We start from the raw sequence: 144,179 nt of genomic DNA, 5'->3' as shown, positions 1-144,179 counted from the left end.
AAAGGTTGATGGAAGAAATGGGCCAAACAAATCAAAACCAAAGGTACCTGCGAGAAAAACACTGGCATTGACAAAACCTAATGGAAGCACTAAAACGACTGAAAGAATTTTCCAGAAAGAATACAAGGGTGGTTTCAAGCCAGTGCTCACTTCTGTTGAGAAACGTCGGAACGATACTGATTATGTGAAGCCAATCCGTCAAGAGCAAGTTCTGCAAAGTGGTTCATTGGCCAAACAACAGAGTGCGAGGGAACGATCAAGGATATTGAGTAGCAAGATGAAACGCAGATACGATGAGAACAATAATTCGGAAGGTTTCTTATAGGGAGATTTGGTACTGTTATAGAACCTTCACCGGCGGAAAGGTGCTCCATGCAAATTTTGGTGCAGTTGGGAAGGCCCGTACAAAGTTGTGAAGAAGATTAGTGATGTCATCTACCGCATACAAACAATTGGGAAACCACGAAATAGAAGGATGGTTCATTTGGAGAGGCTAGCAGCGGTTTGATCGAGAGATTTGTCTGATCGGGACGATCAGACTTAGGTAGAGGGCAGATAACCAACTAGTAGATTCTAGAACAGAAGCGCATAGAAGATGCAATGAGGAAATCAAAAAGTATAAAAGGCAGGAACAGTAGAGGCGCTACAAACAGTTTCGATTAAGCACGCTATCTGTCGAGCAATAGAAGTGTTATTTTGAAAGTATTTCAATAAAGGCCATTTTGCATTATTAAATATTGGAGTTATTTATTCGACAGTTTAGTGGTTAGAACTTAGCAGAAGGTTGCAAATAAGAGGATTTGCAGTATATTCGTTACAATATGTAGTAGTTTCCCCTGGACTGCCCCCTAGCATGCGAGTTCATTGGTACGCATCTCCAGTTAGTTAGCATAGTTACTTTCAATTTCCCTCTGCTGCCTGCTTATTGTGCCTTGTTTTTGTAAACGAGTTGGTTGCCCTTCGTAAGTAACTTGCAAGTGTAATGTATATGGCTGACTAGTGCCCATGCTGTGCTGTTGGTATGCTGAGGTGACGCCTTTCTAGTACATTGCATTTTTTTGTTTCCTCTTTGTGCGATGTCCTCCTTGACGGTTCGCTTCAATGCCTGTTGTGCTTGGTCGCAATTTCTTTGTATACGTATGTTTGTACATTTTTGGTGTTCTTGCAGTGGGAGCTTATGTGTGTTGCTTATTGCGTTGCTGTATTCCCATCGTTATTTAGAATTCCAGCCGGCTATGGGATATCTATGAAAATTATAATGTTCAACCAAAATATTTACCTTATGCCGGCAGAGACAATTGTTTAAACGAAGTAATTAGGTGTTGTCATGACTGTTTATATGTGTATTAGGGCGATTCAAAAAAATGATTATTTTATATGTGTAAATTCAATTTATATAATTCAGTTTTATATGTTTTACATGCTATATGTACTGATATAAATCCATTGTAATATCCATTAGGGTGTTTCGAAATGATGTATAATTTGTAATTCAAATATGATTTATACATGCTCAAATAAGTTCTGACAAATATTTATAGGTTCGAATGTGTGGGCTCCAAAGCCGGTGGATTTGGGTCCCCACACTCTCCCCTCATCTGCCGCAAGCAGGGTTACTGTTACCAGGCCTGTCCTCGTGATTCTCACCCGATAAGTGTGACCATCAGGCCCGAAGAGAGGGGAGGGGGAGTGGGGTGATTCCCCTGGGCCCGGGGTTTCTCACGGGGCCCGCTATTTAGAGGTACTAAGACATTTTTTTTAATTCAAGAGAGTCTTTAGTTGTTCCATGTTCAAATTTTAAGCCGAATTTCAGATGCAATGAATCTTGATTATGATTTTTTGCCTGGGCCTTCGAACAGTGAGGAGACAATAAAAACATCAAACAAAAATATATGTTTACATGAATCCGAAATCGTAAAGTTTTCGTGGTGACACTGATGAAGGTTCATTTTCAAAATGTCTTCCAACAACCAACTCTGTATCAAAGTCCAGATTATTTAAACGACTTCGATATACGTACCGTGAATAATGAGTTTTTGCGATCTGAAGAAGTCAACGAAATAATTCGTCGAGGTCATCAAAAGTGTCCTGTTATTTTTCCACGTGATTTTCATGACGAGGTATTTCCTACCTCGTTGTTAAACAGAATCTTGCCAAATGGAAAGAAAGTGGAGCGTGACTGGTTAGTGTGGAGTGCCAGTAGCAATGCTTTTTAATGCCTATCATGTCGTCTGTTAACCACCAATACTTTAAATCGACCTAAAATGCGTTGTCCTGGCGGATATTTGAAATTCCAGGTATGGAAGAAGCAGCTATCTATACGATAAACTGCCATCACACGAAAATACTCAAGATCACATTAAATTTTGTATTCAATGGCGATCTTTACAAAATCTAATTCAAAAGGAGGCTACAATTGATACACTTATCAATGAACAGCTAATCACTGAAACTCAAAAGTGGAAAGAAATTTTAAATAGAATTTTGGACACTATTTTATTTTTGGGTGAAAGAGGCCTAGCTTTCAAAGGCGAAAGTATATATCTTGGTGAATGAAATAATGGATATTTTTTGGGCATCTAAGATCTCATAAGCCATTATGATCCGACACTTAGATATCATTTGGAGAAACTTAGGATTTCACAACAGCAGCACAAACGTTTACAAGTTCACTATCTTTCCCCAGACATTCAAAATGAGTTTATAGAAATTTGTGCAAAGCACTTGAGGGAAACTATATTAGATCAAGGCAAGAAAGCCAAGTATTTTGCTATTATCGTTGATGCTATGGCTTATGCTAGTCACGTTGACTACGTTCATTTTGCGCTAACTCCATTTCAATTCGAAAGCGACAAATTTTACAATTCAAGAACGGTTTTGGTTTCGTGAATTGTAGTCAAAAAACTGGTTAGAAAATCGCTGATCTAATTTTCCATACTCTAGGTAAACATAAAATCCCATTAAAAGATTGTCGTGCACAAGGGTACAATAACGGCGCCAATATGAAGAAGCTTACAACGGAGCACTACGTCACATTCTCGATAAAAACTCTAATGCTGATTACTCGTCTTGTGCTACCCACAGTCTCAATTTATGTGGTGTTGATGCTGCAGAATGTTGCGCGGCTGCAATTACTTTCTTCGGAGCTGTACAAAAATATTTTACTATTTTCAGCAGTACTCCACAACGATGGAACATCCTCAAAAAAATGTACCGAGCTCTCTTCATAGTCTTTCAGACAAAAGCCGAATTTGACTGCGCAAGCATAGGGAGTGGTTACCGGCATTCTCAAGTACATCAACAAGTTGTATCTTGCTGTCCTCAATTTGGTTCAAAATACTGACTACCATTAATGAAAAAAACGTGGTCCTCCAAGCTAGAGACGCCACCATAGATGTTGAGGTCCGACATCTAGATGCCTTATTAGCTGATTTGAAGTTAATCAGGAACCAATGGGAAACAATTTTAAACGAGTGCAAAACAGTTGCTATTCAATTGAAAATCTCGCCAAAGTTTCCGGACATTCGAAAGAGAAACCCCAAAATACGTTCTGAAGATAATTTAAATGAGATGATTACGTATGATTCAGAGTCTGATTTTACTGGTGATGGTTGGTTCGGTAATCATTGGCATAACTGAACGATTTGCATGGATGAAACTACGGTTCGGGGGAGCGCAGCAAAATTTGTCGAAAAATACAAGTCGGACATTTCTCAAAGCTTAGAAAGCAAATTTTGATAAAGGTCTGTCACCATTGGGATTGCTAAATGCCGTCTATGTTCAAAATCTGTGTACGATTTTCCCCAACATTTGTGTTGTTTTAGGTATCTTTTGCACTATAGCTGTCACTGTAGCTAGTGCAGAACGTTCCTTCAGCGTCCTTTCAAGAATCAAAAACTTTCATAGATCGTGTTCATCTCAAGAGCGAGTTTCAGGGCCTGCCACGCTTTGTGTTGAATCCATTTTGGCTAGAGAGTTAAATTTTGATATTATTATAAAAAATTTTGCGGCGAAAAAAGCAAGAAAAGCCACTCTTTGATATCCGAACATATTATATTGAATAATTAAAATTTATAATCATCATTAAATTTATCAGAAATGTATTAAAATATTACCAAATAACTAAAAAAGATTATTTGAAACAATATGTGGCTGATGAAAGAGAATTTTATTTCTATGTTATATTAAAATAGTATGAATAATAAATATTTTGTGTTAATTTTATTTTCAGCTCTTAGTCCAAAAATCATTTAGTTAATGTAGCAACATTTTTCCTCTTCTGCCGCTTCGTCCGTACCACCTGTATGTGCTCCCTGATGTCTCTGGCTAGTTCCTCGGGGAGGGATTCGATCCCGGTTCGGTTGGCCTATGTTTCTGTCGCCTCCGCTGATGCTTTTTCGAGCCACCTCTAGATTTCGGTGAGTACATCTTCACCCTCGCCTGTGTTGTCGTCGTCGGTGGGCTTATCTCTGGTGTCGCCTTTTGTCGCCGACATGTCGTCACTCGCGTTGAGGCTTAGCACGTCGCTGCTGCTGTCGTTGAGGCTGCCGATGACCTCGCTGGTCAAACGGCTTAATATTTTGCTGTCCTTGTTTTGCCGTTATCCACCTTGACTAGGTCGACGATTACGGGCGATACGAAGTTCGTTACACGATGAGGCCCACTGTATCTTGGTGCTAATTTTGCTGCAAAGTAGTCCACTGCCTTGGACAGCTGATGTTCTTTTACTAGTACCAAGTCGCCCACCGCCGGTTGCCACCGTCTCCTACGTAAATTGTAATGCCTTGCCTGCTCCGCTGATGCTTGCTGTTGTCAACGACGTGCCATCTGATATACCTCTTTCATTTACGCCATCTTTTCACTGAGAGCTACCTTCTCCTCGCCTGTGCCAAGTGTTTGCTCATCGTAGAGGGCTTTGGGGATCCTCGGTTCCCTACCCTGTACCACGAATGCTGGACTGTAGCCTGTTGACTCGCATACGCTCGTATTCAGTGCTTGTGTCATCTCTGGCAACAACTCATCCCATGTCTTATGCTCCTTCCCAGTGAATTGCGCTATCATCCTCTTAATGTTACGATTCGCTCTTTCCGTCGGGTTCTCTTGCGGTGTATACGATGCCGTTGGCTGGTGCTTTATGCCAGCCTCTTGTAAAAATTTCTTAAAATTCCTGCTCGTGAACTGTGCTCCATTGTCTGTTATTAGAACTTTTGGTGCGCCAAATCGTGCCAAAATCCTTTGACTTCTAATTCGTCTGTATAGTCTTCCTTCCTCTATGACGTACTCGGTGTCTTCTTCTCTGGTGTCCTCGTTACTGTACTCTGTAGCTAGAGCCGGTGCTTGTATTAGTGCATTATTCAACGCTTCGAATGCCGCGTGTTGTTCTTCGGACCATTTCCACCTACTTCCCTTCTTCAACATTGACGTCAGTGTGTGCGCAACTTGTGAAAAGTCGAGTACGAACTTCCGGTACCATGAAACTATCCCCAGAAATCGCCTTAACTCTCGTATGTTGTGTGGTGGCGTCAGCTCCTTGATAGCCGCAACTTTTTCGGGTTCCGTGTGTATTCCTTCCTCGCTGACGACGTGGCCTAGATATTTCAAAGTTTTCTTCAAAAACTCACATTTCTCTGGGTTGATCTTCAGATTCGCCCTCCGTAGCCACTTCTCATAGGTGCTTTATGTGCTCTTCCAAGGTTATGCTGGTGATGATGATATCATCCAGGTAGGCAAACGCATTTGGTTCCAACTCTGGGCCAATGACACGGTCGAGTGCTCGCTGAAACGTAGCCGGAGCGGAATGCAGACCGAACGGCAACACTTTCCGTTGATACAACCCTCGGCCGGGCACGGTGAATGCTGTATACTTCTTGCTATCATCATTTTTGAGGTCCACACTCTGATAAAACGCGTGCTACGTAGTGTATTCAAGATATGTTGTATTCTTGGGAGTGGGTACGCATCTGGCACTAAGCGGGCGTTGAGCTGCCGATAGTCAACGCGGGGTCTCCGTTTGCCGTTCTTCTTCCGGGCTAAAACTATTGGTGCACAGTGTGGGGGTTGTGAGATGGTTCGATACAACCTTTCTCTAACAGCTCGTCTATCTCCTTGTTTATGATTTCCTGCATCTTTGGGTTCTTAGGGAAATACCGCTGTTTGATTGGGCGGTCATCTCGCATCACTATCTTATGCGTGGCAACGTTGGATACTCCTGTCATCTCTTCGAAAATCTGTAATTCGCAGTTTGAAAGGTACTCACCGCCACGTTACTCCTCACGTCTTTCTCGATACTTGCGCTAACTTCGTCCTCCATCATGGTTGTACACGTTACCATCTCCTGCGCTATCTCTTCTGCTCCGCCACTGTCTTCTCGCTGATGAAACCCGTATCTACTGACGCCATGACTTCTTCTCCATCCAGGGTTACTGCAGCCAAGATTGGCCCTTGGGTCTGCCTAAATGTGCTTACTGAGTACGAGGTTGGGTTTGTTGAGACGCCACCCTTCGATACCAATGGGGTCTCTGTCCGTTTCCCTGCTGTCCACGACAGCAGTCACTCGTTAGTATACCTACTCGGCCACACTGCCAGCAGAAATCTCTTCGTTCGTTGCGACACCCATGTGCGTAGTGTCCACTTTCCCCGTATCGCCTGCGTGCGTTCCGTGGATCGATGGGCCCTTGGTGTGGTATCGTCGCTTGCTCTGGCGTGCTCGCTTGTCGTTGCGCCTCCGGTCTCCGATCTCCTTGTCTCTCATCTTCGTGTATATAGTGATAATGCTCGGCTGGCCGTCGCGGCACAAAAGGTTTCGCCGCTGGCCTCAGCGGTTCTTTCTCCTGTATGATGTTCTCGTAGTCCTCGGCCATGCTTACCAGTTCCTCTAGGCTGGTGAACTCGCTCCGTTTGATGTAAAGCTGATACTCTCGTGGACAATTTCTGTAAATCCGGTTCAGCTTCTGTTCGCCGTTGTAGTCAGCGTGACGCATGAGTGCCTGTAACGATAAAAACGTAATCTTTAAACTGCTCACCTGCTCGTTGCACACGCTGCCGGATCCCATCATCTAGCTATTCGAAATACCTCGATCTCAGGAAAATTTTTAGAAAGTCCTACTTGAAGGCTTCCCACTGCCTGTTCTTTTTACGGTACTACACCAAGGCCTTGTCCTTCAGCAACTCAGGTAACGCTCGTGGGATGGAATCGCGACCAACTTCGTAACTGTCGGCCAGGTCCTCCACCCGCTCAATGAAACTAAGTGACTCCTTACCGCTGTCGTACTTCAACCCCCACTTACGTACTCCGTTACGTTGGCATGCGACACCGGCTGGTGCGTGGCGTATATCGGCATTTGCAAACTTCCTCTTGGATCCGCCGTCTGACTTACCACTTTTACTGCGGGGCCGCTGCCGCCGGGCACTACTAATTCGTTGTTGTTTGGTGTTGGTGGCCTGACCGGCCGGGTATGCTGAACAGCTAGCTCTTCAAAACGTGTCTCGAATGCTGAGTCGTTGCCCTGTGCCTGGATAAAGTTCGCCAAGCGTTTCCGTAGCTCTTCTACCGTCCCTGTGCTCTCCACTTCAAACTCCGTGGTATATTTCACCAGCTCATCGTGGCTGAGGCAATATACTCAGGTTAGCTTTCCCAACGTGCGCGTCTACTCTGGATTCCCCTGTGAGTTCTCCCTGTGATTTTGCCACCTGTCATCCTCTTGTTTATTGTACTCCGGCTGTGTGTATTTCTTGTTTAGGGTCCCTGCTCGGGCGTCATTTGTAACGGACTTTTCCTTACGCGTGGGTTTGCTCAGTCCTTCCAGGATCCCTATGGGAATAGAGAAGAATCGCTATCGTCTCCTTTTAATGAGAAAGATCCTGATTGTTGTTTAAACGTTATAAACTCTTTATTCAAGTCAATTGCAAAACTACCCTTAAAGTTACGTCGGTGGGGTTGGGAAAGTGGAGTACCACCACTTCCGCCCAGTCGGTAGAGGAGTAAAACTCCCACCGAGTATAAAACTTAAAGATACCCTGCTCTTCCTGAAGGTTGCGAGGTGAAAAAATCACCACAATCCTTCTAACGATGGGGTTGTAAAAACCCCCAAAGTTACTAAAATAAAGAACTCGTGAGATGGAAAAATCCCAGGAGTCCTATTCACCCCTAAACAAGGCGTTAGCAGGCTACTATACCTAGCTGGCTACTACTCAAATTCGCAAAATTTGTCGCCCTTTTATACTTGTCCACGCGCAGGTGGACAGTTATCCTGCAACAATACATTTTACTTATTATATATATTTACATAAGGTATCCTACGTTTAACGGTATTATTCTACCCATATATTCGATTATTTAATTGCATATAAGTATCTATTTCCAAATTACATATGTAGTAATTCCCCCTGGACTGCCCCCTAGCATGCGAATTCATTGGTACGCATCTCCAGTTAGTTAGCATAGTTACTTTCAATTTCCCTCTGCTGCCTGCTTATTGTGCATTGTTGTTGTCAACGAGTTGGTTACCCTTCGTAATTAACTTGCAAGTGTCCTCCTTACTTCAGCCATCTTTGACGTGTACCACCTGCAACTCAAACTGTCTTCATGTGTCGTAAGGCTACCCAGCTGTTCCTCCAGTGGCTGCCTCGAAAGTGCATCTGCGACCACGTTCACCTTACCCTTCCTATACTGTACGTCAAACGAATACTGCTGTAACTCGAGCGCCCATCTAGCGATCCGGCCTGACGGACTTTCGATCGCGTTCAACCATTTCAAAGCCAGGTGATCGGTGATCACCGTGAAATTGTACCCTTCTAAATACGGTCTCATTTTCCTTATTGCCCACACGATTGCTAAACATTCCTTCTCAGTTGGTGAGTAGTTCATCTCGGTTTTATTCAACCGGCGGCTAGCATACGCTATCACTCGCTCCTCGTCATCCAACCCCTGTGTGAGAACTGCTCCGAGACCATAATCGCTCGCATCCGTCTGTAGCTAGAGCCGGTGCTTGTATTAGTGCATTATTCAACGCTTCGAATGCCGCCTGTTGTTCTTCGGACCATTTCCACCTACTTCCCTTATTCAACATTGACGTCAGTGTGTGCGCAACTTGTGAAAAGTCGAGTACGAAATTCCGGTACCATGAAACTATCCCCAGAAATCGCCTTAACTCTCGTATGTTGTGTGGTGGCGTCAGCTCCTTGATAACCGCAACTTTGTCGGGATCCGTGTGTATTCCTTCCTCGCTGACGACGTGGCCTAAATATTTCAAACTTTTCTTCAAAAACTCAAATTTCTCTGGGTTGATCTTCAGATTCGCCCTCCGTAGCCACTTCTCATAGGTGCTTTATGTGCTCTTCCAAGGTTATGCTGGTGATGATGATATCATCCAGGTAGGCAAATGCATTTGGTTCCAACTCTGGGCCAATGACACGGTCGAGTGCTCGCTGAAACGTAGCCGGAGCGGAATGCAGACCGAACGGCATCTCTTTCCATTGATACAACCCTCGGCCGGGCACGGTGAATGCTGTATACATCTTGCTATCTTCTTCCATCCGGATTTGCCAATCATCATTTTTGAGGTCCACACTGCTGATAAAACGCGCGCTACGTAGTCTATTCAAGATATGTTGTATTCTTGGGAGTGGGTACGCATCTGGCACTGAGCGGGCGTTGAGCTGCCGAGAGTCAACGCGGGGTCTCCGTTTGCCGTTCTTCTTCCGGGCTAAAACTATTGGTGCACAGTGTGGGGGTTGTGAGATGGTTCGATGCAACCTTTCTCTATCAGCTCGTCTATCTCCTTGTTTATGATTTCCTGCATCTTTGGGTTCTTAGGGAAATACCGCTGTTTGATTGGGCGGTCATTTCGCATCACTATCATATGCGTGGCAACGTTGGATACTCCTGTCATCTCTTCGAAAATCTGTAATTCGCGGTTTGAAAGGTACTCACCGCCACGTCACTCCTCACGTCTTTCTCGATACATGCGCTACCTTCGTCCTCCATCATGGTTGTACACGTTACCTTCTCCTGCGCTCTCTCTTCTGCTCGTAGCGTTATTGTTTCGTTGCCACACCTCAGCTCAAATTTAGCCTTTGCCCGATCACCATGCTGTCGACTAACCCAGGCAGAACTAACTACTCACTCTGATGCACTTGATCCCCCACTTTTACCTCTGCGTCGACTGCCTCCGCTATCCATGCTGCATTGCCATCGCCCATCACCACTCGTATCTGTATCTTCTTGAACCTCCGTGCGTCTATTTTCGCCACTGTCTTCTCGCTGATGAAACCCGTATCTACTGACGCCATGACTTCTTCTCCATCCAGGGTTACTGTAGCCAAGATTGGCCCTTGAGTCTGCCTAAATGTGCTTACTGAGTACGAGGTTGAGTTTGTTGAAACGCCACCCTTCGATACCAATGGGGTCTCTGGCCGTTTCCCTGCTGTCCACGACAGCAGGCACTCGTTAGTATACCTACTCGGCCATACTGCCAGCTGAAATCTCTTCGTTCGTTGCGACACCCATGTGCGTAGTGTCCACTTTCCCCGTATCGCCTGCATGCGTTCCGTGGATCGATGGGCCCTTGGTGTGGTATCGTCGCTTGCTCTGGCGTGCCCACTTGTCGGTGCGCCTCCGGTCTCCGATCTCCTTGTCTCTCATCTTCGTGCATATAGTGATAATGCTCGGCTGCCCGTCGCGGCACAAAAGGTTTCGCCGCTGGCCTCAGCGGTTCTTTCTCCTGTATGATGTTCTCGTAGTCCTCGGCCATGCTTACAAGTTCCTCTAGGCTGGTGAAATCGCTCCGTTTGATGTAAAGCTGATACTCTCGTGGACAATTTCTGTAAATCCGGTTCAGCTTCTGTTCGCCGTTGTAGTCAGCGTGACGCATGAGTGCCTGTAACGATAAAACGTAATCTTTAAACTGCTCACCTGCTCGTTGCACACGCTGCCGGATCCCATCATCTAGCTACTTGAAATACCTCGATCTCAGGAAAAATTTTAGAAAGTCCTACTTGAAGGCTTCCCACTCTTGCCACTGCCTGTTGTTGTTCCGGTACCACACCAAGGCCTTGTCCTTCAGCAACTCAGGTAACGCTCGTGGGATGGAATCGCGACCAACTTCGTAACTGTCGGCCAGATCCTCCACCCGCTCAATGAAACTAAGTGGCTCCTTACCGCCGTCGTACTTCAACCCCCACTTACGTACTCGGTCCGTTACGTTGGCGTGCGACACCGGCTGGTGCGTGGCGTATATAGGCATTTGCAAACTTCCTCTTGGATCTGCCGTCTGACTTACCACTTTTACTGCGGGGCCGCTGCCGCCGGGCACTACTAATTCGTTGTTGTTAGTGTTAGTGGCCTGGCCGGCCGGGTATGCTGAAGAGCTAGCTCTTCAAAACGTGTCTCGAATGCTGAGTTGTTGCCCTGTGCCTGGATAAAGTTCGCCAAGCGTTTCCGTAGCTCTTCTACCGTCCCTGTGCTCTCCACTTCAAACTCCGTGGTATATTTCACCAGCTCATCGTGGTTGAGGTAATATACCCAGGTTAGCTTTCCCAACGTGCACGTCTCCGTGCACCTCCCTGTGATTTTGCCACCTGCCATCCTCTTGTTTATTGTACTCCGGCTGTGTGTATTTCTTGTTTAGGGTCCTGCTCGGGCGCCATTTGTGACGGACTTTTCCTTACGCCGGGGTATGCTCAGTCCTTCCAGGATCCCTATTGGAATAGAGAAGGATCGCTATCGTCTCCTTTTAATGAGAAAGATACTGATTGTTGTTTAAACGTTATAAACTCTTTATTCAAGTCAATTTCAAAACTACCCTTAAAATTACGCCGGTGGGGTTGGGAAAGTGGAGTACCACCACTTCCGCCCAGTCGGTGGAGGAGTAAAACCCCCACCGAGTATAAAACTTAAAGATACCCTGCTCTTCCTGAAGGTTGCGGAGGTGGAAAAATCACCACAATCCTTCTAACGATGGGGTTGTAAAAACCCCCAAAGTTACTAAAATAAATAACTCGTGAGATGGAAAAATCCCAGGAGTCCTATTCACCCCTAAACAAGGCGTTAGCAGGCTACTACTCAAATTCGCAAAATTTGTCGCCCTTTTATACTTGTCCACGCGCAGGTGGACAGTTATCCTGCAACAATAAATTTTACTTATTATATACATTTACATAAGGTATCCTACGTTTAACGGTGTTATTCTACCCATATATTCGATTATTTACTTGCATATAAGTATCTATTTCTACATTACATATGTAGTAATTCCCCCTGGACTGCCCCCTAGCATGCGAATTCATTGGTACGCATCTCCAGTTAGTTAGCATAGTTACTTTCAATTTCCCTCTGCTGCCTGCTTATTGTGCATTGTTGTTGTCAACGAGTTGGTTACCCTTCGTAAGTAACTTGCAAGTGTCCTCGTTACTTCAGCCATCTTTGACGTGTACCACCTGCAACTCAAACTGTATTCATGTGTCGTAAGGCTACCCAGCTGTTCCTCCAGTGGCTGCCTCGAAAGTGCATCTGCGACCACGTTCACCTTACGCTTCCTATACTGTACGTCGAACGAATACTGCTGTAACTCGAGCGCCCATCTAGCGATCCGGCCTGACGGACTTTCGATCGCGTTCAACCATTTCAAAGCCAGGTGATCGGTGATCACCGTGAAATTGTACCCTTCTAAATACGGTCTCATTTTCCTTATTGCCCACACGATTGCTAAACATTCCTTCTCAGTTGGTGAGTAGTTCATCTCGGTTTTATTCAACCGGCGGCTAGCATACGCTATCACTCGCTCCTCGTCATCCAACCCCTGTGTGAGAACTGCTCCGAGACCATAATCGCTCGCATCCGTCTGTAGCTAGAGCCGGTGCTTCTATTAGTGCATTATTCAACGCTTCGAATGCCGCCTGTTGTTCTTCGGACCATTTCCACCTACTTCCCTTATTCAACATTGACGTCAGTGTGTGCGCAACTTGTGAAAAGTCGAGTACGAACTTCCGGTACCATGAAACTATCCCCAGAAATCGCCTTAACTCTCGTATGTTGTGTGGTGGCGTCAGCTCCTTGATAGCCGCAACTTTGTCGGGATTCGTGTGTATTCCTTCCTCGCTGACGACGTGGCCTAGATATTTCAAACTTTTCTTCAAAAACTCACATTTTTCTGGGTTGATCTTCAGATTCGCCCTCCGTAGCCACTTCTCATAGGTGCTTTATGTGCTCTTCCAAGGTTAGGCTGGTGATGATGATATCATCCAGGTAGGGAAACGCATTTGGTTCCAACTATGGGCCAATGACACGGTCGAGTGCTCGCTGAAACGTAGCCGGAGCAGAATGCAGACCGAACGGCATCACTTTCCATTGATACAACCCTCGGCCGGGCACGGTGAATGCTGTATACTTCTTGCTATCTTCTTCCATCGGGATTTACCAATCATAATTTTTGAGGTCCACACTGCTGATAAAACGCGCGCTACGTAGTATATTCAAGAGCGGGCGTTGAGCTGCCGATAGTCAACGCAGGGTCTCCGTTTGCTGTTCTTCTTCCGGGCTAAAACTATTGGTGCACAGTTTGGGGGTTGTGAGGTGGTTCGATGCAACCTTTCTCTATCAGCTCGTCTATCTCCTTGTTTATGATTTCCTGCATCTTTGGGTTCTTACGCAAATACCGCTGTTAGATTGGGCGGTCATCTCGCATCACTATCTTATGCGTGGCAACGTTGGATACTCCTGTCATCTCTTCGAAAATCTGTAATTCGCGGTTTGAAAGGTACTCACCGCCACGTCACTCCTCACGTCTTTCTCGATACTTGCGCTAACTTCGTCCTCCATCATGGTTGTACACGTTACCATCTCCTGCGCTCTCTCTTCTGCTCGTAGCGTTATTGTTTCCTTGCCACACCTCAGCTCAAATTTAGCCTTTGCCCGATCAACATGCTGTCGACTAGCCCAGGCAGAACTAACTACTCACTCTGATGCACTTGATCTCCCAGTTTTACCTCTGCGTCGACTGCCTCCGCTATCCATGCTGCGCTGCCATCGCCCATCAGCACTCGTGTCTGTATCTTCTTGAACCTCCGTGCGTCTATTTTCGCCACTGTCCTCTCGCTGATGAAACCCGTATCTACTGACGCCATGACTTCTTCTCCATCCAGGGTTACTGCAGCCAAGATTGGCCCATGGGTCTGCCTAAATGTGCTTACTGAGTACGAGGTTGGGTTTGTTGAGACGCCACCCTTCGATACCAATGGGGTGTCTGTCCGTCTCCCTGCTGTCCACGACAGCAGTCACTCGTTAGTATACCTACTCGGCCACACTGCCAGCAGAAATATCTTCGTTCGTTGCGACACCCATGTGCGTAGTGGCCACTTTCCCCGTATCGCCTGCATGCGTTCCGTGGATCGATGGGCGCTTGGTATGGTATCGTCGCTTGCTCTGGCGTGCTCGCTTGTCGTTGCGCCTCCGGTCTCCGATCTCCTTGTCTCTCATCTTCGTGCATATAGTGATAATTCTCGACTGGCCGTCGCGGCACAAAAGGTTTCGCCGCTGGCCTCAGCGGTTCTTTCTCCTGTATGATGTTCTCGTAGTCCTCGGCCATGCTTACCAGTTCCTCTAGGCTGGTGAACTCGCTCCGTTTGATGTAAAGCTGATACTCTCGTGGACAACTTCTGTAAATCCGGTTCAGCTTCTGTTCGCCGTTGTAGTCAGCGTGACGCATGAGTGCCTGTAACGATAAAACGTAATCTTTAAACTGCTCACCTGCTCGTTGCACACGCTGCCGGATCCCATCATCCAGCTACTCGAAATACCTCGATCTCAGGAAAAATTTTAGAAATTTCTACTTGAAGGCTTCCCACTCTTGCCACTGCCTGTTGTTGTTCCGGTACCACACCAAAGCCTTGTCCTTCAGCAACTCAGGTAACGCTCGTGGGATGGAATCGCGACCAACTTCGTAACTGTCGGCCAGGTCCTCCACCCGCTCAATGAAACTAATTGGCTATTTACCGCCGTCGTACTTCAACCCCCACTTACGTACTCCGTTACGTTGGCGTGCGACACCGGCTGGTGCGTGGCATATATCGGCATTTGCAAACTTCCTCTTGGATCCGCCGTCTGACTTACCACTTTTACTGCGGGGCCGCTGCCGCCGGGCACTACTAATTCGTTGTTGTTTGGTGTTGGTGGCCTGACCGACCGGGTATGCTGAAGAGCTAGCTCTTCAAAACGTGTCTCGAATGCTGAGCCGTTGCCCTGTGCCTGGATAAAGTTCGCCAAGCATTTCCGTAGCACTTCTACCGTCCCTGTGCTCTCCACATCAAACTCCGTGGTATATTTCACCAGCTCATCGTGGTTGAGGTAATATACCCAGGTTAGCTTTCCCAACATGCACGTCTACTCTGGATTCCCCTGTGTGATCTCCTTGTGATTTTTCCACCTGTCATCCTCTTGTTTATTGCACTCCGGCTGTGTGTATTCCTTGTTTAGGGTTCCTGCTCGGGCGCCATTTGTGACGGACTTTTCTTTACGCCGGGGTATGCTCAGTCCCTTCAGGATCCCTATGGGAATAGAAAAGAATCGCTATCGTCTCCTTTTAATGAGAAAGATACTGATTGTTGTTTAAACGTTATAAACTCTTTATTCAAGTCAATTGCAAAACTACCCTTAAAGTTACGCCGGTGGGGTTGGGAAAGTTGAGTACCACCACTTCCGCCCAGTCGGTGGAGGAGTAAAACCCCCACCGAGTATAAAACTTAAAGATACCCTGCTCTTCCTGAAGGTTGCGGAGGTGGAAAAATCACCACAATCCTTCTAACGATGGGGTTGTAAAAACCCCCAAAGTTACTAAAATAAAGAACTCGTGAGATGGAAAAATCCCAGGAGTCCTATTCACCCCTAAACAAGGCGTTTGCAGGCTACTATACCTAGCTGGCTACTACTCAAATTCGCAAAATTTGTCGCCCTTTTATACTTGTCCACGCGCAGGTGGACAGTTATCCTGCAACAATAACTTTTACTTATTATATATATTTACATAAGGTATCCTACGTTTAACGGTATTATTCTACCCATATATTCGATTATTTACTTGCATATAAGTATCTATTTCTAAATTACATATGTAGAAATTCCTCCTGGACTGCCCCCTAGCATGCGAATTCATTGGTACGCATATCCAGTTAGTTAGCATAGTTACTTTCAATTTCCCTCTGCTGCCTGCTTATTGTGCATTGTTGCTGTCAACGAGTTGGTTACCCTTCGTAAGTAACTTGCAAGTGTAATGTTTATGGCTGCCTAGTACCCATGCTGTGTTTTTGGTATGCTGAGGTGACGTCTTTCTAGTACATTGCATTTTTTTGTTTCCTCTTTGTGCGATGTCCGCCTTTACGGTTTGCTTCAATGCCTGCTGTGCTTGGTCGCAATTTCTTTGTATACGTATGTTTGTACATTTTTGGTGTTCTTGCAGTGGGAGCTTATGTGTGTTGTTTATTGCGTTGCTGTATTCCCATCGTTATTTAGAATTCCAGCGGGCTATGCAATATCTATGAAAATTATAATGTTCAACCAAAATATTTACCGTATGCGGGCAGAGACAATTATTTAAACGAAGTAACTAGATGTTCTCATGAATGTTTATATGTGTATTAGGGTGATTCAAAAAATGATTACTTTATATGTGTAAATTAAATTTATATAATTCAGTTTTATATGTTTTACATGCTATATGTACTGATATAAATCCATTGTAATATACATTAGGGTGTTTAGAAATGATGTATAATTTGTAATTCAAATATGATTTATACATGCTCAAATAAGTTCTAACAAATATTTATAGGTTCGAATGTGTGGGCTCCAAAGCCAGTGGATTTGGGTCCTCACAATATCCCTAAAACTCTGCATCAACACTTTTGTTTCTTATTAATATATTTATCAAAGAGTAATGGTAGTTCTAGAATTTGGCTTGCAACTGCTATAAAATTAGGTAAAAACCCGCGAGTGGTACCCAGACACGCGTTTCGGCCCCTGGATCACGAATCTGAAGACCCGATATCTGCAATAGTTCTCGAGATATTTGCAAATAAAGGTTGCATGTTTTCATGTACCTTTTTTTCTTAATTTTACAGTATCCACCAAAAAAATTATGAGTAAGTGGATAATGGTCTGGGACCCCGCCGGCCCTTAAAAAATAGCTAAAAATGTAAAAGTGATAGCCTGAGACGCGCTTCGGCCCCAGGATCTCGAATCCGAAGGCGGAAACCCGATGTCTGTAATAGTTTTCGAGATATTTGCAAACAGAGATTACATGTTTTCATGTGGTTGCATTTTTCATTATTTTATTGTACCCACAAAACAAATTGTGAGTGAAAGTGTTCTGCGTAGAAATACTGTGGATGGCGTAGTCGGTGTTGGACCGGCTAAGGGTTATTTTTTTTAAAGCGCGGCCGAAGGCCGCCATGCGGATAGGTGTTCCGCGCAGAATTAGCTTGGATCCGACCTCCGGTTTCGGATGGATCCGGGGTTATTTTTCGAAACGCGTCTCTGGGTACCACTTTTCTATTTTTAGCTATTTTTTATAGGGTCCGGCGGTGTCCCAGACCAAAGTAAATATCCAATATCAAGGTACTTACTAATTTTTATTATTTTCTCAGAACTTTCTGGTAATGTTACTATCAAAATGCAGTTCAGTTGATTTGACAGTAAATGTCTTGATAAAATATATCTCATACTTCGAGACAGATGTGTTACCAAAATACAGGTCGACAGTATGGAAACATATTTCGGTAGGTTTGTGGAAAATATCGAACAAATATATATGTGTAATGTATAATGTAATGTATATGTGTAATATGTACTAATTATATATACTATGTACTATTACGATTTATACCCACCCAGCATTTTTTGAAACTATTAATCATATTAGAGTCTTTTTCGAGTCTCCATCATGATCAAAATAAGCATATATGCGCTCATTTTCTGATCAGAAAAGACTCCCTCGTCGGGAGAAAATGGTACCCTACGCGCGACTACCCTTCAAAAAACGCGAGTACTCCATAAATAATGTAAGGAATACTCCTTTGGGAGTATAGGAGTATTCCAAAACTAATCTGTATTCATACAAAAAATGTCCTCCAATTAACATTGCGATGTCCTAGGAGAGGAGTAGGTGATCCCACTCTCGCTTTGTTTGTGAGTATTCCATAGAGTACATACGTGAGAGTACTTTCCAAAGTACTTTCACTGTAGCACTCCATGGAGCACCCACAGAGGATCATATGCCAAAGTACTAAAGAGGAATTGTGGCGGAAAGAATTATCGGAGTGAATTTAATTTAAAATGAAAGTAAATGAAGAGGGGCAATACAACTTTTATATTTTTTACTACGAATATTCTTATGTTATTTAGCATTTGCGTGAATAAAGAAACTAATATTTCTCTATAGGTACTATAGTATGTATACATAAAACCAGTGCGCGGTTGCATTTTATCAGAGTTGCCGTAGTAAAATTTTATTATCAGTTATTTGTATGCAATATTTTACTTTTGGCAACTCTGTCGTGATCACGGTCGTTAAAAAACGAGCAATGATCGGCTGATGGTGGTCCGCAAACGCATTGCAAAGGGTATTGTTAGAGTACTCCAACATGAAGTAAATGGAACACGTATTCCAAAATTTTTTGCAGGGTACACTTGGTGAGCCTCTTTTAACCCATATTTCTAATCAGTATTTAGTATTTTTTGAGTCATATTTACCATCATATATGAGTCTTGTGGGAATAATTTTTAAGTGTGTTTTAAAGCTTTTGCGATCAAAAGAAGACCCGAAATCGACTCTCTCTTATGAGTGAAATATGATTTATTGAAAAAGCAACAACAAAATGTAAAGCAGACAAAAATCGTTTACTCCATCATATTTCGATCCCCAATGTGATCGCTTTACATTTTGTTGTTACTTTTACAATAAATCATATTTCACTCATAAGAGGGAGTCGATTTCGTGTCTTCTTTTGATCGCAGAATTGATAAACAGTTTTTAGTCGTCAAAAGGAGTCGAAAATATCTTATTGTGGTGATTTATACTTTAATCAATCTTCCATATGCAATGTGGGTATATATATATATTACTATGTGAAGCCATGAAACACAAGCGTGTCAAAATTGGAATAAATAACTATTATAAATAAGAAAGATCGCTTTTATTTTAGTGTTTGAATTTATTTAAAAATCAAAGTATTTTGTTTTCTATAAAAATAGAGAGCATGTGTCGCATAAAAATTATTCAACAGAAATAAAAATTTAATGGACGGTAAACTTTTTCACAGAAGTCTGTTGTCATATCGCTCGTTTCATGGAAAACTGATATAATCCAAAATTAAAATTTTTTGGCAAAACGCAAACAAAGTTTTATTTTTTCATATAGCTCCATTATAAAAATAAGATTCAAAGATAGCTATGACCGTCATTTTTGTCCTTTGGAGTATTCAAATCTCCAATTATAATCGCACCAGCCCGCTGTTTCGGGGCATCATAAAATCTCAAAAAATTAAAATTTTGGATCAACATATTCTATGAAACGAGCGATGTATTATAATAAAATAAGCTTATGATTTTTACCTTTAAAATATCTAAATAGAGTTTCTTTTCAAATACTAGAATATTAGACGGAATGTCAATATGTATAAGGCACATATATATCAAAGTACATACTTCAATACGCTTAAAAACTACTGGCATTACATGTATAATGACAACGATTAAAATAGGTGTATCTCGAGTTTTAAAATATTTTGAAAATATTGATTTAAAAAATTGGCACAGTTTACAATTTGTACGTACTTATGTATTTACTTTATGCCTAAACTAGCATTTGTTTGGAATATTTAGTATTTGTTTCCCTTGACTAACAATTGCCAAAAAAATAGCTAAAAAGCCGAAAGTGGTACCCAGAGACACGTTTCGGTCCCAGGATCTCCGGAAACGTTGCCGGAAACCCGACATCTCTAATACTTCTCCAACAACGGATTCGAGATACTGGGCCCGAAACGCGTTTCTGGGTACCACTTTCGTATTTATAGCTATTTTTTTGGTAGTTGTCAGTCAAAGGAAACAAATACCGGAATATTTCCTTAACTTAACTTAAAACCTCTCCAGGTGTATATCAAGCTGATGGCTTTGGCCACAAGCAACCCAGCAAAAGAAATAGTGGTACTGAATTAACTTGCTCCGTAATAGTCTTCGGAAGAATCGCGTCTACAATAACGACGTCTTGTGCCATGACAAAGATCACACATACTATCATAGGGAACACCCGTATCATATTCATTAATCATTGCTCCCGGTACACACGATTTTGTAAAGTACTCGTCGGCAGCATGCACCGAATCACAACCATATGGACATATCCAACCGTTCGATATAAGGAATGCCATTGGGTATGTCCAACCAGTTGCGGTATTGATACCAGTATAACATGTATATTTGCCTTTGAGATAAGTAAGTTCGGCATTAGTATCTGTTTGGCCACTGCAGCAACATACTATTCCGGTTCGCCCAAATTGCATAATTTAGCCATGAAAGGTATCAAATCATAATTTAGACAAGCCGTATATACATACATCGCCAGCATCGAATACAGCAATATCCGCTTTTCCAGATTGTATCCATTGCATGCAATTTTTATGTGAATGCATATCAATTTTGGCTTTAGGATTTTAGCTTTTAAGGCGACCTAAATATATGAGTAAGCAGCAGTTAAAGTAGTAGTATAGTGAGTGAAATGTTTAAAGCGCACCCTCATTTTAATGCATTTTTGCAGCTCCTGATCAGATGTTAAACATAGTCATACTAGGTACTGGACACTCACGAATGCCATAGATACATACCAAAGTATTTTGTAAATATTTGCTAAAGGATTGATCATCTTCTGGTGTAACAACTAATGAGTGCTAAATATTAAATAACAGTATATTATATATTGAGTTATTAACTAACTTATTTGACGATTTTGTGCAGGACGTACTTAAAACATTTCCATTTGCTGACAGCATGTAGGAACGTGGTTGTAGACCACTATGTGTCGTTAAAATTTCGAACACAAAGTTAATGTATACCTTTAACTTTTTGCCATTAAATGCTGTTGACATTGCATTTAAAAGAGCACGGACCCATCACAGACTGCTTGTCACGGTAACATCACTTTGTTCGCCCACTCAGAAAGCCAAAAAGAGATAAAATTTGAGCTATGTTTCTCTGATAGCATTTGATATACAGGTACGGTTGAATCATTCAAATTTATTACAATCTGATATAGACAAATGTAACAATTTTTTACCACCAAATTCGGTTAGCTTCTTTACTACCCCACCAGTCGCATCCATGCATATTGATGGGTGTTGCTATGAATTCGCACATATTCCGTGTGTGTAATTGCGTAGGAGTCATATAGAACACAAAGAGCGGAGTAACACCCGATCTTGATTCATATTACGTACAGCCAACACTGTATCCCTTCGATCATCGGGAGTTATCCCAAGTTCTTCGTATAAAGCTTTCGTTTTAGCTTGGTGAAGTAAGTTCAAGTCATATAAAAATGGTGATCCGGTTTTAAAATATTTTTTGCTTCTTCTTTTCTCCAGCCTAAAATACCAGAACGTACAACTTTTTGCTGTACTTCCTTCCTTTTATGACCATATAGAGGACGATTCACATCAGCATGCTTTGAATAACATGTATCTCGACATTTCATAATAATAACAACAGATCCTTCATCTGCAGGAGGATTTTTTATGATACCACTACATGATTACCGCAAGAGCGATCCCTACAGCGTTCATTCATAATTGCATATGTATTACTGCGATGGGTGATTTTCCCACGTTGGAATACTAAAGCACATTTGAGACGGTACTGTTCCAAAAAAGCAAAAGAAACGATATTCGTCCACACGCCAGTTTCAAAACCACAATACTTGCGATCTTTGTATACAAGTGGTTCGCCTCGTTTTAATGAATTCCACTGGTCGCGAGAAATAAAAAAATAAATATAAGGCGCGATAACCTCCGAAGAGATCTAAGGCCGAGCTTCTCTTCTAATTTGCGTCGTGCTCCTCTTGATTTTCCCTACAAATTGGCCGGACGGGACCTACATGTTTTATGCCGACTACGAACGGCATCTGCAAGGCAGACGAGCTTTCAGTGAGAGCTTTTCATGGCAGAAATACACTCGGAGCGCTTGCCAAACACTGCCGAGGGGCGACCCCGCTTAGAAAAATTTTCTTCTAATTGAAAACCTTATTTCTAAAATTTTGATGTTGCTTTGTCCGGGGTGAACCCAGGGCCATAGTGTACAAGTACAAGTGTGTTGGCTTCTTTCTGACAGGCACTCGCTTAAGTGAGCATAACGGGAAAATCTGGGTTGCCAATGTTGTTTCGGTTGAAAACGGTCAATTAGGGTTCTGTGCAGGGACGAAAAAGATTGAAACAGGGTTTATGTAGTCACAAAAGTGTTGCTCCTGTTCCACAGCATTTTAATTTTATATCATGGCGAAAAGTGTTCAGTTCAGAGTTATTGATTTTCATTAAAAGTTTAATTTATTGCGGAGGGTTACTCCTTTAAGTGTAAAAAGCATATTTGTGTAACACAAGAATCTGGAGGTCAATTCCTTAACTATGAAAAACTGAAAAATGTACACTTATTGAAAACTCATTTGCACATACAATTTTCACTTTGAATTTAGTTGTGTTTTTATGCACAAAATTTTGAAACTACAAACAAAATTTTCATTTGTCAGAAAAAATAAAGAAAAACGGCCTATTGTCAAAAAACCCTATCGAAATACATACTGGCTTGTTTGTTTTTAATGAACTACGTTGTATTTTTCTTGTATTTCGTAAGTTTTTTTAAATATAGTTCACACACTTACACCAGTACTGAAATTTTATTGGCTCCCTCGACAAAAAATATAAAAGAAAATACAAGAAAAATACATAGAAAATAAAGTAGTATTTGATTGTTTACACTTAGAGCACCATTTTATTTGCAGGAGACTTTTACAGCTACAAATTTAAGGCGGATTTGCGCAGACGATTTGGTTGTGTTGCATTCATTAATTCATCTGTTGGGCGATATATCGAAAAATTTACATAAATGCTTTGGTTGCGTGCCTACGCTTTGACAACGCCATACGAAAAACAATGAAACGCTGTACGTTATCTTTGCTTTGAAGCGACCAAAGCGTTTATATAATTTTGCCCTTATGCATTTGCGTAAACAGCCTTAGAAGTGAAATTTTTCCATGTTACACGCGTGTCGCTTTATAATTTAAATAAATTTTGCTTTCCGTATGTTTCCGCATTGTTGCAGGCTACAAATCTTCTAGTATTCTTATTTCCGCGGAAATATATGCAACTTTTTCATCTGTAAATACTACAAAGTTTTTTTAAACTATCAAATGCAACTCAACTTGAAGTACTCTTACGTACCAAAAACGCAACTTTAGACCTGAGATTTGCATCAGGTGAGCGAGGCTGTTTGTATTTTTGACGTTTATCGCCTAGTTAACACACTTGTAAAGGTAAACTGTGCCCAGTAGAGTTGTGCTTTTTCGTTCATTTCAGAGATTCGAATCTTTCGTCCAGGAAATCCAGGAAATTGAAAGAGTTGAGACACAAATTTGCGCTATTTGCAGAATAAATTTTAATGGTACACAAATAAGGTCGATCGTTTTATTTGAAACGTGGTCTTCATGGGTAAAGGAAAAGTGAGTATCTGAACCCTGACAGAGGCGTTGTGAAATGGCCCATTTGGTGGTCGCCTTAGGTAACATGGCAACTCTGCCGTTTCTCGTTTTCTTGTACCATTCCATTCCAGTATAGAGAATGAAGCAAAAAAAATGAATCGAAAGATTTATTTTACCGGTTTGCTTAAATTCTTTTGAACTGTACGCGTTGCTGGACAGAAAGGGTAAGGGCAATATTTCTTGGCAAGAAATATTACACTTACTCTGTCTTTTAATAGCCGATTCGACCTATTTTGTGTTAAACACACCTTTTTATCTTTTTATAACATTTTAATAACTTTATTTTAACCTTAATATCTGCACAAAGGGTACAATAAAAATTATTAATTTTGTTGAACATAAAATGGTGGAGACTGAAGATCCAGCTGAACTACTATACTTTGACACTTTTTCACATGAAGTGGACACGGATATCAATCTCGATCTTGTGCAGTTTCCAAAACCAGTGTATATCACTCAGGTGCGCATAATTCCATTGGGTGCCCGGGTACAAGCAGACTTTCCTGGTGGTGTGCGCCTTGGCGCAACCAATCCTTCGAAATTCGATATAGAATTTTTCGTCAACGACTTGGGAATGCCGGGTGCATCTGCCTTTGAAAATTTGGGACATTTAAAATATAATCAAAATGATTGCATACATTTAGAATGTACACAAGAGAAAATACCAGCTGACGGTTTAGTTTTGCGTGGCTGGTATAGTACTTTGACTTTGGCAGTGTATGGTATTTTAACTAATTCGATGAATGAACCGATCGCAAGTCCACCACCACCACCCTGTGAACCCGCAGGTCCTGGAGATATTTGTAGTTTAAATGATAGTGATGGAGAGACGCCTGAGACCAGTTTGCCAGAAGAGTCAAGCAAAGACGAATAGAAAGACCCAATACAAAGTGATGTGGTTTCGGTTCACAAAACAAATGTTGACGATTATGAGCGTGATGATATGGAGTATGGCGTGAGGCGTAGCTCTGTTGAGCACTATGTACATTCAAGTGATGAACGTGAGCGTGTTATGCGTAAGGCATCACATTCTTCCGAATGTTCATTACCGCCAAGAACGCGAACGCATTCTGAGAGCAACGAGCGAGATTATGTACGTTTACATGGTGAACGAGATCGTGAAAAATTGTCACGCGATTGATCGCGCAGTCCAGATTATCCCCGTCGTCAGCGTCGCAAACGTTCAGAGCGATCACGTTCCGATGCTCATAAGTGGCCTCCACGTACACCACCGATATCAATTGATTCACCAACACGACCACGATCACCTGATAATGCGGACTATTCTGAAGACGATGTACATTATAAACTTAAATAACGCAGCTATATGCGTTCAAATTAATCCTTAAATCATGGCGTAGTAATAGAAGCTGTTACTTTGGATGACGATGACACACCAGGGACGCCTGGCGGTGACCAGTACGAACCAATACTCAGTGATGATGAAATTATTGGCGATGACGATTCCAATACGGCTATTGAACAAGTTATAGGTGATGAAGTTGAAGCAGAACTTCAAGCGGAAGCTGCAAAAGCTGAACCCGCTATACATGGGGTCGATCCATATACAATGCCAATTACACGTTATGAAAATGATATGCAATTACTATGTCGTAAAGAGTTGGAGACGCTTGTAGTCATTATAAAAAAGTACGACATGCAAACCAAATGCGAAAGCGTAAAATCATTCAATGATACGGCAAGCACAAGGAATGTAATTTGTAGAAAGTCTAACTGGGTGCTATGTAAGGAGGAATACAGGGGTTCATGAAAGTGGCAAATCACGAGCATTAGGGTATACCACAATCCATACGGTTGTGAAGGCGAAAAGAGCCACAGCACAGTTTACAAGCCACAATAAAAACAATGAAAACGAACAAAACCGCAACCTGTTACATATACATATTCCGCCGATCCGCTTGCAGCGATATCTACTAACACCAAAACAGATTCAGATAATGCGAATAAAGTGTTATGTCTTGACAATTATATTCCATTTGGATACGCGTAGTCCTCGAAATGGACGTGCATATTGGACACGCCTTTTACGGCGTGATAAATTTTACAAATGTAATGCGCGCGTTACCACCGAAATGACCCATAAAGGTCCAATTATAACTCGACTTTCTGGTAGACATTTGCCGCGAGATCACTCGCAAGAGATTAAAAGGCGTTTGCGTAGTATGTCAGGTTCAATGCCTGGCCTGGGCTATCAAGGTACACCGAATCCACAATTGTTGTATGGTGCTGCTGGTTAGTCAGGCAGTGCAAATGTTACACCACACATGTCACAGTCCCAGCATCTGCCACCAGCGCATAGCTACGTTGGTATACACGAGTTCCGGACAATTGCCCGGCCATGTTGCCGCAGCGTCTGCCCAGAATTCATGTAATCAAAATGTGGTTTCTCAACCAACTTCATTAACAGGAGCTCATCGGTAGTATAATTTATAGTCTTAAATATCGTCGGCGAAAGCTCCAACCAACCCCTCTCGAGTGGAAAACGTTTTATATGTGGTTTGAGCTTTCATAGACGATATAAACATATTTACATAAATGAATATGTGCGATGGAAAACCTCATATTTCCTTTTCCATAAAATTAGGTGTCATTTGCTTCAGTATAAAATACGTGACGCTTATGTGCATTCACAATTCATTGCGGACGTTATGACACGAATGAAGATGTATGAAATCATGGATCAGGAAGTACCGAATTTATCTGGTAGGGGAACGAGTTACAGATCCATTCACAAAAACGGATCTATGAATCAATGAACAAAAAAAAGAGGGTGAGTTTAAACTTCGAATTACTACTAATGTAGATGCCCATATAGTCCTATATGTTCGCATTTGTGTACGTACACGCTCTTCATCTTCCACCTACCCTCAGCACGTAGGTGATTAAATTCTGAATTTCCCCAATTCCTTTCAAAATATATATCTTCCAATACTTTTCGTATATTGAAATGCCACAAATTTTGGCGGCATCAGCAGCAGTACTAAGGTGGGAGGTATAAATATGGATTAGGGCAACTTTGATTCCAGAAAGTTTAGCATATTTAGTTTTGAGTTAATTAAATGCATATATGAAAGCAATAGGAAATTGTTGCGTGTGTGTGCCAAATGCTGGAGAATGTTACCAGCACTTATGTATTTGTTTGTTTTTTAGTGACAATTTGCTTGAAGCTATTGCTAAAACGTATTGTAATACATAATCAATAGTACATATTTGTAGTTAACTTAATATCCGAAGCAAATTACAACATACAAACTTATGTTGCTAGGTTCAAATTATTACCAATTTTACAGCCCATTTGCATGCCCCTATATCAGTTTGCCATCAGTTTTCACCATTCGCTTGAGTAGTCAAGTGCAGTCCTAGAATATTCGAATTGACTTCATTCAAATTTCTAAAAGTATAAGGAATTTAACCCTGCTAATATCGGGGGCAGATGAGTTTTCTTATCCGCGGTAGGCTTGCGATGTGCCTCGTTGCGCGGTAACGAGTGCAGCTGTTTTCTGTGGCAGAGCGGTTCGCCCTTCTGCGGTTGGTTTTCCTGTTGTCCTCGTTATGGGATAGCGAGTGAATTTGAGTTTGTTTTGAGAATTTTAAATACAATAGGCCGAAGGCCTTTGTATTCTTTGGCAGATAGCGGGTCTGCGTTAGGGCTTCTGGTGACCTCGCTTTTGAAAATTAAAAATAAGTGCTCGGTGGCAGATGGGGGATCTGCATTAGGGTTGTTCTGGAATCCTCGTTATGGGAGAACGAGTGAGTGGGAAGATTTCTGGTGTCCTCGCTTGGGGTGAGCGAGTGAATTTGGGTTCGTTTTGGGTCTCGATAGGAAGGTGGAGTTCGGAAGGGGGTGAGGGAGAGGAACGGAGGGATTGTTATGAGGAGCTATTGGCCTTCTCGCAGTCTATCTCCTCCGTTGGAAGAAGGATCAGTTTGACCAAAGGTCGTCTGACTTGACCCTTCTCTGTTATGAGGTCGACTACGCGAACTCGGTTATCTTCACCGGGGTGTACGCTGACGACTCTACCTAGCCTCCACTCGTTGGGAGATAAGTTGTCCTCTTTGAGGACAGCGAGATCTCCCACTTTTATATTTTCTTTGGGATGCTTCCACTTCACTCGTTTTGAAGTTCGGATAGATATTCCACCTTCCATCGTTTGCAGAAAGTGTGATGGAGGGCTTTGAGTTTCTGCCACCGATTGATCATCGAGGCAGGGCTCTCACTAGCATCCGGCTCTGGAGGAGCCAGTAGATGGCTGCCAGTGAGGAAATGACCTGGGGTAAGTGGCTCTAGGTCCGTTGGGTCATTGGACGCCGGGCTGAGCGGCCGCGAGTTCAGGCATGCCTCGATGCGGCACAAGATTCCTCAAAGGTGAATTTGTGTGGGGAGGCTATCTTTTTGAAGTGGCTTTTGAAGCTTTTCACTCCAGCCTCCCACAGCCCTCCCATGTGGGGCGCACCCGCGGGGATGAAATGCCACGTGAGTGACTGGTGGCTGTATTTTGAGACAGCGTCCTCTCGCGCTTGTGAGATGAAAGTCTTGAATTCTGATCGTAAGGATCGTGACGCTCCGACAAAGTTCGTACCATTGTCGGAGTACATATTTTTCGGGCATCCGCGCCTAGATATGAAACGGGCAAATGCCGCAAGAACACACGAAAAGGCAGACATAGCCTTTAGATAATCGACACCCTCTGCCGCGGTAACTTTTAATGTCGAAGGGTCCGGCGAAATCGACTCCAGTATTCGTGAATGCACGGCTGCAGTTGGGTCTGAGCACGCTTTCGGTGTACAGTGCAAACTTTGCAATTGTGAATTGTTGCCGTAATCATGGTTTTGATGTTAGGTATCCAGTATTGGGTGCGTATCAGTCGTAACATGAGCTGGTTTTCCCCATACAGACTTTGTTGATGAAACATTAGGACTGTTAGACGGGATAACCGGCAGTTGTATGGGAGGAGGATTGGGTGGCGTTCATTAAAAGCTAAGTCCTTTGACGCCCGAGTCGCCCTCCTACCCGAATGATGCCGTGTTGGTCTAGGTAGGATTAAGTGAGAGTATTGCACTTTTCCCAGCAACTGGTTTTCCGGCCTTTAGATCTTCATATTCGGAACCATAATGTTGTTTCTGATAGATTTTAATTAAAAGTCGTGTAGTGGCCTTAACTTCGTCAGGGGAGATTAGGTGCGACAGGACATGGAATGAATTTTTTGTTTCGGGGTGAGTTCTTCGGTAGAACCTCATAACGTATGAGAGCACCCGTAAAGCCCTAGGTAGGTCTGAAAAGCGTTTGAGAACATCGGTAGTATTTATTGTTGTTGTTGCGCAGGTCTTCGCCCTCTTTTCCTCTACGGAGGTGATGTAATCACTTTCTTGTGCTGGCCATTGGGAAGTGTCTTCTTGCAGCCAAGAAGGTCCCTGCCACCACAACGAATTGTTGACCAATTCAGACGCAGGTAATCCTCTGCTACCTAAATCTGCTGGGTTTGATTCTGAATTTACGTGCAACCAGTCCTTATTTGCGACCATGTCGATGATCTTGGTGATCCGATGTGCGACGAAAGTGGACCAGGAACAAGGCGGTTTCCTTATCCATGCGAGGACGATCGTTGAATCCGTCCACATTTGAACTCTCACTGGTCCCAATTTAAGGTTCCTGAAAATTGATTCGGCGATTTCCGCTAACAGTACGGCTCCGCAAAGTTCCAATCGTGGAAGCGACAGGATTTTCACCGGGCCTACTCGGGTTTTTGCTAGCAACAGGTTTGTCCAGATGTCGTTATCCGTTTTCACGCGCATGTAAACGGCTGCTGCGTAGGCCTTCTCGGATGCGTCACAAAATCCATGGATCTCGATGTCGGTTCCTGGAGAAAAGTTGACCCATCTAGGTATCCTGATTTTATCGATTGTCGGTATTGGTCGGTGAAGGTTTTCCATTTTTCGAGCGTACTGGTCGATACTGTGTCATCCCAAGCGGTGCCTTCTAACAAAATACTCTGCATGAGTATTTTGGCCACAATGACCATTGGCGCCAGCCATCCTAATGGATCGAAAGGTTTGGCGATTGCTGGTAGTATCGCTCTCGTCGTCCCTGCTTTAAAATAAAATAAATCGGAGAGGGCATTCCATCGAATTCCTAATGCTTTAACTGAACTGGTATCTTCGAAGGCCAGGAAGTTTTCACTGAGGAGGTCTGCTTTGGGGATGTCCCTTAGAATGTCCTCTGAATTGGATGTCCATTTGCGAAGTGGAAAGCCCGCGGAGTGTAGGACTTGACGAATATCATCTCTGGCTTTAATGGTCGATGTGATCGTATGTCCACCCGCTAACACGTCATCTACATACATGTATTCTCGCAGTATGCTAGCCGCTGTAGGGTGTAAACTTGCGACGTCGTCTGCTAGTTGTAGGAGCGTTCTAATCGCGAAATATGGTGCGCAATTCACTCCGAAGGTAACCGTCTTTAATTCGTAGAGACTAATAGGGTCATTCGGGGAAGTGCGATACACAATGCGTTGAAATTTGGTGTGATTTTCGTTCACCCAAATTTGTCGATACATCTTTTCGATATCGCTATTGAAGACGAAACGGTATAGTCTCCATCGTAAGATAAGGATGGGTAGATCGGCTTGTAGAACTGGGCCTGGGAGTAGAATATCGTTTAGGCTATTACCGCCGTAGGGCTCGAGGCATTAAATACTACCCGTACCTTTGTAGTGGTACTTTCTGCTTTAATAACGGCGTGGTGGAGCAGGAAGTAATGATCCGAATCGTCGGATGGGATATTATTTTTTAATTTTCTCATAGCGTTTCATATTCTGACAACACTCGAACATATTCTTTACCTAAATCTGGGTTTTTTATTAGCCGCCCCTCATTCCGGAAGAATTGAGAGCATGCACGCTTCAGGGATGGTCCTAAGTTAATATTGTTAGGGTAATCCTGCCGGAATGGTAGTGACACGGTGTACCTTCCATTCTCACTTCGCTGCGTTGTTTCTTTAAATAGCTGTTCGCAGTACCTTTCATCTTCATTTAATATTTTATTTTTGGGTACATTTTCTACCTCCCAGAAAGCTTTGAGTTGATTGTCTAACGCAACCTCGTTGTAGAAAGACATAATGCTCTTCGTTGGATTCGGTGATTCGATACGACCGGTTAGTATCCAACCGAACATTGTCTCTTGGGCTAAAAGTGTGTTTAGCACATTCTTTTTTATACCGCTCATTATAATTTGGGGATATATGTCTCCGCCAAGTATGAGGCCTACGTCTTCATTGACGTAGAACCTCTTGTCTGCCAAAACCAAGTCTGGGAATGCCTGCATAGTCATTGCGTTGATATGGCAGGATGGAAGATTCCCAGTGAGTTTCGCTAGAACTAGTACGGGTGTAGTCAGGCTGAAGCAGGGATCCACTGGTGAACGTAATTCGATGTTGGATGCTTCTTTCACCTAAGCTGACACCGCATTTGTGATGCCTGAAACATGGGCATGCATTTTCCTCGCTGGCAAATTGATTCTGCGTTTCAGTCTTTCAGTTATAAAGGAACATTCAGACCCAGAATCAATTAATGCCCGCGTGGAGAAGTCGGTAACATTATGGTGAATTTGTACGCGAGCAGTTCCTAATAGCACACCTGTGCTGGAATTGGCATGGCAGGATTTGACATTCTGGTTCGTAGAAGATGGTGGTTGTCCCGATTCCTGTCTTTTCCGTGCCTCTACCGAAGTTGATGGGGTATTATCCGCATCTTTGAATGGGTTGCGCACCGCCGGTTGGTGAAGTGTGTCCGCATGCAGGAGCGTGTGGTGACGAGGGTGGCATTTGGAACAGTTGTATGAACTGGTGCACCTCGTCACTGTGTGTCCTGGGGATAAACAATTCAGGCAGCCATTTGTAGATTTGACCAATTTAATCCTTTCTACCGGGTTTAAATCGCAAAAACGTGAACAGTTGCGTAATCTGTGCTCCGTAGATTTGCACATTTTACACATTGATTTTGTTGTTTGCTTGGTTACTTTGGTTTGAAAAGCACCAAGTCTTTTTGTAGGGTTTTCCGTCGACTGGCGCGACGTGTTTGACTTTTGCACTTTAGAAGTGGCATTCCCTGTAAAACCAGACACGGTTTCAGGTGTCTGGAAACGATTTGACAAGAATTTGTCCATATCCTCCCACTTGGATATGTCCGTCTTGTGGTCAATGCTCTGCTCCCATAGAACCAACGTATTCTCAGGTAATTTTGTCGAACATAAATAAGTAATAATCGCATCCCAATTTGAAACGTCAATCTGATGTGTTTTTAAGGATGCTAAACAATTATTTATGTCGCGCTGTAAGGTTTTGATTGAGCTGCCGCACTCGCCATCTATCTTTTTTAGATTAAACAAAATTTGTAGTTGTGAGTTTATGAGAATCCGCTTATTCTGTATCTCTCACATAGGTTTTTCCAGGCTGTTTCGAAGCCTTCATTTGTCAAAGGACATTTCTTGACAATGTCCTTTGCCTCACCTTGGGTTTTTTGGTTAAGGTGGAACAACTTTTCTACCGGGCTTAGGCGACTGTTGTTTTTGTAGATGGCCGTGAACAGGTCACGAAACGTTGGCCAAGATAGGTAGTCGCCCTTGAATACCTCAGTATCGCAGGCTGGCAGGCGGATACTGTGTTCGCGCGCGCGTTCTCCCTCAGGTTTGACTGCCCTATCTTTTTCCTCCTTCAATTTAGTTTGAATTTCAGCCATGTTCGACATACATCTCAGGAATACGGCATATGCCGCTTTATGCTTGATCTTGACCGCTGCAATTTTCTTAGCGTCGAGCGTGTCAGAGTCAAGCAATTCCTCGAGGGCGGTCTCGGTTTTTCCCACTTAGCTTGCAACTCTGTTTGCTGTATTGCTAGAGTGTGTATAGTGTGCAGAGCCGCATTTATGTCATTAAAATCGGCCTCGAATTCGATTATTCGATCGGCCAATCTAATATATGATTCCATGTTCATGGATTAAAATTTGTGATCAAATTAAAAAAGGGGTTGTAAAACTGAAAAAACCTGTGCGAATTACCCAATCTACAATGATTAAAATATAGAAAAAACTCTTTATTTAACGCTTTAAATTTATTTATTTTTTCACTGATTTTGCAGCTTATTTGTGCCGAAAAGCAGGGAGAAGGGGAGAGCAACAACAACGTCTTTTGTGGAATTAAAGGGGGCCACTCGCCACTTCAACGTTCAAATTTGTTATAAATAAGTGCGCGCGCTGATATAACACCTCGACGAAAAGTGTAAAAACTCAGTGAAAACTGTTGTAAAAACTGTGTCGATTGAATTAGTGAAAATTAAAGTGCTTGAAAAGAAAATGAAAATTGCCACAGTCGTATGGCGTGAGATTTTAATGTGAATGTGAGGTTATGTGCACCTCTTCCTTGTGCTGTGTCCGGAGAGCCTTACCGCTGGTGGGGGGACAGACCAGATAGTCACAAGGAATGTTAAACGACGTTAATGCAACGCGTTTGCACTTATTTTTCTTTTCGGCACTAAATTTTTTACACTTTTCGCGGTTAATTAGAAATCACTACGCGTGTGGCACACAGTATATGGATTATGTTTTTACACGGATTTTATTTTATTGTAATAACCAAAAAAATGTGGTAAGAAATATTGCACTTACTCAGGTATTTTTTGGTGACTTGTATACTGGTCATGATGTGATGATGTGGCAAGATAACTCGGTGTTGCAGTGGCTTCCGCTCACTGTCGATTGCTCAGTGTTTGACGCTGGTGTTAAATAATAGCCGTTCTTAAACGTTTTCTGTTATCGCTGTTGATTGTGGCAAAAACTCTCCGCATAACTTTTTATGTGAGGAATTTGAAATTTTTTCGGGCAGCTATGGTCGTATTTTGTGGACTGTAATTTAGGTGCTGTATACTCCTCTCTTGGGGAGATAGGACCAAATGATCGGCCGGGGTGCGTCTGATCCTTGCGAGAGGTGGGCGCACCGGGTCGATCTCAGTGGGAATATGCGTATGGAAATAAAAATAAGAGAATGCGAGATTTCTCGTTATAACGATATGTTTTATTGGGTAGATAAGAAATATACAGGAAAATATATTACCTTGTGAATATGTGACTACGGCAGAGATCGCTGGCGGCAGATGTGTATTGTACGGCTGTTGAAATCCAGGAGGCCGGTTGTATAGCAAGATACAACCGTTGACCCGCAAAATCTTCCGTTTTGGAGGGGAAAGGCACCCACACATCAACCCCGACATGCATATGCATGAGTGCTGACAAAAAACACACATACACCGCATGTGGCGGTGATGGTGTGGGTGGTTACAAATTAATTCGAGTATCGATTCGCAGGGTTGCATTGGGGGGATCGCAGACAGATGTGGAAAAAGTTAGGCATCCTGCCTAAACAACTGTTGATTTAGAGTTTTAAGGATATAAATATTTTGTTACAAAATTGTTATTAGGGGGACTCATGAAAGCATATAAACTTATAAGGTGTAAAATTATATCCATTTACACACGCTGTTATATGAACGCACCTAGTAATACTCTTGATAAACTTGATTGTTTATCAGCTGTATTATTGCCAAGCAAATTGTTTTTGTTTGTTATACAAATTAAAAAATGCCAAGATTAACTAAAAAATCTAAACTAAAACACCTTTTCTTGCTGCTGTTGGAGATTTCTGATGAAAATGCCTGCTGTAATGTCTGCAAGGTTGCATTCCTTTGAGTTTACCGCGTTTACACAATGAAATATGCGCGTAAATTTATACAAATTGTGTAAATGATTTTTCATACAAAATTTTACAGTTCGTTTACGCACTAGATAAATTTATACGTTTACACACTTTATAAGGCATTTATACGGTTACATGAGTCCCCCTAATAGTGTATACGCGATAAACTCAAAGGAATGCGACCTTGCAGACATTACAGCAGGTATTTTCATCAGAAATCTCCATCATTAGCAAGTCATTTACAAGAATATCTTAGTACAGACGTTTTAGTTTTGCTTTTTCACTTAATCTTGGCATTTTTTAATTTGTATAACAATCTAAAAATTTTTGTTTGGCAATAATACATCTGATAAACAATCAAGTTTATCAAGAGTATTACTAGGTGCGTTCATATAACAGCGTGTGTAAATGGATATAATTTTACACCTTATAAGTTTATTTGCTTTCATGAGTGCCCCTATTATAATTTAATTATCTTCGCGCCCGAAAACCTTTAAAGAGACTTGCGGTGAAAGAATAATCGTTTTTCGATTAACTATCAACATATGCAAGGTCAGCGAGCAAGCCCAGTAAGAATGCTGCATGTTAGATAATGAATTGACCCATTCATGCATTGATAGTTTTGAGTCCCAACCAAACAGTATATAATTATTTAGTTTTTTTTTACTAAACAATTAACGAACAAACATCTTTTTGCAGCAAACAATTAAGAACAGACGACGAACTATCGACGTAAAATAATGAAGATTTAAAAATCAAAAGAAATGTTTTTGCGGGGGCCAATTTTGACCCCCAAAAAAAAAATGCAAATTAAACAAAAAAACTGCAATAAAATATTGGAACAAATGTCCTTTATTGACGAACAAACGTTAATATATATTTATCGACTAACAATGGGGAAAATATCAATAATTTTGAGGGGCCAACTAAACAGTATATTTTTATTTAGTTTTTTTTTTTTTAATTACCAATTGACGAACAAACAATTAAGAACAAACGACGAACTAACAATTTAAGATAATAATAGCTTGAAAATAAAAAAAAAAAAAAATTGTGAGCCTGGCTAATAGGTTATCTATCAAAAAAGCTGTAACTAACTTTAAGTACCTACTTAATTTCGACTTTATTTATTTATTTTCGCCATATCCATAACTTAATAGCAGTGTTTTTTTCCACGCGTATACATTTACGTTTACGCGTAAAAAAACGCTTATCCTCGCTTAGATAATGCTCAGGAGACCCATCTAGCGGGCAGTGGTTAAACAACTAGCCACAGCACAGGGTGTACCGAAAAGCGGAGACACAAACCTCTGATAGCCATAGTGTATAACATATTGCTGAATCAGTTCCGATGAATTGTGGACTGTTATGGTCCACTTGTGAGGATTTGACACATCAACTTGCGGCGCTGTACGATTTTGACATTTGCCCACCGATTCACAAAAACAAATTACATGGAACTTTTACTTGTGGTCCTAGGTGTGTCACCGTAGCTACCAACTTGTATGGTTCCACCATGGCAGCCACAGTTAAATCAGGCCATTTAACTGTTCCGTTCCATGGCGCATGCGCTATGAGGACATTCTTTAACGGCTTGACGGCGATTGCCATTTGCCATTTTGAAGAATCAAAAAGCAAAGTGCACCCGTCATTGCCGGTAGTGGTCGGTAAAATTTAAGCCGAAAAAAAGACAATCAAATTTTTTGTCCGCGAGTTTATATAGTGTGAAAATATATTTGGAAGACATTTAGAAAGTAGAAATAGCCATAATTGGGCAAGTGACGACGATATCAATTAAATAAAAAGGAAAAAAAAAATAAACACGAAAATTGTAAAAATGTGATTAAGCGCGGTCTGGAAAATCGGGCGTGTAGTAAAAAATAATTTGTGAAAATTTGGAAAAGGTGCAAAGCCAACCACGAATTTTCATAAAAAATTTAATTAACCTTTTGCATGGAGTGAATATTTCTCACATGCGAGAAACGTGTGCAAAGTGAATGCTTTTCGACAATTTTCAGCGTTCCTACAGTAAAATTATTCGAAAATTTAATCACCATTGAATGCAAAAATAAGAATAAATTGTGCTATTCAACTTTTCCAAAACCTAAGTTGACACGTGCAAATACAAACTTATTTGCAAAAAAAAATTTGTCTTCGAATGAACTCGAGTGACAATCGGTGGGGCTTTCTAATCAAGTTGCTTCAATTCCACTGCATTTCATCAGTATATTTGTTGCACACCAAAGCAGTTCTCCGGCATTCCGGCACTCTAACAAAAAAATAACTAAATTACCTAACTAAGTAAACGCGCTAAACGGCACGTCCAGGAGCAGCGCCGCGAATCGCATAGTGTACAGGCAAAATAACGAATTTCACAGCATCCCGGCTAAATCAATAACCCCATCAACATCATTGTGTCATCGCCATCAACAACCAAAATTTTAGCAGCGGTCCACGACAACCATCGCCTGCACAACAACAGCAGTGCCGCTGTAACTAACCACCATCACAACGCACATAACATCAACATCAAGAAGGAAAACGAGCACCAACTACCATCATCAACCGCGCGCTACCACAAAAACGGCAGGCCGCCATACATAGGCCAGCCGAACAATTGCCGGCACAAGAACGGCAGGCCGCCATACATAGGCCCGCCAAACAAAACCTGATACGACAGCTGGCCAACGCCAACGATTGCCGGCACAACAACGGCAGGCCGCCATATATAGGCCCGCCGAACAACACCTGCTACGACAGCCGGCCAACGCCAACAATTGCCGGCACATCAACGGCAGGCCGCCATACATAGGCCCGCCGAACAACACCTGCTACGACAGTCGGCCAACGCCAACAATTGCCGGCACAACAACGGCAGGCCGCCATACATAGGCCAGCTGAACAACACCTGCTACAACAGCCGGCCAACGCCAACAATTGCCGGCACAACAACGGCAAGCCGCCATACATAGGCCCGCTGAACACCACCTGCTATAACAGCCAGTCAACGCCAACAATTGCCGGCAGAACAACGGCAGGACGCCATACATAGCCCCTCCGAACAACACCTGCTACGACAGCCGGCCAACGTCAACAATTACAGGCAACAACAACCATACCGGCAACAACATCACCAGTAACCACATCGGTAGAGGCCCACAGGACAACCTCTTGCTGAATAAGTAGGTATTACCCTACCGGGTGAGTCGCTGCCAAAATAATTGTAGCATATCCAGTAGAACTTTGACGCAACTAAGTATATTTTCTTTTAATTAAAATAAACAGAAAAGGGAAGCTAGGGTTAGACAACAAAATTTTATAAGGTATACTAAACATTTGAATAAGAATTTTAGTATTTAAAGACTTGGTTTTCTTTTACTGTGTTCACACGCTCTCCCAGTAACATTTACTTTTAGTTCCATACATAAGGGATTTGGTCTTGGTTATATATATATATATGTATATGACAATACAATAGTACATACATGTAAATTTGAGGCCCATTGGCGCGCGTGTCGCTTTTAGTTTACAGTCTAACTCTACTGGAGCTCAGTCCTAGTTTATTTATTTATTTAAATGCATTTCATCTTTTTGCATTTTCTTACTAGGTAGTATTGTAAATTTGTTAAAAGCAAACAGATAAGTTAGATAAAATTGGATTTAGTGTAACCAAATTTTATAGGTCAACAATAAGTATAGGAAAAAGAAAAAAGACGAGCCTTAGTGGCATGATTGAAACGACGTAGGTACATACATTTGAATTAGTATATTACATTATATAATACTCTAATGAAATGGTAACATGCATGCGCATTGCTAGCTCAATGCGGCTGAATATAAATTATAAATAAAAGATTTTTTTTTTGCTCAGCTACAGAATGAATTGTAAATAAAAGAGAACCAACACAACCTCATTTAAACTATATGAAGAAGAGACAACCATTATGTGTGTGGTCATATTGAATTAATGAGGGGCAATAAATAGGTTTCTACATATTTATGAGCACATTTATTAAGTGTATCAGCTCCCTTTATTTCAGAAACACGAATGTGTAAGCACTTTATAGGAATCAGCCAGATTTAGGTTTGATTCATATTTCTTAACGTAGTGACTAACGATTCAATGAATTTCCTTACTGCCCCGTTCAGTCACTAAATGTACTAAATATAACTTTTTTTCAATTTCACAAAATTTTGGAATAATCGAGCGCACTTACGACGAACGATCGGCAATACTTAACATTCATATATGCGCCTGAAAAGAGGGCGATGGTATGATAAGATATACACATATATTTACCTCCACCTACAATTTAACGAGATTTATTAAAGCGAAAATAAGTTCAATTCAAAATAAGATAGGAAATTAAAATTATTAAGTAGAAAAACCAAAAAGCATATTACACCTTTGGAATTACTAAGAATGAATTTTATAACCATTCCATTGATATTACAAATGCATGTATATATGCATACAACGAAGTAGCATATGTATCTACATATACGATGTAGCCTATATACCTATGTATATAAAACGATAGATTTTTGTTGTTGTTGTTGTAGCAGTGCTTCGCCCCACCTAACAGCCGCGACCGATCACAAATTGTCATCAATATCCTCTAACGGGAGTCCAAGGAAACTTTCTGTTTCAACAGGGGTGGACCTTAATGAAAAGGGTGTTAGAGGCATTGGTTCCACATTACAATTAAAGAGATGGTTGGTGTCACGTGGGGACACATTGCAAGCGGGGCATACATTTTGTATGTCGGGGTTGATTCTGGATAGGTAAGATTTTAACCTGGTTAGCATCTCATTTCTCTCCCTGATGGGGAGTATTCTCGCCTCATTATGTAGATGGTGTTCTGGGGACATAAGAAGGCAGCCCGTGGCTATTCTGAGAGCAGTATTTTGGCAGGCCTGTAGCTTCTTCCAGTGGGTAATTTTTAGGCTTGGCGACCATATGGGTGACGCGTAGCATGCAAACGGCTGGCCAATTGCTTTGTATGTAGTAATGAGCGTTTCTTTATCTTTTCCCCAGGTACTGCCAGCAGGAGATTTGAGGATTTTATTACGGCTCTGGATTTTCGGAACAATTGCGGTTGCATGCTCACCAAAATGTAGATCCTGATCAAACGTCACATCCAAGATTTTGGGGTGTAGGACAGTCGGTAGCGTAGTGCCATCGATGTGGATGTTCCATGTTGTAAATAAGGTCGCGGAAGATTTAGTCGGTGATAATGCTAGGTTTCGCGAGGCGAAAAAACTGGAGAGATCAGGGAGGTATCTGTGGCAGAGCTCATCGATCTCTGGGCCTGGGCCTGTGGCCATTATTTTGCAGTCATCGGCGAATGAAACAATAGTGACTCCTTCTGGTGGTGAAGGTAGATTAGATATGTAGAAATTAAACAAAAGTGGGGATAGGACACCACGCTGTGGCACCCCTTGTTTAATTCTTCTTGGTTTTGATGTTTCGTTTATAAATTGCACCGATGCCTGCCGACCACCCAGATAATTTGCGGTCCACCTTTTAAGACATGGGGGAAGGGTATACCCTTCCAGGTCTTGCAGTAACGTGCCATGGTTGACCGTATCAAAAGCTTTTGATAGGTCTATCGCTACGAGTACTGTTCTGTGGTGGGAGTTTTGATTTAAACCGCAATTTATCTGGGTGCTTATGGCATTTAGCGCGGTGATGGTGCTATGGAGTTTTCTGAAGCCATGCTGATGACAGGCTAGCTGCAAATTTGCTTGGAAGTAGGGGAGCAAAATGGCTTCAAGCGTCTTTGCGACTGGCGATAGGAGAGATATCGGACGATATAACTCTCCTATGTTAGCCTGTTTCCCAGGCGGGACCACCTTGGCCATTTTCCATTTTTCGGTTATGACAAAGGTGGAAAGAGACAGGTTGAAGACATGTGCTAAGTATTTGAAACCCTCTTTCCCTAGGCTTTTAAGCATCGGGATGGCTAAACCGTCTGGGCCCACTGCTTTGGATAGTTTAGCGTGACCAATGGCATCTTCAACCTCTCTGGCGGTGATGGTAATTGGTGACGCGCTGAATTTATGTTTATGTGCGTGTCTGTTGGCCCTTCGTCTATCTTTGTCGACCGTAGAATGCATTACATATTGACGGCAGAAAGCGTTCGTGCATTTTTTCGAATCCGTCAGCACTTTATCGCCGAAGGCGATGGAAACTTTGTCATTTACATTACGGTGGACCAAAGTTTACCCACACCGGCAGAGCGGTTACAACCTCTTAGGTGCTCCCATTTCGCTCGCTTGTGTTCATCTACAAGCAATCTGATGCGTTGGTTTATATCCCTTATTTGGGGGTCGCCTGGGTCGAGCTGTCTTATAAGGTCACGTCCTCTCGCTAAATTTGCCGCCTCAGCCGGGAAGTGGGACCGAATTTCGGGAATTCTCCCGGCGTGAATGAAAAGTGCCGAGGCGGATTAAATGACCTTGCGGAAAGCACGCTCCACTTGGCGGGCATCAGTCGGGATAGGGAGGGCAGCAAAGAGGTTGTCTGTAAAAGGTTTGTATTCCTCCCACTTTCCTTTTTTAAAGTTTATGAAAGTGCGTTTTTCTGTAACGATGAAGTCGGCGGTACGCTCGAACGAAATAAGTATAGGCAGGTGGTCGGATGCCAATGTTACCATCGGCTGCCAGTTACGCAGTTTACGATTTCTGCGCTCAGGATTGAGATATCCGGCGAACTGTGACAGCTTCCTACCATACGTGTGGGGGCGTCTCCGTTTATTGTGCAGAGCGTCGTTTCTTCTATTTGATCCGCCAACATCTCAACCCAACTGTCCGCCCGCAAGTTTGAATGGCATAGATCGTGATGGGCATTAAAGTCGCCTAAGATAATGCGATTGTTGCCAGTGAGTTAGGCGCTAATATTAGGGCGGTATCCACTGGGGCAACAAGTGGCGGGAGGGATGTAGATGTTGATGATTTCTAGGTTTGCATCGCCTGACCGGACAGATAGGCCTTGACGTTCTAAGACATTGTCCCTGCGGTCGATGCCAGGATCAAATATATGATATTGCACAGAGTGGTGTATGATAAACGCGAGGCCGCCTCCATTTCCGCTCATGCGATCTTTTCTGTGGACATTATACCCAGAACAGGTTTGCAGTGCAGATCTTGCTGTAAGTTTAATCTCTTGAATCGCAGCAATGCGGATGTTGTGCCGCTTCATGAAATCGACTATCTCCGTGATCTTCCCAGTTAGTCCATTACAGTTTAACTGCAGAATTCTGAAATGCATAGGGGGAGACGTCGCCACTCTTGGAGTAAGTGACGGGTGACTACGCCTGGTTTGAGGAAGGCCAGGACGCAACTGTTGTTGTGGCCCTGGCACTGGGCGTCCTTGGGCAAGCATTGGGGTACCCGGTAGATTGGGGTTTGCGACCTGGCAACATGGCGCAATGAAACCCGTCGGGGGGTTGCCGTCGCGGAGACCAGAACATCTATGAAAGTGGCACCGCCCAAGGGAGGAGCTGCATTGGGCGGATGTCGCAAACATATATATTCTGTGCTGGCAAACGGGGTTAGGAACTAAGAGTCTGTTTCCCTGACCTAGACGATTGCTGCCGGAAAAGAGGGGGGGGGGGGGAGAAGACGGGGGCAGGGGCTGATGCTCAGCATTGCTACCGACTCTACTACGAAGATACTAGTTATGAGTGGTAGCAGCTGTTTGAGTTGTTGGCGCCAGGAGCGGGTACTAGTTGTGGCTTGCTGAGCAGCTGGGCTGCTGGAAGATAGTGGGGAGGAGGGGGGGGGGGCACTAAGGCGTAAACTACGGCGCTCTTGGACGTGAACAGCTAGGAGCCACAAAAGATTTATAAAAGTTACGTAGACGTCGGGTTTCGGGATCAAACCCAGAACAACCTGTCCGATGCAATCATCCCTTACACGAGACACACTGAACAGAGTATGACCGTCCTAAAAAGATTCTTTTCCGGCAGATGCAGCAAAACCATTTCTCAGGACCGGGGTCAGGAGACGGGCCCGGATTGGATTCGATACCGTCCCGGAGCAAGAGAATATGGAGCAGTCCCGCTGCAAGCAGCTGCTGGGAGGAAGACAATTTGTGGGAGGGACGCAACAAATTAAATGGGGTTACACTGAAATGACAGTCCTTGGTCGGGAAAAATTCCGAGTCGCTCCGGTACATAGAACCGACTGCCTTGGGAAGCGACCATAGCTTTTTCCTTCGAAACAAACTACAATCAAACCAAAATATAATGAGATAATAAAAGTCGCAAATAAAAAGGAATAAAATAAAATCAAATAAGTACGGAGGTCATTTTTTTATCTGTTCGGGATTTTTCGAACACTTCCTATACTGCAAGAAAAGAGCTGTCAAAATAGTCATACATATATATCGTATTTGATAAATACGATAAAGCGTTCTTTATTTTTCAATAATTCTTTAGCAACTAAAATTTATTTAGAGTGAAAATATTTTTTTCATTTTGATGTTTTTACAAAAAGTTATATAAAAAATTGTTTGATAAAATTAAAATAAACAAGTTGTTTTTTAACAAGTGAATGTCCTACATATTTCCCCTTCCAGAGACTTTGTTTAACGATGAAGTCTCGATCTAAAGCGTACATGACGTGGAAAACGACTTCTTACATGAGGGTGTATTGGAACACAAATCGTTCGAGGATCTTCACAAATATCAGTATTAAATACGAATGCTGGCTTGAGTCGATCAATTGATATTGATTTGGTACAATTATTAATATTGACGTTAAAAACTTTATCATTTCTGCTCACCACTAGATATGGACCATCATACGGTGACTGAAGAGACTTTTTAACAGCGTCACGACGAACATATACATGAGTGCAAGTAGCAAGATCTTTGTGTACGAAAACAGAACGATTTGATTTATACGAAACTTCAATTGGACGCAGCGAGTTCATTGAAGATTTCAGTTGCTTGACAAATTCATCGGAAGGAGACAAATCATTCCTAGCGTCGAAAAAATCACAAGGAAGCTTTAAGAAGTTCCATAAACCAGCTCAGCAGGACTGGCATTTACATCTTCACGTAAACTTGATCGCAGTCCTAACAGCACAATTGGTAAAATTTCCATCCAGTTTTTAGTGTTGTGACACATGAAAGCAGTCTTCAGCGAACGATGCCACCGCTCAATCATACCGTTGGCACAAGGATGATACGACGTAGTGCGTATTCGTTGAGAACCAAGAAGTTGTGCAAGTTCCTTAAAAAGATTGGATTCAAATTGACGACCTTGATCCATTGTAATTTTTGAAGGAACTCCAAACCGAGAAATCCACCCATGAAATAAAGCTTCCGCCACAGAACGGGCACTTATGTCAACTAAGGGAATTGCTTCCGGCCAACGAGTGAACCGATCAATGCAAGTTAAAATATACAAATATCCATGTGAGGAAGGCAATGGTCCAACAAGGTCAATGTTAATATGCGAGGAACGTGAACTTGGGTTTTCATAACTACCTATCACACTATGATTATGACGATGAATTTTTGATCGCTGACAATTAGCACAAGCTTTTGACCATGTCCTAATATCTTTTTTCAAATTCGGCCATATGAAACGCTGTAGAATTATTCTAGCTGTCGCATTAGCTCCTGGATGAGACATGTTGTGAATAGTATTAAAAATGTCTCTCCTAAAACCAAGTGGAATGTATGGTCTTGCATTGCATGTGGATATATCACAAAATATAGGCTTCGACGACGATGGAATTGTTATAGATTTAAAAATTAAAGATGAAGAGCTTGGATTCTCAATTAATTCTTTTAGTTCTGTATCTTCTTCTTGAGCTTTTGCTAACTCTTCATAGTTGATTAGATTCGGAGAATCAATAGTCGAAATTCGTGAGAGAGTATCTGCTATAATATTTTCATTTCCTTTGATATGACGTATGTCGGTGGAAAGTTGCGAGAGAAAATCCAGTTGACGAAACTGCCGAGGCGAAGCTTTTTCAGGTTTCTGTTTAAACGCAAAAGTAAGGGGTTTATGATCCGTATAGATTATAAAATTACGACCCTCTAGCATATAGCGAAAATGCTTTACCGTAAGGTATGCCGCAAGAAGTTCTCTATCATAAGTACTGTAACGTTTCTGGGTGTCATTTAGCTTCAATGAATAGAATCCCAGAGGTTTCCAAACCTCATCAACTTTCTGTTGTAGAACACCACCAATTGCTTCGTCAGATGCATCAACCATAACAGATATCGGTGCAGAATCTATAGGATGAGTCAATAGAGTACCTCGAGACAATTCATTTTTACATTTTTCAAACGCGGATTGAGCTTCAGGTGTCCATTCGATTTGAGATTTGTCATTCTTCTTATTACCTTTCTGATAAATAAGGAGTGGAATTTGCATCTCCGCCGCATGTGGCAAAAATCTTCGGTAAAAATTCAACATCGCAGTAAAACGTCGCACTTCCTTGACAGTTTTCGGTTGCGGAAAGTTTATAATTGCATCAACTTTCTCAGGAATTGGCTGAATGCCTTGAGCAGACACTAAATGGCCGAGAAATGTTACTTTATCTTGTCCAAAATGGCATTTCGCAACATTTACTGTTAGACCATATGACTGAAGGCGATTAAACAATTGCTCAAGATGAAATAAGTGTTGTTCAGAGGATTCAGAAGCAATTAAAACATCGTCGAGATAAGGGAAACAAAAGTCTAACCCTCGAAGAACCTCATGCATGAACCGCTGAAACGTTTGAGCGGCGTTACATAAGCCAAAAGTCATAAATCGGAACTCAAATAATCCGAACGGGGTAATTATAGCAGTTTTTGAAACATCGGTAGGAGCAACCGGAATTTGATTGTAGGCTCGAACTAAATCAATGGTAGAAAAAACTGTCTTTTCTGAGAGCCCATAAGCGAAATCATGGATGTGCGGAATGGGATAACGATCAGGAAGAGTTTGAGCGTTAAGACGACGATAGTCTCCGCACGGACGCCACTGGCCATTTTTCTTTAATACCATATGTAACGGACTTGACCAAGAACTTTTAGATGGGCAACAAAGTCCTTGATCGACCATAAATTGAAACTCTCGTTTTGCAATTTCGAGCTTGTCCGGTGCTAAACGACGAGGCCTTGAAAATATCGGAGGACCTTTTGTCTCGATGACATGTTCAACACAATGAGGAACTTTTTTCTGATGCAACGAAGGATTCGTTAAATCCGGATATTTAGATAAAAGTTTATGATATATGGTTGAACTTACAAGAGTCTTTATCGCTGGTAACTCTCTTAATTCACATAACTTACCGGAAGAGCTCAGACCAGTTTCACAATCTACCAAACAGCCTTCTTTTAAATCCACCAACAATCCAAAATGTTTCAAAAAATCTGCGCCAATTATAGGACTGCTAACATCAGCAATAATGAATTCCCAAGCAAAGGAACGACGTAAACCAAAAGTTGGGGTTAAAAGTTGAGTACCAAATGTGTTGATAACTGTACCATTAGCAGCAAAAAGTTTGTATTTGTCTTGCTTTTTGTTAGATATACCTGCTGATGGGAGAACCGACAAATCCGCTCCAGTGTCTATCAAAAACTTTTTGTTGGTGGACTTATCAAAGATATGTAAACGATTAATTGTAGAGTATCGGCCACTAGCTTCATCTAGTGACCGACCGGCGAGTTTCCCTGATGGTGTTGCTTGAATGAACACGGCTGTCCACAATTCCGGGCTTGAGACCTAAATCTACGATGATAATAGCACCACTCGGTTGTATTAGCTGACTTAGTTGTGTAACGCCTATGCGAATTTGAGCGACTTCTGCGTCGAAAGTGTTGTTTTTGAAGATTGCCAATAGCTGTGCTCAAAGTTGTTATTTGTTGTTGAAGATCCGATAGATTAGGAAACGATTGTATTGCTGCGATAGTTGATTGTTGTTGTGCTGAAATTGCTTGAATTTTATCTGCCATTACTGCAAGTTTATCCAACGTTTCAGAAAATGTTGCCAAAACAGCTTGCGTTTGTGAAGGTAGACGTTTTAGCCACAATGTTCGCAGGAAGTCATCGGTAACTCCACCATGCGAGAGACCACGCATTTCCCGCAGAAGACAACTAGGTTTTTTGTCCCCTATGTCCAAATCGTTCAACAACTTTTGGATTCTCTTCTCCTCGGAAATTGAAAAATGATCGATGAGACGTTGTTTAAGCTGCGTATATATATTCTGAGGTTGTGCCAGAATAATATCGCTTACCTGACTTAATATATCAGATTCTAATTCAGGAAGAATCGTGAAATATTTTGTTTTCTCTGACACAATTCCGTGATGTTCGAACTGTGCTTCGATTTGTGCAAACCATATCAATGGGTTTTCCTTCCAGAATTTCGGAATTCGTAGATGAATTCCTCCTTGTGAATTGCTTGAAGATGGCACAATTGTGTTGCTGATTGTGGATAGCGGATTCGTGTTTATTGTGGTTGATTGCTGTGATGAAACGGCATTGTCTCCGGAGCGTGTATTCGGCATGATGCGTATGAATATGTTCACTGGTTCGGGGTCACCAATATATCGTATTTGATAAATACGATAAAGCGTTCTTTATTTTTCAATAATTCTTTAGCAACTAAAATTTATTTAGAGTGAAAATATTTTTTTCATTTTGATGTTTTTACAAAAAGTTATATAAAAAATTGTTTGATAAAATTAAAATAAACAAGTTGTTTTTTAACAAGTGAATGTCCTACACATATATACATTGGAAAGCAGTAGTGATGGAACGATATTTCGCTATTGGTGATTACAGCGCCGCTATTGACAAATCGCTAATAGCTATAGCTTTTGCAATCCAAATATATTAGCGATTGGAGATTTTCCTTCATTCGATTCTTTTGAATGACAATCACCTCTGGCAGAATATCGCCAATAGCGATTGGCGATTTTCCTTCAGCATGGAATTCTAATACTAATAGTGATAGCGGCGATGCAATCATCGATAGTGAAATATGGTCCATCACTACTCATCTGTGTGCTTTACTTTCCGACTGAGTAAAAAAGTTTATTGGATACAAAAAGGAATAATTTTCTCGAAAATTGGAAAAAATATACTTTTACAAAAGTTTGTCCGCTATTATCGAAAAATCGGGATAGCTGTCTTAAGAACTACACAACGAAAAAAATGTCTCGTCAACAGATAGTGGTAAATAAGGGCTGCTTTTTGTGCAGAGAAATTGTAGAAACGGCGAACGGAACAAAGCAAACTTGTGCAACAACCATTTCGACGACGAAGTGATGTGCAATAATTGCAAAAAATGGTTTTGCAATGGCCAAGGAAACACATCTGGACCCCAAATTGTTAATCATTCGGTGAGGGCTAAACATAGGGAAGTCACCCTACATTCTGAAGGTCCACTTGGAGAAACAGTACTAAAATGTTACTGGTGTGGCGTATGTAATGTATTTGTATTAGGATTCATTCCAGCACAGGCTGATTCTGTTGTAGTGTTGTTATGCCGGTAAGCTGAAAATGGAGTAAATATTAAAAAGTGTATATATTTAAACGAATAAATTTAAATTTTAGTCAACCATGTGCAGCGCAAAACTCTTTGAAAGATATAAATTGGCATCAAGAACAATGGAAGCCGCTTATAACTGATCGTTCGTTTTTGCCGTGGTTGGTTAAGGTGCCTACCGAGCAAGAGCAGTCACGTGCACGACAAATATCAGCAGCACAAATAAACAAATTGGAGGAATTATGAAATGAAAATATTGATGCAACATTTCAGGATTTAGAAAAGCCTGGTATAGATACTGAAACATCACAAATGCTATTGCTTTATGAAGATGGTTATCAATACGAGAAAGTTTTTGGTCCACTTGTGCGCCTAGAAACAGAATACGATAAAAATTTAAAAGAATCGCAAATACAGGAGGGTATAGAAATAAGATGGGGCGTTGGCTTAAACAAAAAAACAATAGCATATTTTACGCTTGTTAAAACTGATTCGGACATGAAACTAAGGCAAGGTGCACACGAGGATACGCGTCCTAGAAGCGTACAAGATATTTCATATAGCTACAATTTATCTACGGCTCAAGATCTGCACACGAATATATTTTCAAGCGTCGCTACAAAAAGCAAACAATTATTGAAAAAAATAAAAATAAAAAATTAAATTTCTTCAGCTATGTCCGTCCCCTAAACCAAAGGAAAATAGATTTTAAACCTTGTTTGCATCCCCGTGCCTTTGTAAATTATGAAAGGCAATTTTAAACTACCGCGGACTAGAGAAAAGGGTGATTTCTAGTTTCCAACACTTTTTAGCCTTTTAAACGCTTCTAACCAAGCTGTTGTGGAGTTTAATATTCTTTTTCGCTTTGGTAATATACCTTTCACGCACTTTTATTAAATAAAGTAAAATTTTTTAACTAATTACACAAATTTGCATACAAAAAAATGTAAACAAACATCTTGTTCTTCCTTTTTTTCAAGCGTACGTACGCTCAGCGACCAACATTGCTGTACGCTTAGCTACACGAAAATTTCATTCTTTGTCGCTTTCATGCAGCTGACGCCTCGTATGCAGCTCTCCATTCAAATACATGTGTTCGGCATCAAAGCGTACAAATTTCGCCTGCAGCGTCTATGAGACGTAGCCTCGTGTGCACCTTGCCTAAGGTAACGTTTTAAAAGACGGTGCACCTACAAATTTTTATCGAAATTTCTCAAATATGGTATAAAAAGACGCGCCTAGACCTCCGTTTTAAGAATCCGAAAGCGAAAATCAAAAACTATATTTCAGTCAAAAGTTATTTACAAAAAACCGCAAAATGACCCCGGGAGGGTCCGAAATATGGGGCACGATCCACAATTTTTTGCATAGAAGACCTTTATGGGTTGGCGGCCGCGCTTAAAAATTACCCTGGGTGGATCCGACACCGGTTTGGGGATCAAAAAAAAAAAAAAAAAAAAATGCGCGCAGAACACCTTTCAGCATTAGTGTATGTGGGTACATCAAATGTGGCAAAATAACAAAAACCACATGGAAATTTGAACCGATTTTTTGCTTATATCTTTTGACAGAGATAAAAATTTAATTTTCGCTTTCGAATTTTTAAAACGGAGGTCGAGACGCGATTTTTGATATGACCTTTGATAAATTTCGATAAAAATTAGGTAGTGCCCCGTCTTGTAAAACGTTGCCGTACCAAATGCATGTGTTATTCATAAGTTAATACTTCTAGGCTGTGGCCGTTTAGAGTTTTATAAAATTTGTGTTTCTAATGGAAAATAAAAGAAGTATGGAAGCATATATCACTCTTCTTATTGTAAACAGATTAACTCAAAAATAAAGTTTTTTGGGAGAATGCAATTCAAGCTTTGTCATATGGTTTGTATATGGCTGGATTCTCCGGCTAATTTCTAGGGCACTGAAGTTGGTGGACAATTTTCTGCTTAAGAAAATTTTTATAATAGTTTGAAGAATTTGCTATATTCTTCCTCCGCATTTTTCATTAAAAATTTATTCACTTTAAAATACAAATATTATGCAGCCAAATACAACTTTCAGAATAAATTCTTTTTTTCCAACATTAGCTTTTTCGGTAATTGTTCCGAAAGTTTTTTGGACCTTAAACGAAGCTTTGTTTTGAACACCTTCGAACTTTTAACGAAAATAATTAAAGGGAGATAATAACATAAAACATTTAGTATTAATTTTCGATGCTATGTTCGTGCTCACTGCTGTACCCAATTCAAACCTTTTTTTTTCTATTGAATTTAATGAACTCATGTTAGATTCTTCAAATAACATCATTTAAAATATACATAAATGTATGTACATGCAAAATCGTAGAAAGGGAAGTACATAAAATTATATGAACTGCAATTAATTTTTTTTCGCATAAAATTTATTCTTCATACACTACGTACGTATATGACGTCTAGGGCGTGCTCATTTAAATATACTTAGATTATAAGGAAGCGCACTTTTGAAAGGCGAAAACTATGGCGTTGACGGCCAATAGGCATTGAACTTTTGCACCATCTATTTATGATTATCGAAACGTCAATATTTACGGCAACCCCAAATCGGAAAATAAAATTTAAGATCATTATTAAATTTAAAATTAAATGAAATAATTAAACGCAATGAAAACATACAAGTAACTTTTTTTTTTGCCCAGATGCAGGTAAAATGCATTGAACATTCTGAAGAATACTGTAGGAGTTTGACAACAATTGCAATTGTTTGAGAGCATAGCACATTTATAGCTAAATCCGCGAAAACAGAGAGCGTTTCTCATTAACAGCTTATAATTCTTCCTTAAGGTTTCCCTCTTACAAAAATTTTATATGTATAAACACAAGAATTGCTTCCATGAGCTGTAGGGTTATATTAATTAAGCAAAACAAACAAAAATTGTATTATTGATTTTCTGTAAAAAAAAATTTATTGTAATTAATAAAGCTTATAAATGGGAATGCTGACGTCCTCATTGATTTAGAAGGAACGTACGGAATACAGGTAAGGGGCCACCGAAAATTAGATGCGTCGGTGGCCATGGTTTTGAGGGTGGGATATGCACCGGGCGTCGCAACAACACCCGCGGCGCCCCACGTTATATTCGGCCCATTTCTTTTTGGTTGTTTTTCTTTTAAATTTTCAGCAGTTTTTTTCTTTTCGATTTTCAGTGTTAGTAACCGGCCATGTCCGGTTCGGTCAATTTTTTTTGCGTTTAGTTTTTTTTTGAAGTTTAAATTTTTGAATGTTGTAACGGTCTGTCCGTGACATCCGGTTCGGCCGGATGTTGTTTTATTTTGAATTATAAGCGGTTTGAGTCGGCTCTGCGCTGTTTTTGTCAGTTTTGACGGTTATTTTAAGGCATGATAGGAACTTTTTCCTGTTATGGCGCAGGAACAGTAAGGTTGGCAAGGACCCCGCCCAGCCGACATGACTAGCCACTGTGCACCACCAGATCATGCCGACTGCCTTCCGTACTGCTTAGAAAATACGTAACCATAACAGATGGCGCCCATCGTGGTTCCTGAGGCGCCGGGTGCGAGGGTAACTCCTGGTCAAACTGTGAAGTTGGCCATCCCACCAGTCCGGAGTGCGCAGCCGCAGGAGCAGCCATCTGCGTTGCGGTGGGATGGTTAGACGGATCAGGGTGTCCGGAGTGATCATCGTCTCCGTAGCTGAGGGATCCACGGGACTTCACGTCAAGTTATCCGGATTTTTATATTCACCCGACGAGGCAGTGCTGAACGCACTTAGTTTTTTTTGTAATTGGGGTTTTCGTTACCGGAAGTTGTCCGTTAGTCGGCTTGGTATAAAGGTGTCCGCTAATTGGGATTTTTATATTTTCTTTTGTAATGTTTAAAATTGTTTTCTTTTGCTTGCCGAATTTTGTGCTGTCTGGCGTGAGTGTGTGAGCTAATGGTAGGACCCCAGCTCAGCCCACGTCTCAGGTGGTAACTCAGAATGCCACCTGGATTGTGACGAGTTGAGCTGGGATTCAAAGTGGCACTCCTTCCTGTCCCATCAGACTGGGGGAGCGGCTCCGAAACCGCTCCACCCATTGCGGCGGAGGCAGGAGGGGTGTCCAGTGAGAGTGAACGGGAGGCCTCAACACCCTCAACCAGTCCCAGGGGCGAGCCCTTGGAGACTGCCTCTGCGTTGCGGCTGGGCGTATTGAGACCAACCCGTGTGTGTCTGGAAGTGACTCTAGTGGCCCCAACCAGTCTCGGAGGGGGGCCTTAAGACCCCCTCGCATTGCGGTTGGGTGCACTAGGGACAAGTATGAATGGATTTGGGTTTTTTTTCCTGTAGCCTTACTGCCTCTGTGGATGGGATGTCAGCATTCCCATTGTTCATATAAAATTTGCAAATAACTAATCACTTTTTTCCAGGTTTAAACGTTTTTCGATACGCGTAAAATTTTTTTCCCTTACATATATTTATACGTTTTTTTTTTCTCAACCCATCATTTAGGATATAGGGTGAACCTAACTGCTTAGCGTTTTGTCTAAGCAGAAGTCTTTGTAATACCAAACTACGACCTAACAAATTACATTTTTTTTTAATCATCATGTCGCATGACCAGTCAATTGGTCACCCGGGCCGGAATACTCCGTTCCGGAGTGCGGGGAACTTTAGAGGGCACCAGAACCGGGGCGGAAATGATAGGGGGGCTTTTTCGAAAACGAATCATCCCCTGATGATGCATACCCCTGTAGGGGGGCAATACGGAAATCCCGCGGGGATCCATACAGGCTCAGCCCTGAACGACCACCGCGAAAAATTGGATGGCCCTGGAGGTACCAGTAATTTGAACGCGCCCCTACTAAACGCGCATGATATCTCGGGGCTAATGACCAATGTGTCGACCAGAACATGGAATGGGAAATATTAGAGAAGCTGCAAGTGACCGGACGAATACCCCAGGGATATATAACGAAGCTCCTCGTGGGGACTCGTGGGTGAAAGTGTTACACCAGCTGTTCAGGACCTCGCAGGAAGAAATGCGGAGGGAGATGGGGTCAATCCGAAACAACATGGACCAGCTCAACGCCGCTCTCGAGTCTGCGCAGCAGTCCATAAATTTGAACAGAAACGCGAATAGAATGGAACGTAACCCACTTCCAGCAGTAGTACCACCAATGAACCCTGCTCCGAGCAGCATAGTAGTGAGACCGCAGGAGTGGAAAATATCGTTCGACGGGACTGGAAGCGTGGCAGATTTTCTTTTTAAGGTAAACACCCTGTTTGAGCGCACACAATGCACGGACGAACAAATAACGGCTAGTTTCTACCTATTCCTTTCTGGGCGGGCCGAAGAGTGGTACTGGCTATTCACGAAACAAAACACAAATGCGACATATGCCTTTTTGTGCTATTCCTTAAAAAGAGAGTTCGGTACTCTAAAAACTGACCACGAGATCATGATGGAGATCTCCATACGGAAGCAGAAACTGAGTGAGTGCTATGACGTGTTCCACACGGATATAATCTCCTTAAACGCGCGCTTAAGAGAACCTATGTCAGAGGTTTTGCTGACTGACATCATAAAAAGGAACGCCAACAATAGCCTTAAGCTTATGCTTTTCAACGCGGATGTAACCTTTCATGATCTACGCGATGTAGCACACAGAGGAGAACAAGTTCTGAAGGAAAGCAAGCTGTTGAGAGCCACTTACCCAGGACGGCATGTGAACGAAGCCCGTGTGACAACCCCGGACATGAGGATGGAAGGCGAGGATTGCGAAGTGGATCCACAGATAGAGGCGCTGGAATATCGACGCAGCAGGAGACCGGACTATTCAGGAATCCAATGCTGGAATTGCCAGGCAATGGGTCACTCTTATATATACTGTGAGGAACCCATTAGGAATTCTTTTTGTTTTAAATGTGGCCATAGGGGAGTATTAACTCAAAGATGCCCTAGGGACCATCGCAGGCAGGGAAACCATTACCCGAGCGAGAAGGCGGGGGAACCTCGTTCGACATAATAGCTCCCACACCAGCCAGTGCTCGAGGCGTCGTCCCGTGCACTGAACCAGAGGGGAGATCCCTCGCAGGTGCCGAGTTGCATGGAGGTTGTGAGCTTCCGAGGTGCAGTAGTACCCTGGCGAAAGAATGCTCACATGTAATAATAACCTTCCCAGACAGCACGGACAATTCCAATAGTTCTGAGTCCGATAGTAAAACGTCCTCATTCGCGATGGGCGAACCGACCAGAATTCTGCGATGCCAGCATAGGGATGTCGCTTGCCAGACGCATTTTTCTCCAAGTCTAGAAGAAAGGGAACATAGGTACGAACAAATAAGAAATGGCATTTTTGAACAATACCCGGTATCAGAAAATATTTTGAAGTGCAGGAAAACATACCACAGAAGAGTACAGGAGCGTAGACTGCTGCAAGCCACCATGTTAACGCTTACAGAGGATGAAAGGCCTCTCGTAAAGGCTAAAATAAAAGATAGTTTCATTGTAGGGTTGTTGGACTCGGGAGCCAACGTCTCCATTTTGGGAAAAAATGGAGTAGAATTCCTAAGGGATAACAGCCTCGATTATCAGCCCTCGCATGAATTCGTATATACCGCGGGTGGCAACAAGCAAAAAATCTTAGGCTCAGTGTCTCTACCGGTTACTTTCAAGAATATCACAAAGATTATTCGTTTTTACCAAGAAGCTTACTTCGGGGTAGATTTTTGGAAAGCATTTGCGTTAGCTCCCGAAATAGTCCCAAGCGTAGAGTGCATAGAGTTTAGACTTTAAAAGGAAGAAGAACTTAACCACCATGAATTGTCACCAGCCCGGAAAATAGAATTGGAAAAGGTCATAGAGACGTTTCCTTCGTACGAAAAGTTAGGCCTGGCGCAAACTAAATTAGTGGAGCATCACATTGACACCGGTAATGCCGTTCCTATAAAAAGCAAACATTTCCCTCTTTCGCCACCGAGGCAAGCCAAAGCTTTTAGCGGATTAGACAGGTTACTCGAATTGGGAGTTATAGAAGAATCAAACTCTCCGTAGTGTAGTCCTGTGGTACTAGTTCGGAAACCAGGTAAAGTTAGGCTGTGCATAGATTCTAGGAAGGTCAACGCGGTGACTAAGAAGGACTCATACCCCCTGCCTCATATCAACGGCTTATTGAGCAGACTGAAAGATACGCATTTTATTAGTGGCATTGATCTGAAGGACGCGTTCTTCCAGATCAAATTGACAGAGTCCTCCAAGGAAAAAACAGCATTCGCAGTTCCGGGGAGGCCCCTGTACCACTTCTAGGTAATGCCATTTGGTCTGTGCAATGGACCGTAAACTATGAGTAGACTGATGGACAAGGCAATCCCTTCGCATCTGCGGGAGAATGTCTTCGTCTACCTGGACGACCTGATGGTATGTAGTACAAATTTTGAAGACCACCTGAAATTGCTGGCGGTAGTGGCAAAATGTTTGACAGACGCAGGTCTGACAATAAACGTAAACAAAAGCAAATTTTGTCAGAAGGAAATTCGTTACTTAGGGTACTTGATAGGCAGCGGGTATTTGAAGGTGGATCCAGGAAAAATAGAAGCGATGCAAAACTTTCCGATCCGTAAATCCCCTCGACAGGTGCGTAGATTTGTGGGCATGGCGAATTGGTACAGGGCATTTATTACCAATTTTGCTGACTTGGCAGCTCCCTTGACCGACTGTCTCCGTAAGTCATCAGGCCCGTTCAAGCTTACCTCTGAAGCTATAGAGGCCTTCGAAAAACTTAAATTAGCCTTGAGTTCCGCTCCTGTCTTGGCCCAACCAAATTTTTCCACAGAATTCGTAATCCAATGCGATGCGTCCAAAATAGTTGTTCCAGATCGATGACGAGGGCGCTGAGCATCTCATCGAGTTCGTGTCGAGAAAGCTACAATAAAATAAAATAAAGCCAATTGCGATGAATTAAATTAAATACAGCAAAAATCGAAACAAACTACAATCAAACCAAAATATAATGAGATAATAAAAGTCGCAAATAAAAAGGAATAAAATAAAATCAAATAAGTACGGAGGTCATTTTTTTATCTGTTCGGGATTTTTCGGACACTTCCTATACTGCAAGAAAAGAGCTGGCTTCCCTATCCCGACTGATGCCCGCCAAGGGGAGCGTGCCTTCCGTAAGGTCATTGAATCCGCCTCGGCACATTTCATTCCCGCCGGGAGAATTCCCGAAATCCGGCCCACTTCCCGGCGGAGGCCGCGAGCTTAGCGAGGGAACGCGACCTTATAAGACAGCTTGATCCAGGCGACCCCCAAATAAGGGATATAAACCAACGCATCAGATTGCTTGTGGACGAACACAAGCGGGCGAAATGGGAAGAGCACCTAAGAGGTTGTAACCTCTCTACCGGTGTAGGTAAACTTTGGTCCACCGTAAAGTCCCTATCGAATCCGACTAAGCACAAAGACAAAGTTTCCATCGCCTTTGGCGATAAGGTGATGTCGGATGCGAAAAAATGCGCGAGCGCTTTCTGCCGACAATATATAATGCATCCTACGGTCGACAAAGATAGACGGAGAGCCAATAGACACGCACATAAACACAAACTCAGCGCGTCACCAATTACCATCACCGCTAGAGAGGTTGAGGACGCCATTGGTAGCGCTAAACCATCCAAAGCAGTGGGCCCAGACGGCATAGCCATGCCGATGCTTAAAAACCTAGGGAAAGAGGGTTTCAAATATTTAGCGCATGTCTTCAACCTGTCTCTTTCCACCTTTGTCATACCCGAGAAATGGAAAATGGCCAAGGTGGTCCCGCTACTAAAGCCTGGGAAACCAGCTAACGTAGGTGAGTCATATCGTCCGATATCTCTCCTATCGCCAGTGGCAAAGACGCTTGAAGCCATTTTGCTCCCTTATTTCCAAGCACATTTGCAGCTAGCCCCTCATCAGCATGGCTTCAGAAAACTCCATAGCACTACCTCCGCGCTAAATGTCATTAGCACCCAGATAAATTGCGGTTTGAATCAATATCCCCACCATAGAACAGTACTCGTAGCGTTAGACCTATCAAAAGCTTTTGATACGGTCAACCATGGCTCGTTACTGCAAGACCTGGAAGGGTCTACCCTTCCCCCATGTCTTAAAAGGTGGACCGCAAGTTATCTGGGTGGTCGGCAGGCATCGGTGCAATTCAGAAACGAAACATCAAAACAAAGGAGAATTAAACAAGGGGTGCCACAGGGTGGTGTCCTATCCCCGCTTTTGTTTAATTTCTACATATCTAAGCTACCTTCACCACCGGAAGGAGTCACAATCGTTTCCTACGTCGATGACTGCACAATAATGGCCACAGGCCCAGGCCCAAAGATCGATGAGCTATGCAATAAAATAAACGGCTATCTCCCTGATCTCTCCAGTTTTTTCGCCTCGCGAAACCTGGCATTGTCACCGACTAAATCTTCCGCGACCTTATTTACAACATGGACGCCCCAAATGTCGACCATATTGAACATCCACGTCGATGGCACTACGCTACCGACTGTCCTACACCCCAAAATCTTGGGTGTGACGTTTGATCAGGATCTACATTTTGGTGCGCACGCAACCGCAATTGTTCCAAGAATTCAGAGCCGTAATAAAATCCTCAAATCCCTTGCTGGCAGTACCTGGGGAAAAGATAAAGAAACGCTCTTGACCACATACAAAGCAATTAGCCAGCCGATTACGTGCTACGCGTCACCCATATGGTCGCCAAGCCTAAAAACCACCCACTGGAAGAAACTACAGGCCTGCCAAAATACCGCTCTCAGAATCGCCACGGGCTGTCTTCTTATGTCCCCAGAACACCATCTGCATAATGAGGCGAGAATACTCCCCATCAGGGAGAGAAATGAGATGCTGACCAAACAGTTTCTGTTGAATACCCAGAAACCTGGGCATCCCAACAGACATCTGATTGACGAACCAGCACCGCCTAGGGGCCTAAGGAGTCATCTCCGTAAGCTTTTTGAGGAAATACGGCACCTGAGAACCCAGCCGTATGAAGCGGAAAAACACAAGCAGGTCCTTGGTGAACTCCATAGACAGGCGTCGGACCTTTATGTCGGGAATTGCCCGGTGAATCCAGTACTTGAAGAAAAATATCCAGAACTCGCAGAAGAGGAACGCATACTCCCCAGGGAAACGCGTGTCACTCTTGCTCAACTTCGTTCTGGATACTGTAACAGGTTAAACTCTTACCTATCCAGAATCAACCCCGACATACAAAATGTATGCCCTGCTTGCAATGTGTCCCCACATGACACCAACCATCTCTTTAATTGTAATGTGGAACCAACGCCTCTAACACCCCTTTCCTTATGGTCCACCCCTGTTGAAACGGCAAGTTTCCTTGGACTCCCGTTAGAGGATATTGATGACAATTTGTGATCGGTCGCGGCTATTAGGTGGGGCGAGCATTGCTACAACAACAACAACAACAGCTGTCAAAATAGTCATACATATATACATTGGAACGCAGTAGTGATGGAACGATATTTCGCTATTGGTGATTGCAGCGCCGCTATTGACAAATCGCTAATAGCTATAGCTATTGCAATCCAAATATATCAGTGATTGGAGATTTTCCTTAATTCGATTCTTTTGAATGACAATCACCTCTGGCAGAATATCGCCAATAGCGATTGGCGATTTTCCTTCAGCATGGAATTCTAATACTAATAGTGATAGCGGCGATGCAATCATCGATAGTGAAATATGGTCCATCACTACTCACTCATCTGTGTGCTTTACTTTCCGTCTGAGTAAACAAGTTTATTGGATACAAAAAGGAATAATTTTCTCGAAAATTGGAAAAAATATACTTTTACAAATGTTTGCCCGCTATTATCGAAAAATCGGGATAGTTGTCTTAAGAACTACACAACGAAAAAAATTTCTCGTCAACAGATAGTGGTAAATAAGGGCTGCTTTTTGTGCAGAGAAATTGTAGAAACGGCGAACGGAACAATGCAAACTTGTGCAACAACAATTTCGACGACGAAGTGATGTGCAATAATTGCAAAAAATGGTTTTGCAATGGCCGAGGAAACACATCTGGACTTCAAATTGTTAATCATTCGGTGAGGGCTAAACATAGGGAAGTCACCCTACATTCTGAAGGTCCACTTAGAGAAACAGTACTAAAATGTTACTGGTGTGGCGTATGTAATGTATATGTATTAGGATTCATTCCAGCACAGGCTGATTCTGTTGTAGTGTTGTTATGCCGGTAAGCTGAAAATGGAGTAAATATTTAAAAGTGTATATATTTAAACGAATAAATTTAAATTTTAGTCAACCATGTGCAGCGCAAAACTCTTTGAAAGATATAAATTGGCATCAAGAACAATGGAAGCCACTTATAACTGATCGTTCGTTTTTGCCGTGGTTGGTTAAGGTGCCTACCGAGCAAGAGCAGTCGCGTGCACGACAAATATCAGCAGCACAAATAAACAAATTGGAGGAATTATGGAATGAAAATATTGATGCAACATTTCAGGATTTAGAAAAGCCTGGTATAGATACTGAAACATCACAAATGCTATTGCTTTATGAAGATGGTTATCAATACGAGAAAGTTTTTGGTCCACTTGTGCGCCTAGAAACAGAATACGATAAAAATTTAAAAGAATCGCAAATACAGGAGGGTATAGAAATAAGATGGGGCGTTGGCTTAAACAAAAAAACAATAGCATATTTTACACTTGTTAAAACTGATTCGGACATGAAACTAAGGCAAGGTGCACACGAGGATACGCGTCCTAGAAGCGTACAAGATATTTCATATAGCTACAATTTCTCTACGCCTCAAGATCTGCACACGAATATATTTTCAAGCGTCGCTACAAAAAGCAAACAATTATTGAAAAAAATAAAAATTAAAAATTTAATTTCTTCAGCTATGTCCGTCCCCTAAACCAAAGGAAAATAGGTTTTAAACCTTGTTTGCATCCCCGTGCCTTTGTAAATTATGAAAGGCAATTTTAAACTACCGCGGACTAGAGAAAAGGGTGATTTCTAGTTTCCAACACTTTTTAGCCTTTTAAACGCTTCTAACCAAGCTGTTGTGGAGTTTAATATTCTTTTTCGCTTTGGTAATATACCTTTCACGCACTTTTATTAAATAAAGTAAAATTTTTTAACTAATTACACACGGTGCACCTACTAATTTTTATCGAAATTTCTCAAATATGGTATAAAAAGACGCGTCTAGACCTCCGTTTTAAGAATCCGAAAGCGAAAATCAAAAACTTTATTTCAGTCAAAATTTATTTAAAAAACCGCAAAATGACCCCGGGAGGGTCCGAAATATGGGGCCCGATCCACAATTTTTTGCATAGAACACCTTTATGGGTTAGCGGCCTTTGGCCGCGCTTATAAAAAATTACCCTGGGTGGATCCGACACCGGTTTGGGGATCAAAAAAAAAAAAAAAAAAAAAAATGCGCGCAGAACACCTTTCTGCATTAGTGTATGTGTGTACATCAAATGTGGCAAAATAACAAAAACCACATGGAAATTTGAACCGCTAAAAGCTAAAGAATATTTTTATAATAGTTTGAAGAATTTGCTATATTCTTCCTCCGCATTTTTCATTAAAAATTTATTCACTTTAAAATACAAATATTATGCAGCCAAATACAACTTTCAGAATAAATTCTTTTTTTCCAACATTGGCTTTTTCGGCAATGGTTCCGAAAGTTTTTTTGGACCTTTAACGAAGCTTTGTTTTGAACACCTTCGAACTTTTAACGAAAATAAGTAAAGGGAGATAATAACATAAAACATTTAGTATTAATTTTCGATGCTATGTTCGTACTCACTGCTGTACCCAATTCAAACCTTTTTTTTTCTATTCAATTTAATGAACTCATGTTAGATTCTTGAAATAACATCATTTAAAATATACATAAATGTATGTACATGCAAAATCGTAGAAAGGGAAGTACATAAAATTATATGAACTGCAATTAATTTTTTTTTCGCATAAAATTTATTCTTCATACACTACGTACGTATATGACGTCTAGGGCGTGCTCATTTAAATATACTTAGATTATAAGGAAGCGCACTTTTGAAAGGCGAAAACTATGGCGTTGACGGCCAATAGGCATTGAACTTTTGCACCATCTATTTATGATTATTGAAACGTCAATATTTACGGCAACCCCAAATCGGAAAATAAAATTTAAGATCATTATTAAATTTAAAATTAAATGAGATAATTAAACGCATTGAAAACATACAAGTAACTTTTTTTTTTGCCCAGATGTAGGTAAAATGCATTGAACATTCTCAAGAATACTGTAGGAGTTTGAAAACAATTGCAATTGTTTGAGAGCATAGTACATTTATAGCTAAATCCGCGAAAACAGAGAGCGGTTCTCATTAAAAGCTTATAATTCTTCCTTAACGTTTCCCTCTTACACAAATTATATATGTATAAACATAAGAATTGCTTCCATGAGCTGTAGGGTTATATTAATTAAGCAAAACAGACAAAAATTGTGTTATTGATTTTCTGTAAAAAAAAAAAATCTTATTGTAATTAATAAAGTTTATAAATGGGAATGCTGACGTCCTCATTGATTTAGAAGGAACGTACGGAATACTGGTAAGGGGCCACCGAAAATTAGATGCGTCGGTGTCCATGGTTTTGAGGTTGGGATATGCACCGGGCGTCGCAACAACACCCGCGGCGCCCCACGTTATATTCGGCCCATTTCTTTTTGGTTGTTTTTCTTTTAAATTTTCGGCAGTTTTTTTCTTTTCGATTTTCAGTGTTAGTAACCGGCCATGTCCGGTTCGGTCAACTTTTTTTTTGAAGTTTAAATTTTTGAATGTTGTAACGGTCTGTCCGTGACATCCGGTTCGGCCGGATGCTGTTTTATTTTGAAATATAAGCGTTTTGAGTCGGCTCTGCGCTGTTTTTGTCAGTTTTGACGGTTATTTTAAGGCATGATAGGAACTTTTTCCTGTTATGGCGCAGGAACAGTAAGGTTGGCAAGGACCCCGCCCAGCCGACATGACTAGCCACTGTGCACCAGCAGATCATGCCGACTGCCTTCCGTACTGCTCCCTTAGAAAATACGTAACCATAACAGATGGCGCCCATCGTGGTTCCTGAGGCGCCGGGTGCGAGGGTCACTCCTGGTCAAACTGTGAAGTTGCCCATCCCACCAGTCCGGAGTGAGCAGCCACAGGAGCAGCCACCTGCGTTGCGGTGGGATGGTTAGACGGATCAGGGTGTCCGGAGTGATCATCGTCTCCGGTAGCTGAGGGATCCACGGGACTTCACGTCAAGTTATCCGGATTTTTATATTCACCCGACGAGGCAGTGCTGAACGCACTTAGTTTTTTTTTGTAATTGGGGTTTTCGTTACCGGGAGTTATCCGTTAGTCGGCTTGGTATAAAGGTGTCCAATAATTGGGATTTTTATATTTTCTTTTGTAATGTTTAAAATTTTTTTCTTTTGCTTGCCGAATTTTGTGCTGTCTGGCGTGAGTGTGTGAGCGAATGGTAGGACCCCAGCTCAGCCCACGTCTCAGGTGGTAACTCAGAATGCCACCTGGATTGTGACGAGTTGAGCTGGGATTCAAAGTGGCACTCCTTCCTGTCCCACCAGACTGGGGGAGCGGCTCCGAAACCGCTCCACCCATTGCGGCGGAGGCAGGAGGGGTGTCCAGTGAGAGTGAACGGGAGGCCTCAACACCCCCAACCAGTCCCAGGGGCGAGCCCTTGGAGACTGCCTCTGCGTTGCGGCTGGGCGTGTTGAGACCAACCCGTGTGTGTCTGGAAGTGACTCTAGTGGCCCCAACCAGTCTCGGAGGGGGGCCTTAAGACCCCCTCGCATTGCGGTTGGGTGCACTAGGGACAAGTATGAATGGATTTGTGTTTTTTTTCCCCTGTAGCCATACTGCCTTCTGTGTATGGGATATAAAATTTGCAAATAACTAATCACCTTTTATCCAGGTTTGAACGTTTTTCGATACGATTATCGAAGAAGCCATTATTGTAGTTTTCTCGCGAATTTTCTTTTATTCCCTCGCGTAAAATTTGTTTCCCTTACATATATTTATACGTTTTTTTGTTCTCAACCCATCATTTAGGATATAGCGTGAACCTAACTGCTTAGCGTTTTGTCTAAGCAGAAGTCTTTGTAATATCAAACTACGACCTAACAAATTACATTTTTTTTAATCATCATGTCGCATGACCAGTCATTTGGGCACCCGGGCCGGAATACTCCGTTCCGGAGTGCGGGGAACTTTAGAGGGCACCAGAACCAGGACGGAAATGATAGGGGGGCTTTTTCGAAAACGAAGCGTCCCCTGGTGATGCATACCCCAGTAGAGGGGCAATACGGAAATCCCGCGGGGACCCATACAGGTTCAGCCCTGAACGACCACCGCGAAAAATTGGATGGACCTGGAGGTACCAGTAATTTGAACGCGCCCCTACTAAACGCGCATGATATCTCGGGGCTACTGACCAATGTGTCGACCAGAAAATGCAATGGGAAATATGAGAGAAGCTGCAAGTGACCGGACGAATACCCCAGGGATATATAACGAAGCTCCTCGTGGGGACTCGTGGGTGAAAGTGTTACACCAGCTGTTCAGGACCTCGCAGGAAGAAATGCGGAGGGAGATGGGGTCAATCCGAAACAACATGGACCAGCGTGGAACGCCGCTCTCGAGTCTGCGCAGCAGTCCATAAATTTGAACAGAAACGCGAATAGAATGGAACGTAACCCACTTCCAGCAGTAGTACCACCAATGAACCCTGCTCCGAGCAGCATAGTAGTGAAACCGCAGGAGTGGAAAATATCGTTTGACGGGACTGGAAGCGTGGCAGGTTTTCTTTTTAAGGTAAACACCCTGTTTGAGCGCACACAATGCACGGACCAACAAATAATGGCTAGTTTCTACCTATTCCTTTCTGGGGCCGAAGAGTGGTACTGGCTGTTCACGAAACAAAACGCAAATGCGACATATGCTTTTTTGTGCTATTCCTTAAAAAGAGAGTTCAGTACTCTAAAAACTGACCACGAGATCATGATGGAGATCTCCATGCGGAAGCAGAAACTGAGTGAGTGCTATGACGTGTTCCACACGGATATAATCTCCTTAAACGCGCGCTTAAGAGAACCTATGTCAGAGGTTTTGCTGATTGACATCATAAAAAGGAACGTCAACAGTAGCCTTAAGCTGACGCTTTTCAACGCGGATGTAAGAACCCTTCATGATCTACGCGATGTAGCACGCAGAGGAGAACAAGTGCTGAAGGAAATCAAGCTGTTGAGAGCCACTTACCCAGGACGGCATGTGAACGAAGCCCGTGTGACAACCCCGGACATGAGGATGGAAGGCGAGGATTGTGAAGTGGATCCACAGATAGAGGCGCTAGAATATCGACGCAGCAGGAGACCGGACTATTCAGGAATCCAATGCTGGAATTTCCAGGCAATGGGCCCCTCTTATATATACTGTGAGGAACTCATTAGGAATTCTTTTTGTTTTAAATGTGGCCATAGGGGAGTATTAACTCCAAGATGCCCTAGGGACCATCGCAGGCAGGGAAACCATTACCCGAGCGAGAAGGCGGGGGAACCTCGTTCGACATAATAGCTCCCACACCAGCCAGTGCTCGAGGCGCCGTCCCGTGCACTGAACCAGAGGGGAGATCCCTCGCAGGTACCGAGTTGCATGGAGGTGGTGAGCTTCCGAGGTGCAGTAGTACCCTGGCGAAAGAATCCTCACATGTAATAATAACCTTCCCAGACAGCACGGACAATTCCAATAGTTCTGAGTCCGATAGTCAAACGTCCTCATTCGCTATGGGCGAACCGACCAGAATTCTGCGACGCCAGCATATGAATGTCGCTTGCCAGACGCATTTTTCTCCAAGTCTAGAAGAAAGGGAACATAGGTACGAACAAATAAGAAATGGCATTTTTGAACAATACCCGGTATCAGAAAATATTTTGGAGTGCAGGAAAACATACCACAGGAGAGTACAGACTGCTGCAAGCCACCATGTTAACGCTTACAGAGGATGAAAGGCCTCTTGTAAAGGCTAAAATAAAAGATAGTTTCATTGTAGGGTTGTTGGACTCGGGAGCCAACGTCTCCATCTTGGAAAAAATGGAGTAGAATTCCTAAGGGATAACGGCCTCGATTATCAGCCCTCGCATGCATTCGTATATACCGCGGGTAGCAACAAGCAAAAAATCTTAGGCTCAGTGTCTCTACCGGTTATTCTCAAGAATATCACAAAGATTATTCATTTTTACCAAGAAGCTTACTTCGGGGTAGATTTTTGGAAAGCAATATTCCCAAGCGTAGAGTGCATAGAGGTTAGACTTGAAAAGGAAGAAGAACTTAACCTCCATGAATTGTCACCAGCCCGGAAAATAGAATTGCAAAAGGTCATAGAGACGTTTCCTTCGTACGAAAAGTTAGGCCTGGCGCAAACTAAATTAGTGGAGCATCACATTGACACCGGTAATGCCGTTCCTATAAAAAAGCAAACATTTCCCCCTTTCGCCACCGAGGCAAGCCAAAGCTTTTAGCGGATTAGACAGGTTACTCGAATTGGGAGTTATAGAAGAATCAAACTCTCCGTAGTGTAGTCCTGTGGTACTGGTTCGGAAACCAGGTAAAGTTAGGCTGTGCATAGATTCTAGGAAGGTCAACGCGGTGACTAGGAAGGACTCATACCCCCTGCCTCATATCAACGGCTTATTTGAAAGATACGCATTTTATTAGTGGCATTGATCTGAAGGACGCGTTCTTCCAGATCAAATTGACAGAGTCCTCCAAGGAAAAAACAGCATTCGCAGTTCCGGGGAGGCCCCTGTATCACTTCAAGGTAATGCCATTTGGTCTGTGCAATGGACCGCAAACTATGAGTAGACTGATGGAAAAGGCAATCCCTTCGCATCTGCGGGAGAATGTCTTCGTCTACCGACGACCTGATGGTATGTAGTACAAATTTTGAAGACCACCTGAAATTGCTGGCGGTAGTGGCAAAATGTTTGACAGACGCAGGTCTGACAATAAACGTAAACAAAAGCAAATTTTGTCAGAAGGAAATTCATTACTTAGGGTACTTGATAGGCAGCGGGTGTTTGAAGGTGGATCCAGGAAAAATAGAAGCGATGCAAAACTTTCCGATCCGTAAATCCCCTCGGCAAGTGCGTAGATTTGTGGGCATGGCGAATTGGTACAGGGCATTTATTACCAATTTTGCTGACTTGGCAGGTCCCTTGACCGACTGTCTCCGTAAGTCATCAGGCCCGTTCAAGCTTACCTCTGAAGCTATAGAGGCCTTCGAAAAACTTAAATTAGCCTTGAGTTCCGCTCCTGTCTTGGCCCAACCAGACTTTTCCACAGAATTCGTAATCCAATGCGACGCGTCCAAAATAGGTGTTGACGGAGTGTGTTGTTCCAATTATACAGTAACCGAGCTGGAATGTCTCGCCGCCATAATCAGCGTGAAGCGTTTCCGACCCTATGTTGAAGGCTTACTGTTTCGGATTATCACGGACCACTCCAGCCTCAAGTGGCTGATGACGCAAAAGAACTTGAGCGGGAGGTTGGCGAGGTGGTCACATCTGCTGCAAAGATACGATTATAAAATGGAACATCGTAAAGGCACCCTGAATGTAGTACCCGATGCGCTTTCGCGGTTTGATGCCGATGAGTTGACTTTCACTACCACACCCGGGGAAATAGACTTAGTCTCTCCCGAATTTAGCAGTAACGAATATTTAGACTTAATTCGGACCGTCACCGAAAACGAGGAATCGCTTCCGGATTTACGAGTGGTGGACGGGGTAATTTTCAAAAGAGTTAAATTTCGCAAGGGGGTGGAAGGGGAAGAAGACTCGCTGTGGCGTTTGTGGTTGCCAAAAGGGCTAACTGAGGAAGCAGTGAGATTAGCACATGGCGCTAACCGGAGTTACCATGGCGGGTGGCAGAAAACCTTATAACGTGTTAGGCAGAAGTACTTCTGGCCGCAGCAGGCTAAGGACGTCAGGGACTACGTCCAGCGTTGTGATACCTGCAAATCGGTAAAACTCACTAATCAACAGTCGAGACCACCTATAGGGAATGCCTTTGCATCCGAGAGGCCATTTCAGCGATTATATTGCGATTTCCTGGGGCCGTATCCGAGATCTATGCGGCGAAATCAATTTCTTTTTATAGTACTAGACCATCTTTCAAAATACGTTTGGCTAAAGCCCATGCAGAGAGCCACCACTGTTAACGTTATAAATTACTTCGCTTCATAAATTTTTCCCGCTGTAGGGGTCTCTGAATTTATTCATAGTGACAATGGTAAACAGTTTATCTCTAAGGAAATGACCCAATTTTTAGTAAATTACGGGGTGACGCACGTGAGGACGGGGTTATATTCTCCTCAAGCGAACGCATCCGAACGCGTTAATAGAGAAATTGTGTCGAAGATTAGAATTTTCCTGAAGGATAAACCAGACCATACCGATTGGGATAAGCATATACCCGAAATTTTATCAGTTTTGAGAAATGATTTTCACACGGCAATTCAGTGCTCTCCCTATTTTGCATTATATGGCCAAAATATGGTCCAACATGCCTCAGCGTACAATATATTAGAGAAACTCGGCAGCCTTCGCGAAGACCAGGTTACCATAGTGAGCAGAACGGACAAGTTGGCTAATATTCGCGAGCAGATCCGTAGAAATTTAGATCAGGCCAAGGATAGGGGAATAAACACCTATAACATGCGCTCTAGACAAGTCAACTACAAGGAAGGTCAGGAAGTTTTCCGGAAAAACTTTGCCTTAAGTAACTTCAAACAGGTCATTAGCGCCAAATTCTTGCCAAAATACCTTAAGTTTCACGTGCTCCGAAAAATAGGCAATGCACTGTATGATCTCGAGGACCTAAACGGGAAATGGATAGGTCGCTTCCATGCTTCGGATATACATCCGAAATAAACCCTCAAGAACAGTTTACCCAATTACCAGTTGATTTTTTTTTAACCTACCAATCGGACTTTTTTTTTGTCTGGGCGTTTTGGCGGTCGGGGACATCTCGCCCAGTATTATCCCCGAGCAATGACCTCATAGGATGTTCACACGCGTACTCACCGAGAACCGTGAACAGCCTGGCAGTCCAAACTTAAGTGGACTAGCCTTTCGGAATTTGTACGAGTTCTCCTTATCAAAATGTCTACACCCATATTTTTTTTTGCCTTTCGGTGGGGGCGATAACCACTAGAACCATACGGAGTTTTGACGAGTTCTCCATAACAAATGTCTAATTGCCGCAAAGCCTTTAAAACTAAGAAACAAAATTAATTCCCTACTTGACTTAACTTTTTTTGAAGGACCTATGTTGCCCGGCTAGCTTCGCGGTAGAACTTTGAGACTCTTATCTTAGGGGTGAGTCGTGCCCCACGTTGCTTGTCGTCGGAGGTTCCTGGCAGTGGCTTCCCACAGACGATTTGGATTCCTGTTCTTCAAAGCGAAGCAGGTTTGTTATGGTCCGCTTGGGATAGTCTCATTTGGAACGCACCTAGTGGCTAGTGATGGCAAATAAAAGGTGCATCGCAATGTTAATCGAAAATGGACAGTAGAGGTCGCCACGTCTGATGAATGATGATCTCTAAAAAGAAACGCGCTGTTTCCGGGAAAAAAAGAAAAAGAGGTTGATTATTCGGTGCGGTGGTGCATATCAGAAATGCTGGTTGGTGGCTTAGAAGAACAAATAAGTGCCTAGAAAGAAAAATCTTAAGTTCGTGAAATTGCTCAAACTATATCAAATAGAAGTACTTTTTATTCAATAAATCAAAACCAAGTCGCCATTGCCATGGTTAAGTGCACCTAAGCTAAAACAAACACAGCTATGAAGACGCAAAGGCTCAAAAAAAAAAGAAACCGAATTACTTTGGGGCTACTCTGATCCAATTTTAAATTATGATATGTTAAACCTTATGCTGTTGTATGTTTAATCAATTTAGTTCAAGATTTATGCGGAGAAAATATGAAAACATACTTACATATGTACATATTTTGTTCGTTGAAATGATTTATTGGCTTCAAATAAACGTCGTAAACACTAAAAGGTATTATCTTCGTCGAAACAAAAATTAAGGTCGAAGAAATCTTACCGATAATACGTAAGAAGGTTACACCGCCACTTCCATCCATGGCAATAAATCACAACCTGAACGTGATTCAGTATTGAAAGACTTCCGTAAGGGAAAATCCAATATTTTAATTGCCACTGAGATTGCCTCTCGTGGTTCAGATGTAGAAGATTTGCAATACGTCATCAATTACGATTATCCAAATTCATCTGAAAACTACGTAGGTACATCGCATTGATAGTACTGGTCGTGTCGACAATTAAGTACTGCATATACCTTCTTCACTCTCGATAAGGGAAAGCAGGTACGAGATTTAACTTCTGTTTTGGGAGAGGCGGCCAAGTGTCTTCACAGGCACTATTGGACTTGGCACGTTCATCGGGTGGAATTGGAAATGGTCGTGGTAACAATAATCGTCGTAGGCAACGGCAAAAGCCGACCACCTCATAAGCTACACCACCAGTAGCCACCATCAATATGTAGCCGCAACCAGTAGCCACCATCAATATTTAACACCACCAACAGCGCCAACACTGCGCGCCAAAGCCGCGTACAACCATCAACTTTGCGCGCCAAGGCCGCACGCCATAACCACCAACAGTACCAACCCAGCGCGCCAATACCGCGCGCCACCACGCGAATTTGTTTGCACATATGTAAGGATAGTACATACATATAAATTTGATGGACAGTGGCGCGTGTGTATTCATTCAGTGCACTACAGCCTAGCTCCACTGGAGCTTAGTTTCAGTTGATTTTAGTATTTAGATGCTATCTTTTTTTTTTGCATTATCCTACGAAGTAGGATAGATGAACGTTTTTTTCCAACATTAGCTTTTTCGGTAATGGTTCCGAAAGTTTTTTTTTGGACCTTTAACGAAGCTTTGTTTTGAACACCTTCGAACTTTTAACGAAAATATATGAAGGGAGATTATAACATAAAACATTTAGTATTAATTTTCGATGCTATGTTCGTGCTCACTGCTGTACCCAATTCAAACCTTTTTTTTCTATTCAATTTAATGAACTCATGTTAGATTCTTGAAATAACACCATTTAAAATATACATAAATGTATGTACATGCAAAATCGTAGAAAGGGAAGTACATAAAATTATATGAACTGCAATTAATTTTTTTTTCGCATAAAATTTATTCTTCATACACTACGTACGTATATGACGCCTAGGGCGTGCTCATTTAAATATCCTTAGATTATAAGGAAGCGCACTTTTGAAAGGCGAAAACTATGGCGTTGACGGCCAATAGGCATTGAACTTTTGCACCATCTATTTATTATTATCGAAACGTCAATATTTACGGCAACCCCAAGTCGGAAAATAAAATTTAAGATCATTATTAAATTTAGAATTAAATGAAATAATTAAACGCATTGAAAACATACAAGTAACTTTTTTTCCCAGATGCAGGTAAAATGCATTGAACATTGAGTTTGACAACAATTGCAATTGTTTGAGAGCATAGTACATTTATAGCTAAATCCGCGAAAACAAAGAGCGGTTCTCATTAAAACTTAGAATTCTTCCTTAACGTTTCCCTCTTACAAAAATTGTATATGTATAAACATAAGAATTGCTTCCATGAGCTGTAGGGTTATATTAATTAAGCAAAACAGACAAAAATTGTATTATTGATTTTCTTTAAAAAAAAAAAAAATTAATTATAATTAATAAAGTTTTTAAATGGGAATGCTGATGTCCTCATTGAATTAGGAGGCACGTTGGGAATACAGGTAAGGGGCCACCGAAAATTAGGTGCGTCGGTGGCCAGGGTTTTGAGGGTGGGATATGCACTGGGCGTCGCAACAACACCCGCGGCGCCCCCACGGCCGAATATGGCCCATTTCTTTTTGGTTGTTTTTCTTTTAAATTTTCAGCAGTTTTTTTCAGTTTCATTGTTAGTAATCGGCCATGTCCGGTTCGGTAAATTTTTTTTGCGTTTAGTTTTTTTTTTTTTTAAGTTTAAAATTTTGAATGTTGTACCGGTCTGTGCGTGACATCCGGTTCGGCCGGATGTTGTTTTATTTTGAATTATAAACGTTTTGAGTCGGCTCTGCGCTATTTTTGTCAGTTTTGACGGTTGTTTTAAGACATGATAGGAACTTTTTCCTGTTATGGCGCAGGAACAGTAAGGTTGGCAAGGACCCCGCCCAGCCGACATGACTAGCCACTGTGCACCACCAGATCATGCCGACTGTCTTCCTTACTGCTCCCTTAGAAAATGCGTAACCATAACAATATACAGATTTATTTCGGATTGATTCATATTACATTTAAAAATAAAAGCATTTCCAATTAGCAAAATTTATAAAACAAAGGTGCATATCTATTCCGCTAGTTTCATCTCATTGAGTGTAATACGAGTCTGAACATATTGTCGTCAGCCAGTTAATAATATATATTTCACATTACATCAGTTGTATATTAAATTAAATTGATGTATAACATTGAATCTACTCCGGTAAACAAACTAAAACGTTCATTTTTTATATCCAAGTATACAAATAAATGCAGATTCGCTTATTAAAAATAAATTAAAGCGATCGCCATAGCTCTAAAAAATAGCCACATCTATATTCACTGAAAGCTCAAAATCGCTGTATCGCCCATCATATCTTCTATATAGAATCGCTAGTTAAAATAAAGCGATCGCTATAGCTATAAAAATAGCCGCGATTCAAAAATAGCCATATCTATTTTCACTGATAGCTCAAAATCGCCATATCGTCCATCACTAGAAAGCAGGCCTTTTTGAAATAAACAGTTACATAGTGGTCTTTGGTTGGCTACCGCGAGTTTCATTACGCATTTTTCACACTTTATAATTCTTATTACCATTGTTATCAAAATTTCATTGTCTTACTTAATTATAACTAAATATCTTAATAAATACTGAATTCGTCGTATAGTTACTATAAATGATCGTTTGGTTGATGAAGGAGTTTACGAAGCTAGTTCATACATACTTAATCTCAAACATTTGGAATCCCTTGCGGGGAGTGAGACGAACGAAATCAATAATTATAAATGCTATTGTCGAGGAACCGCATGTTGAATTGCATGCAGTAGCATAATTACATACATGAATTATTAGATGACGTCACGTATGATTGCTCACTTGCATACGACACTCATTCCCTTTGGATCATCAATTAAGCGAGAGCGGATATCACCCTGTACGTACATCACTACCCTACAAGACAGAGGTGACTAGTTCACCCCAGGGTTGGGTTTTTCGATACAATTGTACTTTTTTGATACAATTTGAAGTACTACGCTGCCATTTTTGGTACAATTTTGCCTACAGCTAATATTCCAATTTTAGTAATGTATTTTGACGCTATGACAACCTTCTTTCGAACAAACGACAACGTTGCTTTCATTTGTGTACTTGCACTAGTAGTTCGATTAGCACTGTCTCTTTTTATCACATACGATTTTTCAAGCAATAATTAGTTTGAGATAATATATACCTACATACAAATGTATGAAACCCACCTGTTTTTCACTGAAATCAAAAAGAATATTTGGATAACACTAATATTTCTAAAATAAGAACAAAAACCATATGGATATTGATAGTATATATTGCGACGCTGAAGTAAATCTATTCATTTGTAAAAATTTATTGGAAAAATTTTAAACTAAACGTCAAAATATTTTACATGGAGTTTTGTAAAAACCTACAGACGAAAATTGACCTTGATAATGAAATTTTGAATTGGGTCACAAAGCTTGCTCTTGAAACTGTTTTATCAGAAGTAACTAGCATTGTTCCACTGGTTGCTAAATTATTTCCTACATGTGAAATTGTAAAATCGAGAAAATTAATTCGGAATATCGAGTCCTGTCAGAACACGAAGAATTCCGTGCTCTTAAAAATCATTCCATTTCTGAGTTTTGGGCAAAGGTGCGATTATTGAAAAATGAACTGAACGAGCCGTTTTTTGCAAATATATACAGAATTTCACAGGGGGTTTTATCAATTTCACATTATTCAGCGAATTTTGGTAATAAAAAGTAAAAAAAAGTAAATGAGTAATAGTGCAATATATGTAAATCCATACACAAAAAAATTCAGTACAATTTGAAAAAAAAAGTACGAGTTTTGAGTGGATTTAGTACAATTCATGAAATGTCATTTCCCAACCCTGGTTCCCCCACACATTCAAAGCTGTTTTCGCTCTCCACTAACACATCGGAGTTTCGTGCTGTCCTCGAAATGACAGTGTCATTTTTAATGACAATTTATTAATTATTCCGGGAAAACATTTTAAAACCAAGAAAAAATATAATTGTGTTAATTAAACTTTTACAAGCTATCGCTTAACCTGGTGTGTACAAAGAAGAAGTGCTTGTGCTACGGGCTTTTAAGTTGTGACATGTGTTAGCTGTTCAGACACTTCTAAAAACCTGGCGCATTAACTAGAGGCAACCAAGTCCTCTTGCCACCAATTGGAATTCGAAGATTCGATATCCAAAACCAAAAAAGGTAACGTTTTACAAGACAGTGCACAGCCTAAACAAAGTGGTATCAAAAGACGCGTGTTGAGCTCCGTCTTTAGAATCTGAAAGCGGAAATTAAAAATTTTGGTAATTGTGCAGTTTAGGGGCCCACCCTAAAATTGGGCCTTTTTTTTTGAGTGAGGTATCAAAAGACGCGAATTCACGTCTAGATCAAGAATTCGAAAGTCTAGTTTCTCTAATTAATATGCAATTAGGTAATAAAAATACAGAAAATACACTCTAATCACTTGATTCGTTGTTGAAGAAAAACACCTGATGGTGAAGAGTGCTGCCAGATGAGCAATAATAGAAATTAAATGAGCAAGAAATTACTCTTGCTTTTCTCAAGTCTTATGTTTATTGTTATGTTAGCCGATCCAACACTGGCTGCGCCATGCACAGTAATTCTGCGTAGAACACCTTCTGCATAGGCGGCCTTCGGCCGCGCTTATAAAAAATAATCCTGGGCTCCGCCAGGCGGTAGCCACGGTTATACCACACACCCGGAATTGGCATGGCGTAACCCAGGGTTATTTTTTATAAGCGCGGCCGAAAGCCGCCTATGCACAAAAGTGTTATACGCAGAATTACTGTGCATGGCGCAGCCGGTGTTGGATCGGCTAACATAATAAAAAACATAAGAGTTATAAGGTAATATCAGCTCGTTCACGAATGCAAAAAAGAGCTTTTTCAAATTTTTGGTAAATAAAGACTAGAAAAGTTAAAGATATATATACATCAGATGAAAGGTATTTTTATAAGTTATTTTTGGATTTTTTAATTTTTGAAATCCATTCACTAGTTTCGGAGATATTTTGATTTGAAAAGTTCATAATTTCGCCTTTTGACATGGAATTACACCCAAACCTTTCATTTGCACCAAAAAAGAGATATACCGTTGGAATCAGCATAAAAATCTCTATAAAGTCCGATTTTTTATTTTATTTTTTGAAAAATGTATGTATTCTGCACTTGTTCCAGCAGTTTTTTGACAAATAGCTCATAGGAAATTTTGTCAAAAAGCTGTAAACGATTTTTTATTTATTTATAATTATTATAAAATTGCAAATTATTCCGTGAATTACAAAACCAATATAATGTTTATTTGAATATATGTTGAGCCTTATTAATCCTAACAGAGAAAAACAAAAGTAATTTCCATCACTTTCATATGTTTTCATTTGGACAGAAATTTTTTGCAATATTCGTGTTGATATTTTATAAGTAAATTAGTGAAATTTAACATAATTTTTTCGTTAATTCGTGCAAGTTAGATTATGTTAATATACTAAATATAAAAAGTAAAGTGATGTGTGCGCTTAAAAGATTGTAAACGTGCGGGAACAAAATGTATCCCACAAACCTGTTTTTCGCCGATAATTTTTAAACGGGTGAAAAAAGTGAACTTCCGCTTTCGGATTCTTGATCTAGACATGAGTATGCGTCTTTTGATACCTCACTCAAAAAAAAGGCCCAATTTTAGGGTGGGCCCCTAAACTGCACTACTACTAAAATTTTGTTGCACAGAACACCTTTCTGCGGCCTTCGCCCAAAATAATATTAAGTTGTATAGAATCGACGGGATGGCCTAGAAGGGAGTGTGTCCTTATCGCTACAACAAAAACAACATTTACTTTCTGCTTTTCATTCATACGTATGTGCCTTTTTAAATAATAAAAAAAATGTTATATTATATGTTATATTATTCTATATATATATATATATATATATATCATCTCTGCTGGGGTGCGATTCTGCTCAGAATATGCCATGAAAAGCTCTCAGTGAAAACTCATCTGCCTTGCAGATGCCGTTCGGAGTCGGCATAAAACATGCAGGTCCCGTCCGGCCAATTTGTAGGGAAAATCAAGAGGAGCACGAAGCAATTTGGAAGAGAAGCTCGGCCCTAGATCTCTTCGGAGGTTATCGCGCCTTACATTTATTTATTTATTTTATGCCAAAACAACAAGAAACCTACAATTAAATGCAGATTCACGTGTCATTTGCCAAGGATTTACCGGTAAACAAGGTACTTTCCACAACCAACATGCTTTGGAATACGCTACCAAACTGGTCGGATGTATTTCCCCAAAAAAGGGTGGAACTACGCATCTTGGTTTGCCAGTATTTGCTTCGGTAATTTATATTGATTTGTATTGATTAAAAATTGCAATAGTAGATAATGTAATGTGAATTAAAATTGAATAGGTAGCCGAGGCAAAAAAGGCAACTGATCCGCATGCAACTGTTATTTATGTGCCGCCACCGGGAGCTGCTGCTGCTATCCTATAAGCATTAGAAGCAGACATTTCCTTGATTTGTTGCATCATCAAAATTGTGCCCTAACATCATATGGTTCGCGTTATGTACGCTCTCTTAAAGCAAAATTAACCGCGTCTAGTCAGGCCCGATTGTCCAGGATCATCGCACCAGAAAGGGTAAATTGCCTACCATATTAAATATATAAACAACATGTATGAATGTGTTAGTGGTAATTTGTCATACTTTTATTGATAATCCACTGAGGAATGCAAATACTACAGAGTTCGAAGTTCATGTAAATACCAATTGATTTCTTTAAATAGCGTTTGGAGAACAAAATACAAATGTATGTATGCATACAACTGCATAGAAAGGGAGGAATTAATTAATTATGATCAGTAAATTTATAGGATTTTTATTATTTTCCCTGCGTCGCCGTTGCCATTATATTGCGTTAAGAGAGGACATCAACACCTTATTACCCACAGCCAGATAAATTTTAGTAAATTTTGCTCTTTTCATTACTGATTCAAAATGTGGAAAGTTATATATCTAGCATTCCATGGAGAATGGTAAATTTTAGCAGACTTTCGCATTGCGGTCATTATTAATATTCAATCCCTAGAAAGTTCAATGTAGTCATATCATTAGCTCCCGAGATGGTCGGGTTAATACCTCAATGGTGCTTGTTACCGGAACGCCGATAGATAGATATGTAATTGAGGATTGTACAGTGACTTGCACATCTCCTTTACAGCACCTCATCCTAGCCGAGTTCTTTGATGAACCCTAGCAGAGTTCTTGGCTTGAGAGATTAAATGTGGGAATGCACTGGCCATGGTGAGCCCATAAACTTAGCCCTACGTTTTGAAATTGCGTCGCATTCTTGGAGGATATGGTCCGCCGTCTGCTGATCGATCACAAAATCGGCATGTTGTTGTTGTTGTAGCAGTGCTTCGCCCCACCTAATAGATGCGACCGATCAAAAATTGTCATCCATATCTTTTAACGGGAGTCCCAGGAAACTTGCTGTTTCAACAGGGGTAGACCATAATGGAAGGGGTGTTAGAGGCGTTGGTTCCACATTACAATTAAAGAGATGGTTCGTGTCGTGTGGGGACACATTGCAAGCGAGGCATACATTTTGAATGTCGGGGTTGATTCTGGATAGGTAAGAGTTTAGCCTGTAACATTGTCCAGAACGAAGTTGAGCTAGAGTGACTCGCGTTTCCCTGTAGAGTATGCGTTCCTCTTTTGCAAGTTTTGGATGCTGTTCTTTGAGTGCAGGATTAACCGGGCAATTCAGGGCATAAAGGTGCGACGCCTGTTTGTGGAGTTCACTGAGGACCTGCTTGTGTTTTTCAGCTTCATACGGCTGTGTTCTCAGGCGCCGTATTTTCTCATAATGTAATGAGGGCGTGAACAACAAGAAGCCACAAAAGATTTATAAAAGTTGCGAGAACGTCGGGTTTTGGGATCAAGCCCAGAGCAACCTGTCCGATGCAACCATCCCTTGCACATGACACACTGACAAGAGTAAGACCGTTCTCAAAAGATTCTTTTCCGGCAAACGCAGCAAAACCATTTCTCAGGACCGGGGTCAGGAGAAGGACTCGGATTGGGTTCAATACCTTCCCGGAGGAGGAGAGTATGGCGCAGACCCGCTGCATGAATGATAATTTGTGGGAGGGACGCAACAAATTAAACACTAGAGTCCGCCTGCTCATTACCCTCTACTCCCCTGTGGCCTGGGACCCAGGGCAACAGTACTACGTTGTGTGCTCCTAATTGATTCAGATTTTCTACGCACTCAGGGACCAGTGCTGACTTTATTTCGAACGCCAGAATTGCCTTTAGTGGGCCTGACTGTCTGACTGAGTATGGCAATTGTTTCATTGGAGTACCAGCGCTGAAGGTTCAGCTTAGCGCACCAACTTATAGCGAATACTTACGCTTAAAAAATGCTCATATATGCTTTTAGAGGTACTGATATTTTGGCTGTGGGTATGAAGACTCTGGCTCCAATCCGCTCTGGCGTCTTCGAGCCATCTATGTACCATACGATCTTGAGCAGACTGGTAATACAATGCACCCGCCATACTTAAACAGCCGTACCAAGAGACGGAGCAGCCCATTACAAACTGACACAAGCGGAGCACTGCTGGACATCTAATCTATATTAAACCTATGCATTCAAAAGTGTTTGTATCAGTGGCTGGTGCACACCGAACTGGACCAATGTATGCTCTCTTGATGCCTGCACAAATACCAGGCAATGCTCATGTAAATAATGTTGCTGCTAATATCAATTTGCACGGTTGAGCACATACAGTACCTACATACAAGGTGGAACGCCACACTACCTACATGGCGATGTAGCCACCGATTAGGTTGTTGTAAGAGATTACTTTAAATGTGTTATTCATAAACACTGATTCTTATATTTTCATTATCATTAAAAATAGAGGACTGTAAGCTCATGTCGGGTATTCTGACTGGACACTGCCTTCTGGCGTCACATGCCTTTAAATTAGGCTTGGTCAGTGATAGCAGATGTAAGAAGTGCAGATTGAAGGAGGAAACGATCGAGCACGTTCTGTGCTCGTGCCCTACGCTTGCCAGGCTAAGGCTCCAGCTATTATTCTATACTGAAACTGATCCACTTCATTGGCCTCATAACACCTTTTTATAATATTTTTAGCGATTGCTACTCCTTTTTCAGCCATTCTATTACTCTGTGGGTATCTTGGACTCGAATATTTAAATTGAACATTAAATTCACGTGATAACTCTTCAAACCTTGCCGAATTGAATGGAACATTATCAGTTTTTATTTCGAAGGGTACCCGATAAGTTAAATATAGAGCAAAGAAAATTAATATGTTCGGAAGTTTTATGGTTGACTTTTCTAGCTACTAAAAAATTAGAGTAATAATCATAAATCGCAATGTAGTCACTACCGGCATATTCAAATGAGTCCACTGAAGGCATGTGGTATGGGTATTTAGGAGTTGATTCTTGATTCAGTGGTTCTCTTTGATTATTTCGTTTAAACTGTTCACAAATAGTGCATGACGCAATCAATTCCTTTAAACTTTTGATCATTCCTTGCCAAAAATAAAGCATTCTTGCCCTTGCAAGTGTTTTCTCAATTCCAAAATGTGGCGAATGTAACCACCTCAAAATTTTGTCTTGTAATTTTTTTGGAAATACCATTCGATGATTCTTGAAAAGTAGCCCATCTTCCAAATGTAATTCTGCTTTAAATTTATGGAAGAAACGGCAAAAGTCATTTAAATGGCGGTAGTCTTGCCAACCCCTCCTCACATATTCGCACACTCGTTTCAGATTATCGTCTGATTCCAATATTTTTCTATAATAATCATAGTTATCTTTCGATACACAGACGGATTTCATTACCGAGTGGATGACAGTACTCAGTTCTGGTTCTTCTGTACCTGTATCCACTGATACCCGAGACAAACAATCAGCTAACAACATCTCTTTACCCGGTTTATAAACAATTTTTAATTGTGGATATTTTAACACCATCAAATACAAAGGAAAGTAACATAAAAAAAAAAGATAGCGTAAAAATATATACAAGTATAAAATTAAAAATGGAATAAATTAAAAATTTACAATTTATTTTAACATTGAACAAGAACTAAAATTAAACTATCATTACAAATTAAACAAATAAACTTTAAGATATCAGTTGAGACTGAAAAGTATATCATTGCGTAAGGCAACAAACGAACATTCGATACTAATGCAATTATACAAGTCGTTATAGTACGAGCACCAAACACGTATAGGATCATTTTTGTCAAAATTTCTACGACACAGGGGTAAATGGAAGGACACGTAGTGTCTGGACGTCCTAGCAGGAACTGCAAAGCTCAATCGACTTAGCAGCTCAGAGGAGTCAACCTCACCTAGAATTAGCTTATGCAGGAACATTACCCCGAGTAATATTCTACGATTTTCCAGAGTTGGCAAATTAATGAGAAGAAGTATACTTCTATAAGACGGAAGATGAAGATTTGAGTCCCAGTTAAAGGCCCGTAGAGCAAAAATTAAAAATTGTTTCTGCACAGACTCAATACGCTTTATATGAGTAATATATAATGGACACCAAACACACGAGCAATACTCAAGTATTGGGCGGACCAGCGAAGTGTAGAGGACTTTGGTCAGATACGGATCCTTGAACTCCTTAGCCCAGCGTTTCACAAAACCAAGGGTACCCATTGCTTTATTAGTAATAGCAGAAATATGTGAGTTGAAGCTCAGTTTCGAGTCAAACAGAACCCCTAAATCGTTAATCGAAGATATACGCTCCATAAGAGTGCCATAAAGTGCATAAGACGACAGGACAGGCTTCACGCGATGAAATGTCATGAACTTACATTTGGAACAGTTTAGAACTAATGCATTAATTGTACACCAGCGTTGAAATGAGTCCAAATCAACCTGAAGTAGATTTGAGCGAGTTAACTCCGAAGGCAAGCATGTATAGCAAATTTTTACATCATCGGCATACATTAGAGCTCGTGAATGATTCAAAATCTGTGGCAGATCATTTATAAAAAGAGTAAAAAGCAATGGGCCTAAATGACTGCCCTGAGGTACACCAGAGGTAACATGAATTGATTTTGAAATAATATTTTTATAAAGCACCTTTTGGGTTCTATTAGAAAGATAGCTTGAGAGCCATGAAGTCAGACTCTTCGGAAAGCCCAGTAAATCAAGCTTCAGAATCAGAAGTTCGTGATTCACTGAATCAAAAGCTTTACTAAAATCCGTATAAATCACATCAGTTTGCTTGGAAGCCAAAAAACCATCCTGAACTAAAGAGGTAAACTCAAGTAGGTTTGTGGTGGTTGACCTACATCTCACAAACCCATGCTGAAAGGGTGATAATATGGAAGTACACGAATGTTGAAGCTGACAGGTAATTATTTGTTCAAAGGTTTTAGGAATAGCTGAAAGCTTAGCAATTCCCCTATAATTCTCAATATTAGATCTACTACCCTTCTTGTGCAGAGGTATGATAAACGACTGTTTCCAAATTGATGGAAATTACGCTGATTGCAAAGATAAATTGAACAATTTTACGATCGGTTCTGTTAAGTTCACAGCACAGAACTTAAGCATACAGCCAGGAATACCATCGGGCCCTGGAGAAAAAATCGGTTTCAGAGCTAAAAAACTCTGAAGTACAGTGGCACTATCAATGACTGGATTGAGAATACAGTTAGAACTAACTATCTCGAACGGATAACTACCGGTTTGGGTACAGATTGAAGAATAGGTCGATTTGAAAAAGTCTGCGAATAAGTCGGCAATATCATGGTCAAGGCTAGCATTCTCGCCACCCAAAGACAAAGATGATGGAAATCCCGAAGATCTGCGCTTTGAATTAACAAACCCGTAAAATTTTTTAGGATTTTTAAAAAACTCAATTTTGCATCTTGTTAAATACGACTTGTAGCAGTTTTGATTCAGGCGTTGGAAATTGGAACGGGCAACTAAATATTTAGAAAAATCTTCAGAAGAACCAGATCTTTTAAAACGCTTATAGAGCCTCGATTTAATATTGTTCAGGTTAGCAAGTTGCCTCGAGAACCAAGGTGGTTTACTACTCTTAGCCTTAACAAAATGAACCGGAACGCAACGATTAATAAAGTCACTAAGGTAACTATAAAAAATAGACGTGGCAGTCTCAACATCAGTACAAGCATAAAGGTTAGACCAATCGTGGGAAGCTAACAGTTGATTAAGCAAATCAAAGTTAGCCTTTTTAAAACATCTCGAACGACATAACACTTCCATGAAATTAATCGTAGGCAGTAGATTGTCCAGTGTAACCTCAAGTGTAGGGTGCAAGGGATCTTCAGGCAGGGATAAGGCAGGGATTCGACTGAGACCAGTACCTATTGAACTATCACCAAAAACTAAATCTAACAACTTATTTTTAGAGTTCACAACGTTATTAATCTGAACTAGCGGCAATTCCATAAGCGAACCAATGAAATCATGCTGAGTAACAGGAGTCAAAAAGTTTGAATCATCGTTGCCAATCCAACTAACGTATGGTAAATTAAAGTCCCCAAGAACCACTAGGCGATCGTTATCACGCAAACGAGAATGAAGGCTGTGGATAACTGCTTTATGGCAATCATAAACGTACATATCTGACCGAGGCGGTATGTAGGAACAAGAAATATATAAGAAAAAATTCGGGAAAAAGAGCTTTACAGCTATGAATTCAATGTCAAGCGCGTCCTCAAAGCTCAACAATTCAGTAGAAATACTGGACAATACAGCTATCAGGACACCGCCTGCTCTCGATTGACGATCACACCGAAAAACAACGTAGTCATTTGAAAATAACTCCGAATTTAAATTATCAGGTTTTAGCCAAGTCTCTGTGAAAGCAATCACTTCCGCAGTAAAAGTAAAACTGTTAAGGTAAAATGCATTTAATTTAGAACGTAAACCACGAACATTCTGATAGTGAATAGTTACTTTTGAATCGTATTTGCAGGGCTGGTAATCAAGTTTTTTGAAACTATACGTGCGCGAGGCTCAACCTTCGACTTTGTGGTGTACAATCTTGGTGTGACTGCATCAATATCGCGCAGGTTTAATACCTCCAGCGGTTTGTGATCACTTTCTACAATGAATGATCGACCATACATAAAGCTATGAAATCGTTTGCAGGCAAATACCACTGCCAAAAGCTCTTTTTCAATTTGTAGAAATTTTTGTTCATTTTTACTTAGGGTTCGAGATGCAAACGCTACAGGACGACCCTCTTGAATTAACCCCGCGCCTAACCCATCCTTAGACGCATCAGCCTGAATAACTACTGGTTTCGTTGAGTTAAAAGTCTGCAAAACAGGGTTAGATGTAACGATTTTAACTAAGCTTTCTAATGCCCATTCATGGTTTTCGTCCCAATAAAAAGGAGTGTTTTTCTGAGTTAAAAAAAAAATGGCAGCCTCTCAAATTTATATCTACCAAAAGGAGTCATGAATGTTGTTAATTCTGTAAATGTCCGTTCAGCTTCGGTAGCTTGAGCTGGTATTGTACGACGTGTTGTAATTGTGCCAAATAACGACTTTTGAGATCCATCATTTGGAAATAAGTTATTGTAGATGCTAGCGCCTTTTTTATTATTGTCTTTCGCAATCATGTACACTAAAAAGTCGCGTTTCCAGCTTTTCCACTCCACTGATAAGTTTGAGCAGTCCAATTCCCTTAAGTCCGTCCTTGTATTCGCCATTTTGTATGTGGTTAATGAAAATGTGATTAAAATATGCGACTACTGAAGGGAAAACGTGAAATTTTTATTATTCAACTTCTTTTTGCGAGGTTTTATTCCGATTAACGGTTTCTTGTTGTTCGATGTTTTTATTAAATTGAGATTTTTCCGGATTAAATTGCCAATTGCCAATGCCAAGCAGCACGTTATAACAGCGATACACTTAGAACGTTGTGAGTTTTAGCTTATTTGTTCGCTTTATTCTGACACCATGTTTTATGTTAGTTCCTTACGAAACTATGCCCGCGCTTGCCGCAATTAAAGGTCTTTTTGAATAATTTATTGTAAATAAAACCAAACAAGTTTAACGTTGTAAGATATATTTATTGTTTTATTCACGTCTTGCAGGTGTGTATTCTTCAAGTAAGTATATTGAATTGGCATGGCCGTGGCTCAGTGTTGCCATCGCCCTTTTTTAATTCATACTTAAGGCTAATGTGTAGGTACACGTAAAACGTCTACTTACGACTAATGTGTATAGGCACATTACAAACCTGAAATGAAGAAATTGTACAGTAAATTTATGGAAGAATATAGCGAGCTGGGCCACATGGAGATATCGAATGATCCTGGCTCTAGCCCTGTGTGCTATTTACCACACCACGGAATATGGGAAGCTTCAAGTTATACCACAAAACTTCGAGTGGTGTTCAATGCTGCCCGAAAATACTCCACCGAAGTATCACTCAATGACTGTCTCCACATTGGGCCCAAGCTGCAAAAGGGCTTAGGCAATATCCTGCTGAATAGCCGTCGATACAAGTACGCTTTTACGGAAGACATCGAGAAGATATACAGACATATATTAGTGGACCGCATGTTATGTAACCATGCACGTGTGTAAGGGGTGTGGGTAATCACATACTTACAACATCCCTTTGTTTGGCCTCAATATGCACGCCCTGGCTAGCTCAGTATTACGGGTCGGGGTCTTTAACCCAAGGTACACATTGACACAGGGCGCATATTACATGGTCGTTCTAAGTCTGTGTTTGCCTGAGCTTACCGCCAGGAAGCCCACCCTACCTTGGACCACTCCTTTTTAAATTCCTATACTTACGCGATTCCCTTGGTTTTACTATAATCCCGGTCGTTTCGCTTCGTTCACTTCTCCATCTTTCCCTTCCCCTTTAAGAAATCTTAACTCACTCCAGCATTTCGCTTACATTCAATAACATAGACAAACTTTTATTAAAAACATTGTTTTACATAGGTGCCATTTTAAACACTCAAGGCATTTTGAAGCTTCTGAAGCTCCCTCACCAAAACAAAATTCACCGCCCTTAGTTAGACAATCTGCCTAAGAAAATTTACTACGCTACCCAGACCCTACCTCAAAGAGCTCTTGTAGATCGGTCAGGGAACCTATGCTCGGCCTTTTGCCAGTCGCATCAACAAACAAATTTTAAAATTCGCGGCTATTTACTTTGGAGGAAGAGACCCACAAGCGTACAAGTCAGTTATATTTAAGGATATACAAAACTTTTCTTTCTTAACATACAACACATTTTCTTGAAGTCCCTTATCACGTATCGGTCATGCGACTTTACAATTTATTACAACAATTTTCCTTTTTTTTTGCCAACTATTGTATGAACGATAATTCAGTCTCTTGTACTGTCTGGTTGGACATTTGCAAGATACATTCAAAAGGGCAATTCACGAAATTTATGTTGACGGACAATTTACGAAAGGTATATATATTCTGAATGACAATTTACGACACATATCTTCTGGAGAACATTCCTGAATATATTTTTAATGTGTAACTACTAAAATTTATATATATATATGCATGTATACATGGGCCTCTACGGGTAATTTGTGACTTATCTAGTCACCCTCGTGATTTTAAAGTCGTTCCTTGATGCAAACTTCTGCTACAATTTTCTCGTTTTTGGTACATTAATTATGGCTATAACCCAATGGCACCTTTGGCGTGGTGGGATTACCAACGATTCCCAACAAAAAATTATGTATGTAATTACGGACTGTGTGACTTACTCATTGCGGGTGCTTAATGGATTTTTTTGCGCAACCGTCGCCTGGAATTGGATATGCGGAACTACCCTTCCGTCCTTCGGGTGATCAACTATATGGCTACTTACGTTGGTTATGATGTGCTTTATAAAAAGAATTGTTCCGGTCGTTCGTCAGCCGTTAAGTCTGCTACTTCCGCAATGTACCTTCTTCGCTTGAAGCCGTGGTTGACTCCACGTGGTTCCCCACATGGTGTCTGCTTTTCCTTTTTGCTGGATGTTAATTTGTTGTGGCGTCCATGCTCTTTGGTATCGTCTGATTTTATTTAATGCGGCTTTCTTTTGATTTGGTTGTTGGCGTATTCCCCGGTACACGGACGGAAGCACACGCGGTTACAAAATTATACTTTATATCTTTTTCATTACGCACGTCCACATTTTTTTATACCGCACCACTTGATCCAGCCAAAAGTAAGGAAACTTCTCCTCTTTTCTGCCGCCGTTAGCGCTTTTATACTATCATTTTCTCCGAAACATTCGGTTCTCTCTCTAATTGTCGCAATGCGCATGATTCGAGTTCAATTTCGGCGCGAAACATCTCTCCCTTTCCTTAACACTTTTACGCAGTGCGCTCATCATACGATTTTCAATATCTATTCATCCCCTTTTTACCACTCTACAACTCTCCACTTTATCTACCATCTGGCAACCCCTTCCCACGACTACTCTTTGCGTCATTTGCTTTGTTATGACCTTTCTTTTATAACTACTAAATAGCTGCCAGATGTAAGTCTATTTCTTTGTTTACATTGCAATTATGAAAAATTAATTGTTTTATTTTATTTCTTTCCAGGTGTTGGAGCGGGACAAGGATTGTGCGTGGCTGGTCAACGTGGGGAACCCCATGACCCTGACAAAGTCTCCTGCTTGACGAGCTAAGCCGAGCATATGCTGATGCTACCATCAGAAAACTGCCTACATATATGCCTGCCAATTTACGGGAAGTATAATTCGCTATTTGTAACTCCAAATTATATTTACTTTATGAATTCTTTCAAAGCGATTCGGAGCAGACTCGCACGCTCGCTGGTGCTGATGATGGGCTTAACCGTACACACAACTGCCTATATTCGCTGCGGCTGCTGCCCTACCAACTCTTATGAAATTTCAATTCGGTATGCGGACATCGAATTTGGCTAGTGAGTGGTATTAAAAGTTTGTGTGATTTAGGGGCATATGCGCGCTGCACTCTTTAGTGGTTTATTTCGAGTGTGCGATTGAAGTTTGTATTTCAAAAGTGATGCCATCAATAAAGAAAATTTAAAACTTAATGCGTGTGATTTGGTTTGTTTGCCAAAAGTATGGATATTTATACCGTGTGGGCGCACTCAAATATGGCTAGTTATATATGGTGTCTTAGAAGTTGATATGTGATAAGCCAACTTATCAGAGTAGCCAGACATATTGGTTGTATGAATATTGACTTGGTTCATATTGAAAGGCAGCATTTTCTTAATAATTCGCATGGTGTGAATTCTATTTATACATACTTGCATACTAATCGTCGTCGCCAGGTGACGATATGAATATCAAAATAGTCGTAAGGAGATACTATTTCCTACAAGATCATGCAGTCCTTTGAAATGTTGATGTTCCTGATAGGTTTTATGTTGGAATTTGGTAACTAATATGTATAGTCTCGATTGGTGTGGACTGGTTCCCCTAGCTTACGTCAATTTCTTTTTTTGCTCTACTGTTTTATATGCATGCCATGCTCCTAAATTTTTCCCCGCTAATGATTGCAACAGGTACATATTGTTACCGAGGGCTTTTGAAACGCGGCATCGCGTAAACTTTTTGCAAAATTTTGAGTTGATACCTTTCTTGAAATCTGGTTTAACTTACTTACTTTAAATTTTACTTCGCGGATTCTTTTGTTATAACTACTAAAATGTAACTATTCCCACGTTTTGACCCGGGATATTTCCCCAAGAAATCTACATAGATCTTCTGGAATGGCCGTATTGTAATTACTTCCCGATCTATTCCGGTGTTAGTTACGGCGTTATTGGGTTTGCTTTCTTTGCAGGTTTGACAATTTTTTATGGCATTTCTGACCTGCACGACCATGTTAGGCCAATAATACAGACGACGGAGGCAATGCAAGGTTTTGGCTATTCCACCGTGGGTAGCCGTCTCCGCGCAGTGTGCGTTTTCGATCAAGGTGGATGTGAGCGCTTCCGGAACGCATAGTTTCCATATGTTTTCTTTCATTTCCACGTTAGTTGGGAGCGATTTCTTGAATACGAAGCCATCCGCCACTTTCAAATCTGGTAGTCTCTCCGCATTACTTTGCACTGTCTCGATCAATTCTTCATACTCCTGCAAGTCAAATTCTATGGTGTCGAACGGTGTGATAGGTGAGCTTTCGATTTCTTCTATACACCGAGATAAGGTATCTGCTACTACATTTTCCGTGCCTTTGCGATGTTCTATCTCGAAGTCAAATGCCTGCAGTTGTAGAGACCATCTAGCCAATCTACCGCTCAGGTCTTTAAGAGACATAAGCCACTTTAAGCTGGCGTGGTCTGTTACAATTGAGAAAGGCATTAGCTTGATATAGGGTCTGAATATTTTTACTGCTAAGACGGCCGCGAGACACTCTTTCTCCGTGGTGCTATATCTACGTTGACAGTCATTTAGTTTTTACGAGAAATACGCAATCGGGTTCTCTGCACCGCCGGCTTCCTTCTGAAATGATACGGCGCCTATGCCAAAGTTCGAGGCATCACATTGTATCCAGAACCTTTTGGAGAAATCCGGATATTTGAGCACTGGTGCACTGGTTAAGGCCTTTTTAAGGTCATCAAACGCCTCCAACGCGTGCTCAGTCATTTCAAACCTTCTGCTCTTCTTCAGTAAATCTATTAACGGTGAAGCCATCCCTGCAAAGTCTTTCATGAAGCGCCTATACTAACCGGCAACTCCCAAGAAACTTCTAACTTGTTTAACTGTTTTAGGTATTGGGATATTTTGTATCGCTATGACCTTTTCTGGGTCCGCTTTTAACGTCCGGCCTCCTACGATAAACCCTAGGAAAGGTAATTCCTGGCGGCCACCGTGGTGTGATGGTAGCGTGCTCCGCCTACCACACCTTATGCCCTGGGTTCACACCCCGGGCAAAGCAACATCAAAATTTTAGAAATAAGGTTTTTCAATTAGAAGAAAATTTTTCTAAGCGGGGTCGCCCCTCGGCAGTGTTTGGCAAGCGCTCCGTGTGTATTTCTGCCATGTAAAGCTCTCAGTGAAAACTCATCTGCCTTGCATTTGCCGTTCGGAGTCGGCATAAAACATGAAGGTCCAGTCCGGCCAATTTGTAGCACACATCAAGAGGAGCACGACGCAAATTGGAAGAGAAGCTCGGCCTTAGATCCCTTCGGAGGTTATCGCGCCTTACATTTATTTTTATTTTTTATAAGGTAATTCCTTAAAGCAAAACTGAGATTTCTGCAAACCTATGGTTAAGTTTGCATCTTTTAAACAAGCCGCTACTTCGGCGAGGTATTTCAAGTGTGATTCAAAATCTGAGGCAATGATCTACAAGTCATCTAGGTATATGAACACATTGGATTTCAGTCCATGGAGTATTACTCGGTCAATTAGCCGCACAATCTCTGCGCGGCATTACATAAGCCGAATGGCATGGTAACAAATTGGTACAGTGGCCGTCCCGGTACCGTAAAAGCTGTATATGGTTTACAGTCGTCTTCCGATTCGATTTGCCAGAAGGCATACTTTAGATCCACACTGCTTATAAAATGTGTGTCATCAATCCGGCTGAGTATTCCTTCGATGTTCTGCAATGGGTACGTGTCCTTCACCGTCACTGCGTTCAGTTTCCTGGCATCAAGACAGAAGCGGCTTTTTCCGGGTTTACGAACTATTATCGTGCGGTTACTCCATGGACTCTCGCTTTCCTCGATCACTCCCAATGCCAGCATCTTATCGACTTCGTCGTAGACAATTCTCTGAATTGCCGGCGACAGCGGATAATGACGGTCCTTGAAAGGCACCACGTTATCTACCAATTTGATCGAGTGTTTTTCTAGTCTTGTGCGTCCGAGACCGTGTTGCTTAAAAGTTCGAAACCACTTTACCACATGTTCCAAACATTGTCGTTGTTCCGTTGACAGGAAATGAGGTAATCGTCGTTCTTTCTTATCATTTCCGGTAACCATTTCCCTTTCAAACTTGGACAGATCGATTTCGCTCACCGAAATTACCTCGGGTGCTAACTGGAAGACACGCCAGAAATCCACCCCGAGATATACCTTCTGTTCCAGATATGGACATAAAAAAAATGTAATGTTCTGCTCAGAATTTGTAAATTTTACGGGTAATGTGACTTTACCCAAGACGTTATGTGGGCGACCACTGGCGGTTCGCACTGTCGATACAAAACGTTCAACCACGATCTTATATTCCTCTACGAATTCTCGGCATCCTCGTCCGAGAATGCTGACTGTAGCACCGGTGTATAATAACCCGCGTGTTTCTACACCGTTTATTTGAACTTCGGAGAACACTCGAGGGTCTGCAAGGGAGGCGCTTTTAACTGCATCTACTACTTTTTTCCTTACTTTCTTTCGTTTCTTAAATCTATGTCGCGCTTTTTGTACTATTCGCGACACGGACCTACGTCCCATGAGGGCGCTTTCGGCAAAGAAACGCTGGCGCGCTTCGAGGTATTTTCTTAGGCGTTCGTTATATGACATACTAGGTTCTTTGATGACGTTCTTTGTTTTCTTCATTATGGTATAGCATTCATTGGTGGTTTTATTTTTGGTTTTATTTTTCCGATTTGTATTCCTATCGCTGTTTGTTTCCCCCGTGATCGTTGTGTTAACACCAACATCTACTCGTTCGGGGTTTGAGCGGAGCGCGATCCCCCCGATGTTACCGCGTTCCGCCGTACGTTTCCCGATGGGTTGCACGTTGGATATTTCGTAGTTATCACGTCCGCTTTTCCGCACTTGAAACAAAAGATCTTGCGCTGCAGTGACATGCAGTCCGTAAAGAAATGGCCTTCACCACCACAGTTCCAACAAAGTAATGTCTTTCTTTTCGTGCCGCGATGATGTATTTCCTCCACAGTGAATTGACCCTCATCACTGGGAGCCAATATTGCATGGTCTTCGCAGCCAGTCACCTTGCTTACGCGGTGGGCTCTAGCAGTGAAATCGTGGTTCGTCATCCGCTCTCGTAGTGGAAACCTACGCTCAATTTCTTTGCAGTCCAGCCGGAGCTGCTAAAGGGGATAACACTGGATTGGGGAAAAAATCTTTACCAGTGATTCACGTAAGTTTCCTTTAACAAGGCGGATTACTTCATATTCTGCTAATGGGTTTCTCAAACGAGCGCGCGACGTACCAACCACATGGAAATATTCGTCGATGGTCTCTCCTGGGCGTTGCTTCCTTTCGGTCAACTCTCTTAAAATTTCAAAATCTGTGCGATGGGATTCGAATTGGCGAAGCGCAAATTCTAAGGTCGGCCAGTCCACGTTACCGTTGATTCAGATGTATAACCAATACCATTCACGTGCCTCCCACTTAATACACGATGGAAGTCGCGAAGGATATCCGACCAAGGGCACTGGTATTGCCGCTTCAAGTATTCTAGACGAAATAAGAAATCTTCTACCGGTTGGGAGTCACGATTTCCCTGGAAATTGATTCCCCATTTTTCAATACTTAAGCCGATCTGCTGCCTATCATATTGTTACGAATATTAGCAAAACTAAGGTGTGCTGCTATCTCTAAGCCGATGCTAAACAGTGATATCATGCACATCCATAGATCAATCGTTATGTATATACATAAACGAAACAATAATTGCGTCTACACATATGTACCATGTACGTATACGAGCAGCGGAGAATCAATGCACAAACACATGCATATATCTGAGATACTCCTGAAAGTATGCAATGAGAGAAGCTATAAAATCGTGCAATTGTAGTTACAGCTGAGAATTTTGAGAGCTGATGGCAATTAGTAGCTTCTGGAAATGGAAGCGCCTAGAAGATGCGAACGTTGAAATCAGAGAGTATAAAAGGCAGCAAATGTAGAGGCGCTGAAATTCAGTTTCATTTGAGCTATCAAACAGTTTGGTTATTAGGCAAGATATTCGGTGCACAGTTTGAGTGTTATTGTGAAGTACTTTAATAAAGGCCATTTTGCATTATTACATATTGGAGTTATTTATTCAACAGTTTAGTGATTCGAACTTAGCAGAAGGGCAAATAAGAGGATTTGCAAGTAAATTCGTTACAATTGGTGTCAGAAGAGGAATTGTTGAATAAATTCCAGAGGACAACAAGGACATGGCAAAGTTCAGTGAATTGAAGATCCAGTAACTAAAGAAGGAGTTGGACAGCCGTGGATAGAATACAAGCTGCGTTAAACTTGAACTTCAGGCACGGCTACGAGAGGCAATGGAAGCAGAAGGAATTGATGTGGAAGAGTATGTCTTTCATCTTGATGGCGAGGAGACAACAAAAATTGAAGAGAAAAACGAAACATCGCAGACAGTTACCAGCACAGACTTGAACATGATATTGGCTGCAATATCTGCAAAAACATCGACAGTAGCATCAATGTCATCGCAAATGTCAGAAATGTCGTCACAAATGTCATCACAACTGGAAGAGCAGAAGACATATATGGCATCACAACTAGAATCGCAGGAGAACCGTATAACATCCAAGATGGAAACACAATTGGAAGAACAGAAAACACACATGGCGTCACACATTGCAGAACAATTAAAAGAACAAGATGCACGCATAACATTACAGCTCGAAGCACAAGACGAGCGTATCTCAACAAGGCTGGAGGCACAGGAAACAAAATTTTCATCGCAGCTGGAGGCTGTTAGTGAACGACAAAATAAATTGGAGGCCGAGATAGATGCTTTGAAAGATCGGATTCAGGAGTTACAATTGAACCGTCCAATCACTTCAACGTCTACTCTGAAGGTAAAATCCCCAACGTTTGATGGTTCTGTTCCATTCCAGGTATTCAAGCTCCAATTTGAGAAGACGTCGGCAGCGAACAACTGGAATGCTGAAGATAAAGTTGCAGCTCTGTTCGTGGCATTGAAAGGGCCAGCAGCCGAAATCTTACAGACGATTCCCGAAGGAGAGCGGAACAACTATGAAGCATTGATGGCCGCTGTCGAGAGACGTTATGGAAGCGAGCATAGGAAACAGATATTCCAAATTGAGTTGCAAAACCGTCACCAAAGAGCGAATGAGACTTTGCAGGAGTTTGCCTCGGATGTTGAAAGTTTGGCTCAGCTCGCAAATGCGGACGCACCCGTGGAATACACCGAGAGGGTAAAAATCCAGAGTTTTATAAATGGCATACGGGACGTGGAAACGAAGCGAGCTACATAAGCAAACCCAAAGCTGACATTTGCTGAAACGGTATCACATGCATTGACTCAGGAAACGGCCTCACTATTGAGTAAACAAGCATACAAAGCTCATCGTGTGGAAGTGGAAAGACCAGATTGGGTAGACACAATATTGGAGGCGCTGAAAGGATCGCAAAAGCGGAGTGAAAGGTTATCACATGCCTCAAATGCGGAAAGTCCGGTCACATTGCACGTCATTGCGATCTTGGTCCTAATAGTTCTAATTTGGGTGGCCATAAACGCAAAGCTGGAGGAGATGAGCAAGAGCTAGCTCCAGCTATTGAATGTCCTGTGATGTCTGTGTCGCAAATTGGAAGAAAATCAAGCAGTCTTACCGTCAGAGGGAATGTGGATGGCAAGGAGCGTGTACTGACTGTAGATACGGGCGCATCTCATTCCTTGATTCGATCTGATTTAGTCAACAGGAGAGTAAAACCGTTACCTAGAGCAAGGTTGCGTACGGCCTCAGGCGAGTATAACCAAGTCCAGGGAGAAGTGATATGTGAAGTCCTAATTGGGAAGGTCATGGTTCTACATAAATTCATTGTGGCGGAGATCGTTGATGAAGTCATATTGGGAGTGGACTTCTTAGTTGACCATGACATCAGGATCGATATGCCAAGAAAGATTATGCGCTATGAGAACCAGGATGTGCCACTTAACTTCAGTTTGGAAGAAGGGTTCATCAGTAATCGAGTGCTGTTGAAAGAGATTGGACAAAAACCGCAAAAGTCAAAGGCAGCAGATCGGGCAAGGGTTGATGGAACGAATGGACCAAACCAATCAAAACCGAAGGTACCTGCGAGAGAAAAACCGGCATCGACAAACCCTAATGGACGCACTAAGATGACTTAAAGAATTTTTCAGAAAGAATGCAAGGGTGGTTTCAAGCCAGCGCGCACTACTGTTGTGAAACGTCCAGACGATAATGATGATGCAAAGTCAATCCGTCAAGTGCAAGCTCTGCGAAGAAGTTCATTGGCCAAACAACAGAGTGCGAGGGAACGATCAAGAATAATGAGTAGTAAGATGAAACGCAGGTAGAATGAGAACAAAAATTCGGAAGGTTTCATGGAGGGAGATTTGGTACTGTTATCACCGGCGGAAAGATGTGCCAGCCAAATTTCGGTGCAGTTGGGAAGGCCCGTACAAACTTGAGAAGAAGATCAGTGATACCATATACCGCATACAAACCACTAGTAAACCACGGAGTAGAAGAGTGGTACATTTGGAGATGCTAGCGGTGTTTAGATCGGGAGATTTGTCTGATCGGGACGATCAGACTTAGGTGGATGGTAGTGTTGCTATCTATAAGCCGATGCTAAACAGTGATATCATGCACATCCATAGATCAATCATTATGTATATACATAAACGAAACAATAATTGCGTCTACACATATGTACCATGTACGTATACGAGCAGTGGAGAATCAATGCACAAACACATGCATATATCTGAGATACTCCTGAAGGTATGCAATGAGAGAAGCTATAAAATCGTGCAATTGTAGTTACAGCTGATAAGTTTGAGAGCTGATGGCAATTAGTAGCTTCTGGAAATGGAAGCGCCTAGAAGATGCGAGCGTTGAAATCAGAGAGTATAAAAGGCAGCAAATGTAGAGGCGCTGAAATTCAGTTTGATTTGAGCTACCAAGCAGTTATTGATTAAGCACGCAATCTGGCAGGCGATAGTAGAGTTTCATTTGAGCTATCAATCAGTTTGGTTATTAAGCAAGATATTCGTTGCACAGTTTGAGTGTTATTGTGAAGTACTTTAATAAAGGCCATTTTGCATTATTACATATTGGAGTTATTTATTCAACAGTTTAGTTATTCGAACTTAGCAGAATGGCAAATAAGAGGATTTGCAAGTAAATTCGTTACAATATGATGGATATGTTTCTACATTCACAACAGTGGTTGGACAAGATATATTCAAAATGCAATTCACGAAATTTATGTTGACAGACAATTTACGAAAGGTATATATATTCTGAATGACAATTTACGACACATATCTTCTGGAGAACATTCCTGAATATATTTTTAATATGTAACTACTAAAATTTATATATATATATATATGCATATATACATGGGCCTCTACGAGTAACTTGTGACTTATCTAGTCACCCCCGTGATTTTAAAGTCGTTCCTTGCACGTTAATTATGGCTATAACGCAATGGCACCTTTGGCGTGGTGGGATCACCGACGATTCCCAACAAAAAATTATGTATGTAATTACGGACTGTGTGACTAAGTGCGGGTGCTTAATGGATTTTTTTGCGCAACCGTTGCCTGGAGTTGGATGTGCGGAACTACCCTTCCGTCCTTCGGTTGATCAACTATATGGCTACTTACGTTGGTTATGAGGTGCTTTATAAAAAGAATTGTTCCGGTCGTTCGCCAGCCGTTAACTCTGCTACTTCCACAATGTACCTTCTTCGCTTGAGGCCGTGGTTGACTCCACGTGGTTCCCCACATGGTGTTTGCTTTTCTTTTTTGCTGGATGTTAATTTGTTGTGGTGCCTTGGTATCGTCTGATTTTATTTAATGCGGCTTTCTTTTGATTTGGTTGTTGGCGTATTCCCCGGTACACCGGCGGAAGCACACGCGGTTACAAAATTATACTTTATATTTTCTCATTACGCCCGTCCACATTTTTTTATACCACACCACTTGATCCAGCCAAAAGTAAGGAAACTTCTGTTTTCTGCCGCCGTTAGCGCTTTTATACCATCAATTTCTCCGAAACATTTGGCTCTCTCTCTAATTGTCGCAGTGCGCATGATTCCAGTTAAATTTTGGCGCGAAACATCTCTCTCTTTCCTTCACTCTTTTACGCAGTGCGCTCATCATACGATTTTCAATGTCTCTTCATCCCCTTTTTACCACACTACAACTCTTCACTTTATCTGCCATCTGGCAACCCCTTCCCACGACTACTCTTTGCGTTATTTGCTTGTTATGAAGTTTCTTTTATAACTACTAAATAGCTGCCAGATGCAAGTCTATTTCTTGGTTTACATTGCAATTATGCAAAAATTAATTGTTTTATTTTATTTCTTTCCAGGTGTTGGAGGGGGACAAGGATCGTGCGTGGCTGGTCAACGTGGGGAACCCCCATGACCTTGACACGCAAGAATACTGAACTTCAACGAATTTTTTGGGAAGGTAGTGCAGATGAAGAACCTACCAGCTATACACTGCTTACCGTAACCTACGGGACTAAAAGTTCTACGACGTCTGGCCAATGATGAGAGAGAAAAGTTCCCCAATTCACGTAGACCGCATTATCTGGAGGGGACACACTCGAAGAAGCTATCAATAAAATAACACAATTACGATTATTACTACAAACTGGCGGGTTTAGTCTGCGCAAGTTTAACTCTAACGCTACTGAGGTTTTAGAGACTATTGAGCCTCGCGACCGAGACGCTTCGGACTTATTAGAACTAGGTATGTGCGACCAAACAAAGCCTTTGGGAATATTTTGGCGAACTCGGACTGATGCGTTAACATATAGCATCGATTTAGATTACAGTATTACTTGTTTCAACAAACACCATTGGCAAGTGACGTTGCCAGAATATTTGATCCACTAGGACTTGTGGCTCCTGTAACGATAAGAGGCAAAATCTTCTTACAGAAATTATGGAACCGGAAGTTAGATTGGGAAGAGAAGCTACCAAAGGATATTCAACGGCAGTGGACAGTTTACCGCAATGAATAACAACGATAAGAGGCAAAATCTTCTTACAGAAATTATGGAACCGGAAGTTAGATTGAGAAGAGAAGCTACCAAAGGATATTCAACGGCAGTGGACAGTTTACCGCAATGAACAACAACAACTTCAACATTTGTATATACCGTTGGTAAGAGTTGTTGCAGCGTGCACTGTAGAGCTGCATGCTTTCTCAGATGTATCAAGCGCAGCATATGCTGCTGCAATGCAAGGTAATAACTGAAAGTTATACCGCAGTAAATTTGCTAATTGCGAAAACAAAGGTGGAACCTTTGAAGCAAAAATCCATCCCAAGACTTGAATTATGTGGTACTCGCCTAGCAGCAGCCCTCTTGGTAAAGGCGAAGGACGCATTATCATTTAAATCCTTTAGATGTGTGCTATGGATTTGTGCTTTGGACGGATTCAGTGCTCTGCTGGATACGATCGTCGCCAGGTAAATTGTAACCATTCGTTGCTAATCGGGTCACGTTCATAGAGAACATCATTTCGCATGCAGACTGGCGTTATATCTCCACAAAGGACAATCGGGCAGACTGTGCCTCCAGAGGAATTTCTGTCAACACTTTACTGTCCCACGCACTATGGTGGAATGGGCCAGCATGGCTTTTTTGAGTGAATAGTATTGGCCTCAACATAATAAACATCTTCCAGAAAACATTTCTGAAATTAGATTAGTCACTGCTTGTACAGTACAACTGCAGAATCAAGACTGGCTACGCGAGATTTATTTTTTATTTTATTTTAAATATGCGAGCCTTGACAAACTTATCGCTGTACTGGGTTGCTGTTCAAGATTTATCAATGTGTCGCAAGAAGTTGACCGTCACGACAGCGTTTTGCACCTGGACAGAACGATACAGAGCACTTAAAATGATCGTCAAAATTACACAACAAACAGAATTTTACCACGAAATGTCAGCTCTAAAGCAGAACCAAGTACTTCCTCAAGTAAGTTGAGAAAGCTCAATTTAACGCTGGATTCAGAGAATATTATGAGGCTACGTGGGCGTTTGCAACAAGCAAATATGCCTTTCAACGAAAGATGCCCAATGGTCATGCCAAAGCGGAATATTCTAACGTCCCTAATCTTCACGCATGCTCATCTGAGGAGCCTCCACGGCGGAACGCAAGTGACATTAGGCTACGTCAGACGCCAATTTTGGGTTATCGATGGTCGTACGGAAGTAAAAAAAGTTATATGCAGCTGTGTTAAATGTTTTCGATATAATTGCAGTCCAGAAAATCAATTGATGGGCGATCTCACAGCGGAGCGTTGTAATATAACATACCCGTTAATGCATACTGGGGTCGACTACGCTGGACCATTCAACATACGAGCAACGGCAAGGCGGGGACACAAGAGCTATAAAGGATATGTGGCACTCTTCGTCTGTCTTGCCGTCAAAAGCATTCATCTTAAGTTAGTGAGTAACATGACAACTCAGTCATTTATTCTTGCATTACAGCGCTTTGTTGCTACACGTGCTATCTGTTCAGATATGTATAGCGACTGAGGTACTACATTCGTCGGCGCAGACGCAATTATGAAGGAAGAACTAAAATAATTTCGCGAACAGTTAGATGCCGCTGCCAGCTATGCTTCACAGACTGTTATAAATTGGCACTTCATACCCCCGGGAGCCTCTCAGAGTTTTATCCAGGAAAATCCCAGTAGATCTACTCTCGGGTGAAATGGCCGATTTGTATGGCATTGGAATCAGCCGACCATCTGAAGATGCTAAGAAAAGCGCAAGGTCACGAACAATAGTTATGTGGCAAGAATGGTGGGAAGATTCGAGAAAAGGGCGCTGGACCTTCATGCTAGGTCGGAATATAGCGGAACGGTACGAGCGAAAACACGGCGAACTAAATTACCACCTCACACAGATATTGAGCGGGCACGGCAGCTTCAAGGAATATCTACATAAGCGTGGGATAGAGGAGGATCCTTTCTGTCCAAGCTGCCCCTCCGAATTGGAAAGCGCAGAACATGTAATGTTTCACTGCCCTCGTTTTCACGGCGAAAGACTGTCTGTAAACAGAGTTTTTGGAGAGGAGCCTTCCATTAGGAATTTAGTTCGACGAATGTGCGGACAAATAGATTGTTGGATGGCTGTGAGCAAGAGTAAACAGTTACATAGTGGTCTTTGGTTGGATACCGCGAGTTTCATCACGCATTTTTCACTCTTTATAATTCTTATTACCATTGTTATCAAACTTTCATCGTCTTACTTAATTATAACTAAATATCTTAATAAATGCTGAATTCGTCGTATAGTTACTATAAATGATCGTTTATCGTTTGGTTGATGAAGAAGTTTACGAAGCAGGTACATACATACTTAATCTCAAACATAACCATTCGAGATTTTTTTTTTATATACCTTAGGGTTTCCTCTATACTATTTCAAAGACGTTCCTAATTTAAGGTCAGCTTTATTTGTGAAAATCAATTAAGTTATTATATCGGTACGGTTGTACGGAATATTATCTTACAAAATCAACATCCAAACAGATTTAGAATTTGCCTTTTTTCCTTGCCCGAGAACATCAAGAAGAGATAGATTCAACTTAACCAACAATGATGACACAGGTTTTGATCTTGATTTTGGAAGAGTGACCATTAGTTAGTTTTAATCTTCAGAGGGACACTTGATATTGATTAAATATACATTTGAACTAAGTTTGATAATGAATGTTGAATAAATTGTAATTGAAAATGGGAATGCTGGCGTTCTCTTTCATTTAGAAGGCACAGAGGTAATCCAGGAAATGGGCTACCGAAATATAGGTGCGTCGGTGGCCATGGTCTTTAGGGTGGGAATAAGCACCGGACGTCGCAACAACACCCGCGGCGTCCCTTTGTATATTCGGCTTTTTCTGTTTTTCCCCCTTTTTCAGCTTTTTTTTAAATTTGGTTTTCAGCGTTAGTAACCGATGATTTCCGGTCCGGTAATTTTTTTTTCGTTTGAATTTTTTTTAATTTGAATGTTTAACGGTCTGTCCGCGACATCCGGTTCGACCGGATGTTGTTTTATTTTGAATTATGAGCGTTTTGAGTAGGCTCTGTGCTTCTGTTAGTTTTTAAAGGCATGATAGCATTTTTTTTTGTTTATGGCGCAGGATGGCAAGGTTGTCAAGAACCCCGCCCAGGCGACATGACTACCCAAAGAGCACCACTAGATCATGTCGACTGCCTTCCTTGCTGCTGCACCAAAGTATGCGTTTCTATAACAGGAAACACAATATTTTAAGAGGTGATACATAGAATTAGTGAAGAGGTGAATCATAGACACATATTTAAGTTACATCTCAGTATAATGCGTATTGAAATTTAGTAGTACTAAATTTATACGCAGCAATTTGAGAGGTGTATTTAAAGTTTGACGCTTAGCAGTCCATACAAAGTTTAGGCGTAAACGTCTATAGATGTAAAAAAAAAACACAGCTAATATTGATGCACTAGCTGCTGAAATTAGTGCGGTAAAAACAGTTGTTAGTTCACGCGCTACCATTTCGGATAACAATAATAAATTGGATGTTCCTCCTGCGACAATAGACTTATTTGCTTTTTCGCCTTTGCCTACTCCTCACCGTTTGCAGTCTGCTGCTGCTCCACTTACCACATCGAAAATACAACATCGAAAGCTCGTGCTGCTCCCATATCTCCTTCGAATGCGTCTGTTGTTCTGTCCCCGTTTGATACTACCAGCGTGTATGCTCGTACACAATCTACTGATGCTAGTATTGCAGTTGCTACTCACGACAATGATTTTGCTGACAATTCTGCTGTCGTCAACACCAATAACGCTGCCACTAACCCCATTAACGAAATGCATGTATCACAAACGAACGCAAATCAATAAAAAAATATATAAATAACAAAGCACGTAGCGTCGGCACAAATACAAGTTGTGAGCTCGATGTTGACGTTCAACTCAAATGGTTTCATGTGAGCTCATTCAAGTCTTCTGTTAAAACAACTGATATATCTACTTATATAGCCAAGCAAACTAATATTCCGTCAAAATATATTTCATGCCATAAATTTGTCAAAAAGGATGTGGCGTTAGAATCGATTAGAGCCAACTTTAAAATCGGAGTTCCATCGGCTGATGTGGACAAAATGCTGGACCCAGAGCTTTGGTCGACGAATGTCAAAATTCGGCCGTTCGTTTTTCAAAAAACAGCCTCACCCGTGGCAGAGTAATAAGTGAGACAGCTGTTCTTAACACTACTTCTTTCTTGGATATTTATAAGTATTATTTAAATTTAAATTGTACGTCAAATTTAACTGACTCTTTTTTTAATATTTTTTATCAAAACGTTAGGTGGTGGAACACTAAACTAACGGTTACTCTTCTCAAGTGTCATGATACTTATTATGACGTTCTTGTATTTACTGAGACATGGCTGAAGCCAACTGCTTTTTACTCCGAAATATTATCCGAATCGTTTTAGATTTTTAGAAAGACCATATATGTAATCATTGTTCAATTATATGGTTGGCTCATCTCATCAGCTGATTTTATTTATTTCATTGCATGGTAAATTTTATGTTTCCATTCCATACTATTCGCACCAACACCAATCCACAGATTTTGACAATTTGAACAGACATATTTTGTTATTGTACAGATGAGCCAACCATATATTTGAACCATGTATAGAAAATACTCGCAATGTGGTTTGAATTCGAAATCAAAACAAAACAGCCTATAAAATTTTTGTGATTGTAGCGGCATAAGTGTAACAAGAAAAAAATTAAATTTAGGTACATTCGATTATTGAATACAAAAACAAAAATATTTAAACAGCAATATATCGGCATTCTGATGTTTGGGAATGTACCTAGCGTTTTGTAGCAATATAGGAGTATTACATATATGGAAAAGACCGACTGGATAACCCCAGCGGGTTAGGGGATCAGAATATACCCGCGGTAGGTATGCCTGTCGTAAGAGGCGACTAAAATACCAGATTTAAGGGGCTGTGTAGCGCAACCTTTCAGGTTGCCAGCGCAATATATAGCTTCTCCAAACCCAATTGTCAACCTCACCTATCCGCAGCGAATCCTGTTTCACTAACAGACGAGGCTCTGGCGACCCCAAGCTCCTCATGGAACTTGGGGGTAGGGAGGGAGGGAATGGCCTGAAGGTTTAATGTGGCCACATAAATCGTTCCCGAGATGGTCGGGCTAGCACCTTAATGGTGCTATGGTACCGGAGCGTACCGGATTTGTATCCGACAAAGGACCATCACAGCGATAACACTCCCCAAAGCCTTCGGGGAGCAACCTTATCGCTACAACAACAACAACACCGACTGGACAGAATTGGTGGTGGCGTGATGATTGTCGTTCACACCAGTTTTTCTGCATTTTGCTCACTCTGATTCAACGTTTAAATATTTTGTTGCTACCTATATACCACCCCAATCGGATATTTCCATTTATTTGAGACATTCCTATTTATTGAAATCAGTTGTTTCTATGGCTAGTTCTTCTGAATCTGTCATATTCCTTGACGAATTTAATCTACCTTGCGTGTCTTGGAGTCTTGTAGATGGGTTAATGGTCCCTGCTTCTTCCCGGGATATATTCTTTCAGTTCTTAAATCAGCTTGCGGATGCTGAACTTTACAATTAAACAATGTTCCTAACAAATACGGGAGATGTCTAGATTTAATATTCACAGACGACACCTTGAATTGCTCCGTTCATAGATGTGAAGATGTTTATCATCCAGCTCTTGCTTTTGCTCTTTATTTGGAGTCTTATAGTCTTCCTTGCCAAAGTCAGAAGGTCGTGAGAGAGACATCTCGCCGGTTTCTGTTAAAGAAAGCTAATTGTTCTGCGCTAATCAGTGAGTTTTCAAAAATAACCTGGCTCGAATACACCGGTTATATTTATGAGAGTATATTTCACTTTAACAATGTACTCTACGCCTTATTTCATAAATATATACCGCTAGCGAATACCTCTGCAGCTACTTCGTCAATTGCATGGAGCACTAAAGGGCTCAAACATCGTAAGACGCGTGCGTTCGAGCGATACAAACTTTCAGGATCCAGTACTGCCAAAGTTACTTATGCTGTTTTACGTCATAAATACAACTCGTTAAACAGCAGTTGCTATAAAGTGTATACTGATAGGATTAAAAACAAATTTTTATGTTTTATGGCATCTTGGAAAACTAAAAAATTAACACAGCGAAGAATGTGATAAATAAAATACTGACCATAAGCCATCAAGATTTCCATGACGCCAACAAAGAGAAGATACATTTGATTTTAAGAAATAATGATTACCCCAACCACCTAATACACGAATTGATTAACCAGACGATCATAAAAACCAGCAACCACCTCAAAAAATTACCAGACGCAGCAACAACAGACACTAAGATATACCACAGTGTGACATATATTCCTAAGCTCAATCCTATAGTCGATCACAACATAATTAAACAACAAAACATCACACTAACTTACAAGTCCAACAATACACTGTCCAAAATATACACAAAAACAAAGACTCCAATAGACAAGCAACCAAAAACCAACGTGATATACAAAATAGAATGTAAAGGAAAGGAGAACGAAAACTGTGATAAAACATACATTGGAACGACAAAGCGGGCGCTAGGTGTTCGCATTGCCGAACATGCAACTGATATTAGAAAACAAAAACACAGCACTGCACTGTCACAGCACATACTCAATTGTGGCCATACAGCTGATTTCACGAACACGAAAATTATTGATAACGAAAAAAGGGAGATGGTGAGATACACACTTGAAAGCTTAAACATTTTAAACAACAGACAAACGACGATGAACAGAAAGCAGGACAGCGACAATATCGCCGCTGCATACATGCTATGCCTGAGTAAATAAATAAATTAGTATGGACAAGGCTACCACGTAGGGTGGTACTGATATTTTAGTTCTATATGTGTTCTTATTGTCCAATATTGTTGTAAGTGTAATTTAATGTTTTCATGTTAATTTCTATGAGTTGTGACATTTTGTTTTTTTTTTTTCATTTATTCATTTGAAAATAAAAATTGTGTAGCCAGTCCAAAGAAAATTCGAGAACTCTAATAAATCAAATTAATTAATTGTGTGAACAATAAAACGTTTTTAGTAACGCGATCGAAAAAGCTTAAGTAATTCGGTTTTTGATTTTTAAAACATACATACGTACGTGCGAAATAAATACGCGTAAAAAATACAAAATGAGTGTACACCTCCAAATATAGAAGTTGGGTGATGATAACTATGACGTGTGGTCAGTGTCCGTGCGAAGTGTACTCATTACGGCGGATTTGTGGAACGTTCTATGCGGAAAGTATGAAAAAGCAGAAGATGCTACCGTCGAAGAAATCCTTAAGTGGGAAACCACAGATCAAAAGGCTTTGGCATGTTTAATTTTAAATATGTATAAAGCCGACACAGTTAATGCACATAAAGACGTGCATAATAGCGGCAGAGGCATGGCAAAAATTGCGCGACATTCATTTGCCAGTCGGTCCAGTGAAAAAAGTTCAGCAGTATCAAAAACTGTTACGCTTAAACATGCAACAAGGCGACAGTGTAGTACGGTATGTAAATGAGTTTGTGGCAACAGTCGACAAATTAGCCGAATTGGACATTCAAATAAACGACGAGTTGAAAGTCATGATGTTGCTTTCAAGCCTTCCAAATTCATGGGAAAACTTCGTTGTCGCTATTGAAACGCGCGACAAGTTGCCGACGTTCGACTTAGTTAAATCAAAAATTTTAGAAGAGGGAACGCGAAGGCAAGAAAAAGATGATCGAGAATGCACACAAGTAAAAACATGACACATTCAAGTAAAAACATGACACAAAAGCAACATGAGTATGGTAGTACAAATGACGAAAAGAATAAAACCAAAGTAAATAGTAAAAAAGAAAAAGACAAACAGCGTTTTAAGGGGAAATGTTTCAATTGCCAAAAATTAGGTCATTGCGCAAGTGAGTGCTGAAGCAAGAAAAAGAATGCAAATACTGAAATGCACAGTGAGACACACGAATCATCAAATCATTTAATGTATGGTGCAATTGATAATGTAGCAAAAAGAGACACATGGTGCATTGACAGCGGCGCTACATCACACATGTGTTGTGATAAAAATATATTTACATCGTTTACTGAAAAGAATTCTCATGTCATGTTAGCAGCAGAGAAGTTTATAGAATCGTCTGGAATAGGTTCAGTAGTGCTAAAAAGAGAAAACAATAAAATTGTGTTGAATGATGTGTTATTTGTCCTATATCTACGTAACACAAACCCACATGTTGAGCACGAAACCGCAGCAAAGCACATTTTGAGATATCTATCAGGTACTTCAGATTTAAGTATCGTGTACCGCAAGTCTGATGAGCCCGTGAAGGGATACGCTGACGCAGATTGGGCAAATGATCCAAACGATAGAAAATCATATTCAGGGTATGTATTCTACTTAGGAAGCAGTGCTTTCTCTTGGGCTTCAACAAAGCAAAATGTAACGGCTTTAAGCAGCACCGAGGCTGAATACGTGGCCTTATCAGCGGCTGCAAAAGAGGCAGTCTACCTCAACAGATTACTTCAAGAATTTGGGTATATCAGTACATATTCGATGATCATATACGGTGATAACATTAGTGCGCAACATATAGCACGTAACCCCATTCAACATAAGCGCACCAAACACATTGATATAAAATACCATTTTATACGAGAAAAAGTAGAGTCAAATGAAATTAAATTAGAATATGTTTCAACTAATGAAAATGTTGCCGACATTTTAACTAAAAGTGTTAGTAAGCAAAAGCATTGTAACTTTGTTAAATTACTTGGATTAAATTAATTAAATATATTTGCTTAATTTTTATAAAGATATTTGCTTAAGAAGAAGTGTTGAATAAATAAGCCAAATACTTTATTATTCTCCAGTCTGGCAACATGGTACGTTTTTGTTTTTCTATGAATCTTTAAATTGTAGCTTCTAAGTTCGTAATGTAAAGACACAAAGTTCAGTTCTCATTAAACCACTGCTTTGTAAACATCAGAATATCTGCATTTTTATTTCAAAGGAATACAAACTTCTAACAGTCTGGAAACGTTTTTTTGAAATTTGTGTGTGTTTTTCCAACTCTGGCCACTTTTTCATTATTGTTTGTATTGCTAAATGTATTGGAATATTTGTAAATAATGAAACTACATCAAAAGATATTAAAATTTCGTCATCTTCTATATGGATATTTTTAAGATTTTCTTTTAGTTGAAATGAATTCTTAATATTATATTCTTCAGATATTATATTCTTCAGTACAACTCCAATATTCTTATATAATTTGTAGCATGGTACTTTTATCTTTCCTTATGTATTTTGGGAGGACCGTATATTCTAGGAGCAATGGCTGCGACACTAGATAGTTGAAATTTCTGTTTTAACTCGATTTCGTTTCGCTTAAACATTTCGTTTATAATTATGTTGTTCTTTCTCATAAGCTGTTGTGTGGGATCTTTCTGTATCTTTTTGTATACTATTCGGTCATCTAACAATTTGTTCATTTTTTCCTCATAAATATTTTTGTACATCAAGACTGTCTTGTTCTCTTTGTCAGCCTGAGTTAAAACTATCTCATCTTTGTATTTAGATATGAACACTTTTGTGTTCTCAAAAGTTTGTATTAAAAGTTTATCCTTTGGGTTATTGTTGCGCCTACTCTGGTAATTATTTATCTTCATTGCGATGTTGCTTCTTACACTGTCCTTCTTACATCTGCCATATTCGATTTCTTGTTCTCCTTGTTCCAGTTCCGCGATAACTTGCAATGGTGAGAAATTTTTGTTTGAAATCGGTAGTGAGAATTTGGTGCCTAGAAAAAGCAACCAATGGTATTCTTGCGGTATTTCGATTTTAGTAGTATTTATGAACCAGCCTTCGTTGAATCGGATCCCAAACTTTTGAATGTTATTAGATATTTGCCTTTACCATGCGACAACTTATCTAAGCATATTGGAGTTGTACTGAAGAATATAATATCTGAAGAATATAATATCTGAAGAATATAATATCAAGAATTCATTTCAATTAAAAGAAAATCTTAAAACTATCCATATCGAAGATGACGAAATTTTAATATCTCTTGATGTAGTTTCATTATTTACAAACATCCCAATACATCTAGCAATACAAGCAATAATGAAAAAGTGGCCAGAGTTGGAAAAACACACAAAAATTTCAAAAAAACGTTTCCAGACTATACTCGAGTTTTGTCTAAGAGAAAATAATTATTTTATGTACAACTCGACTTTTTATCAGCAAATATACGGCATGTTCATGGGCAATCCCCTATCGCCAACCATAGCTGACATAGTACTTGACAAAATACTTGACGACAGCATAGCTGAACTTAAAACCCATGACATATATCAGATACAAAAAGAAGTATGTAGAAGATATAGACGCAATTATAAAGAAAAAGGATGCGGAAGACATCTTGGAAATATTAAATGCACAGAATACAAAAATAAAATGAAATAGCCTTCCTAGACCTAAAAGTAATCCATAAAAATAGAAAGTGTACAACGAAATGGTACACGAAAACCATCGCATCGGGTGGAATAATTAATTACCATTCGAACCATCCATGGAAGCAAAAGTTAAACACAGCGAAGAACCTAATTAGAACAAAATACTTGACGGCAGCATAGCTGAACTTAAAACCCATGACATATATATCAGATACAAAAAGAAGTACGTAGAAGATATATTCGCAATTATAAAGAAAAAGGATGCGGAAGACATCTTGAAAATATTGAATGCACAGCATACTAAAAGAGAATGAAATAGCCTTCCTAGACCTAAAAGTAATCCATAAAAATATAAAGTGTACAACGAAATGGTGCACGAAAACCATCGCATCGGGCCGAATAATTAATTACCATTCGAACCATCCATAGAAGCAAAAGTTAAACCCAGCGAAGAACCTAATTAGAAAATCAGTAGTACTCACTGACCACGAGTTTACACCATAAAACAAACACAAGATTAAGAAAATTTTGTACAAAAAACAGCTATCCACATAAGCTTATTGATAAATTAATAGAAAATGTAACAAATAAAATTCGCGAAGATACAAAGGAAACACTAAAATCCGAAGAAACTCACCAAAAATATATCGGAGTAACATTTATCCCGGGTTTAGCGGACAACCAAAATCTTCATAAAATAATGAAAATTAAAAATGTGAACTATGCACGCAAGCCAAACTTCACTTTAAGAAATAGTTTTACAAAAACAAAGGATCCGGTTGAAAAAGAGCAACAGAACAACATAGTATATCAAATAGAATGTAATGGCAAAGTGGGTGAAAAATGTGATCAATACTACATAGGCATAACTAAACGGCAACTGGGTATACGGCTAAACGAACACAGAACAGATGCGAAAAATAAAAAGATGAAAACGGCTCTCGCGCAGCATTTTACAAAGAGTAACTATACAGCGGATTTTGACCATGCACAAATACTAGACATAGAAAAAAGAGAAAAAACACAACTAACTTTAGAGAGCTTAAGAATACAACAAAAAATACACCAGGTTATGAATTTCAAAGAGGACGCCAACAATATAAGCAACATTTATACCGCAGTTATATAAAGAGCGAAGAGACAATCACAAATCAGTGATAGTTAGTAATATGTAAATATGTTTGTTTGTATTATACTGTGATATTATAATTAGTTAAATAATAAATAAAAAAATAAATAAATGTAAGGCGCGATAACCTCCGAAGAGATCTAAGGCCGAGCTTCTCTTCCAATTTGCGTCGTGCTCCTCTTGATTTTCCCTACAAATTGGCCGGACGGGACCTACATGATTTTATGCCGACTCCGAACGGCATCTGCAAGGCAGATGAGTTTTCACTGAGATCTTTCCATGGCAGAAATACACCCGGAGCGCTTGCCAAACACTGCCGAGTGGCGACCCCGCTTAGAAAAATTTCTTCTAATTGAAAAACCTTATTTCTAAAATTTTTGATGTTGCTTTGCCCGGGGTTTGAACCCAGGGCATCCGGTGTGGTAGACGGAGCACGCTACCATCACACCACGGTGGCCACCATCAATGTAAGTAATAATTGTCAAGATTGAATGTGTTGGATATTTGATATATTTTCAAATAAAACAGCTTTCTGAAGATAACGCAGTAAGTTTGAAAACGCGTCAAAGTAACACAAAAACAACAAAGTGCACTTATTTAAAACGACCATAAAAGCTCTACCCAGCAAACCAAATTATTGTCTTTATTTGGAAAGTTACCTTAATATTTATACAAAATTATTCTAATTAATTCTTATGAGTTACCTGCATACATATTTACATTATTACGTAATTACATACTAAGTGTACAAGATATGAAGTGCATATATTGGGCTGGTGGGAAATGCGTAGTAAGCAAAATCGGAATAGAATATGAGAAATGCAGGTTAAGCATATGGCTAGTCGTGGGAATAAATTGTGTGTGAGGAATTTGAAAAAGAAAAGCCTTAAGTTACGAGACGTAGACGTAGACTGTATGTATGTGCAAAATGGATGATTATGTATGTAACAGTCAATGCAAATCCGCCTTTGGGAGAGTAGTCATACATATTTGTGCACCAATTATGGATGGCTACTCGAGTGGTTCAATTAACATTTGAATTCGTTTGTGCTTACTTTGTTATTTTCTTTATTTATGACGTAACTTTATATATTTTTTTGTGCTTTTTATTTTCCTTTTTGTTTTGTTTACAATATTCTTCATTTTTTTTCATATGGTGTTATGAGTACTTAATGGAGAGTATGAGTAAATTGGAATGCTTCTATTTATTCAAAATGAGCTATTGTAATTAGTTTTTCTATTAAAGCGGTTAAGCCTATTTTTATGAACTATAATTTTCTTTTTTTCATTTATATTTTCTACATTATAGGGAATTAAGGAGTAATTATTTTTACTATCTATATTTTCCACCCTATATTTTCCTTTGTATGTACTATTAAGTTTATGACTTGATTCGTCCTTAACTAATACTAAGCTTCCTATATCTATTTTTATACTATGGCTACTTCTAACGTAATAAAATTTTTGTGTTCTTTTGGCTTCCTGAACTAACTTTCTAGCTCTTTGTTGTGCTATTTGTAGTTTGTTTTAATTTCTTTGTCGTAAGCCTCATGATTATAGATTGGGCTTATTTTATTTTCTTTTAGGAATTCGTAAGTTTGGGTTGTTTTTTCGAATACGAACTCAAAAGGCCAATATTTATGTACAGTAGATGGTGTTGTGTTATAACAATATGTGAAATACCTGAGATACTCATCCCAATCGTCTTTGTCACTAGATATGTAAGAACGTACATTTTCATTAAACGTTATGTGACTGCGTTCAACAATTCCTAAAGTTTGATAGTGGTAAGATGTTGAAGTTTTGTGTTCAATCTTTAGAAGTTTACATAATTCCTCAAATAGGTTATTTTTGTATTCTGTTCCCATATCCGTCATGGTTGTTTTCATACAACCTAAATCAGAATGAAATGCTCGAATACAGCTCTAGCAACCGTCACAGCGTGTTTGTTTGGGACTGGAATTGTGACGAAGTATTTAGTTAAATCATAAACGATAAACGCATATTCATTTCCATGAATTGATTTTGGTAGTGGTCCAACTGTACAAATTTGTACTATGTGTCTCCGTTATAGCCATTGGTTCTTTTATATGTTTGTTAACTTTGTTTTTCTAACAGTGGATGCAAGCTTTTATATATCTTCTTATGTCATTTTTCATATTTTTCCAACCATATTTTTGTCTCATTTTATTTGTCATGCGATTTATTCCTGGGTGGCCTCCACAGATAGGATCGTCACGATATTTATGAAGAATTTCTTTAATTTTCCCAGGATCTGTCACATTTATAACCTCTGGGGTTAGTGCTATTGTTAGATTTTTGAAAAATTTGGTACATATCTCCTTAAATTTGCTTACTCGAGTATAGTTATCTTTAAAGAATGTGTCCCCTAAGGACAACTGTATCTTTACAAGACCTAAATTGCCGGCTTCTTTTGTAAGCCTGGTAAAGAATAGTCCTAAGTCAATCTTATCCTCCACAATTAGGTTGCTTGTATCTATTGTGCTACAAATTTTCTTTCCTTTCTTGAAATATAAGTTCGGAGGATCGAAAACTAGCTTGACTTGTCTTTTTACTTCAAATTTATTTAGCGCTTCATATATTATAGGGTTCTCTATGTGACTTTTATTTTCTTCATTTATATTATTACTGGTTAGTTTTCTAGTCTCTGATCTTGTAGTGACTTTTAGTATTTTACATGCGGCCATGCAGTTTTATTAATTTCACCTTTTGTGAATGATCTTGAAGCATAGGTAACTGGTAATTGTTTGCCTTCACATTCTTGACTCAGTATTGCGCCACAAGCATAACCACTGGCATCTGTTGTTATACAAAATTCTTTATTGAAATCTGTATATTGCAAGACCTTTGGACTAATTAATGTTTCCTTTAGGTAAACGAAAGATTTCTGACATTCTTCTGCCCAGAGAGACATTCTTTTTACAGAGTCTAGTTAACATTCTTGAATATTCTGCGAAATTTGGTACAAGTCTTCTATAGTAGTTGCAGAAAGCAACGAATCGTTTGACTTCATCAGCTTTTTTGGGTGTTGGGTAGTTCTGAACAATTTCAAATTTATTTGGGTCGGGAAGGATTCCTTTGCTAGTGCATTGATGTCCTAAATAAGCAACCTCTTGACTAAAGAATAAGCATTTATCAGGGTGCAATTTTAAATTATATTTTCTGCAGGTTGAGAATACATCCCGTAAATTTGTCATCATATGCTTTCGGAGCATCCTAATACTACTAGGTCATCCATGTATAAAAATGCTTGTGAGGGTTTCAGAACTGCGGATGCTAAGGTCATCATTCTTTAAAATAAGTTTGGTCCTACTTTCAAGCCATAGGGAAGTCGTTTGCAACGGTAAGTGTCATTATCTGCTGTAAATGAATTAAAGTCTCTGGAATTTGGGTCTAGTTCTATTTGATGAAAGCCTGACATCAGATCTAAACATGAAAAGTATTTTGCTCTTCCTAATTGATCCGAAATGTCATCAATTCTTGGGAGTGGGAATTTATCTGCAGTTAGTTTTTTATTTACTTGTCTGTAGTCAATGACTAGTCTCCATCTTTTGTCTTTATTACTGGGTAACGATTTCTTTGGTACTAATAGGATTGGGCTGTTGTATTCGGACATTGAAGGCTCTATAATGTCATCTTTATACTAATTTCACACAGACGGCTTATTGAATAATAAAGGCAATTTTCTACATTAAGACGCTTATTGAGCTTAATCTTCCCTACAAAATTCGAATCTATTATTATTTCATTAGTAGCTAATCGAATGCCTAATGAAGTCAAAAGCACAATGCAACTCTGTTGGCAGCGTTCCGCTTCCGTTTCTTAGTTTTCAAAGCAAATGTCATTGTCTGCATGGCGGAACGATACAAGGTGGCCGCATCGAACAGCTGATTATAACCTTTTTTATTTGATTTGATACATCAACTACCGGCGCAGTACGATTTTGACATTTGTCCATCGAATTTACAAGTACATGGAATTTTTTTTGTTTGTAGATATGTCACCATGCTCCCACCTTGTATCGTTCCGCCATGATTGCCTGTCTCATCCTTCATACTAATCGAGCAGTTACTTCTGTGTGAAAGCAAAAAATTTACGATTTCATTAGCAGGTGAAATGAGATCATTAAGTTTCTGTGTGAAAACAGTATTAAGTAATTTGTTTACTTGTGTGTTTATTTCATTTTTCGTGCTTGCGGCAATCTGTAATTTTTAATGTAGACGGGGCTATCATCTTTTATATGTAATTTTTGCTTATAGAAATTGTTGGCTGTAATGGGTTCTGTTTCTAATGCGAATATATCTATGTATTCTGAGCATAGTGAATTTAATTGTTTACTAGCAAATTGGGGAAATTTTTTATTAAGTCTTTCTAATTTATCTTTGTTATTAAAGATATTTTCTATACTGCTTTTGATTAGTACGTAATCATTAAGATTTTATGTTTTTATATCGCAGTTTTGAATAATTGCGATTCTGTCAGTAGTGTTTATGATTCTAACGAAAGTTTGACATTTGTTTGCTATTCTATTTGCAATGAAGATTCCTTCTTTTAGCTGTTGATGGGGAATAAAAAGTTCAGAGTTGTTAGATTTTATATTAATTTGTCGAATTACTTCTGATCTTGGGGGTATTAAGATTGTATTGATTGTGGTGTATTTGTCATTTGAATTATTATATCTTGTGGAAAATCGCGGGGCCTTAGAATTAATCTGTCTTCAAGTTTTCCATAATTTGACCTTTTTTTATAATTGATACGTCTGCTCCGGGGAGAGTTGAAAGTGAATTATTTAGACTAGTTTTTGAGGATATGTAGCTGTTTAAGTGTAGATTAAGTATACGCACTTTTTTGTTATCCACTGTAGAGATGGAGTGTTCTGGTTTTCCTGCTGGGTGCAATTACGTACATTGCCAGTATTTCGTGTTTGGTTGAAATTTCTATTTCTGTTTTGAGGACTACCTGTTTGTCCACTTCCAATGTTATTATTCTGTCTAAAGTTGTTGAATCGGTTTTGTGGTCTAAATTTTCTATTCCGATAATTTCCGTAGTTGATATTTTTGTATCCTCCACGGAAACCATTACGATATTGGTTTTGTTGCCTTATGCTCATGATTGTATGTGAGCTGCCTGTTATTTCCGTACGACTATTATTGATTTTGGAAATGGCATTCAACGATGAAGGTTTTCTTCAACTGTAGTTGGTACTGTTATTTGTACCCCTACAATACGGAGGTAATGCGGCAGTTACCCACCGACGTGTGCCGTGCGTAAGGACGTTTGTCGTACGAAGCACGTTTGACCGAACTCTCAAGCCCGTAGGAATCAATGTGTGCGTCTGTGTACATGTACATAACATATTTGTGTGTGTATTGTTTACAGATAAGCACTGTTGCCATTGACCATTTTGCATGTATGCTTATGGAAACATCACCAATTTAATTTTTGATATTGTAAAAGGCCGGAATAAATATTAAATAAGTATAAATAGATTACATATTTATAATCTGCACTTTTACATAATTATTTCGAATTATTTCACAATTTTTCAAACTTTAATTAGGTGTTTTTGCATAAAAGTGCAAACGGTCAAAAAATTAGCGCACAAAGGTTTACAGGCAACTCTGTCTAGTGAGAGAGCGATCAGCTGACACATTCTTACGGAAAAAATCAAAATTGTTTTGATTTCTACGTTCCGGGCTACATACGTACGGGCGTTGCACGTCGGTGAGTTTTCGTTTACATTGCACACTCATAAGATAGGTCGTGTCAGCTGACACGTTTTTGGCACGTACGTTCGGGAGTAACTGCCGCATAACCAGTTCACTCACACATTCAAAGCTTTTTTCGCTCTCCACTAACACATCGACGTTTCATGCTGTCATCGAAATGACAGTTCATTAATTATTCCGGAAAACATTGAAACGCAAAAAAAATATATTTGTTTACAACGAAAAATATCTTGTGTTTTAGTTGTGACATGTGACGGAAATTAAAAATTTTGTTGCAGAGAAAACCTTTGTGCGTTGGCGGCCTTCGCCCAAAATAACATTAAGTTAATTTTAGTTGTGACATGTGACGGAAATTAAAAATTTTGCTGCAGAGACCATCTTTTTGCGTTGGCGGCCTTCGTCCAAAATAATATTAAGAGTAAAGTTTTACAAGACGGTACACCACCTAATTTAAAAATATCAAATAATAATAAAAACGGAGATCGAGGCGCGCCTATTGATTCCACGTTTTTTGATAAAAATTAGGTGGTGCACGTTTTTTGATAAAAATTAGGTGGTGTATAGAATCGACGGGATGGCCTACAAGGTTTCATGTCAACTAAATCGCTCCCGATATGGTCGGGCTAGTACCTTATTGGTTCCCGGAACGTACCCGATCTGCATCCGGCAAAGGACCAACAAAGTCAATAACGGGGAGTGTCCTTATCGCTACAACAACAACAACATTATTTACCTTCTGATTTTCATTCATACGTATGTGCATTTTTAAGTAATAAAAAAAATGTTATATTATTCTAATAGATAGCATCTCCGCCGGGTTGCGATTCAGCTCAGAATATGCCAAAATCAGAGGAAATCTAGGTAATAGTGCAGTTTACGGTACCCACCGAAATTTGGGCCAAAATTTTCGAGTGAGGTATCACAAGACGCGTATTCACGTCTAGATCAAGAATCCGAAAACGAAAAAAGACCTCGGGTCCCTCCGAAACCAGAGGTGGGATCCATAGTATTTTTACGCAGAACACCTTTCTGCGTTGGCGGCCTTCGGCCGCGCTTATAAAAAAAAACCCTGGGCTACGCCATGCCAAGTCCGGGTGTGTGGTATAGCCGTGGCCACGGTGATGCACAATTTTTTTGTGGGTATAAACACAACAACAACCACATTAAAATCGCCAACTTCAACTGCAAATATCTCCGGACAGAGATACAATTTTTCGCCTTTTCCGCCTTCGGATTATTGTTCTCGAGATTAATACGCGTCTTTTGATACCTCACTCGAAAATCTTGGCCCAACTTTAGGGTGGGTACCGTAAACTGCACTACTACCAAAATATACAACTAAATGCAGATTCACGTGTCCTTTGCCAAGGAGACAAGGTACTTTACAAGCAACATGCTTTGGAATACGGTACCAAACTGGTTGGATGTATTTCCCTAAAAAAGGGTGGAACTACGCATCTTGGTTTGCCAGTATTTGCTTCGGTAATTTATATTGATTTGTAGTGATTAAAAATTGCATTAGTAGATAATGTAATGTGAATTAAAATTGAATAGGTAGCCGGAGCAAAAAAGGCAACTGATCGGCATGCAACTGTTATTTATGTGGCGCCACCGGGAGCAGCTGCTGCTATCCCAGAAGCATTAGAAGCAGAAATGGCTTTGATTTTTTGCATCACCAAAGGTGTGCCATAACATGATATGGTTCGCGTTAAGCACGCTCTCTTAAGGCAAAAAAAATCGCGTCTAGTCAGGCCCGATGGTCCAGGAATCATCGCACCAGAAGGGGTAAGTAAATTGGCTACCATATTAAATAATTTGTCATGCTTTTGTTGATAATCAACTGAAGAATGCAAATACGACAGAGTTCGAAGTTCATGAGAAACCAATTCATTTTTTTAATTAGCGTTTGGAGAGAAAAATACATATGTATGTATGCATAGAACTGCATAGAAGGGGAGGCATTAATTAATTATTATCAGTAGATTTGCAAGATTTTTGTCATTTTCCCTGCATCGCAGTTGTCATTACATTGCATTAAGAGAGGACATCAACACCTTACTACCCACAGCCAGTTAAAATTTTTGTAAATTTTGCTGTTTTCATCACTGTTTCAAAACGTGGAAAGTTATATATCGAGCATTCCATGGGGAATGGTACATTTTAGCAGACTTTCGCATTGCCGGGATTATTAATATTCAATCCCTAGAAGGTTTAATGTAGTCATATCAATAGTTCCCGAGATGGTGGGGCTAGTACCACAATGGTGCTTGTTATCGGAACGTAGATAGATATATAATTTATTGGGATTGCACAGTGACTTGCACATCTTCTTCACAGCACCTCATCCTAGCCGACTTCCTTGATGATCCCCAGAAGTGTTCTTTGCTTGAGTGATTAAATGTGGGAATGCTCTGGCCATGGTGAGCCCATAAACTTAGCCCTACGTCTTGAAATTGCGCCGCAATATAGAAGGATATTGTCCACCGTCTGCTGATCCATCACAAAATCGGTATGTGTTGTTCGATATTATACCCAGATTTTGCATATGACTGTTCAGTCTACAGTGTCTTGTAAGAATAGCCGTTAGAGTTCTTAGGTTATCTTTTTGAGAGGCCTATTAATGCCCTAATTCGAGTTGTGCTGTAACCCCCTAACAGTAACTTAGATTGACTCAGGCCTGGCATATTGCGCCAGTGTTCTCTCTTTTCCCTCCCTTCTGCTAATAAATGCCCCTGTGGGCCAACTGGCAGGAACGGCTGGGGATCGATGGGTCATGCAGTTGCTGCCCCTCTTTCCGTGTTGTCCGCCTGCTTTTGTTGTAGAAGCAGTGCTTCGCCCCATCCAATAGGTGCGACCGATCACAAATTGTCATCAATGTCCTCTAACGGGAGTCCAAAGAAACTTTCTGTTTCAACAGGGGTGGACCATAATGAGAGGAGTGTTAGAGGCGTTGGTTCCACAATACAGTTAAAGAGATGGTTGGTGACATGTGGGGACACATTACAAGCAGGACAATGTTTTGTATGTCGGGGTTGATTCTGGATAGGTAAGAGTTTAACCTGTTACGTTATCCAGCTCGAAGTTGAGCTAGAGTGACTACTCTCGTTTCCCTAGGGAGAGTGCGTTCCTCCTCTGCTAGTTTTTTTCTTTGAGTACAGGAATCACCGGCATAAAGGTCCTGTTTGTGGAGTTCACTGAAGACATGCTTGTGTTTTTTAGCTTCATACGGCTGTGTTCTTAGGTGCCGTATTTCCTCATAATGTAATGAGGCCGTGAACAACAAGAGCCACAAAAGATTTATAAAAGTTACTAGGACGCTGGGTTTTGGAATCTAGCCCAGAGTAACCTGTCCGATGCAACCATCCCTTGCACGTGAAACACTGACAAGAGTATTTATTTTTTTAATTTAATTTATTTATTATTACGGCTGTTTAGGCCTAAAACTTAAACTACTAAGTACAATTCATTGTTATAATCACTTATTTCTATTGAATATGCTGTTGGAATGCCATGTGATTCCGATCAGCATATTTACTAGCGTGATAAAGGGACGAGTCTGGGAGCCACTCATTACGACGTTTCCAATCCTCCAGTGCTCCCAGCTTAAGGCAACAAAATTTGGAACTTATATTTTTCAATTATATGTGTATTTTAAGCTGTCGGAATGTATTAGTCTCCGATCAATGCAGCTAAACATGTCTTTGGATGTAGGAAATTGAAAATAACCCCTCAACTTTGTTTATTAAAGACGCTGTCGGAATGCATGAAAATTCCGATTAGCACAGCTCAACATATAATGGGAGGTTGAAAAGGACGTGTTTCCAATCCCCCCTGCTACAACTTTTATTTGGCCTTATTTTCGTTATTTTTGTTACACTTTATATAATTTTATTGTTATATTAATGCTGTCGGAATGCGAGTGATTCCGATCAGCAACAGTAAATACCAGCTGGAAATACCGAATTCCAGCGAAATTAGTTGTGGGAACTGTCTGGAGTTACAGGTGGCCACCGATTTTTTTTCCTTAGGGACGGATGCATTGTATTTTGCTGCTACCAATATTACCATTCCCTTTTCGCGCTCCAGCATCGGTATATCATGTAAAAAAATAAAAGAAAAAAACTTTATCTTATTGGTAGGGTTTTACAATGCTCCAATAAACTTTTTTTAAAAGTGTTGAAGTTATTACTACTTTTTATGTGATTAGGAAGTTCATTGAAATATTTCAGGCCCTTATATATATGACCGTCCTAAAAAGATTGTTTTTCGACAAACGCAGCAAACCCATTTCTCAGTACTGGGGTCAGGAGAAGCACCCGGATTGGGGTCGATACCTTCCCGGAAGAGGAGAGTATGGCGCAGACCCGCTGCAAGGATCTGCTGGGAGGTTGACAATTTGTGGGAGAGACGCAACAAATTAAACATTGAGTCCGCCTGCTCATTGCCCTCCACTCCCCTGTGGCCTAGGACCCAGGCCAACAGTACTACGTTGTGTGCTCCTAATTGATTCAGCGTTTCTATGCACTGAAGGACCAGTGCTGACTTTATTTCGAACGCCGCAAATGCCTTTAGTGGAACCTGACTGCCTGACTGAGTATGGCAATTGTTTCATTGGGGTATCAGCGCTGAAGGTTCAGCTTAGCGCACTAACTTATGGCGAATACTTCCACTCGAAAATGCTCGGATGTGCTTTTAGAGTTACTGATATTTTGGTTCTGGGTCCGAAAACTCTGGCTCCAATCCCCTCTGGCATCTTCGAGCCATCTATGTACCATACGATCTTGAGCAGACTAGTAATACATTGCACCCGCCTATACCTATACAGCCGTACCAAGAGACGGAGCAGCCCATTACATATTGGCACAACCGGAGCACTGCTGGACATCCATCCTATATGAAAGCTATGCATTCAAAAGTGTTTGTACCAGTAGCTGGTGCACACCGAACTGAACCAATGTATGCTATATTGAGGCCTGCACAAATACCAAGCTATGTTTATGTAAATAATATTACTGCTAATGTCAATTTGCACGATTGAGCACATACAGTACCTACGTTTATACAAGGTGGAACACCACACTACCTACATGGCGATGTAGCCACCGATCAGGTTGTTGTAAGAGATTAATTAAAATATGTTATTCATAAACACTGATTCTTATATTTTCATTATCATTAAACTGTAGACTAGAATCATGACGGGTATTCTTACTGGACACTGCTTTCTGGCGTCACATGCCTTTAAATTAGGCTTGGTCAGTGATAGCAGATGTAGGAAGTGTGGGTTGGAGGAGGAAACGATCGATTACGTTCTGTGCTCGTGCCCTGCGCTTGCCGGGCTAAGACTCCAGCTGACAGCTGTCAGATCTAGAAGCAGCAAGTGGCTTAAGTTCTAGGAAGCCGCTAACCCGCTGGAGCCATGAGAAGCGTGAGTGCACTTTGGGTGTCCCAAGACAAGTTCCGTACCTGCTCCGAATAATTTGTAGCTATCTAAGCGACAAAGTACTCCCTTTTGATACAGATGAGGGACTAAGAAAGCACAACACCACAAGCGGTGTCCCTCAGGGATCTGTTCTAGGTCCATCTCTTTGGAATGCGATGTATGGCGGGGTGCTACAAATCGACCTTCCCGGAGGCACGGAAATTGTCGGCTATGCAGATGATATTGTCGTAGTAGCAGTGGCCAAGGAACTTGATCTGCTCCAAGCATTATGTAATGACGCCGTGCGAAGAATAAAGGAATGGTTGACGAACACGGGGCTGGAGATGGCTAGCAATAAGACAGAAGTGGTTCTGATGAGCTCAAAGCGGACTGTGGATGAGTTGGTCCTAACCATAGGATATTATCAAATAAATTCAAAGCCCTCCTTGAAATATCTAGGAGTAATCATTGACTCAAAACTAACTTTTAGGGAGCACTTCAGGGCGGTGTGGGACAAAGTTTCTAGAGTTAGTGGAACCCTAACGCGAATAATGCCCAACATCGGCGGCCCAAGCGAAGCTACCCGTCAGCTATTATCCAACGTAACCAGCTCTATAATATTATAGCAGCACCAATATGGCACAGATCTAAAATGGTCCACCAAAAAGATATATTAGCAGCCTACCGCATTACTGCTATACGAATATCATATGCTGTCCCGACGACGCGATCCATGTTTTATCCAGGAAAATCCCAGTAGATCTACTCTCAAGTGAAATAGCCGATCTGTATGGCATTGGATTCAGCCGACCATCTGAAGATGCTAAGAAAAGCGCAAGGTCACGAACAATAGTTAGGTGGCAAGAACGGGAGAAAGATTCGAGAAAAGAGCGCTGGACCTTCATGCTAGTCCGGAATATAGCGGAATGGTACGAGCGAAAACACGGCAAACTAAATTACCATCTCACTCAGATATTGAGTGGGCACGGTGGCTTCAAGGAATATCTACATAAGCGTGGGATAGAGGAGGATCGTTTCTGTCCCAGCTGTCCGTCCGAATTGGAAAGCGCAGAACATGTAATATTTCACTGCCCTCGTTTTCACGGCGAAAGACTGTCTGTACACAGAGTTTTTGGAGAGAAACCTTCCATTAGGAATTTAGTTCAACGAATTTGCGGACAAATAGATTGTTGGATTGCTGTGAGCAAGATGGCCTTTATAGTAATGACGAAATTGATTATGAATGCCGAAAGGGAGCGCAGAGAAATGCGCATACGAAGTAGTGGCGACTAAATCGCCTTTCCCCCCCGTGACGTTATGCCTAACGGCGGTCCCACGGGGTGCGGACCTGTGAACAGGATTAGCCTGGTTTCATTGGGCCACTTGAGGGTAGTGCGCTACCACAACGTCCAATAAAAAAGACAAGTTCCGTCGTGCCTGGTGTTGTTGGGTGAGCGGCCAGACAGCAGGGTGCAACAAATGCACCTTTCAGGGGAAAATAAGATGTAGCAAACGAGTATATTCTGTATCATATGATCAACTTGGAGACAACCAAATGTTTATTTTCCTGTCCAAAACAGAACTGGTGCACGGCACTGCTGCTAAAGAAGGATAGGCGTAGTCATATCAATTCGTTCCCGGGTTAGTCGGGGAAAGCAATTTTAGCATTAATTTGTCCTTTTCAATTTGAACATCCATTCAAGAACTTCGCATAATAGATTAAACAGTCATCTGTATTTATTTGTTATTGTAGCACGTCTAATTAATTTACTTCGTAACATCAATCAATTGTCCCTTGTTACAATTTTATGTTCTCTATGAATGCAACAGCAAAGTATCTTTTGGTACCAACGGAAGATGCATAGGCATGGTGGAGGTTCATTTAAAGTTTATTTACCAGGTCCTGATTCTAGTTATCTGAAATTTCTCTTGTGCCTTTGGAAAAGAGCTATGTGTGGAGCCCTATTTATGGAACACTTTTCGGCTTATATTTAAAAGTTTTAATCTATTCTTACTGATATGAGTTTCTTTTTCATTCTAGGTAATTTGATTTTGACGATGTGAGGATAGAAATATCCCAAATATTCCAGCTGTGGCTGTAAGAACATATATTTGCTCAAATGAGAAGAAAACTGCACGGTTGAGCACATCCAGTACCTACGTTTATACAAAGAGGAACACCACACTACTTTCACGGGGATGTAGCCACCGATCACGTTGTTGTAAGAGCTTATTTTAAATATGTTATTCATAAACACTGATTCTAATATTTTGTTTTGGTTTTTACTATAGAGTCAACCTGTTATATGAGCGATGTCAGCTATGCCTGTAACTTAAGCGCCTTCAGATGTAATAGTTACCGCGGACGCGGTCACAGGAGTAGTTCACTACGTGGGGATTACACTAATCAAGGACTTTCAATATCGGAAGGTTTTCCAGCACCATAACAACACCAACAATATGTGCAATCACCCGAATAAATTGTACAACAAACGATAACACCACATCTTCAGCCAGCAACAACAACAACAATCGCAACAAGTTGATACTGTTTTCACACAGAAACTTAATGATCTCATTTCACCTGCTAATGAAATCGTAAATTTTTTGCTTTCACACAGAAGTAACTGCTCGATTAGTATGAAGGATGAGACAGACAATCATGGCGGAACGATACATGGTGGGAGCATGGTGACATACCTACAAACAAAAAAAAATTCCATGTACTTGTAAATTCGATGGACAAATGTCAAAATCGTACTGCGCCGGCAGTTGATGTATCAAATCAAATAAAAAAGGTTATAATCAGCTGTTCGATGCGGCCACCTTGTATCGTTCCGCCATGCAGACAATGACATTTGCTTTGAAAACTAAGAAGCGGAAACGGAAGCGGAACGCTGCCAACAGAGTTGCATTGTGCTTTTGACTTCATTAGGCATTCGATTAGCTACTAATGAAATAATAATAGATTCGAATTTTGTAGGGAAGATTGAGCTCAATAAGCGTCTTAATGTAGAAAATTGCCTTTATTATTCAATAAGCCGTCTGTGTGAAATTATATGACACTTCTAAACAATTAATGACTAGTGAACCACCAACATATCCGCAATATGCGCAAACAGGTCATTCTGATTCTAATACTGATAAAGGCGAACCATTGGCAAATTTAAAAACTCAAACAGACCACGAAAAATGTAGATGATGGTATTAATTCTAGGACGGATAGTAAAGAATTTAAACCTAGGAAAAAAGCTAAACTTGATAAAAACTTAACCGAAGATGACAATGTTTCTAATTCTAATACTAAGGAAGAAGAACCTTTGATAAATATGAAGCTTAAAACAGAGTTATCAAAAAATTACGATGATGATAATGATGTTGATGCAAAGTCCAATGTTGAAAATGATGAAAATTATTAAACAGAATATGAAAATAGTATGTGTGTGGATTATAACCTGAAGAAAACTGCATATCCGGTACGACCAGAATTAGATGTTAAGAAAAGAGCCTACATAAAGAGGCTCAGTATATTTATGGAAAATTTTTCATAAGACAATGCCCAATGTATGTATTTCAATTAAATTCACCACATTGTTGGAAAAAGCATCTAAACTTTATGCATCGTGTAGAGAAACCAGAACATTTACAATTTAAATATAACGAACGTGGTGCAAAATGTAAATTTTGTGATATTCAAGCAGCTACACCAAGCTTCAACAAATTATTGGACCATGAGATTTCTCATATGCCTAATAGTTATTATTTAAAATGTAAATTATGCGATTGGAAGACGAAAATACATTCAAGTATGAATTTTCATTTACGTGTACAACACGCTGAAACAATTGATGTAACAACGAAAAGTTTAGAATTGACTGTTTGTCCATATTGTAATCACGCAAACACTTAATACAGGAACATGAGAAATCAATGGATGAAAGAACATCTTTTCTATGTTTAGAATGTGGTGAACAATTTAGAACAAATACAAGTTTACGTGTACATGTTTATGAAAAGTTTGTTCATTGTACACCACAAGATTTGAACGGAAAGATCTTGAGGGTATGGTTACACCTATGTGGCATCTACAAGCTATTTATCATGACTTGTATGGAATGAATCCGGATATGGAAGAAAACGGAGGTGACGAAATGAATCACCATGCTTCTTTGGATTCTGGTGATACTCCTGACATGCTTCCTAATTTCGCTACGTCTGATGTTACTATACCTACCAAACTAATATGACTCTGCAAACTGATGAGCAACACTACCAGCGCAGGAAAAATAAGAACTTCAAAACAAGGTTTCGGAAAGGGAACGACTATGAATAGACGTTAATGTATTTATATAGTTTATAAATATAAAAATACATATATGTAAAGTTCACTAGAGTAATAAGGGAATAATTTAAATTGTAAAAAAACATTGTATATATGAATAATTTATAATTAAATATTATCTGAACATAAAGGACGCGTTTCATTCATAGAAAAAGCGATTTGACAGAAGGTAACCGATAGGCCAGTTACCCGTGTAGTTGTTGTTGCATATGTTTTGGTTAGCGATAACGAAAACATACCTAATGAAGTAACTTAAAAATGTAAATAACATCGAGCGAGAAGGAATATCGAAAACACAATAGGTAAGAGCGAGAAAGCGAGTCACACGTACACTATTTTGAGAGAGCGCATGCGTTACCTTTTTCCCGACAGCAATGTAAAAGTCATTAAGACGATAATTGGTGACCAAGTTATTGGTAACGATTAGGTAACGGGTACCTGTCTTGTAGGGACCTTGCGAGTGAAGATACTTGCCGTCTTCCAGTGAGTTTTACAACTCCGGCTCACGCTCAATTCTCACGGGAATGCTCTGGATCATTGACCTAATATAAACGCACGCAAGTCATTTTCTGTCAAAAATGTCTCATGCACATACAACTTGTATGAGAGCAACCCAAATTGAATTTTCTGCGTGAAAACCTAACTCGATTTCCAATTTTTGTTTTGCGTGACATTTAGATTTGACGTTTACTGCCAGCTGACGTTTAGTTTTTATTTTACAAATTGTAATTTTGTTTCGTGCTAAAATGGAGGTAAGAATTCATTTTCGTAAAAAATTATATATTTTTATTAAATTAGAACCTTTTTGGATTTATTTCAGATTTGTAATGAGCAACTTATTACTGCCGTGCAAGCGCATGTTTGTTTGTACAACAAATCCTCGGCGCTTTATAAAAATAAAGCTGCAGAAGCAATCAACAGCAATGGTAAGTAAATGCTGGCGGTTGTTTATTTTTTATTTTAATAATTATTTTATTGTGTTTTTCAGCCTATAACTACAAAACACGCTGGCGGTCTTTGTGCGATCGATATAGGAAGGAGAAATCCGAGGATGCAGGGCGGTAGGGTGCCGGCACCAGCTTTAGAAAGCAGTGGAAGCTGTTCAGCACGATGCAGTTTATTGAAGATTCAGCAGAGGCAGGAAGGTAAGGAAATTTTGGTAATTCTTTACGCCAGCATGACACTGTTAATATGCGTCCAAAAATATCGAAAGATGTGTAAAAAGGCGCGTATTGACCTCGACAACAATAATCCGTATGCGGAAAATAAAAATTTTATCTGTGTCCGGAGATATTTGCAGTTGAAGTTAGAGATTTTCATGTGATTGTTGTAATTTAGTACCCACAAAAAAAAATTGTGAACATAAGTGTTTTGCGCGGTTATAGTTTTGATCTCCAAACCGGTGTTGAACCCACCCAGGGTAATTTCCCGTTTTCGTAGGTACCCACGGGTATTTTTTCGATTTTTCGTTAATATCTTTTGAACAAGTTAACGAGTCGTTTGACATCACTCCCGATATTTTTTGACGCGTATTAGCAGTGTCATGCTTTTGTAAGGAATTACCAAAATTTTGTATATTAAAGTAAATATTTGTGCCTGAGCATCGCTAATGTTTCCACTAGTATATCGACTGCGAAAACACCTTCAAAAATGTCGGTAGCGTAAAATCAAAAGCAATATTTGTGCCTGTGAAATGTTTATTATCGTTTTTGAATTGTTGATACTGACATTTGTGGATGTATTTTAGCTGTCTATCGCGGTCGTAAAGTACTCTAGCATTTAAGTGAAAGTTTCGATGTCCAGACGTTTGTCTTTGTGATTCAATCAAATATTTCATAACGAAACCCAGGGCAGTTTTAAATATCATTGAGTTTTTTGTTTTGTCGCGGATCGATCCGTAATCCCTCCGCAAAGCATCCGTCGGATATCGTAACAAACACGAAAATCTTTCATTAAAAAAAATTTCCAATTTTGAGGCTTATTTGGGATCATTTACAAAAATTTAAATTGCTATATACTTTGAACGCCTATAATAAACTTTTATTAAATCTTTTTTTCTACATCCAGTCCAGTTACCAATGTATATTCTCCTAAGCCACCAGACAAACGCCCTTCACCTCGTGAGCCGCCGAAGGAGAAAAAGGTGGATGACCTTTTTGAAGACGTTTTGATAAAGATGCGAGAAAAGTACTCTGCGGCTAATACGCAAGAAGACGAAATATTTTTCTCCTTGCTTAAATCTAAAGGCTGTCTCAATCGCAAAAGGACGAGTTGCAAGCAGACATCTTAGCACTTGTTTCAAACAAATTGAAACATTATAATTTATAAATTAATATAAAAGTTATCATTCTCGACTGATTCATACACCTGAGAAAAGAAAAATAGCAGTGGCAATTTTTATCACTGAATTGATTTGAGTATGTGGTTTTGTAGCCCAATAAATTTTAGTACAACAAAGTAAAAATTATAGATCTCTCATAATTCGCCTTGATTTTTGACAATTTTTTCGAGGGTATTTCAGATTTTCGCCCATAAAACGTGAACAATTTTTTGTTGGTTGTCCTATTTATTGGGCTACAAAATCACATACTCAAAACAATTCAGTGATAAAAATTGCGACTGATATTTTTCTGTTAGCATGTGTACAGAGCCGGTAAAATAATAGCAGTGGTACTTTTTATCATATTTCGTCAATTTATTTCTCTTTTTTATTTTTAATAATTTATGAAAAAACTTTTCTTAATCTTGTCGCTGAAAATATGCAAGCCAATCTCAAAAACAGTTCCAAAAAAATTCTAAAGCTCGAGAAAATTTTACGAATATTTCGAAGTTTTCGATTTAGAACTTTCAGATGTTTGTTGAGTATGCAGCTTTGTAGCCAATTCAATTTTAATTTAAAGATGTGCAAATTTCAAAACGATATTGGCCAACGTTTAGTTTTGAGAATTTTTTTGTCGATGGTGTTGCTCCTTTTCTTCCATATCATCATTCATTATATGGAAGAAAACGATCGTCTTAAATCCTAATTTTCATTAAAATAAAATTGAATTGGCTAAAAAGCTGCATACTCAACAAACATCTGAAAGCTCTAAATTGAAATCTTCGAAATATTCGTAGAATTTTCTCGAGCTTTAGAATTTTTTTGGAACTGTTTCTGAGATTGGTTTGCATAGTTTCTGCGACAAAATTAACAAAAGTTTTTTCATAAATTATCAAAAATAAAAAAGAGAAATAAATTGACGAAATATGATAAAAAGTACCACTGCTATTATTTTACCGGGTCTGTATATCCGTAAAGTACAAAATACATAACAAAGATGTGCCATTTGTTTGTAAAACCTTAAAAAATATAAACATAGATACAATAAGTACAAATTTTGAATTTTAGTAAATAAAAATATTATTTATTTATTCTCAAATCTTTATTTCATTAGTATTTAAAACAACGGTTGTTAGTATCTAATTTAATTAATTTTATTAACATATGTGGATGTATGGATATGTGGATGTCTGAATATGTGGATGTCTGAATATGTGGATGTCTGGATATGTGGATCTCTGGATATCTGGATGCCTGAATATGTGGATGTCTGGATATGTGGATGTCTGAATATGTGGATGTCTGGATATCTGGATGTCTGAATATGTAGATTTCTGAATGGCAAGTTTATCTATATTCATTAATGTAATTACACACAGTGATCCTGTTTTGCAATGCTTGTTGAGTGGAAGCATTTGATGTGTTCAAAACTTCGCGACTAATGCTGTTCAAATTACTTGGTGGATTTGGGTCTTGTTCTCTTGTATTCACTTTATGAAAACGAAAAAAATTGTGAAGTACAACCGTTGCTAGCACAACCTAGGATTATAAGGTGTTAAAATATAGTATTTTAGCATGGGAAGTCTGTCAGAGATTCAGAATTGTTGCCAAATTATTTCTATTTTTTCAAGTTTTTAAATCATCGGTAAAAATGCTCTTGGCTCAAATTCTGATTCTGACAGTTTATTCCAAGTCTGAATCAGCAGTTGCATTTTTTTACTTTTTTAGCATTTTCAGGCATAAGATTAATGGAGTTCTGAAATATTCTCCATTGTGCCGCCAGTATACCTGAAATAGATTGTAAATTTGTATAGAACGTTAGGTATATAATATATATATATACTAACCGAATGCTATTTCGATACGTATACGACCACGAGAAATATGCTTGTTGTACTTTTCTTTCTCTGGGTTAATATCCCTTGCGAAAGGTTTCATTAGGTTGCTCTTAAGTGGGAAAGCTGCATCCGCCACTAAATAAAAGGGGAATGGTGTTTCTGTTGACGGAAAATTACAAGGAGGTGGAATTTCCAGGTCGTTGTTTAAAAACTTCCTAGCAAAAGACGACTTTCTGAAAACGCCCCCATCACTTTGGCTTCCACTGCCACCGATGTCAACAAGAGTGAAAGTGTAATTGCTGTCGCACACTGCTAGCAAAACCTGAAAAGGATGTGAAATGGGCATATAGGTGCATTTATATTAAAAAGTCATGCAATGAAACTTACGATACTGAAGTATTTTTTGTAATTAAAATATGGGGAACCACTGTTATTTGGGCACACTATTCGGATATGTTTCCCATCCAACTCTCCGATGCAGTTTGGCAGTCCGGTGTCTTCCTCAAACCTTCGAGAAATTTGTTCCCATTCATCTTTGTTTGGAACACTTACATACAATCTTGCAAGGTTATTCCAGATATCATCGCAAGTTTCCAACACAACGCGTCTTGCAGTTTCTATTCCAATGCGAAATTGCAGCGATAGACTATGCAACGAGCAGCCTTGTGCTAAAAAACTTCGCAAAGTACAATTTGTTAATTCTCAAATGAATTCGCGGTAACGTTTTACAAGACGGTGCACCATCCAGTTTTTATCGAAAATTACTAAAGGTGGTATCAAAAGACACGTCTCGACCTCCGTTTTAAGAATCCGAAAACGGAAATCTTTCTGTCGAAAGTTATTCACAAAAAACCGTAAAATGACCCAGAGCGGGTCCGAAATATGGGACCTGATCCATAGTTTTTTTGCATAGAACACCTTTCTGCGTTGGCGGCCTTCGGCCGCGCTTATAAAAATTGCCCTGGGTGGGTCCGACACCCTTTTGGGGATCAAAACTAAATGCACGCAGAACACTTTTCTGCATTAGTGTGTAAGTGTATACAACAAATCTGGCGAAAAAACAATAACCACATGAAAATTAGAACCGATTTTTTGCTTATATCTTTTGACAGAAATAAAAATTTTAATTTCCGCTTCCCGATTCTAAAAACGGAGGTCGAGACGCACCTTTTGATACCTTTGATAATTTTCGATAAAAATTAGGTGGTGCACCGTCTTGTAAAACGTTACCGAATTCGCAAATATATTTTTGTATATGCTTACAAAAGCGTAGCAAAAAGACGCTGCTCTGGATCTATTGCAGGCCTACGAGATTCCTTTAGCAAATATGGTTCCAACAGTCTTAAAAACGTTTCGATTAGGTCGCAAGACATCCTCACGGACTTATAAAAGAGGTCTGGATCTTTGCGCTTCAGAATATCATAGCCAGTCGCTTGGAATCCAAATTCATCCCGAGTTTTAAATAATTGGCGTCTACATCTGCGTCCATGCTGCCTTTGATACATTTCCCGTAATAAAATAAGGTCTTCCATGTCACTTAAAATGCCCATTATCTCTTTTTATTTTCTTTGTTAAATTGTTAACCAAACGTATTAAATTTGAACTTTTCAATATTTTTACAAACAAATTTGACAGATATGACAGCTCAGAAAAGCACGCACGCATGCTTATTTGGGTTAAGGCAAAATACGCCGGTTGTTTGCGTGCGCTAAAAAAACGCAGTGCGGTTTTATTAGGTTGGCCTGTGAGAGACTTGAGAAGCAGATGTCGTGAAATTTTCGCACACGTGAAATGTGATGGGCAGATACCGCCGCTGTTTTTCATTTAACTCATACGGCGAAAGGCTAAGCAGCAACATCTATTTTTGAAAAAGTAGGTTTATTAAAGGCAGCGTTGCCAAACTAAAAAGAAGTAATTAACAAATTATCTGGCTCGCAAATTGAACCAGACTTCTATTTGGATTTATCTGGCTCAAATCGTTGTTGCTGAATTTGTATGCAAAATTATTTATCTGGCTTAGGATTTTGCCACCGGATGATAGCAATTAATTTGTGTCTTACACTCGAAAAAATTTGGTGTGCCTCTGTCTGATGGTTTTTTGTGAGTATGGGATTTAATTTACGTATTGATTCTCCGAAATTATTTAGCGATCCTAAAATAATTGTTAAGTGTTTAGCTATTGTTCCAGGCTTTATTGAAGTATTTTTGTTTATACGTTTATATGATTTTTCTGCCTTGATTTTTTCTTCCGTTAATTCGTTATAAATTTCTTCCCATTTGTTCATTGGGGATGGTAGATAAGAAAAAATTTTGCTAAACTTTATCTAAACCGTCGGCGCGGCTGCCATATCGCTTTTTTATGATTTTGTTATAGGTTGAATATAGTTTCAGAAACAAACTAATGCAACTAACTACTCAGATGATTAGAAGTATGACCTTAATGGTATTCAGTGCCTCAGTATGATCTATTACTTGGACTGAGTTTAAAACGTTTGCTGTTGGTTTTTCTATTTTTGATTCTTGGCTTCCCATCGTGAAAAATATGAATGTAGAAATTTTGGCTTTTTTTCCTTTATTAATTTTTTGTCAGTATATTATTCAGTTCTTCCTAAATATTTGACTTCGTACCTATATAAATCTTCAGGTGTTGTTGCTATTGGGTTCCTTACATTCCTTATTGTTGGTTCCCCAGGCATATCAATAAGTTTCCACCATTTTTTCACCCATACTAATGTTTTTTCCTCGTGGGAGGGCCCTTCTTGGCTTCATGAAGATAGTTCAAATTGGCCTACCCAAGAAACAGAATATACCACCACGTCAGAAGAAAAGCGGGTCCAGGTACACTCATCAATAGTAGATACAGACTCTGATATCCTCACAAGATTTTCTGACCTCTCGAGAGCTTTGAAAGTACTATCCTACGTCTGGAGATTCTTTCAAAGAACTAACCCAAAAACAAGAGCCTCATTTCAGTCGAAGTCTTGCTCAATTTCGTCGAGCGAAATAAAAGCAACGACCCAACGTCTGATTATTATCTATCAAAAGAGGCATTATGGGGAGGAGTATTCAGCTTTAAAATCTAAAAAACTTATAGGAGCAAAGAGCGAGGTACTACCACTGAACCCATTCTTAGATGAAAGGGGGGTTATGAGGGCAAGCGGCCGCCTCGAAGCTTCCGAAGATATCCCGTACAACGAGCGACATCCAGTCATTTTGCCGTATAATTGCCAGTTGTCGCGTCTTATTGTAAAGTTTACCCATAGGATCTCACTCCATGGGGAAAACCAACTTATGCTACGCCTCATCCGTACGCAGTATTGGATACCACGGGTCAAGAACATGATAAAATCGAATTGCAAGGAATGCACGATTTACCGAAAACGTATTCAAACCCAGCTAATGGGAATTTTACCCAAGGAGAGAACTACGTACTCACGGGCATTCACAAACACAGGAGTTGATTTTGCGGGACCCTTCGATATAAAGAACTTTCGAGGGCGAGGTTGTCGTGTGTCGAAGGGGTATGTGTGCTTGTTTGTTTGCTTTGCAACGAAAGCGATTCATCTGGAACCCACCTCCGACCTCAGCACCCAATCATTTTTAGCAGCATTTGCGAGGTTCGTATCGCGGAGAGGCTGCCCTAGTAAAATGTCATGAAAACTTGAGCTGGCGGATTCCAGACTAGTTTCTCTCGATGGAGGTTAGGAAAAAAAGGCAGTGATTAATATTAAAATTTCAATAGACTTTATTTCACAAAATATGCAGTGGAAAATAACAGAAAGAGAGTTTAAAGGTGCAAGCATGCAATTGCTACAATATTACCTTTAATATATATCCAGGAACTCTGCGTTCTGGCGGTGTGTGGTTTTAACTTGCGGCTTCAAGACGTTCGAGCGTGCGTAAACTGCTGCGGTTTTAATCCAAGTGACCGAGTTCCATTCCACTCGTTCCGTTTACCCCCCAAAGTTAACAGGCCTTTGGCGGGGTAACTTAACGAAACGTCAGTTTTGCTTTTAGTATATGTGCTAACGGCCGTAATAAATAAGTGGTTCTGTATTAAATTGCATTAGGGTGGCCGGCCCTTAATTTTCCTTTGGGGTTAGCCTGCTGGCCTAAACATGCCGGCCCCCTTGCGGTACGCAACCTCGCCTTGCCCTGCTGCTAGAGTAGACAATAGAGGGAGAAAGATGAGAAATTTGTGGATGGACAGACTGTACGCATGAGTTCAAAGTATAACATATTCTTTATTACAAGATTCAGAATTTAAAGGCAAATTCAAAATTCATTTTTTTTTTTTTATATTTATCTGCGACCCTTTAGGCTCTGGATACTCCAGAGAGCACGAAGCCGAATATCGTGCTATGCGCCAAGAGCGGGCCGAATGACGCTGGCAGAATTTGATTCAGCATAATATCAGCAAATACGTCTGCCCCGAGAACTAGGCGTACTGGCGACGCGACGTAGAATTTTGGATCGGCGAGACAGATGTGTGTATACATAGCCGCGATGGCTGGATCCAGGCTGTGACTAGGCGCCACTCGGTGGAAATGTGGTGTGACGACGGCATGGGTCGCAATGCGTTTGTTATCGCCGTGCTTCCCCCGCAGACACACCACACAGCCTGTCTGGCTACCCACTCGAGTTTCGTCCAGCCGCAGATCCCGGACCAAGTCGGCCGATATGACGGTTGACGGCGAACAAACATCGATCAATGCTCGCACCAGATGTAGTCGTCCTCCAGCTTCTATTTTGACGATAGCGGTCGGCGAAAGCGAGATCATGGGCCGCAGTACCGGTCCAGCGACGGGGTCCAGTCCGGTACGTCCACTGCGGAACGTTAGCGGCGTCCTTAGCTGGCGAGTGGCAATGACTCCTCGAGAATCGGCGGCGGTCGACGTAGAGCGAGGCAGGCTAGTCGTGATGGCTTCGTGACGGCGATTTGTGTTGTTGTTGGCCAGGTGGGGGCGTTGTCGTTGTCGGCGACGACGGTGAGGGATTCTGTTCGACTGTTGGCGCTCATGTTGTAGCAGGGGTCGGAAGAGCCGTGGTTCCGATCCCCCTGACAGTCGGAAGGGCAGTGGTTTCGGTCTATCGGAGAGTCGGAAGGGCAGTGGTTCCGATCTCTCTTGGACCATGCTGGCCGGTTGAGAATAGGTGACCCTCTCCGTGGTTTCTCGTCCCATTTCCTCCGCCTCAATATCGGAGGCGTATAGTGATAACGCCCCTTCGAGGTTATCGCGTTCTTCCTCCTCTACCTGTACGCTCCACGATTTGTGCGGCTCACGTGAGGCTTTGGTTTGCTCATCCACGTGAAAGGGTGGTGTGGTGTTTCTCGCCACTTCGTCGACATCTCCAGTTGCTTGTGCAGCCAGCCGTGCGATGCGCCATGGAGAGGCAATTGCCACAATAATTGCCCAGAAGAGCTTCGCGCATCCGTTCCTCAGGCGTCTTTGAACGGTAGACTGGGCATAAACGGATCGGATGCCTAGCCGAACACAAGTGGCATGGGACCTTGAAATAGCTGGCCTTTTTTCATATGCCTTGCGCAATTGGCCGTAGCGGGTCATGATGCCTGCAGTTAGGCTCATTAAGTCATATTATATACGTGTCGATTATTTTTCAAAAAAAATATCTGGTTGTGGCTGAGTGACGAGATTACCTCAAAATTGTGACTTATAAAATTTTTCGGAAGCCGGTATACAAATTTCGGTATACAAAATGAGGTATACAAAATTTAGGCATACAAAATTAGGTATACAAAATTCAGAAACAGGTATACAAATTTAGGTATACAAATTTCAGAACCCGGTGTACAAATTTCGAACTTAGGTATACAAATCTAGGTATACAAAATTAGGTATACAAATTTAGGTATACAAAACTTAGAAACAAAGCTCAAGATTTGGGGTTTGGGTGTATTTTAAAGTGCAGAGCCTTACTATAAATGGTGGTGATGTTTACATAAACCACCCTGGGCTCCCACCAACAAAAAATTTGTTCACAAAACTTTACCGCGTCCATGGAAATGTGACTATGAATACAACCCATGACCGTAAAATGACTAGTCAAATGACGTGGAATGACGAGAGCGTTTTTGCCGGGCACCAACAAGGTGCAAAACTTTGCTGGATTAATGTGTGGACATTATTACACTGGTGGTCAGATCGGTTATTACCTCTTCCCTTGTACGAATTTTTCACCTCATACATTCATTCGTAAACGAGTTGGTCTAAGTTCTGAATTGGTACTTCATTGAATAGCAACGTCTTATTTGCTATTAACGATCTACCAGAATATTTGGTGCATTTGGCTGTTTGGCCTAAAATGGTGCAGGGTGAGTCAAGTGCCAATTAATTGCGGCCATGGGTGTTGGCATCACTGTTGATTAGTTATTAAAGGCATTTCCTGAATGAGAAATGTCATTATGAAAAAATCCACGAGGTTGTACGGTAGCAGAGCGGTAAGTATTGTAAATTTAGTTGTGGTTACCTTTTACTATGATTTCTTTCTTATATTTTCAGGACAAATTTGTGCCGATTGATTTAACCGATTTCATTTGTCTAGGAGGAATTATACGTTGAAATGATGGCGATATCAGTTTGCGCTCTTCTGGGACTTTCGCACTGCAGACCATTCATGTATTGTTACGTGTCCATAGTTATGTATGGTCAAGTACTTTTAAAATGGGCATTTCCGTCATAGCCTCCAAGCTTGGTGTAGGCAAACATATTCTTCAAAGGCGCATTTTATTAAACGCTCATCTGGATATCGATTTTCCCTAATTATTGCATGCGCCAAACGCTTTGCTAAATTTTTTTGTTTTTTAGAAAACAATTAGCAATTAAACCGTTTCCTAAGCTAATTTATAGTCAATATCAATATCATCCTTGGTTGCAAGGCTCTGAACAGTTACCTCAGTATGAGTATCGTAATTTGGATCCGCAACACACATACGTGCCAAACGTGTCACGTAACCAGCTTTATCGGATAAATGTGATCTGTTCTGCACTACACGAAATATGCGTATTCTGAAGAGTTAACTCCATAAACATAGTTAACAAGGCAATTATAGATTGCTGTCTTGACAATTCGACATAATGTAAATCATTTAAAACGCCTTGATTACATGGCGGGCATGTCATACCTATAGTCAACATTCGTGAGTGTTGTTCCAACATATATAATATCTTCGTCCTTAAAGGAATATTTGGCTGGACCCACGAACGCTCAGGTGGACGCAAATTCGTCGTTAGCTGCTAAAAAGGGGTATCTAAAAATTGCGGCGCTTCCGGAAAACTGGTAAGATTATACATGTCACATGCCATTTGATGTAAACTTCCGCAGACTATTAGTACTCCCAAACCTTGTGCATAATGAACAATGAAAATTTTAATACGGTTATTACGTAAAGATTTTTCGACATCTGCAGGACAGCCGTTTGGATGCCAATGCGGCGCATCATATTTAGGTCCAGTTAGAGCCTGGGACAAAAGACGCAGATTTTCATTCAATTTCAAAATCTTGTTAGTTCCATCGGCATAAAAAACATTAGTTTTGGAATCGTATGATAAATGAGTGAAATAATTTGTATACTGGGGTGTACTTAGTATGTTAGTCGCAGAGCGGTGGTAGTATTTGACGAGCTTGTTGGATTTGTCGAAATCTGCCATCCACGGAACTAATATCAAAGTTACTACCCTCCAGTTGTGATTTAGGCAGATTAAAGTGAGCAATAATATCTCGAGGTGAAAACTGGAACTCCATCTGAGACGTATCGTTTTGTGCTTATTGAGAACCTTTGTTATAATGTTCCTATTAATTCGACGCATACTGTTGCTATCATTTGAAGCCTCGACCATATTGATATTACAGCAGTAGCATATTAAGCCGATAATACCCAATACAGAAATTCTTAATCGTAAAAAACGCCGCAGAGAGTTGCCAAATTGATTCTCGAAAATTAATATTTGATGTCCCACTAGTAATGTCCCAGTGGTGTTTTTTTTTTCGTTGGTAACGTTTTACAAGGTGTATAATTTGTCAGGCATAATTGCGATTGCCTCTCAGGTGGTATTGCTTAATTTCCCAAAATTCCAAAATGGGGAGCTTTTGAAACTATATGTTATTCATGCAGTAAATGTTGAAGCCTGTAAAAGAAACCCGTTAATTGCGAAAAATAGTCAGTCTTAAGGTAGTTTCACGATTGTGAGTTACCGTTTGTTAAAGAATGGTCTGATCATAGAAATAACTCGGGTAATGTCTTTAAATGTTTGAATAATTGATTTGTTATAAAATGATTTACCCGGGTACTTGAGACAACAACAATTAGCAATTAAACCGTCACGCATCGGTTTCATCAAATGCTTCACTATCCATCCAAGGTGAAATGTGACGTATATATATTTATAAGCATTTCGTCCACTTCAATTGATGGACTACAAGTTGCGAACTCGTCATCACTATCTTCACCGAAAATGAAAATCTTCTTCAGATAGGTGACTGAATGAAGCCGTCAAACGGCGCCTTGCATATATTCTTCGCATGGCCAATGCTTCAAATCTGCAGAGGGCTTCTCGCTAAAGTCCACAGGCGCCGCTGCCGCCAATGCAGAATGTGTTTGAGAATTCATATCGTCGGGTAAATCAATAATAGGTGAAACTGGCAAATGTGTTATATTAGTTTATATGACCGGGGAGGTGGGATGATGAAGTTGCTTTTGCGGTGAACATATAACAGCATCAAAGCGTGATATGTCAGCTGTTGTAGGTGTTGGTACTGCGGTGCACTGTACGCTCTCATTCATTAGAGCGCTTATATTCTTTATTATTGTTTTATTCTTTTTTTTTGATGTGTCTGAGCTGGTCTTCGTATTAGAGGGAGGAGGCATAACAATACTGTCACGTTTTTCGAATAGTGCAACCTATCATGCAATCTTGATATCGGTACAATGTGTATCGGCTATACGCAGGAGGCTTAGCGTTGATGTGGTTGTTTGTGAAATGTCTGCGGGTTTTGGCATAATGTCGTCGTTTTTGAGTCGCCGCAACTATGGCAGTGATTTCTTGATTGAGAAGCTGTCGAAACATTTCTATCTTCTCTTGTAATGTTAAATTGCAAGGACTTTGTTAGTTCATTACGGAAGTGTTATCTGTTGTTGATCTTTTCCGCCTTCGAGGTTTATTGGCAATGCAGAAGGAACTTTCATCGGTTTGTGTTGATTTTTTACTATATGCACTTTTGAAAGTGGTTTCCTGTGTTTTAGCAGTACTACCTAACTTCCTCAAATCTTCCTTCAAACGAAATTCTTGTGTAGTACGACGAACTTTTGCAGTAATCTAGTGCATTGATAGCGTCTTGCATGCATACAAGTTTTTAAAGCTTTATTTTCAAGCAAACGACAACATTCCTTGCATGCGACGACATCGGTCTGTTCATCTGGTGGACTACGTTCGTCTAATTTTTGGTTTTTTATGTTTACATTCATAAGTTTCGAGTCCCGACGAATCCGTAAGCGTGGTCCATATGGTGCAGACCAAATTCTGATATTAAATCCTTATTAAATAATTAATTATCCTCAAACATTTTAAGCCGATTTCCTATTTCTCCGTCTGGTTTTTGTATGGACGGTCGCAAAATTAAATAAAATTACATCAACGATAAATTTTACAAAAAAAAGAGGGGATGAAAGAATGGGTATATTATGAGTCGTAGTATTTGATGCTTCCCATTTAAGGAGAACACTTGTATCGCGTGCGTATAATAAAGCGAAGATTCCGGTGAATATTTAAAAACACTCTAGAATCTCCCAACTTATCTAGCACTGCAAGCGAGCTTCTTCTACTATCATTACCAAAGAACACAAGAGAAGTCATTATAGATTTACGTAACTCACTATATGCTCATTTAATTGCTGTTGATGTATACTAGCCGTGTTTTTTAACACGCGTATAGTCGTTTACGCTTAAACTTGATATGGACTGCTAATCGACAAACTTTAAATACACCTCTGAAATTGCTGCGCATAAATTTTGTCCTACTAAATTTCAATACGCATTATACTCAGATGTAACTGAAATATGTGTCTTTGTTTCACCCTGTACCCTAATTCTATGTATTCTATCTGTGTCCACAATTCATCGCAACTGATTCAGCTATATGTTATGCCCTATGGCCATCAGAGCGTTGCGTCTCCGCTTTTCGCTACACCCTGTTGCTGTAGCTAGTTGTTTTACCACAGCCGCTAGATGGGTCTCCTAAGCATTATCTAAGCGAAGATAGGCGTTTTTTAACACGCGCAAACGAAACGTATACGCGCGTGTTAAAAAACACGGCTACTATATAACATAATTTCTCCAACAGCACCTTGTGAAAGCTGTTGTGTTTGCATTATCGGGGATTGTTGGGAGAGTGGTTGTTGCAGCTGCTTTTGTTGTTGTTGAATAACACGCTGCGCGGGAGAACTTCCAACTGAAACAATAGATGTCTGCATCTGTTGCTGGCGTTGTCGCTTGAGAAAATTGCTTTGCTGAGACGTCACATTAGGTTGAAAGTTCGACTGAACATGTTGATGGCTATATAGATTAGTTCTAGGAATTGTCAACGGTGGTTGTTTTTATTATTGTGTTTGTAGAAGAGTTTGTATTAAACATACTACCTTTATTATTTCCAGAATTTGAATTTGACTTTCCTAAGGTTAAATTCAAGCTAGCCGCTTTACTGCTAGCCGCTGATGCTATTATTGTTAAATCGACGCTTTTTCAAAAGTGTCTTATTGAATGTCCCTTTCGTTTTTAATGAATATGAGAATTTCGATGGTTTGGATAGTTTTTTAAATACAGGTATTAAATCACCATTGAAAGGTGAAGGGGCGCGTAAAAGCCGACAGTTGTTTTTCTCCCTTTTTTTTAATATTTGAACATGCATTCAAGGCAACTTGATGCTATCGAAAAGTGCTTTTACTCCGTCTGTTTTCGATAAGGTTGTCAGTTCACTGGTTGAAATTCCACTAGATTTATAAGTTGGGCGGCTCACGACGTAGACTCATTAGTTTGGTCTTTCGTGAAGTGGAATACAATAGAAAGGATTTTTAATTGGATGCCGCAGATTCTTCTGCCTCATCGCGATTGTCTGGTAAGATGATGAGCTTTACCAGGGGTCGGGTTATCTGGCCTTTCATCGTCATGATATCGACCACTCTGAGTGTAATTTAACCACCCGTCCGAGTCTCAATTCGTTTGGAGACAAATTGTCCTCCTTGATTACGACCAAGTCCCCGATTTTTAGGTTCGTTTTGGGAAATCTCCATTTGTTTCTTTTATGCAGTTCAGAGAGGTATTCCGATTTCCACCTCTTGCAGAAGGAGTGATGTAGGGATTTTAAATTTTGCCATCGATTTATGATTGAGGCAGAGTTTTCGCTGGCGTCAGGTTCTGGTGGAGATAAGAGACCTCCTACCAGAAAGTGGCCTGGGGTTAGTGGCTCCAGGTCTGATGCATTGTTTGACGCAGGGCTCAATGGTCGCGAGTTGAGGCAGGCTTCAATCCTGCATAGCAAAGTCGCAAACTCCTCAAAGGTGAATTTGCAACTTGAAGAGATTTTTGTGAAGTGGCTTTTAAAACTTTTCACTCCCGCCTCCCACAGTCCCCCCATGTGAGGAGCTGATGCGGGAATGAAGTGCCACGATAAGGATTGATGGGAGTACTTGGATAGGGTGTTATCACGGGCATTTTGTAGGAATTCCCTCATTTCCGCTTTAAGTGCTCTAGAAGCCCCGACAAAATTCGTGCCATTGTCGGAAAACATTTTACTAGGGCAGCCTCTCCGCGATACGAAACTCGCAAATGCTGCTAAAAATGATTGGGTGCTGAGGTCGGAGGTGGGTTCCAGGTGAATCGCTTTCGTTGCAAAGCAAACGAACAAGCACACATACCCCTTCGACACTCGACAACCTCGCCCTCGAAAGTTCTTTATATCGAAGGGTCCCGCAAAATCAACTCCTGTGTTTGTGAATGCCCGTGAGTACGTAGTTCTCTCCTTGGGTAAAATTCCCATTAGCTGGGTTTGAACACGTTTTCGGTAAATCGTGCATTCCTTGCAATTGTGGATTGTCGATTTTATCATGTTCTTGACCCGTGGTATCCAATACTGCGTACGGATGAGGCGTAGCATAAGTTGGTTTTCCCCATGGAGTGAGATCCTATGGGTAAACTTTACAATAAGACGCGACAACTGGCAATTATACGGCAAAATGACTGGATGTCGCTCGTTGTACGGGATATCTTCGGAAGCTTCAAGGCGGCCGCCTGCCCTCATAACCCCCCTTTCATCTAAGAATGGGTTCAGTGGTAGTACCTCGCTCTTTGCTCCTATAAGTTTTTTAGATTTTAAAGCTGAATACTCCTCCCCATAATGCCTCTTTTGATAGATAATAGTCAGACGTTGGGTCGTTGCTTTTATTTCGCTCGACGAAATTGAGCAAGACTTCGACTGAAATGAGGCTCTTGTTTTTGGGTTAGTTCTTTGAAAGAATCTCCAGACGTAGGATAGTACTTTCAAAGCTCTCGAGAGGTCAGAAAATCTTGTGAGGATATCAGAGTCTGTATCTACTATTGATGAGTACCTGGACCCGCTTTTGTTCTGACGTGGTGGTATATTCTGTTTCTTGGGTAGGCCAATTTGAACTATCTTCATGAAGCCAAGAAGGGCCCTCCCACCACAGGGCTTTGTTTATAAGATCTTCAGCGGGTATACCTCTACTTGCGAGATCTGCCGGGTTTGATGCCGAGTCGACATGAAGCCAGTTTTCTTTCCCTACTTTGTCGATTATTTTCGTCACCCTATGGGCAACGAAAGTGGACCACGAGCATGGGGGCTTGCGAATCCATGCAAGGACGATTGTCGAATCCGTCCATAGATAGGTTGTAGGGTTGTTAAAATTAAGATTTTTCGCGACTGACTGTACTATTTCTGCTAGCAGGACCGCACCACATAGTTCAAGGCGGGGCAGAGATATAGTCTTCACCGGGGCTACCCGGGTTTTTGCGTAGAGCAGATTTACGAACACATGATTATCAACTTGTACCCTCAGGTATATTGCGGCTGCGTATGCTTTCTCGGAAGCATCGCAGAAGCCATGTAGTTCGCTGCTCGCTACCGGGGAAAACTGTACCCAACGTGGTATACGAATGCTTTCAATATGTCTGTAGCTTTCTAAAAAATCATGCCACCTATCTTATATCGCGGGAGACACGGCTTCGTCCCAGCCCGTGCCTTCCAGCCAAATACCTTGCATAATGATTTTCGAGGTAATAATAAATGGCCCTAGCCAACCTAGTGGATCAAATAATTTTGCTATAGCAGATAATATTGTTCTCTTTGTGAACACGACTTGGTTATCGATGGGTTTTGCAGAAAAATAGAAATAGTCAGAGTGGGCATTCCACCTGATCCCTAGCGCTTTAACCATGCTAGCATCTTCAAAATTTAAAAAATTTTCGTTTAATAAATGCGATCTTGGAATACCTTCCAGTAGTTGGTCGCAATTGGAAGTCCACTTCCTGAGGGAGAAGCCGGCTGATTGTAATACCGCTTGGATTTCGTCCCTTGCCTTCGTGGCGGTGGCAATGGTGTGTCCGCCCGCTAAAACGTCGTCGACATACATAAACTGTCGTAGGATGTCCGATACGATGGGATAGGTTTCCTCTACGTCCTCTGCTAGTTGAAGAAGGGTCCTTATGGCCAGGTAGGGCGCGCAGTTTACTCCGAAAGGTCACCGTCTTCAATTCGTATATGCTGATGGGTTCGCTGGTGGATGACCTGAAGACGATGCGTTGATACCTGGTGTCCCTGGGCTCTAGCAATATCTGCCGGTACATCTTTTCGATGTAACTGTTGAATACGTATCGGAACAATCTCCAACGGAGTATGAGAATTGTTAGATCACTCTGAAGGACTGGGCCTGAATGAAGGACATCATTTAAACTGATTCCATTAGCAGTGGGACAGGAGGCGTTAAAGACAACTCTCACTTTAGTGGTGGTGCTTTCTTCCTTAATTACTGCGTGATGGGGTAAAAAATAGGTGTCGCATGTATCTGCCGGAACATGCTCTTCCACTCGTGCCTATGAGCTAACGTTTCATATTCTGACACGACTCGGTTATATTCGTCTGCAATTCGGGATTTTTCGCTAACCGGGTTTCATTTCTGAAAAATTGTGAGCACGCGCTCTTTAGCGACGGTCCTAATGAGATACCCTTTTTAAAATCCTGCTTAAATGGAAAAGACACGATATATTTGCCATCCTCATTTCTTTTGGTGGTTTTTTGATACAACTCCTCGCAGTAATTTTCGTCTTTGGTATAAATATGGTTTTTGGGAATGTCTTCCAGCTCCCAAAATGACGCTATTTGTTTGTCCAGCGATACCTCATTAAAAAACGACACACACCTGCCGGCTGGGCTGGCCGTTTCCGTTTGGCCAGTTAATATCCAGCCAAATACTGTTTCCTGCGCAAGGAGGGTGCCTAAAACATTTTTTCGTATACCGCCTAGCATTATATGTGCGTAAATATCCCCACCCAGAATAAGATCTACTTGTTCATTTACAAAGAACCTCCGATCTGCTAGCACCAAGTCCGGGAAAACTTGGTGTGTCATGGGGTCAATTTGACAGGTTGGCAGATTGCCGGTGAGCTGGGCTAAAACCAATGCTGTAGTGTGTATGCGTACATTCGGGTTTATTGATGACCGCAACTGAATGAAGCATGCCTCCTTCACTTGGGCTGACACCGTGTTGTTTATTCCTGACACTTGTGCATTTAGCTTCCGACAGGGCAAATTTATTCTTCTTTTAAGTCGCTCCGAAATGAACGAGCACTCTGATCCGGAGTCTATTAGGGCGCGGACCGAAAGTTGTCGTTGTTATAAAAGATATTGACTTGCGCAGTACCTAATAGAACCCCCTTGCTTGTATTCGCGAAACAGGAATTGAAGTTGGTTGGTTGATTATTTGCCGTGGCAAACTGACGTTGGGCCTGAGCCTGTGCCGAGGTAGATGGTCTTTGATCTAACTGTTTTTGTTGGGTTGTAGTTGGCCTTGCACTCGTGCCCGCACTTTGTTGAATATGCAGGAGTGTATGATGCCTTAGATAGCAAATGCTACAATTAAAGGAGCACGTACATTTGGATACTATGTGTTTCGCTGAGAGGCAATTCAGACACCCCCTACTGTCTTTTATAAACGCCACTCTGTCTACGACAGAGAGCCGTTGGAAGCTTTGGCATTGTGACAGCTTGTGGTTATTTTTCTTACAGCATCTGCAAGTGTTTCTAGCTACATTTGCTTGGTAGGCGCCTACCTTCTTTTGGGACGAATCATTATTATGTTTGGTTGGTGGTTGTTTGGGAGCTTTGGTACTTTTGCTACCTGTTAATCCCGAGACTGTTTCCAAGGTCTGGAACCTATTCGATAAAAATTTATCCATATCTTCCCATTTTGATATTTCAGTTTTATTCTCTATGGTCTGTTCCCATAAAGCTAGCGTGCTTTCGGGTAGTTTGGTGGAGCATAGATATGTGAATATCGCATCCCAATTGCCTATCTCAATTTGATGAGCTTTTAGAGCTGAGTTGCAGTTATTTATTTCCCGCTGAAGTGTTTTAATCGCGGTGCCACACTCACTGTCTACGCTTTCAAGATTGAATAATATTTTTAATTGGGTATTGACGAGAATTCGTTTATTCTCATATCTTTACCCTAAATTCTTCCACGCTGTGTCAAACCCTTCGTTTGTAAGTGGGCATTTTTTCACTATATCCCTTGCCTCACCCTGCGTTTTTTGGTTGAGGTGAAATAACTTCTCAACTGGGGTGAGGCGCTTATTCCGTATGTATATTGCCGTGAACATATCACGGAACGTTGGCCAGGAGAGGTAGTCACCTTTGAATACATCCGTATCGCACGGAGGTAGTCGCATGCTGTGTTCTGGATCAGGTGTCCCTTCTCCCTCCTTATCGCGTTTAGTTAGCTTTGCTATTAATTCAGCCATGGTTGAACTGCCGCGTACATATGCGGCATACGTCGCCTGGTATTTCGGCTTGGCCTGCGCTAACACCTTTTTCTCTGCCGTTTCAGAGTACAAGAGATCCTCATAAGCTAACTTTGCCTTTCTCCAATTATTCTTTAACTCTTCTTGGTGAATGGCTAGAGTATATTTTGTGTGTTCAGCTTGAGGTCTGTCGTTCAATTCAGCCTCAAACTGTGCCACCTCATCAGCTGCTTTAATGAATTTCTCCATATCGTT

At 40.7% G+C, this 144,179-nt stretch overlaps 1 protein-coding gene, 3 long non-coding RNA genes and 1 pseudogene across 7 annotated transcripts; all 5 read left to right on the top strand.

The window, feature by feature from the left end:
* Positions 1-26,139: 26,139 nt before the first annotated feature.
* Positions 26,140-99,170, top strand: LOC137249971 (uncharacterized). The gene is made up of 3 exons (XR_010952660.1): positions 26,140-26,221; positions 26,389-26,574; positions 95,857-99,170. It is a non-coding gene; the product is annotated as an uncharacterized lncRNA (long non-coding RNA).
* LOC137248013 (regulator of nonsense transcripts 1 homolog) lies at positions 47,673-49,453 on the top strand (annotated as a pseudogene).
* On the top strand, positions 58,863-60,617 carry LOC137248012 (regulator of nonsense transcripts 1 homolog). Its single transcript, XM_067778910.1, has 2 exons — positions 58,863-59,291; positions 59,357-60,617. The coding sequence occupies exons 1-2, from the start codon at positions 59,068-59,070 to the stop codon at positions 59,976-59,978; spliced, it is 846 nt and encodes a 281-aa protein (XP_067635011.1). The 5' UTR covers positions 58,863-59,067; the 3' UTR covers positions 59,979-60,617.
* Positions 79,644-82,722, top strand: LOC137249970 (uncharacterized). 2 transcript variants are annotated; one of them, XR_010952659.1, is made up of 3 exons: positions 79,644-80,631; positions 81,974-82,466; positions 82,543-82,722. It is a non-coding gene; the product is annotated as an uncharacterized lncRNA (long non-coding RNA). The 2 variants fall into 2 exon arrangements; XR_010952658.1 differs by lacking the exon at positions 79,644-80,631 and adding an exon at positions 80,840-80,946 and having other exon boundaries at positions 82,543-82,721.
* A 14,974-nt stretch (positions 99,171-114,144) lies between the features above and the next one.
* On the top strand, positions 114,145-123,803 carry LOC137248011 (uncharacterized). Of its 3 annotated transcripts, none has more exons than XR_010952004.1 (5): positions 114,145-114,709; positions 114,758-115,438; positions 115,511-115,741; positions 121,420-121,600; positions 121,671-123,803. It is a non-coding gene; the product is annotated as an uncharacterized lncRNA (long non-coding RNA). The 3 variants fall into 3 exon arrangements; XR_010952003.1 differs by having other exon boundaries at positions 114,145-114,817; positions 115,305-115,438; XR_010952002.1 differs by having other exon boundaries at positions 114,145-115,438.
* The last annotated feature ends 20,376 nt before the right edge of the window (positions 123,804-144,179 follow it).

Source organism: Eurosta solidaginis, chromosome 4 (genome assembly GCF_040869045.1).
Source record: "Eurosta solidaginis isolate ZX-2024a chromosome 4, ASM4086904v1, whole genome shotgun sequence".
NCBI classification, from domain to species: Eukaryota; Metazoa; Arthropoda; class Insecta; order Diptera; family Tephritidae; genus Eurosta; species Eurosta solidaginis.
Note: the sequence above shows the minus strand (reverse complement) of the source record. Positions and strands in the feature narration are given on the sequence as shown.

What these genes read in the sequence shown, in the direction of transcription:
- LOC137248012 (XM_067778910.1), top strand. Translation starts at nt 59,068, where the DNA reads ATGTGCAATAATTGCAAAAAATGGTTTTGCAATGGCCGAGGAAACACA. An exon ending in GTTGTAGTGTTGTTATGCCG is followed by an intron (nt 59,292 to 59,356) that starts GTAAGCTGAAAA and finishes TTTAAATTTTAG; the next exon opens with TCAACCATGTGCAGCGCAAA.